Genomic DNA, 144,179 nt, shown 5'->3' on the forward strand with positions numbered 1-144,179 from the left:
GCTTGAGGCCATGGGAAGGATTGTTATCTGAGACCTGTTTGTGAGGGGAATGTTTATGGCGAAGGAAGTTTGGTGAGCTTAGGGTTTAGGAATAATTAAGAATAGCTAGAAGCCTTTTTAGGAGATAGTGAGCTTAGGATACTAGGGGCAAGCAAGATTTAGAAAGATAAGAAATAAACTGAGGGATGTGGTATGCAGCCCAGACATAAGTATGAGTTACAATGTAATCACAAGTAAACACAATTCTGAGAGAATTGCTGAAGCAGGAACTCTGTTTGAAGGGCAAGAATGAGACAATAAATCTGGGTGAGGGGGAACTTAAAATGTCAAACCTCTGACCTAATGCTTTTGTCAAAGTATAAAAGAAGACCTGATGCTTGAAATAAACATGTAGTCCCACGAACCTCCAGTCAGAGGCTACATCATTCTTGGCAGACACTGCTCATCCCTTCAGGCTGATTCCCTGGCTGCTGGAGCTGGACTCTGGCAGCTAAGCTTTAATTTATCAAAGCCCAATTACCTTGTGTGCTTACTTTGTTACAACTTGTCTCCTCTTATAGTTAGTGTTTGTTAATAGGTTATAGAAAGTTGTTTTAATACTTGAGGAGGGTGACAGGTGGTATGTGTGTGCTTCATGTCCTTATTCAATTAAGCTCTCTATTCTTAATTTACTACTAGATGCTCCTTTGGTTTTTAGTTTTCATAAAAACTTTTGTGTCCTGATTAACCTATTTTCAGGACAGGAATAGAGATGCAGACATAGAGACTGTGGACACAGTTGGGGAAGCAGAGGTTGGGACAAATTGAGAGAGTAGCGTTGACATATATACACTGCACTCTGTAAAGCAGACAACTGGTGGGAACCTGCTGTATAGTTCAGGGAGCTCAGCTTGGTGCTCTGCAATGACCTAGAGGGGTGGGATGGGAGTGGGTAGGAGGGAGGCTAAAGAGGAGAGGATATATGTATAAATATAGCTGATTCACTGTGTTGTACAGCAGAAACTAACAACATTGTAAAGCAATTACACTCCAAATAAACTTCCTGTCATGAGAAATATATTCTTCAAGTAGAAAATGTAGCCCATTTTCCCCATCCCATAGGTTACTCCTTGACCTAATATTTTTATGTATAATTATGCTTGCTTTTATTCCTCTTTAAGTTTTGCTGAATATGGCAGTATATAGACTGAATTAGCAAGGGTTGGTGAAATTTATCAGGGTTTATATATATGAAACAGGCTCCTCTAAAGGAATGTGACAAAATGCCAAGTCCTTTGCGTGTTAAGCCTCTGCTAGTAGTACTCTGGCAAATAATTTGATTATAATTATTTAGGTTTAGGGCTAAGTATAGTGGGGTATCTAATCCCAGTTTGGGTCTTAGCTGTCATGTAATTAGAAAATATTAAAGTCACTTTCATGGTTTATTTTAGCCATGGGTTTTTTTTGGCTTAGTTAGAATTTAACTTTCTTTTTTTATTACCCTTTAATATGCTTTACATCAGTTTTCTATTAATTTGGGTCAATTGTATGCCCATGGTGGCTGGCACAAAATTCACCAACCCTAGATAATATACCTTAGTTGAACTTTTGTTTATGGTGTAATTTTTATCACTGCTCTTTCCCATGATTGTGTTGCTGATGTTGTTATTTAGTCGCTAAGTCATGTCCAACTCCTTTGCCACACCATGGACTGTAGCCTTCCAGGCTCCTCTGTCCATGGGGTTTCCTAGGCAAGAATTCTGGCTGCTGCTGCTAAGTCGCTTCAGTCATGTCCGACTCCATGCAATCCCATAGACGGCCTCCCACCAGGCTGCCCCGTCCCTGGGATTCTCCAGGCAAGAACACTGGAGTGGGTTGCCATTTCCTTCTCCAATGCATGAAAGTGAAAAGTGAAAGTGAAGTTGCTCAGTCGTGTCTGACTCTTGGCAACCCCATGGACTGCAGCCTACCAGGCTCCTCCATCCATGGGATTTTCCAGGCAAGAGTACTGGAGTGGAAGAATACTGGAGTGGGTTGCTATTTCCTTCTCCAGGGGATCTTCCCAACACAGGGATCAAACCCACATCTCCTGTAGGCAGGAGATTCTGGCAGACAGATTCTTTACACTGAGCCACCAGGGAAGTCCCATTTCCTATGGGTATGGTTAAGCAAGGCCTTATGAGCTCCTCCTATTAGTGTGCTTGATATCTGCTACTTTTAATCTTAATGATTTAGAGAGTGTTCTCACTGGGGTGTGGATGCTTGCATGTGTAATTTTATTAAAAACTAGTAGAAAGGCTGGGACAAAACCTATGTATTTATGGAGTTAATAAACTCATCTAGGCATTTTCAGGATTTAAGCTTTAAGATTTAAGCTACATAAACAGGTTGTGTTTTTGTTTTTTGTTTTCAGAATTTTCCACAGTTTATTGTGATTCACACAGTCAAAGGCTTTGGCATAGTCAACAAAGCAGAAATAGATTTTTTCTGGAATTCTCTTGCTTTTTCCCTGATCCAGTGGATGTTGGCAATTTGATCTCTGGTTCCTCTGCCTTTTCTTTTTTATTTTTTAATTTTTTTTAAATTTTATTTTATTTATTTTTTTAAATTTTATTTTATTTTTAAACTTTACATAATTGTATTAGTTTTGCCAAATATCAAAATGAATCCATCACAAGTATACATGTGCTCCCCATCCTGAACCCTCCTCCCTCCTCCCTCCCCATAGCATCCCTCTGGGTCGTCCCAGTGCACTAGCCCCAAGCATCCAGTATCGTGCATTGAACCTGGACTGGCATCTCGTTTCATACATGATATTTTACATGTTTCAATGCCATTCTCCCAAATCTTCCCACCCTCTCCCTCTCCCACAGAGTCCATAAGACTGTTCCATACAAAGTACCATAGATGTAGTTGTTTTATATAATTTATGTTAGATATAGTGTTAAAATTTTAATATAAATGACCAATAGATCTAGGGAGATGTCTGTGTATGTCAGTAGGTATATATCTAAGTAATTTCTTGGTATGATTAGGGTTTATATTCTAGGTCTATCTTGCTTTGAGCACTGAAATGTTCACGTTTTGTTGGATAGATTCATTAAATTCTATGTATTTATATGTTTTTGCCTTGTTTGGGGGAGGGTGGTTTGGCAGTGTCTTATAAGCATGTAGAACTTAGGGTTTAAGTGGAAAGAAAGGGGGATTTGAAGAATAGGAAAAATAAAAAATGTACCCTATGGTGTTCCAATAAGAAAACTGTACAACAGGATATAAAGGAAAATTTTGTTCTGAATTAGTCTCAACTTTAGACTTTTAAAAAATGCCCTTTAAAAGTTTTTCTTAAATAATGAAAATTAATCCTTAATAAAGTCCTGCCAAACAAAGGTCCTGGAGGGCCTTATTTTGATGAATAAATTAAGAATTTTTAATTCACTGATTTAATGGTTTCCTGTTGGAGAAGGAAATGGCAACCCACTCCAGTGTTCTTGCCTGGAGAATCCTAGGGAGTGGGGAGCCTGGTGGGCTGCCATCTATGGGGTCGCACAGAGTCAGACACGACTGAAGCGACTTAGCAGCAGCAGCAGGCCCCTCCTTGAGGAGGGAATTGGCATCTAATGCAAACTTATGTCACCTATAGTGCGCAGCAAGTGGCTTGAACCAAGTTGAAATTCAGGAAGTAGCTACTAAATAGATGCTTGCAGTTGTGAGGAGTTTGAAAACCATTTTATCCCTTGAGTAAACAGTTCTTCCATATTTTTCATTTTATGATGTAATTGCCACATTTTTTTAGCCCCTGCAAAGTTCAGTTTTAGTTAAGTCCATGAAAAAGTGATTATCAATTCCATATATGTGGGATCCAGATTCACACAGTTTTACTCAAATTTAAAATGTGGCACTATAAATTGAGAGTCTTAAAAATGTGTTTACCTTTCACCAGTAATTTCACTTTCAGAAATAGTAAATAATAATGGATTATGTAAAGATTCAGATAAAAGAATATTTATTACTGGAAAGCAACTTAAATGGCCAAGTATACCTTCAGTGAACTAACATTCAGCCTTTAAAAATGGTCTTGTAGATAATTATTTAGTGACTTGGAAAAATAGTAATATATTATTAAGTTTCTTTTTAGTGAGGTTTATGATGACTGAGCAGAGGGTGGCAGATTGAACGATGGATTAAGAGAACGAGGTTATTCACTGTCAGAGAAGAGAGTTACATATATGGAAGGAGTGAAGGTTAAAATTCACCCTGCAGTATTGGACTAGAATTGGTGATATTGTTGCAAATTTATGGCTTTCAGTATGCATAAACATAAAACCAGATATAAATGTACATGTATTATACATATCTGAGTGTCTGGGAGCATCAACATTCCAGAAGCAATAAGCACACCACTTTCTAGGTCTGGCAAGACTTCTCCACTAAAAAGTACCTCCATGAAAAAGAAGCAGGGCTTCTTGGAGAAATAGTGATTCCAGGGCTAGAGCGGGAAAAGTGTACAATATGCCTGGGACATCTTGTACCAGAAGGTAAGGCAGTGCTCAGAGAACAGTGTGGGCCTTCACATGGAAGCTAGCTCTCAGAGGCTTCCATTGGCTAAATACGGGGCAATTTCATGGTCAGAATAATTAATTAATAGCAGTAATAGAAATATATAGTAGTAGAAAAACAATAGAAATCCATGATCCACACTGATATAAATGAATGAAGAAAAAGCTCTTCTTTATAATAGAATGTCAACTAACAAACATAGAAGAAATAATGGATTTAGAAAAATCACCACTTGGTAGCTATCATAGTAGTAATAAACTTAATTAAGAAACATCAAGAAGTGCTAAAACTAGTGGAAGAGAGTTGGTTTAAAAATGGGAGATATACACACACACATATTTATCTATGATCTCCAAATATCTCCATACAAAATATTTACTACTTACAAAGGAAAAGCAATTTTATAGGGAAAAACCTGCTATAAACCATCTTACCAGTGACAAAAGTTAATAGCACTAATAGTGGAGAAATCTAATAGTATGCCATTGTATAAAATGCAGTGAACACCGATGTATAGATCAGTCTTATGGACTCTGTGGGAGAGGGAGAGGGGGGGAGATTTGGGACAATAGCATTGAAACATGTATAATACCATGTATGAAACGAGTCACCAGTCCAGGTTCGATGCACGGTACTGGATGCTTGGGGCTGGTGCACTGGGACGACCTAGAGGGAGGGTAGGGGAGGGAGGTGGGAGGAGGGTTCACGATAGGGAACGTGGGTATACCTGTGGCAGATTCATTTCGATATTTGGCAAAACTAATACAATATTGGAAAGTTTAAAAATAAAATAAAATTTAAAAAAAATGCAGTGAGAGGCCACAACATTCCTTTGTGATATTCCTACCAAAGATGCATAAACTGAGTCTAATCATGAAGAAATAGCAGACAAAACCAAATAGAGGGGCAGTTGACAAAGCAACTAACCGGTAATCTTCATATATGTCAAGGTCATAAAAGTCAAGTAAGGACTGAGGAACTGTCTTTTTAATGAATGTCCTTTTTAATGAAAAAGATTAAAAAGGCAGCAATGTTTATTTCTGGATTGGATCCTTTTGTATAAAGAACATTTATTTGTACAGTTAACAAAACTTGAATAGGTTCTTTGAATGGTGGATTTAGGGAGATCTTTGTATTGTACTTTCAAAATTTCTGTAAGTTTTAAATCATTTCAAACTAAAAACTCATGATATAATACAATATGTAAGCTATAATCTCATTTTGTAAAAACTGTACATTGTAATATACATGACACAAAGAGAAAGGTCAAAATATATACATCAAAACATGGTAATCTCTGAGTAATGGGACCATGTTTATTTATATTTTATTTTTTATCTGTTTTTATCTGTATTTTGTAATTAAAAATGAATATAATGTTTGCCATTTAAAAATTATTTTTGTTTTTTAATGTGTATGTGTGCACTTTGGTAATGTCCAGCCTTAAACTGTAAGATTATATTATAAAGCATAATTGCTTCATTTATAATTGAGTTAGCTTCCACAATAAATAGTTTTGTATTTCCAAGTCACTGCAAGATTGTGTTTTCACATTGTCTAAAATGTGAAAAATAGTCCTATTTGGGAAATGCTATTTATCTCTACTGTATTACTTGTTGCTCATTGATAATATTCCTGAAAAATAATCTACTGTAATTGAATCACTTCCTTTCTAATATTTACAATAGAACTTGTAAATTAGGCTAATCTTAGACTGGATTTAAAATAGTCTTCTAAAGACTATTTATCTAGATATAAAAAAATACCGTGTATGGATGTGACAGTTGGACTATAAAGAAAGCTGAGCACCAAAGAATTGATACTTTTGAACTGTGGTGTTGGAGAAGACTCTTGAGAGTCCCTTGGACTGCAAGGAGATCCAACCAGTCCATCCTAAAGGAAATCAGTCCTGAATATTCATTGGAAGGACTGATGCTGAAGCTGAAACTCCAATATTTTGGCCATCTGATGCGAAGAGCTGACTCATTTGAAAAGACCCTGATGCTGGGAAAGATTGAAGGCAGGAGGAGAAGGGGACGACAGAGGATGAGATGGTTGGATGGCATCACCAACTCAATGGACATAAGTTTGAGTAAACTCTGGGAATTGATGATGGACAAGAAGGCCTGGCGTGCTGCAGTCCATGGGGTCACAAAGAGTTGGACACAACTGAGCGACTGAACTGAACTGAACTTAAAAAAACATGAAAATACTCTATTTTCCTTTTGTGAGTTTCAGCATCTTTTTATTGTTTTTCTTCATTCAAAAGCATGTTACAATTATGAACATCATTGTAAGGAATAATGAGAAAAACTAATAAGACTGAAATTATCAAAGTATACAATATCTCTTATCTATTAAACTCTTACTAAAAGAATCTGAGATTTTGTTGAATTGTATTCACTGAAATGGGTTCAACATTCTTGTCATTTGCAAAAGTAAAGCCCTTAGTAGTATGAGGCCTGGTATTGCAGAACAAGAACCTTGAAATATCTAAAAAATGAGATTCTTCATCAGATTTTGAGTAAATTTGCAATTATGGTCATTGTGCACATAATGTATAGGACACAACTGAGAATGTACACTAAATTCACCTTTTTTATTTTTGGCTCTGCTGGATCTTTGTTGTAGCATTCAAGCTCTTTGTTGTGGCATGTGGGCTTTCTCTTGTTGCAAAGCACAGGCTCTACAGCACACAGGCTCAGTAGTTGTAGCACAGACCTCTAGTCGTAGCACATGGACTTGATTGCCCCGTGGCATGTGGGATATTCCCTGATCAGGAATTGAACCTGCATCACCTGCATTCAGTTCAGTTCAGTTCAGTTCAGTCGCTCAGGCGTGTCTGACTCTGCGACCCCATGAGCTGCAGCACGCCAGGCCTCCCTGTCCAACACCAACTCCCAGAGTCCACCCAAACTCATGTCCATTGAGTTGGTGATGCCATCCAACCATCTCATCCTCTGTTGTCCCCTTCTCCTCCTGTCTTCAATCTTTCCCAGCATCAGGGTCTTTTCAAATGAGTCAGCTCTTCGCATCAGTTGGCCAAAGTATTGGAGTTTCAGCTTCAACATCAGTCCTTCCAATGAACACCCAGGACTGATCTTCTTTAGCATGGACTAGTTGGATCTCCTTGCAGTCCAAGGGACTCTCAAGAGTCTTCTCCAACACCACAGTTCAAAAGTATCAATTCTTTGGTGCTCAGCTTTCTCTATAGTCCAACTCTCACATCCATTAGACAGCAAATTCTTAACCACTGGACCACAGGAAGTCCCTAAATTCACCTTTTTGTGTGACAACTTAGGAACAAAACATCTCCTGGGTCAGTTTAGCTGAAAAGAAAATAGATAGTGCACCTTTGCAAACTATTCAACCCTGGAGGTACATGCATAACTCCAATTAACTGAAACAAAATTCTCAGCATACTTTGAGTGGTGAGGATATTCTTTAATCATGTCATTGTATTTTGGCAGGTAATTTTAATTACATAAATCAGAAATTTTAACAGCAGAACCAAGTCAGAGGCATAGAATTCCCATGGACCATAGCCAGGCTCCGTTGTCCATGGGATTTTCCCAGGAAGGAATACTGGAGTGGGTTGCTGGAATACCTCTGTGCTGATAACATCCCAAATTTACACCTAGGGCACTATCCTTTCATAATAATAATTAGAATTTGTATAACACTTTATAATTAGAAAAACTATATCTTGCTTGTGCTCAGATGCTTTAGTTATGCCTGACTCTTTGTGACCCCACAGACTATAGCCCACCAGGCTCCTCTGTCCATGGGATTTTCCCAGGAAGGAATAGTGGAGTGGGTTGCCATGCTCTTCTCCAGGGGATCTTCCCAACCCAGGAATTGAACCCACATCTCTTGCATTGCAGGTGGATTCTTTACCACTGAGCTACTGGGGAAGCCCCCCCAAAACTACCTATTCATATATTATATCTTTCAAACATTTCTATCCATATAAAATTGGGTCCATTTATTTAAAATGAGCCAGAACAGTAGGGAAGTTCTAGACCTGGCACTCCAGATCTAGGCTAGGTGAAAGCCAGAGACTATATAGTTAAGCTTCAACCTCTGGAAACATTGTCAACAAACAGCTGGGCACCAGCCACTGGCCTAGAAATCAGAACAAAGACTCATCTCAGGGAAGGAACACAAAGGACAAGACTACACTTTAGTCTGAAGGGAAACATCTCTAACAGGTTAGATAAGGACTGAGGAATCAGGACCAAGGTAGAAATCTACAAATAAAACCTAAGACTGAGGACTATACAGAAAAACCCAGCAAGTTCTTAGTCAATTTTGTTGAAGGAATGAGCGAATGAGGTAGCAGACTTGTAGTAGAGGTTATTTATACTGCTTGACTTGTCACATCCAGTATTTATATTTACTTTAAATGACACATGTGTGTAAAAATATACATACATATATACACATATATATATATATGTATGTGTGTAATGTAAGTATGTGAGGCATATATATCCCATAGCTTCATCTACTTCCTTCCTTCCAATATTTTATTGAAACTACTGAATCATAGCTTACTTGAGGAGAGTATCCATGTTTTTACTCATTTGTATCCTATAAAGCATTTACCACACACATTGTACCTATACATACTCATTTATTATTGAGGAAAAATCTTTTCAACCAGTGAAAAATCAATGTGGTGATATAGAAGAAGCACATGTTTGGATTCTGGCTCCAGTGTTTAATAACTGTGAGTCATTTGACTTCTCTGAGAACCTCCTCTGTGTGAAATGGTGATGTAGTTGGAAATAGCCTATAAGCATGTATGCTCTTTGACCCAGGTACTCTGTTCTAAGAATGTATCTTACAGGTTGTCATGTGAGAAAAAGAGGCAGACTGCAAACAAAGAAATGCATTTATTTGTGGTCTTGGAATGGCAATCTGAGAGCACAGATTCTGGCAGCAACCAGAATAATGTCCTGTCTGAGAAACAAAAAGTATTGGGTTTTAAAAGTAAAACAGCAAAGTACATTTAGTTTACATAAGTTGTTTGCCAAGAACTATGATTGAACCATCCATAAGATGTTACAGAAAAACCCAAATGAACATTTTGGCCAAGCCAATTTTTTAAAACAATTTCTTGCCTTGTCAAGGATGTCTTAGTAAAGGCACTTTTCTATGTAGTTTTCAGGAATTACATTCTCAGCAAATATCCCACCCCTCCTTTTTTTGAAAGCAGAGTTTGGTCAGGACTTTATGGAGTCATAAAGTACAAAATAGAGTTACTGCTGACATCTCCTCCCAGAAAGCAAACTTGCATTTTAAAAAGTAGTATACTTACAGGTTTATTCATTGCAGCATTGTTTGTAATCACAAAAGATTGTATGTAACCTAAATGCACATCAATAAAGAACTGATTGAATGAATTGTAGCACATGCACGCAATGATAGCATAAAAACGATTGGGAAAGATCCTTTTGTATTGATACGGAACTGTCTCTAAGATATATCATTAAATGCACAGTTATGTGCGTAGCATACTACCATTTATCTTAAAAGGGTAGGGAAAGAATGTGTTTGTTTACATATGTAAACACACACACATACATAAATGGAGTAGAAAATGGCAACCCACTCCAGTATTCTTGCCTGGAGAACTCCATGGACAGAGGAGCCCTGTCCATGGGTGTCGTAAAATGTCAGACACGTGCATGCACAAATTAGCTCTAAAGAAACAGATAACATTACATATGTGTGAAGTGAAATATCACAAGAAACTGGTAATGTCAGTTGCCTGATGTCAGTTGCCTGTGAGAAATATAGCTGAGAGGCTGAAGGACAAAGGTGGCAGGGGAGAGTTTTCATTGTATAGTCTGTTGAACTTGAAAAATTTTCAAACTTATGAATATATTATTAAAAAGAAATAATATAATTTAAACATCAGACATTAAAAATAAAGAAATAATGTTGTGAAATACCTAGCATGTGACTGACATTTAGATATTAGCCTCTGATAGATAAGCTATCTAACACTGCTGTGAGTTGTGATGGAAAGCTACCTGCTTTTCTCGCCAGACATTAACCTCGCTCCTTCTGGTGATGATGCCAGAGAGTTGCACTAAGCAGGAGAATGAAAGTTGAAACATCAAATTCATGAGTAAATAAGAAGCGGATTAAATACCTACCTTCATCTTCCCTAACCACTTCAGTCCATGCTTTTTCAAAGGAGCTCTCAAGTTATAGTCTGGCACCTAAGAGTTTCCCCAAAGCATATGAAGAGTTAAGAATATATGTGATCACAGTAGCCAGCACATATAGCTCAGTTCACACAGACTTGTGGATGTATCTTAGAAAACTTCAGGATATTATCAAAACTCAGCTCCAGCTACTCACTGCTCATAAGCGAATATTCAAGAGGTAGGTGTTGATAGAAAAAAAAGGTTGCTTTATTCATGAGACTGGCACTGGGAAAGAAGGCAGACTCATGTCCAAAGACCAGATGCCCCCTGCGCATCAGTGGGCAAGAGCTTTTAAAGAGGAGTTTCAGGAGTGTACAGACAAATAGAGGCCTACATGTAGACCAGTATGGTCAGCCCTGACAATCATCATGAAATTAGTGATGCAGTGGTTTGATCAGCATTATGTTGTTCCAAGTACAGTTAACAAATTATTAACCAGAGATGTATTGATACGTCTTTTGTTACCCAAATGTTATTGACTGGAGTATTTCAATATTCACTTGCATATTGACTAGAGTATTTCAGCGTTCGCTTGCGTAACAAATTGCTGGCCAGAACTGTTAGTTTCTGCAGAAATCCCCCGGTCAATTATGTGTTAATCTTCAGTTCCAGGGTTGATTTGTTCCCATTGCCTTGAAGCCAGTTCTTAGAGTTATGGCAGCTTATGTCATGGCTCCCTGAGGGAAGGAAATGGCAACCCACTCCAATGTTCTTGCCTGGAGAATTCCAGGGATGGGGGAGCCTGGTGGGCTGCCATCTATGGGGTCACACAGAGTTGGACACAACTGAAGTGACTTATCAGCAGTAGCAGCAGAAAAGCGACTAAACACACACACACCCACACCACACACACACACCCACACACACACCCACACACACACACACACACACGTCATGGCTACAGTGTGGTCATATAGTTAGTTAACTTCTTCCACCTTGTGGGGGTTTTAGTGTATATAAAACAGCTCAGAGGATATGGCTCAGAACATTATCTATAGCCTTTGAGAAGGAACTAAAGGTCCTTGACTTTGTTTAATGACTAAATTATTATTATTTTTTGTCTTGTTTGACTGCTTTCTCTGAATACATTTATTCTTTGGTTTAAGTTCTTCTACAGACAGAAGACAGGTGGAGGACATGGGGTGAGTCTGTCCTAGGAAGGCCCCACAGGCTCCTGCTCTGTTTCAGGGACAGTATATCTGGGCTTCCCTGGTGGTTCAGTGGTAAAGAATCCACCTGCCAGTGCAGGAGACATGGGTTTGATCCCTAATATGGAAAGATCCCCTGGAGAAGGAAATGGCAACCCACTTCAGTAATCTTGCCTGGAAAACTGCATGGACAGAGGAGTCTGTTGGGCTACAGGCCATGGGGTTGCAAAAGAGTGGCACGACTTAGCAACTGAACAACAATCACCACAAATGTTTGTAAATAGATAACCTAGAAATAAGGGCTTCCCTGGGCTTCCCTGGTGGTTCAGTCAGTAAAGAATCCACCTGCACTGTGGGAGACCTGAGTTCAATCCCTGGGTGGGGAAGATCCCCTGGAGGAGGGCATGGCAACTCACTCCAGTATTCTCACCTGGAGAATCCCACTGGACAGAGGAGCCTGGCGGGCTACAGTCCACAGAGGCACAAAGAGCTGAACATGACTGAAGCGACTTAGCCGGCACACACACAACCTAGAAATAAGCGTCCAAATACTGTTCAATGATCAAGGCAACCCACTGCTGCTATTCAATCACAAGCATGATCTTTAATGAAGATAACTAATTCTAATAACTTTCACAATTCAAAATGTCCAAGGCAAATGTACTATTCTGTGCTAGTTGATGTTTATATTGCTGAAAGAGTGATACTTTATGTATATCAGAGTTTTTCCTACTGAGAGCCCCAGTGAAGCCTCAGGAATGTTAAATCCCATTAGCATTACCTGTACTGGAGGGAATCTGATCTAATTGGGAGTCAACACACATTTTATACCTTTTTGGGAAAAAATCTTAGGACTTGGGTATGATTAACAGAAAAGGCTCAGTATAGCACTATGAAGAATAATTAAGCTATAAATTTCATCTTTGTTTGCAAAGTGAGAAACGCCTTTAAAAGAATGTGATCCACTCTTTCTGCTCCCCTCCCCAACTTTATCTGTCTCGGTAAATATAATTAGGTAATGGCTGATGATTTGTTAGCATTTTATTTCTTGTGTTTGCAAGGGCATTAGCGGTGATCATAAAGCTCACAACAAATATGGTCCGTTTCTGATTTTCAGAGGCAAGAACGTGACTTTTAAGAATCAAATGGGCCAGAAGCAGGCATTCTTGCAAATTAACTCTTCCTGTATTCTGAACAGGATCAGAGAGACTTTTGTCTTAGCTGATTTGCATGCACTAATTGCTAATTCTGAGTAAATGTGGAGTGATCACCTACACAATTACATTCATAAATTAATATTTTTACTTCACAGTTATTTACACACAGGAAGAAACAGTACAAATAATTCTAAGACTGTGTCTACACTTACATAATGAAGTGGTTAATTAAAGTAATGAGCTAGTTAATGACAAGCCTAGAAATTTTTCATGAAATATCCATATAAGGGAGGAAGAAATGTCTTTGCCTGAATAATTCTCATAATTGCCTGAACATTTGATTTCACTTTCTATGCACAGAGACATGCCCTAAATGATACTTCAGTTATGAATCTAAATTATCTTTTGATTTCTCATGAGTAGTATTTTTACCAGTGCTAACTTCCAAGATAACAGAATTAAACCAGAGGTATCACACAGAAAGGAGAAATAGCCTCACCCCCCAAAATCATATTGGACACAGGCTGATTCACACAATTAGGTGGCAGTGAATATATAGAAACAGAAGCTAAACTAAGTTTAGAGTAAATCAGCCACTGACTATCACTACCAAGAGGCTCCTTTAACCTACCCCAAGTTTAGAGGGACCCATCCTTTTAGGATCTCTGATCCCTTGGTCCAATACATCTCTGACCTTAATGCTGGAGACCAAATTTCCTCTAACTTTTTGTTTCACATCTGGAATCGAGGGGCCTGCAACAAACCCTAATCATCTGGGTTTGGAAAAACACCTCACTTATTTGGGAAAAGATCTAGTCTTTCCCTATTTCAGTGAACAGTGCCGCATCCACCCAGCTGCCCAGAGCAAAACTCTCGCAGTCATCCTTGATTCTCTGCTTCCCTTTGTGCCAGTCTGAGCTACCATCATCTCTAATGTTAGTCTCCTTGCCTTGACTTTTGCTCCATCAACCACGCCATTGATCCCCAAAGCCCATTCTCACTTCAGCAGCTGATATACTTCTTTAAAATGTTTCCCAGGTTATGTCAGTCCTCTGCTCACAGTTTTGAGCAGATCGATGGGGCTGAAGCTGTGGATCATGCTTTGGGTCTGGAAGCACGTAGAGGAGGTAGCAGAACAGCTTTTGAGGGATAACAGGGAGTAACATTCTCATGAAATATTTGGGAATTAATCTCCTCTACTGCTTGAAGCCATGACTAGGGCTGGAGCTCTTCTGTCAACTTTAAGGATGCTTTGGCCCAGGAATATAATTTACAAGACAGTCAGCATCTGGAGAGGTGAAAGGACGTAGACACATCCTCTTTACCTGGATCTGACCCAATACTGCCTTGTATATTAATAATATCACCTAGGATGGGACCTGGGAACAGCTGCCAGTACACTGAGCTCTTGCCTGAGGCCGCTAGGGGTGATTCTCTGAGGCAACTATGAAACCACTAGATAGCAGGAGATGAGCACACACAAAAAAAGAAACAAAAATAAAAACCTCCTACCCCAGAATCTGAAAACTGAAATTCTAAAATATAACCAGGAAACCAATTCTAGGACAGAGGAGCCAAATAAAACTGTGGTTAAAAAAAAAAAAAAAAAGCAAGTTTACTTGAGACAAAAGAAAATAGTTTTTTAAAAATCTAACAAATATAGTTCGTTTCTGCAAAGAAATACAAATTTTCCTCTGAAATTTAAAAAAATTATAGTATAGGTAAAAAATTACACAAAATGCATAGCTAATAAAGCAAACTAAAGTGTTCAGATGGAATATTACACTGATAAGACATTTTTTAAAAATCAGTAGAAGGGATAAACTCTGGATAAGAGTTGAAGAAAGAATTACTGAACTAGAAGACAAAATGGGGGATTCTCTCAGTATGCAGTACTTAGATACAAAAAAATAAAAATATGAAAGAGCAGTTAACATACATGGAGAATAAATTATTTTGGATATTATTCTATTAAGAGTTCCTGGGGAAAAAAATAATGAAAAGAATACAACAGAATGTTCAAACTACAGCACAATTGCACTCATCTCACACACTAGCAAAGTAATGCTCAAAGTTCTCCAAGCCAGGCTTCAAGTACATGAACCGTGAACTTCCAGGTGTTCAAGCTGGTTTTAGTAAAGGAAGGAACCAGAGATCAAATTGCCAACATCCCCTGGATCATCAAAAAAGCAAGAGAGTTCCAGAAAAGCATCTACTTTTGCTTTATTGACTACACCAAAACCTTTGTGTGGATCACAACAAACTGTGGAAAATTCTTAAAGAGATGGGAATACAGACCATCTGACCTGCCTCCTGAGAAATCTGTATGCAGGTCAAGAAGCAACAGTTAGAACGGGACATGGAACAACAGACTGGTTGTTCTATGAAAAGAAGGAGTATATCAAGGCTGTGTATTGTCACCCTGCTTATTTAACTTATATGCAGAGTATCATGCAAAATGCCAGGCTGGATGAAGCACAAGCTGGAATCAAGACTGCCAGGAGAAATATCAATAACCTCAGATACGCAGATGACATCACCCTTATGGCAGAAAGCAAAGAAGAACTAAAGAGCCTCTTGATGAAAGTGAAAGAGGAGAGTGAAAAAGTTGGCTTAAAACTCAACATTCAGAAAACTAAGATCATGGTGTTCTGTCCCATCACTTCATGGCAAATAGATGGGGAAACAATGGAAACCGTGGCAGACTTTATTTTTGAGGCTCCAAAATCACTGCAGATGGTGACTGCAGCCATGAAATTAAAAGACACTTGCTCCTTGGAAGAAAAGCAATAACCAACCTAGACAGCATATTAAAAAGCAGAGACATTACTTTACCAAAAAAGATGCTTCTAGTCAAAGCTATGGTTTTTCCAGTAGTCATGTATGGATGTGAGAGTTGGACTGTAAAGAAAGCTGAGCACCGAAGAATTGATGCTTTTGAACTGTGGTGTTGGAGAAGACTCTTGAGAGTCCCTTGGACTGCAAGGAGATCCAACAGTCAGTCTTAAAGAAATCAGTCCTGAATCTTCATTGGAAGGACTAATGCTGAAGCTGAAACTGCAGTACTTTGGCCCCCTGATGCGAAGAACTGACTCATTAGAAAAGACACTGATGCTGGGAAAGATTGAAGGTTGGACGAGAAGGGGATGACAGAGGATGAGATGGTTGGATGGCATCACCAACACGATGGACATGAGTTTGAGTAGGCTCCAGGAGTTGGTGATGGACAGGGAAGCCTAGCATGCTACAGTCCATGGGGTCTCAAAGAGTCAGACACAACTGAGGGACTGAACCGAACTGACTGAAGCAACATTTGAAAACATACAGAATTTTACAAAATTTAAGAAAGATGGGAATCTTTAAATTGAAAAGATATTCTAGAAACCAAAAGGAAAATAAATAAGTACACAATTAGATTTGTGGAACTAGAAAATATCACTGTTAAATCCCATCAAAGGAGGGAAAACATTAGTTACAAAGGAAGTACAATTGAACTAATATCCAGCTTCAGTCTTCAGATGCCAGAAGGCAATAGAGAAGTAGCTGTAAATGTCAATTAGAGTCCCACACAAGTCTGAACTATAATTTAAAAGTGAGACTAAAATAAAGACATTTTCTGGCAACTAAAAGTGCTTACCTGTTACTGACCCTCAATAAAATAATCACTAAAGGATCTTGTCAAATAATAATATAACCAATGTCAAATCACAAATAATGTTGTCAAAGATAAAAGTGAACCTAGAGGAAAGAAGTAAGATGCAATAAACAGCATTGAAATTAGGTTTGTTTTTAATGTTGCTAAATTTAAATAGCTACTTACTGTTTAGGTAGATGGAATTGTAAGATGGCCCCAAGATCCCCCAGTTCTAGTAATCTCTAGTATATACTTTGTCTAATTCCTATCCTTGAGTGTGAGTGGGACATCACAACCATGATTAGGTTATGTTACATTAAATTGTTTTCATTGTTGTTTAGTTGCTAAGTCATGTCTGACTCTTTTCAGCCCCATGGACTGCAGCATGCCAGGCTTCCCTGTCCTTCATCATCTCCTGGAGCTTGCTCAAACTCATGTCCATTGAGTCAGTGATGCCATCCAATCTTCTCATCCTCTGTCGCCCCCTTTTCCTCTTGCCCTCAGTCTTTCTCAGCATCAGGGTCTTTTCCAATGAGTCAGCTCTTCACATCAGGTGGCCAAAGAATTGGAGCTTCAGCTCCAGCATCAGTCTTTCCAATGAATATTCAGGGTTGGTTTCCTTTAGGATTGACTGGTTGGATTTCCTTGCAGTCCAAGGGACTCTCAAGAGTCTTCTCCAGAACCACAGGTCAAAAGCGTCAATTCTTTGGCACTCAGCCTTCTTTATGGTCCAAATCATATCCACATGTGACTACTGGAAAAACCGTAGCTTTGACTACACAGACCTTTGTCAGCAAAGTGAAGTTTCTGCTTTTTAGTATGCTGTCTAGATTTGTCATAGTTTTTCTTCCAAAGAGCAAGCAGCTTTTGATTTCACGACTGTTGACTCTAAGGGAAGTAGATTATCTTGGATGGACTTGGTCTAATCCAGTGAGCCCTTAAGTGGGATCAATCACTCCTTAGAAATATTTGAAGTATAATGGAAGATTGCTCTTTGAAGACAAAGAGGGTTACCTATCAGAGAATGAGAATAGCCTTAAGGAACTAAAAGCATCTTCCAGCTGTTAGTCAGTAAGAAATGGGAATCTGAGTCTTATGATCACAAGGAATTGAACTCTCCACATAAGCTGGAAGAGGGCCCCATTTCCAAATGGGAATGCAATCCAGCCAACATCTTAATTTTACCAATAGCTTTGTGAAACCCTAAGCAGAGAACCCAGTCACACTGTGTCCAGATTTCTGACCCACAGAACTGTGAACATTAAAAAGAGTGTTTTCAGCCACTAAATTTGTGGTACTTTGTTAGGCAGCAATAGAACTGTTTTAGGTTGATTAGTTCAATGGCTATAGTTAGCACAGATTATAGTAGAAAGCATCTAGAGGACAAAAAATGAGTTAGAAATTGCTGTAGTAATCTAAGGATGAGATGATACCAGTAAGAAAAATCTAGTAACAGATTGTGAAGGAAGAGTCCTTTAGACTTGGTGTTCACAAAAGCATTCAGGGGTAGTTAACTTCAATAGCAATGATTAACTGCACAATTCATTGGAATCAATCATGAACTTTTGATAGCTTTCCTGCTGTAAGAAGATAGAGTAGAAGGTCCTCAGGGAAAGAGAACCAGGCTTGGATTTCTTGACAGAAGAGAAGTCAATTTTGGCTTAAGCCATTTTTTATCTAGCCTTGACCCCTACTTTTCACATCTTAGACAGGTCTCTCCCTGTAGGCTTTTACAGGTATCCATGACAGGTTACGTCTTAGGAAGGTCTGTGCAGCATTTCAGGATTCATACTTCTACTGACGTAAAAGGCAGACACAACTGGTAATTTTCTATTTTAATTTGACCTGACTTGAATGTAATTTCTATATAAACAGGGGGTGTGGACTATTATATTGCCCACCTCTAATCTTAGGGAAGAGGAAGAGAATTTACTCTATTCTCTTCTTGCAATTTCACACACAATCACACAAAACAGGGGCCCAAATGACACAGTTTAGGAAAGTGTGTCAAATGAGGAATTGGTGTCATGAAGGGGCAGGAAGGAGCAGTAAAAGTAGTACGAGGATTAGTGAAAGCATTAATACTGAGAGGACGTTAGAAAAGAAGGGCAAGTGTTCTGTGTTACATGATAGCATCGTATATGTTCAGAGAGATGTAGGCATTTCTGTTTTACAACATCGGTTATCTTTCTTGAGTTTTATGTTTAAATTTAAGATGGGGTATAAATTTTTTACAGCGGTTAAACACCACACTTTTTGAGAATAGAGGAATTTGAATTTTAAATTAACGATATTTCCAATATGTTAGAAGTTAACTACATCCCATGTTCAATATTTTCTTAAATAACGATTGTATATAACAGGCCATTCTGAAGTATAATAAATGATGTCTTCTAAATTCTAATAATGGCTGGCATTACTTATGACCCTTTCTGTAGCAATAGCCAATAAAAAAGATCATATTTTCAGTATATACATATCATTTTGAAGACCCTAATGTTCAGAAGTGAGTCAGTTTATTTAATTTATAGGAATATGAAAACCATTCTAGGAATAACATTTTATGATTCTACTCTCATCAATATCTGATACTCTAAATTTTCTTGTTAAGCATCTCCATTTTCCATTGTCATGTCTGAATTACTTTTATTATTGTATTTTACCTATTTCAATGTCTGCTTCTTTTCTTTTATAAATGAATTCACCAACTGGAGCCAAAATAGCCTGGAAGCCCTTAAGATTTAAAGCACATTTTAATTATCATATATCATGCCATTAAGAAAAATCAGATATAGCTCTCTAATAAGAATTATGTTTACATTTATCTAATCATTACATCTCAGATTAAAAAGAATATTTTAACAGGAATAAAAATAGAAATAAAATACTAAAAATTTGTATTTTATTTTATTTTTAAAATTTAAAACTATTTGAATGCTGTTGCAACTGTATTCATCATTATCTCTGCTTATTTTACTTAAGAAAGAAATGTTACCCATTGAAAATGTACATGTAATAGAGGCTATACCTAAATAAATATACATAAAATGACTATATACACACATACATATCAGCAGACAAAACAGTAAAATGACTCTTTAAAACTTCTACCATTAAAAATGCTTCAAATACAGTGATCAGAAAATTATCAGAGATTTCCTTAGCTTAGAAAATAGCATAATTAATTTCAGATAAGTCCTAAGTGGAATTGAACCCATGAAAATTTTCTTGTTTTTCATTCATCATTTATGTTCCCCACTAGTCATTTGATAAATTAAAAGAATAACTCCAGTTTGAGATCCAAGTATGTGTTACAGTCTTATTTAACCCCCAGACTGTAGAAGACCCACCAATTTGCCTTCTATTTCAATGGATATTGAGAAAAATGAAAGAGAAATAAGGCTTTATTTCATAAATACTAAATACCATATAAAAAATTAGTTTATTGGCCCTGGGTAAATATTTGACACTCATGAAAAAATTGCAGAATATGCGTTTAAATCACTGTATATTATTAGTTGCATTAAACCTTTAAGTTTTCACTTCGATATTTATTTTTAATTCTCGCTCATTCCTTCAATTACTTTTTCCCTTTGAGTAGTTCACTTTTCTCAAACTGAAGTTTGTACTTTTCTATTTTGTATTTTCCTAGACTAAATAAAATTATTCTTGCCCTAATAACCTAAGTAATGTAACAAAATTAGATGTTAATAAATATGTTGCAGGATTTTTAGGATTAGATATCAGAGACAAAAATTGATACCAAAGCTCAGGATTTTTAATAGAAAGGTTTTGGCACTATATTCTGGTCGCAGTTTATGGCTTGGAAACTTAGAGCAAAACAACCTGATACATATACAAATCAATCAATAAATAAACAACTGTGACATAAAAGCCTTATTCTTATGAACATGTCTCATTTCCCTTATTAGATGGTTAACTTTTTAAGGACAGAGCCAAAATAATGCCCCAGTATCTAGCATAAGGCTAGAAAGTGTTAGGAAATACATATTTGAGTTGGTTTTGTAAGACCAATGAATCTTTGCCATGTATATTTATTTATCCCAAAATGAAATGTTAGGTCATTTAAGCTGCACAGCTACTAAGTTATTTTCAACACTTCCTGTGAGTTCTGAAGTCTAACAAATCAATTAACTTCACTTTCTATCCTGAGTTTATATTTCTTCTATTTATCAGTCATGAAGGATGGCATGCTTTTGTTGCCCTTTTCTTAAATTGTTGTGTCAATCTTCATAATATTGGACAAAGCAAAACATTTCCTTTAGGCAGTGTTTGTTTCCAACCAACTCTTTTTTGCTTTTGAGATTGTTTAACATTTCATGCTGGTGGAAAGAAAACAAAATTATCTTAAATGTGCAAATGAAATAATAGCCAACCAAAAAACTGTTCTCTGCATTAGATAATAGAGTTTTAATGTATTTCTGCTGTCGGGTTGGTGTATTTGTGTGATAATTTTATGTGACAGTGTAATTAAATTGTAAAACAATTCCCATTTCCTATGTATTTTATCTATTTATCATCATTTATTTCTTTACCTTCTTTTTCTGCAGTAAATATTATTGTAAGGAGAGTTAAATAAGTTAAACCAATGCAATTACTTTTGCAGATTGAAATTAACTTCATATATCAATTCGTGCACATTTATACAAAGTACCTACAACTTGCTCAGTATAAATAAATGTGTTTATTGCAGTATATTTATGATGTCACTGTGGTTTCCATGTTTGCCTTCCTTTTGAGTAATGATGTATATGTTTAAACTTGACATTTTAACAGTATTTTCAAACAATTTCATTCATTATCAAATAACCATTTATTACACTATGGCAATTTCATACCATTTACTGAACCCTTTAGACACTCCTAAACAATGATTTATCAACCAATATACAAATTTTAATGCTTATCACAGCAAATATAGAAAGTAACATTAAATAGTGACTTGACAAGAGATAACTAAATTATCTTTTAAAAGAAACCTTGATGAGTCATGTTTAGCAATTGCCACTCTGCATTTATAGCTGTATAAGTAATTAAAGGAAGAGTATTAGATTGTTATGTTCTTCATCTATTAAAATGGTTAATTATAAAACCTGTATTGACAACAACCATATAATCCCAAATGCTAATTTTAAAGGAAAGAAAGAAGAAAGAGTTGTAAATGTTTTGGATGCCGACCTACTTGGTAGCTTTTTGTGTCTGGGCTTCTCGATAAATAGGAGGGACAAGAGTCCTGCTCAGGAAATCATCCTTGGATGACAAGGCTGGGATGCGCCTGATGGTTCATGTTGTGTGAAACAATGGCTCCTTACCATAATCCTAGCTGCTTGCTGCACACAAGACACAGCTGGATCGTCCTCACGATGTCTGACCATACCATCCTTGCTGAAGCATCCCACAGAAGTTATGTAGCTGTGAATTTTATTAGGGGGAAAAAATTTCATTTCTCTACCCAAAGGAACCAAATCAGTGGCAGAATGTTATTCTTATAGGATCACACAGTTGATCCATCGAAGACTACAGTCCTCCAAGAAACTTTAGTTTAAAAACAAACAATTAACGAGGACAGAAAGGGAGGAGGGAGAGACAAGACAAGCTTCCTTTCTAGTAGGATCATTTACATAAAACATTAAACCTGATAAAGGTTTCTGTCAGTGTGTGGGAGGGTCTGTATTTCTTTAGTTATCCACATCCAGAATGAATTAATTTGACACTAATTGCAGAAGGATTAAATTTATTCAATCTCTGTAGACTACTCCTTGACTATTAAAATTAAATGAAGATAAAAATGAATTATTCTTTCCTAGATCAAAAATTAAACACCAAACCAATTTATGAGGATGTGGGGGAAGAAGGGCAATAAAGACTTCAACCTATGAGTTGTTTTTTTTCTTCCTAAAATAGATTGAAGTGAAAAGCTTATTTTTTGAAAGATTTATTAATTTAACAAAAAAGATCCCTTATTTAGGAGGCCCTGGGACACCTTTAGAAAATGTATTCTAACTATAAGAACCTGAAAATACATACATTTTCATTAACACTTTTAAAATAGATAGCTATGCCAAGAAATTGTTTATATAGAGACTGACTTTTTTAATAGTCAAAACACCAAGAATTATTAAGATCCAAAAGAGGAACGAATTTCAAGTGATTTCATTCCAGCATGTGTTTTCTGTACCTCTAGGTCAAATAAAGAACTGAAGCCAAAACTATTATCAGAAGAAGCATGCTTATAAACTAAACTTTGAAGAAACTCCTCATTTTCAGAATGGTCCTTAAACAAAAATGATCAAGACAGTTCCTAAGACTCCCTGAGATTGCCATCTGTTTCTTCATTTACTGGTATCTATGTCCTAGTCGTAGAGAATGCATGTTGCATTGAAGAGAAGGGAGGAGACTTACAAATTTGGTAGTCAAGTTGGAATTTTTTTTGGAGTGGGTCTTTGCTTATTCTTCATTGCTGTGTGTGGGCTTTCTTTAGTTGTAGCAAGTAGAGAGGAGAAGGACATAGCAACCCACCCCAGTATTCTTGCCTAGAGAATCCTGTGGACAGAGGAGCCTGGTGGGCTGCTGTCCATGGGGTTGCACAGAGTCAGGCATGACTGAAGCTTCTTAGCATGCATGCATGCATTGGAGAAGGAAATGGCAACCCACTCCAATATTCTTGCCTAGAGAATCCCAGGGGTGGAGGAGCCTGGTGCACTGCCATCTGTGGGGTCGCTCAGAGTTGGACACGACTGAAGCAACCTAGCAGCAGCAGCAGCAAGCAGAGGCTACTCTTCACTGTGGTGCTCAGGCTTCTCATTGTGATGGCTTCTCTTGGTGTAGAGCACAGGCTGTATGTGCACAGGCTTCAGAGGTGCAGCACACAGACTCAGTCGTTGGCAGCTCCCAGGCTCTTGAGCACAAGGCTCAGTAGTTGTGTTGCAGGGGCTTAGTTGCTCCTCAGCCTGTGGAATCTTCCCAGACCAGGAATTGAACCCATATCCCCTGCATTGGCAGGCGGATTCTTATTCACTGCACACCAGGGAAGTCCCAAGTTGGAATTTTAAAGGAAATTTGCTGACTATGAGTTCAAGACTTGGTCTACTGTATTCTACAAGCTTGCAAACTGTAAATACCAGTATCCCTGGTAAATACTCAGATTCTTTCAAGTATCTTTCCTATGACCTAGCATGGATTTTATTTATGTATTTGGATTGTCTTCTTTTTTTTATGCCATTTTTTAAAAAAGATAGATGACATGTAAGGCAGGTAATTTTCAGAGGTTTGTACTTAAACATTCACTTAACATTTTCGTGAATTCCTAAAATTTAATGAAACAATAAGCCCAACTTCAAACAAAATGCTAACTTAGGTAAAAATGAGTCTCTGGTACCTCATAAATTACTGACAAGAAAACTGAAGTTCTGGGGTCATAGGTTACTTGCCCAGGGGTCACAGAGACTGTAGCGGAATAAGAACTAATACGCCTCTCCTCATCCCAGTCCAGTCCTAGCCTTCTATTTTCACATAAGGTTTATGTGTTAAGCCATTCTATGAAAAATTAATTGCATTCTAAAAGGAACTAGTGCCATAAGCTAATTAAGGAAAGACTAATAATGCAGTTTCAGGCGTTATTCATCTTATCGATTTAAATTCACCCTCACACTCTCTCATATCCCAAACTACATATAAGAACTTTAGATACAATATTTGTAAATAGTGCCTGGGTAAGGTTATTGTCAGATGGAATAGCATCTCATATATAGGGGTGTGTGCGTGTGTGTGTGTATAATATTATATATATATATATACATGTGAAAGTCACTCAGTCGTGTCCAACTCTTTGCGACCACATGGACTATAGAGTCCATGGAATTCTCTAGGCCAGAATACTGGAGTGGGTAGCCTTTCCCTTCTCCAGGGGATCTTCCCAACCCAGGGATCAAACCCAGGTCTCCTGCATTGTAGGCAGATTCTTTCCAGCTGAGCCACAAGGGAAGCCCATAAAGTTCCTCATATTAATGGAGACTTTGCTGAAGAGTTAATACTCTATAATTTCAGAGATTAAAGAAAGATGATAATTCATGCTAAACTTCTATCATTTTATCTCTCCTCATTTTATAAACACCTAAAACTACAAAGTATTCTTTGTTTTTAGTAACTATAATCTGGTTCTTTAGTAATTACATTAAAAGAAAGATGTTTGTCATTAAGTATTATAAGGGAACTGTAAGTGAAAAAGAATATTACAATATTAATATTTTCTCATCAGTTTTACTGAAATTCATTAACAAGAATCTGAGTTAGTACATTTTATTTATTTACAGAGTTCCAGTGTTTCAAAATATAAATGATATCACCTAGATTCTCTCAGCTGAGGTAGTTACTTTTAGGAGGTTAAAGTATTTGGGGAAATACATTTGCAGAACTTTTAGCCCATCACAGTAGTGGATTAGATAATACAAACTTTTGATTTTTATATTCATATAAAATAAAAAATAAAAATGCATTTGCCTTACATAGAGCCATGTTAACATTTTTTAAGTAGAATGAAATTCCCAATTGACCCCAAATTGTGTCTTTTAAAATGCACTTACTTGTTTTCTTGAAACAAGTAAAATTGTACTTCAACTCTAAAGATGCAGAATAAGTTGTTAATGCTTTGGTGAACAACAGTGCTGTATCTAATTTTGAGTTAATCTCAGTGCAGGAACTGTAATTGGCTGTGGGACAGTTCACTTTAGTTATCAATTCCCACTTTTGGTTACCCAGCCCAGAAAGAATTAAAAAATCATTAACACTGGTAAAAATCATCATCATCAATCAATCAAACTCTGCTTTTTTAATTGAAGGCGATTAGTTATTTGTATGTTTCTAATTTTAGATGGTCATACTGCTAAGAAGATTCCGTATCTTCAAGGAGAGAAGGAAGAGTAAAATCTACTTCCCTCTTCAAAATGAGTCTGTATTTTAGTAATAATCTAAGTATAGTAATACTATGTCTCATATGTTTGCAAAGGCATTAATTAATAAGTGGAGTGATACTTTGGTAATGACTCCTCTTTGGGGTAGATGGATCTCTGCCCATCATCTTCCCAGACGACAATCATGATGGCAAATCTATTTGTTGCCATGATTTTGCCAAAGTTTGTGCTTTTATGTTATAAAATGTATACCATCTGATAGTTTTAAACTCATTCACCGTTTCCTTTATGAGACTGCATCAACATCTTTTAAAAAGCATTTATTTATGTGACTGGGCCCAGTGTTAGTTGCAGCACACAGGGTCTTTTAGTTACAGCATACGAACTGCTGGTTGTGGCCTCTGGGATCTAGTTCCCTGACCAGGGATCAAATCAGGAACCCTTGCATTAGGAGTGTGGAGTCTTAGCCACTGGACCACCAGGCATTAATATCTTCATATAGGGCTTGAGTATGGACTTTAAGCTTTGTTCACAGTATTAGTTTTGATAATAGTCTAAGGTGTGCTGTGCTTTAGTCACTCAGTCATATCCAACTCTTTGAGACCCCATGGACGGTAGCCTGCCAGGCTCCTCTGTCCATGGGATTCTCCAGGCAAGAATACTGGAGTGGGTTGTCATGCCCTCCTGCAGGGGATCTTCCCAACCCAGGGATCGAACCCAGGTCTCCCACATTGCAGGCGGATTCTTTACTATGTGAGCCACCAGGGAAGCCTAAGAAAACTGGAGTGGATTGCTTATCCCTTCTCCAGGGGATCTTCCTGACCCAGGAATTGATCCGGGGTCTCCTGCATTGCATGAGGATTCTTTACCAGCTGAGCTACCAGGGAAGTCTAGTACTAGTCTTTCCTAAGTTCTATTGAATGAAATGCATATCCCTACTGTCCCCAGTAGTCATGTATGGATGTGAGAGTTGGACTATAAAGAGAGCTGAGCGCCGAAGAATTGATGCTTTTGAATGTGGTGTTGAAGAAGACTCTTGAGAGTTCCTTGGACTGCAAGGAGATCCAACCAGTCCATCCTAAAGGAAATCAGTCCTGAATGTCCATTGGAAGGACTGATATTGAAGCTGAAACTCCAATACTTTGGCCACCTGATGCAAAAAGCTGACTCATTTGAAAAGACCCTGATGCTGGGAAAGATTGAAGACAGGAGGAGAAGGGGATTACAGAGGATGAGATGTTGGATGGCATCACCAACTCAATGGACATGAGTTTGGGTAAACTCTGGGACTTGGTGATGGACAGGGAGGCCTGGCATGCTGCAGTCCATGGGGTTGCAAAGAGTCAGACACGACTGAGCACCTGAACTGAACTGTCCCCAACAAACATAACCATGTCCAGATCTGAACTCTTATTCTCATATGACTTTAACCCATAATCCAGCTATTTCCCTGAATGAGTTGAATCCTTAAAATCCTGCAGACTGAAATACTCCAGTAAATCAGCCTAGTTTTCCTCTTAAATGGCCATATTCCAACTCTATGCATAGAAATATTTCATAGGAATGTATGCTGATGCTTCCCTGTGTCTATCCTGTAGAATGTGGCAGCATCACCCAACAGTGAGGTGTAATGTATGTAGGCAGTCCAATTTGAATTTTCTGAAATTGGGAAGCAGAAATTCTCTCTCGAACAATATCTTTTACTGGTTCACTGTAGAACAGAAACTTGTCACCATACCAAAGACAAAGCTGCTGGGTTTAGTTTTGAATTTTATAAAGTGAGTAAGGGAAAAATATATACACATTCATTTCAGACTCAAGTTATGAATAATTAAATGAATATATAATTGTATCCAGTTTTACCCTCAAGCTCAACTAGCAAAGACATCTTCAGCCCATGTAAAAAGGATACTTTATTTTTTTCCAAAATTATTAGTGAGCTGCCAAACATCACTGAATTTATATGCTCATCAGCAACAATAACAATCTGTCTATAAAATTATACAGTGGAGAGTGCAGCAGCCTTGAAGAGTTTTGTTTAATGTACATATGTCTTCTGAAATTTATACACACATTTTCTTAGCATTGTCTCAAATGTCTTCTTCATCACCCCTCATCTCACCTCAGATGCAAGATTGAGGTGGGGTTGGGGAGTAGGTTCATCACTTAAGTCCATTTTGACTGAGCGCTTTTGTTTTGATGTATGACGTTTGACAAAGAACATGGATAATCAAAGCATACATTCCAATGAGTACTATCCCTCTCAAAGTTGTTCTCTTAGGGCTTATCCTAATGAAGCTGCATTGTGCAGGTCATTTTCAAGCTCTTCTTTTGGAGTGTAAAATAAAGTGGTAATTGATTGCATTTCCAGTTTGCTCATCATATTTATTGGGCTTGAATAAATCCTTAGTATTAAAGAAACGTTCTTTTTTACTCTAAAAAAATTTATTTGAAATATAGTTGATTTATGTTGTGTGTGAATATAGTTGATTTATAATGTGTTTCAGGTGTATAGCAAAGTGATTAAGTTATATATATATAACTGAACATATATATATATACTACATATACTTTTTATGTTCTGTTCCATTATAGGTTATTACAAGACATTGAGTATAATTTCCAGTGCCATACAGTAGGTCCTTGTTGGTTATCTATTTCATGTATAGTAGTGTGTATATTTTAATACCAAACTCCTAATTTATCCTTCCCCTGCCCCTTTGGGAGCCATAAATTTGTTTCCTATATCTGTGAATCTGTTTCTGTTTCATAAATAAGCTCATTTGTATCATTTTTTTAGATTCCATATATAAGTGATAATCATATGATGTTTATTTGTTTTTGTCTCACTTACTTTATTTAGTATGACAATCTCTAGGTCCATCCATATTGCTGCAAATGGGGTTATTTCATTCTTTTTAATGACTGAGTAATATTCCATTGGATATAGGTACTGCATATTCTTTACCCAGTTCTCTGTCAATGGACATTCTGGTTGCTTCCATGTCTTTACTGTTGTAAATAGTGCTGCTATGAACATTGAGGTGGATGTATCTTTTCCAATTATGTCTTTCTCCAGAGATATGCCCAGGAGTAAGATTGCAAGATCATATGATAGCTCAATTTTCAGGGGGAAAAAAATCCTTTTTTTATCTGGCCTGTTGTTGTTACTACAGCCATTCATACCTGCTCATACTCCCACTGCTTGTGCTTTAGTCACAATGAACAACAGGCATTTTATATGCTAGTCTCTCTGCTTAGAAGATCCTCCTCTTAATCTTTTTTTTTTTTTAATGTTTATTTATTTCACTGCACCAGATCTTAGTTGCAACATACGGATTTTTGATCTTCATTATGACATGCAGGGTCCTTAGTTGTGGCACATGGGATCTCTAGTTGTGGCATGAGAACTCTTAAGTTGCAGCATGTGAGGTCTAGTTCCCTGACCAGGGATAGAACCAGTGCACCCTCCATTTGGAGCACGGAGTCCTGGCCACTGGGCCACCAGGGAAGGAAGTCCCTACTCCTCTTATTCTTAAGCTTGATATACCTCTTGCAGAAAGTCTTCCTTTCTTGACCCCATCTGCCACCCCCCAATCTAGTTAGCTCCCTTCTGTTTAGCTGCACCCTAGAAGTACTAAGATCACTCAATCTACTGAACTGTTTATTGTCTTCACTTGCCCTTTTCTCTGACTAGTCTACGAGCTCCTTGAAGGCAGACATCATGTCTTTTTCATCTTATCCTCAGGGCCCAACCCTCAGGACTCACAATATTGTCCAGTAAAGATTTGTCTAATGATCTGTGAATGAATACAAAGGTTTGTCAAAATGTATGTGAATGGGTATTTGAACAAAGTGGGTGACCTTAGATGATAACTTTGAAGGTAAACATTCACTTGATTGAGTCGTAGTCAGTTTCAAAAATTTACTGGATTATTCAATAAATGATGTTGGGTAGAATTATTGTGTCAGAGAAGGCGATGTCACCCCTCTCCAGTACTCTTGCCTGGCAAATCCCATGGACAGAGGAGCCTGGTAGGCTGCAGTCCATGGGGTCGTGAAGAGTTGGACACAACTGAGCGACTTCCCTTTCACTTTTCACTTTCATGCGTTGGAGAAGGAAATGGCATCCCACTCCAGTGTTCTTGCCTGGAGAATCCCAGGGATGGGGGAGCCTGGTGGGCTGCTGTCTGTGGGGTCACACAGAATTGGACACAACTGAAGTGACTTAGCAGCAGAATATTGTGTCAGTTTAGTAAAAATCAGATTCCTTAGTTCAGTTCAGTTCAGTCACTCAGTCATGTCCGACTCTTTGCAACCCCATGAATCGCAGCACGCCAGGCCTCCCTGTCCATCACCAACTCCCGGAGTTCACCCAGATTCATGTCCATCGAGTCAGTGATGCCATCCAGCCATCTCATCCTCTGTCATCCCCTTCTCCTCCTGCCCCCAATCCCTCCCAGCATCAGAGTCTTTTCCAATGAGTCAACTCTTCGCATCAGGTGGCCAAAGTATTGGAGTTTCAGTTTCAGCATCATTCCTTGCAAAGAAATCCCAGGACTGATCTCCTTCAGAATGGACTGGTTGGATCTCCTTACAGTCCAAGGGACTCTCAAGAGTCTTCTCCAACACCACAGTTCAAAAGCATCAGTTCTTTGGCACTCAGCCTTCTTCACAGTCCAACTGTCACATCCATACATGACCACAGGAAAAACCATAGCCTTGACTAGACGAACCTTTGTTGGCAAAGTAATGTCTCTGCTTTTGAATGTGCTATCTAGGTTGGTCATAACTTTCCTTCTTACCTCATATCATAAGCACATATATAAAATTCCAATTGGATTTAACGTTCGTATTTTTTAAAAAAGATGAACTCTAAACAACTATGACTACTTGTTTAATTTTAGAGTGAGGAGGGTCTATTTAAACATAACACCAAAACCAAAATCCACAGAGAAAAAGACCGATGGTGGCTCTGAGCTAATGTATTGCTTTGTGCTTAAGGTCTGGAAGCCACACATTTTTCCTTTGTGGACTTAAAAAAACTCACAAGGTAAAAATTGCAAGTAGATTTTATTCAGTGTCTTTCTAAGAACTATAGCGGGAAGACAGCATTTCAGATAGCTCTGATATACTGTTCCAAAGAGGTAAAGAGGGAGGGGCGATCAGTATATCTGTGACTTCGGCAAAGGGGGAATGTGCACCCAAGCATACATCTCCGAAGTTTGCTGCTAGTCACAAGGAACACATCTTAGTTAATGGTTTTAGTGCTCTTCTAAATATGGAAAGATGCAAGAATCCAGGTTCATAAAAATTTCTCCTGAAAACATCTAACTATCTAAAGGCTAATTCTGCCAGTTTTCCCAGATCGTAAAGGGCCTCAATTCTGATCTCCACCCTGAACTCCTTTCGGCGTCTATTAAAAGTCAGCAGCTGCAATTCTAATGATTCAATCCCTGTAGCACCACACGGCTAGCGCATTCTTTAGTGGGCACCTCTGAATTATTTTCCAATTTTTAGGAGTCTAAACATCTACCTATTCACGGAACCACATAGAAAAAAGCAAGTGATTTTCACAGTACACTAAAGATTATGTGAAAAGTTTGCAAACACAGGGAAAATAGTATATTCTTTTTTCAGATTAATAACTGGACCCATTGCTTCAAGTTATTTAACCTAAAAGTTGAGGGAAAACATATTGAATGTATAATTTGAAAATGTAGCCAATATATTGTTTGGAAAATAAGTCAGTCCTATGTTTCTGACCTATGGATACTCTGTGCAGTGTTGTCTTTAACACTAGATGGAGTATCCAAAACTGAGCAGCCTAAATGTTCAATAAGAAATTGTCAGTACATAAATTATCCATAATAAAAATGATGGTATTAAATATACTTATTGACCAGAAAAGAAATTCAGGATATATTTTTAAATGAGAAGAAAAAATTAGATTATAAACTATTAGATAAATTATTTTATTTTTATACATTATGAGCTATTTTTGTAGTTTTATATATATGTACACACACACACACACATCTGAACGGCTATACATAAATGTGTTAATAGTGCAACTATCCTTCTTGTCTTATCCATAATTTGTAACATTTCAACAATAAGAATGGATAATTCATGAGATGGGGATAAAAAGTCAAATAGTAGAATGGCTTACTCAAAATCCAAAGCAAATACTGACCAAGCATATTTAAACAATAAAGTTAGTGAAATGAAAAAGAAACTAAAGATTGTAAAACCACGTAACTGTTTATGATTTCAAATGATTTTCCGCCACCCTGTGGAGAATATTACACATTGCAGAACATGGAACTGAAAAATCTGTTAATTGAAGATGAAATTGTTTTTTAAGGAGCATCGTCCAAGAAGTTGTTTAAAGCTCTATCAGTTGATCGGTTTTATTTTTATTGTTCACTCTGCCAGATACTTAACAAAATTGATAGGAAAATAATACCTAACACATATACAATTACAACATACCATAGGCTAGGCTAAGTCACTTCAGTCATATCTGACTCTGTGTGACCCCATAGACGGCAGCCTATCAGGCTCCCCCCGTCCCTGGGATTCTCCAGGCAAGAACACTGGAGTGGGTTGCCATTTCCTTCTCCAATGCATGAAAGTGAAAAGTGAAAGTGAAGTCGCTCAGTCGTGTCCGACCCTCAGCGACCCCATGGACTGCAGCCTTCCAGGCTCCTCCATCCATGGGATCTTCCAGGCAAGAGTACTGGAGTGGGGTGCCATTGTCTTCTCCGACAACATACCATACACTATTCTAACATACATATGGCTTTATTTCACAAAAGTCCTATGAATTATTCCTTATTCCCCATTTTATAGATGAGACACACAGTTTAACCCCCTGCCAGCTGTGAGTAAATGTTTCCAAAGCAATGTAAACCCAGGAAACTGCATTTTGGGTCAATGACTTAAAATTTTGAGCTTTGCAGTTCCCCTCAAGCCCCACCATTCCATAGTCAACCCAAATTGTTGACTACTGGGCCTTTGCAGGGGTTTAGGGTTTGGGATTTGAGAAGGGTCATTACATTCTCCAAACTAATCTTAGTTCATTGAAGCTATAGAGCAGCTGCTGATGCTGCTAAGTCTCGTCAGTTGTGTCCGACTCTGTGTGACCCCATAGACGGCAGCCCACCAGGCTCCCCCGTCCCTGGGATTCTCCAGGCAAGAACACTGGAGTGGGTTGCCATTTCCTTCTCCAACGCATGAAAGTGAAAATTGAAAGTGAAGTCGCTCAGTCATGTCCGACTCTTAGCCACCCCATGGACTGGAGCCTTCCAGGCTCCTCCAACCATGAGATTTTCCAGGCAAGAGTACTGGAGTAGGGTGCCATTGCCTTCTCCACATACAGCAGCGTTGCTACTCAAAACATGGCTCATAGACCTGGGCCCTTCAGAGAACTGTTTGTTACTGGGCCACAGTGAGACAAATAGTACAGAGACTGAGAATAAATGTTGAGAAAACTTTATAGCAACTTGGCAGGTAATTTTATGGCTGTTGACTCTAATGATGAAATTTTCCTGATACTTTTATCTTACTAAAGCATGGTCTACAACTAAATAAGTTGATCATTCTCTTCATATAGTTTTTTAAGCAGATAGGGTAGTGGGTCCTCGGAGGAAAGGAACTAGTACAGTGTTTTAACATAAGAGAAGCCATTATATGCCAATGCCATTTTGTGATCCAACCCTGGCCACAGTGCTTGCCTTTTAATGGTTGTCAGTATAAGGATCTTTTTTCTTTTTATTGTTTTTAAATTGTTTTTTGTTTGTTTTTTTAAATCACTTTTTAAAATTTATTTTTTAATTGGAGTCTAATTGCTTTACAATGTTTTCATTTCTGCTATATAGGAACATGCATTACCTATAAGTGAACATACATTCCTTCCCTCTTGAGACTCCCCTCTACCCATCTCACCCCTAACGCACCCAACGAGGTCTTCACAAAGCACAGAGCTGAGCTCCCTGTGCTACACGGCAGCTTCCCACTAGCTACCTGTTTCACACACGGTGGTGTATATATGTCAATGAGAAAGTAGCACTGACATATATACACTACTATGAGTAATAAGGATCTTAAAGAAACAGAAGAACAAATGACTATTATCTGGCAAAAGAAGAAACAATAGCAAAGACGATTGTAAAGACTCCCAGTTCTGTTGCAATGGTAAAAATTAACCTGAACACTCAACCAACAGATCAATGGGAACCTAAGAAATGATGATATTGACCTTTTCTCACCATCAAACGACTTCAGTCAACTAAAGCTTCAGTTCAGTTTAGTCGCTCAGTCGTGTCCGACTCTGCGACCCCATGAATCGCAGCACGCCAGGCCTCCCTGTCCATCACCAACTCCCGGAGTTCACCCATACTCATGTCCATCGAGTCAGTGATGCCATCCAGCCATCTCATCCTCTGTCATCCCCTTCTCCTCCTGCCCCCAATCCCTCCCACATCAGAGTCTTTTCCAATGAGTCAACTCTTCACATGAGGTGGCCAAAGTATTGGAGTTTCAGCTTCAGCATCAGTCCTTCCAATGAACACCCAGGACTGATCTCCTTCAGAATGGACTGGATGGATCTCCTTGCAGTCCAAGGGACTCTCAAGAGTCTTCTCCAACAACACACTTCAAAAGCATCAATTCTTCAGCGCTCAGCTTTCTTCACAGTCCAACTCTCACATCCATACATGACCACTGGAAAAACCATAGCCTTGACTAGAGGGACCTTTACTGGCAAAGTAGTGTCTCTGCTTTTGAATATGCTATCTAGGTTGGTCATAACTTCCTTCCAAGGAGTAAGCGTCTTTTAATTTCATGGCTGCAGTCACCATCTGCAGTGATTTTGGAGCCCCCCAAAAATAAAGTCTGACACTAAAGCTTGGACTCTGTCAAACTTTGCCCCAATTCTATGTTGCAATATATTCTGATCAAGCCCCTTCATGCACATGCATGAATCCTTGGCTTAAAACTTCCAAAATTTCTCTGTTTGGAAGACACTACTTTGGGAAAGATTCCCTAGCATACTGCTTGCTTGGTGCAAGAAATCCTCCCTGTGATCTTTAGCTTGGTTATCTTTTGGCTCAATCCTGACTAAGAGGTGAACCCAGTTTTCTGGGAACAATTTGAGAAGTACTGTTATAAAGCTGTTCACCCAGGACAATTTTACCAAACTCTAAGGATTTTTCTGAGGTTTGTTGTTGTTTAGTTGCTAAGTCATGTCTGACTTTTGTGACCCCATCGACTACAGCACACCAGGCTTCCCTGCCCATCACCAACTCCCAGAGCTTGCTCAAATTCATGTCCATTGAGTAGATGATGCCATCCAACCATCTCATTCTCTGTTGTTCCATTCTCCTCTTGCCCTCAATCTTTCCCTGAATCAGGATCTTTCCCAATGAGTCAGCTCTTTGCATCAGGTAGCCATAGTATTGGAGCTTCAGCTTCACCATCAGTCCCTGTAATGAATATTCAGAGTTGATTTCCTTTAGGATTGACTGGTCTGATTTTCGTGCTGTTCAAGGGACTCTCAAAAGTCTTCTTCAGCACTACAGTTGTTCAGCACTCAGTCTTCTTTATGGTCCAACTCTCACATCCATACATGACTACTGGAAAAACAATAGCTTTGAATATGGACCTTTGTCAGAAAAGTGATGTCTCTGCTTTTTAATATGCTGTCTAGGTTGGTCATAGCTTTTCTTCCAAGGAGTAAGCATCTTTTAATTTCATGGCTGCACTCACCATCTGCAGTGATTTTGGAGCCCAGGAAAATACTCTATCACTGTCTCCATTTTTACCCCATCTATGGATCAGATACCATGATCTTAGCTTTTTGAATGCTGAGTTTTAAGCCAGATTTTTCACCTCTTCTTTCACCCTCATCAAGAGGCTCTTTAGTTCCTCTTCATTTTCTGCCATTAGGGTGGTATCATCTGAGTATCTGAGGTTGTTGATATTTCTCCCCGCAATCTTGATTCCAGCTTATGAGTCATCCAGCCCAATATTTTGCATGATGTACTCTGCATATAAGTTAAATAAGCAGGGTGACAATATACAGCCTTGACATACTCCTTTCCCAATTTTGAACCAGTCTGTTGTTCCATGTCCAGTTCTAATCGTTGCTTCCTGACCTGCATATAGATTTCTCAAGAGGTAGGTCACACTGGTTTGGTATTCCCATCTCTTTAAGAATTTTCCAGTTGATTATGATCTATACAATCAAATGCAGAGTACATCATGAGAAATGCTGGGCTGGAAGAAGCAAAAGCTGGAATCAAGATTGCCAGGAGAAATATCAATAACCTCAGATATGCAGATGACACCACCCTTATGGCAGAAAGTGAAGAGGAACTCAAAAGCCTCTTGATGAAAGTGAAAGAGGAGAGTGAAGAAGTTGGCTTAAAGCTCAACATTCAGAAAACGAAGATCATGGCATCTGGTCCCATCACTTCATGGGAAATAGATGGGGAAACAGTGGAAACAGTGTCAGATTTTATTTTGGGGGGGCTCCAAAATCACTGCAGATGGTGATTGCAGCCATGAAATTAAAAGATGCTTACTCCTTGGAAGGAAAGTTATGACCAACCTAGATAGCATATTCAAAAGCAGAGACACTACTTTGCCAACAAAGGTCCATCTAGTCAAGGCTATGGTTTTTCCAGTGGTCATGTATGAATGTGAGAGTTGGACTGTGAAGAAAGCTGAGTGCCAAAGAATTGATGCTTTTGAAGTGTGTTGTTGGAGAAGACTCTTGAGAGTCCCTTGGACTGCAAGGAGATCCAACCAGTCCATTCTAAAGGAGATCAGTCCTGGGTGTTCTTTGGAAGGAATGATGCTAAAGCTGAAACTCCAATACTTTGGCCACCTCATGTGAAGGGTTGACTCATTGGAAAAGACTCTGATGCTGGGAGGGATTGGGGGCAGGAGGAGAAGGGGATGACAGAGGATGAGATGGCTGGATGGCATCACTGACTTGATGCACATGAGTTTGGGTTAACTCTGGGAGTTGGTGATGGACAGGGAGGCCTGGCGTGCTGCAAGTCATGGGGTCGCAAAGAGTCGGACACGACTGAGCGACTGAATTGAACTGAACTGAAGGGTTTTTCTGAGTTTTACTTCCCCAATGAGACATCAACTATTTTTCCTCCCCTTTTTGCATCCATTTTATTATATAGTGTAAATCATAATGATCAGTAAAGCCAACATAAAGAATATAAAAATGGCTCTTTGAGGCTCAAGGGCAGTGGCCCAGCGCAGGAAGAGGAAGCTCCTGCAGATGTGTAAATGATTGCCAACCTAACATAAACGCTTGACAGCTCCGCTGTCCAAGCTGCTGGAGAAAGCAGAAAGCTGGCGGGAGCGTTAGTTCCTCCTTCCCGGCCCCGCCTGCCGCCACTGAGGGTGTGGGCGTGGGGAGGGACTCACAAGACGCCACGCCTCTGCCTGGGCTTCCTCCAGCTGCGGGGTCTGGAGAAGGTCGGGGTGTTGTCACTTCCTTCGGAGCGGCTCTCTGTATCCGGGTCGGCCGCTGTACTTGCCGCTGTGGCTCAGGGGCTGGGCCCGGGTCTCGCTGCCGTCAGAGAGGAGCAGGCTGCGCTCGGCGCTACCTTCTGCGACCTGGCCGTCAGCCCCACGTCGCCGGCCTGGAGGGGCGAAGAAGACGAGGAGGCCAAGGCTTCCTCCGGGGTAAGTGCCCCTCGGGAAGGCTGGGGGCCGGCGGGTCTGAGCTGAGAACAGGCCTTCGGGGCCTGCCGAAGGGCGCACACCCGGGGCGGTCCGAGAAAGGAAGCCCCGAGCTTTATCCGTTATGGGAGGCGCCCTAGAAACTGCCCGGAGGCGCTTCCCGGATCCCCGCCCCGCTTTGGCCCCCGCCCTTGGCCAGGCTTCTGTTTGCTTTTTGCCACCCTTGCTTCCCCCTCTTCTCCCAACCCTTTTCCATTCGTGGTGGTTGTGCTCGGCTGAGAACCTGCCCTCTTCTCGCCCCCTGCACACTTCCCCGTCTGGGTGCAGTCACTGGGCCCTGTTAGTCCCTTATTTCTCACCAGCGTCGGTCCTGGTACAGAACAAAGGAACTTGGATGTCTAACATGCTCCACACCCTTGGGGAATAGACAAGGAAGCGGCATTTGTAATGGACCTTGATTCGTGAAAAGCTGAGTTCCTGCATGGACACTATCTTTTACTTAAATAGCTAGCACAGGTAGCTTGGGTTTCCTTGGTGCACCTGATGCCATGGATAATCTGCTAGACCAACGCATATTAAATCAGAAATTTATTTGCGTCTATTACGTCGATTTGAAACTTCCCCTTGGTCTGCTGTGCTCTGGCAAGCTCTTTGAGAGCACGGCTTTAGTCATCCAGGTAGTCTTAGCGCCTTCCATATGGTTTAATGAAATGTGTGATTGATTTTTGATGTTGCTTTTTCCCCCCATCTTCACCTTTAAAAAAAAAAAGAATCAGGCTGCTTCTCCTAATGCTTAACTACTTAACTTTTAAAATTTAACGTATTCTTTATCTAAAATTGTATAGGAATTTCTACAATTTGTAAATGGATGTTTCCTCAGAATTTTAACTAAAGTTACTGTATCTAGTTATCCTATAGACCATTTTCTTGATGATCTTGCATATCTTCTCCTTAGTTCTTATCATTTTACATTGTCTCCACACACTCTTTTTAATTTTCATAATCTCTGTTGCAGCATAATATTTTTAGTTTTAGACAGGAAGTATGACAGGTCTCCTTCTGCAAACATAGGACTTGAACTCAATCATCGTAAGTTAGTGTTACTGGTGTCTTTAGGCATTACAGAACCTTTGAAGCTGCTGCTGCTGCTGATCACTTCAGTCGTGTCCGACTCTGTGTGACCCCAGAGACGGCAGCCCATCAGGCTCCCCCGTCCCTGGGATTCTCCAGGCAAGAACACTGGAGTGGGTTGCCATTTCCTTCTCCAATGCATGAAAGTGAAAAGGGAAAGGGAAGTTGCTCAGTCGTGTCCGACTCTTAGCGACACCATGGACTGCAGCCTACCAGGCTCCTCCGTCCATGGATTTTCCAGGCAAGAGTGCTGGAGTGGGGTGCCATTGCCTTCTCCAAACCTTTGAAGCTAAGTTTAGCCAAATCTAGCTTGACAGGCTTATTCTGTAGAAAGTTGCCAGTGAACTGGAGACAGTGCTGTATTAGAAACAATCTAGGTCTAACCTGGAAACCAGGATGTGGTTATTTGCCTCAAATATAGGCTAAAATGGGGATAATAACCCCATATTTTATATGTGATACAGAATTTTTGGTTGGAATGTATGAGATGGATATACGAAGAGTTAGTAAATGGGAACGGAGAAGGCAATGGCACCCCACTCCAGTACTCTTGCCTGGAAAATCCCATGGACGGAGGAGCCTGGTAGGCTGCAGTCCTTGAGGTCCCTGAGGGTCAGACACAACTGAGCGACTTCACTTTCACTTTTCACTTTCATGCATTGGAGAAGGAAATGGCAACCCACTCCAGTGTTCTTGCCTGGAGAATCCCAGGGACGGTGGAGCCTGGTGGGCTGCCGTCTATGGGGTCGCACAGAGTTGGACACGACTGAAGCAACTTAGCAGCAGCAGCAACAGCATTAAATGGGAAAAGCACTGTTTGGAAAATGGTTCTGTTCATTCTTCTGGTGTAATGCTCACAGAAGGAGCAGCAATGGAAAAAGACACCTAAGAAAGGAAGTATATGTATAGCCAGATGAGATAATTCAACCTTGGCTGACTGTGGATCAAAAGATGTCATTTTAAGCTTACACTCTATAAAGCAGAGTGCTAGTATAATGTGATGATAATAATATTCCAAAGTTATACTTTTATATTACATCTAATATTTGTAACTCTAGAAAGTATTATAAGTCAGTTATTAGACTTTAATATTCTTAAAGGTCTCAGAGCTCTCCAGTATGTTCTGCATACTGATAATACAATCAATGTACCTTTTATGGTTGGCATAATTGTACTGTGCTTTGTCTTCACAATTGTGAGAAACAGCGCTATTGTAATTTTTCTTGAATTTTGTATTAACATTTCTGATAGGGTATCACATTTAATTGAGGTATGTAATTGACAGATAACTTTTTTTTAGTTTTATGTATACAACATCATGATTTTGATATTTGTATACATTGCCAAATACATATAATAAGTCTACTTAACATTCATCACCATATTTAGTTATAAAAATTTTTTTCTTATCATGAGAACTTTAAAGATTTACTGTCTTAGCAACTTTCATATATCTAATACAGTGATACTAACCATGCTGTACCTTTCCAGAACTGCTGCTGCTGCTGCTGCTAAGTCGCTTCAGTCGTGTCCGACTCTGTGCGACCCCATAGACGGCAGCCCACCAGGCTCCCCCGTCCCTGGGATTCTCCAGGCAAGAACACTGGAGTGGGTTGCCGTTTGCTTCTCCATTCCAGAACTAACTTACAGCTAAAAGTTTATACCTTTCTACGCCTTTCATCCATTTCACCCACTTTCCACCCTCCACCTCTGGCAACTGCCAGTATGTTCGCTGTCTATAAGCTTTTTCTGTTTTGTTTTCTTAAGATTACACACACATAAGTGAGATCATAACGTGTTTGTCTTTCTCTTTCTGACTTACTTTACTTATGTTACATAATGCCTTCAAGGTCCACCCATGTTGTGGCAGATGGCAGATTTTTTAAATGATTGAATAATATTCCTGTGTGTGTGTTTATCCATTCATTCACCAGTGAATACTTAGGTTACTTGCATATCTTGGCTATTGTAAACAATGCTGCTGTGAACATGGGGGTACACACATCTTTTCTAATTAGTGTTCTAATTGCCTTCTGATGAATACTCAAAGTGGAATTGCTGGATTGTACCGGAATTCTGGTTTCAATTTTTTGAGGAACTTCCTTCCTGTGTTCCATAGTGGCTGCACCAGTTTGCATTCCCACCAAGGATTTCCTTTTCTCCACACCCTCACTGCTGCTTGTTATTTCTGGTCTTTTTGAGAATAGCCCTTCTAAGCTGTTAGTATCTTTGTGTCATTTCATTCTTAAAAACCTACATGCCTCTGCTCTCAAGGAAACAATGAGAAGCAGGCATGTAGGATCTTTACAGAGGTGGATCGGTGACCTTCCTGAACATACAGGCTGGCCGAAAGTATTTTCTGTGTGCTACCAGTACTACCAGCTTCATAGGAAAATGTGAACATGAACATTTGGAACAAGGTCCTTTCGTTTAAATGGGGATGTGAAAGGCTTGCCTAAGCATGTCCTTTTGCCGAACAAAATTGATTTGAGTGTACATGTTGACTACTAGCACTTATTCCACCATCTGTGTTAAACTACATAATAGTGAAGTTGTCATGTAAAATTTTAAGTTATAATTTGGGCATTTCTAAATATGATCTTAATATTTAATTTTTACTTATATTGTTAGGATGCATGAGGAAATCCCCAGTTTCATCTGGGTTGAATTTACCACCACACCTCACTGAAGTCAGCTATACCGTTTTGAATTTATCTCTATCACCACCACTGATAACTGGCATAAGTAATAATGTGCCACTGCTACCACAAGTTTGTTGAGAAATCAAGTGATTCCTGTTGCATTTGGTTGTTTTGACAGTTAGCATCTTAAACTGTTACTTCCCCGTTCTGATTTATTTATATTGTGAGTCAGCGATATCCTGATTTCCTTCAGAGTTGTAGTGCTTGTATTGCTCCTTTCTTGCTTCCTGTTCTTACAACTGCTGATAATGTGGTTCTAAGAACAGTCATCTTTCAAGGACTTTGTAACTTTGCCTAGTTTAAACTTTACCTGGTGTATCAATGTTTTTCCCTCTAAAATTTGTGATGAAATGATTAAGAGGGAACCTATTTTTCTCTACCTCTAGGTCCTGTTTAACAAACTTCAGTAATTATTCCCAAACTAAATATCCATGTCCACATGCTGGGGTGTATTAACATCATGTGACTCAATGATATTAAAGTAAAAATTGAATGAATCAGCTTAGTTAGCTGACAGATTCTGGTTCTCTGTGTTTAAAGTAGTATTTTCACGTAATAGACTTACTGAGGTGGTAAAATAGCTAAAAGACATGGTTTATCTTTTAGAATTGCACAAGGTGTGTGTTTTCTCTTACAAACATGGGATATTTTTACCAGCAGAAATGGACAGTATGTTAGTTGCCCCAAATATTTTCACTAGTCTTTATTGAGGTGTAAGACTTAGCAGGAAGCCTATTTATGTAGTTTAATTAGAAAAATAAGCTTGAGGTTGAGCAAAGCAAATGCTTATTATTCAGTGTTACACCTTACAATTAAATATTTATTTTTCAATTTAACTAGTATTTACAGGCTTGTTAGTGCCAGACACTGTGCTAGATGTTGTAAACATAGAGGTAGCAACCTCCAGTCACTGCTTATATTTTTGAAATATTAAATATTTTTGAGTATGTGAAGTATTTGAAAAAATACTGAGAGCGTCCTGTTATTTTTCCAACACCCAGTACAAATGTGAGACTAAATAATGAAACTTCTCTGGTTATTAAATCTAGGATAAAACATTAGTTCACTTTATAGTGAATATCAAAGGTTTAAATAAGTCAAGATTATTGTATTTTAAGTGTGTTTTCCATTCATTTCTCAAAATTGCTTAAGTTTTTCCCAGAGAATTAAAAATGCCTTATTCCTACATATAAATTAACTGACTTTTCCTAGCAAATATGTTGATGAAGAAAAGACAGCATTTGCTTTTTTTTCTGTTTGCAAGTGGCTCCTAAAAAATGTAAACCTTTTAAAGATTTTTGAAACTCTTAAGCCTAAGTAAGAATTCAAACTGGGAAAAAAGCCTCCCAGTCTTGGCAGAAATAAGAATTTAGTTTATTGTGTGAAATCTAACACTTTAGAAAACTTCTATGTAATTTTGTTATTGTTGTTCTGGAACACAATGGTTTTTTGCTACAGCTTTGTGTATCTTTTGAATGTTATAATGACACAGCAGATAGGCAACCATTAAACATGACCACTGGTTACTCATACATGGTTTTAAAACTTAAATAATTTAGAAGGATTTACTGTGAAAAGCCTCATTCTCCCCATCTCACCTTCTTCTTCCACTGGTGTCAATCACTTTTACCTCTGTTTTAAAACTTCTAGTGATAACTAGTAATACTTTCTGTCTCTTGAGATGTATGTGTTCAGTTCAGTTCAGTCACTCAGTTGTGTCCAACTCTTTGCGACCCCATCGACTGCAGCACACCAGGCTTCCCTGTCCCTCACCAACTCCTGGAGCTTGCTCAAACTCATGTCCATCAAGTCGGTGATGCCATCCAACCATCTTATCCTCTGTCATCCCCTTCTTCTCCTGCCTTCAGTCTTTCCCAGCATCAGGGTCTTTTCCGATGAGTCAGTTATTCACATCAGGTGGCCAAAGTATTGGAGTTTCAGCTCAAGAATCAATCCTTCCAATGAATAATCAGGACTGATTTCCTTTACAATTGACTGGTTTGATCTCCGTGCAGTCCAAGGGACTTCGCAGGTCTTCTCCAACACCACAGTTCAAAAGCATCAGTTCTTTGGCACTCAGCTTTGTTTATGGTCCATCTCTCACATCCATGCACGACTACCAGAAAAACCATTGCTTTGACTGTATGGACCTTTGTTGGCAAAGTAATGTCTCTGCTTTTTAATATGCTATCTAGGTTGGTCATAGCTTTTCTTCTAGGGAGCAAGAGTCTTAATTTCATGGCTGCAGTCACCATCTGCAGTGATTTTGGAGCCCAAGAAAATCAAGTCTGTCACTGTTTCCACTGTTTCCCCGTCTATTTGCCATGAAGTGATGGGACTGGATGCCATGATCTTAGTTTCTTGAATGTTGAGTTTTAAGCTATCATTTTCACTCTCTTCTTTCACTTTCATCAAAAGGCTCTTAGTTCCTCTTCACTTTCTGCCATAAGGGTGGTGTCATCTGCGTATCTGAGGTTATTGATATTTCTCCCTGCAGTCTTGATTCTGGCTTGTGCTTCAGCCAGCCAGGGATTTCATATGATGTCCTCTGCATATACGTTAAATAAGCAAAGTGACAATATACAATCTTGACTTACTCCTCTCCCAATTTGGAACCAGTCTGTTGTTCCATGTCCGGTTCTAACTGTTGCTTCTTGACCTGCATACAGATTTCTCAGGAGTTACTTCACTTTTTAAAGTTAAGTTTACTCATCTATTGACTTACTCTACTGTAAGTAAATCAGATATTCCGTTTATACCTCCTGCCCCTTCAGGTTGCCACAGTTTTTGTTGTACTGCTAACCAGTTGACCTTAATGATTTCTTAAATATATTTAAACCTCTCTTTCATATTCCATCAACCTTGGCAAACTCTAGATCCGTCATTTCATAAACTGAGGATAGTAACACCCATATCCTTCCTTAGAAAAACTGAAACTAAGTTAAAGCATGTGGTTGCGTGAATAGAAATATTCACTAAGATCAGTGTCTGAAAACTCATGCTAAACTACATGAGAAAAGCTTGGTATAGATATGAAATAAAAATATGGCATAATTCATTTACTGAACAGGTGCTGAATAGCCCTCTTTAAGTGGCTCAGAAATCGTGGCATTGGAACTGTGGAGAAGTAAATATAAGAGACAGCTCACCACTTGGGCTCTGCTGAATTAAGAGTATAAATGCTAGTTACTAGTGTTCAATTTCCAGAATTAACCTCTCTCCAAAGGACAGAGAATTTGATGATGGGTCTAGAATAGAGAATATATTTAGTTTTATTATTTGTGTCCCTCAGCCCCAAAATTGCTTTTCCATAATTCACAGTACCTAATAAATGGTAAATCATTTCCTGGACACACACATGTATGTATACATGTAGAATAAGTACTTCACTCCACAGCACCCTTATCACAAACGGTAATTTCTAGAATATATATACTCTGACTCTTTTCTAATTCTTGGGGTGGGGGAGGGGAATGGAAAGTAGTAGTTGCAACCCACTAAAGTTATTTCATAACCAGGGTGAAAGTATGAACTCAAATATAAGATTATTGCATCTTTTCAACAGATAATGTGGAAAATAAGCCTATGAATTTTTTTCTTTCTCTCTCTCTCCTTTTTTAACAGGATTTTGGTACTGTCGATTATCAGGAGTTTGTAGTTGACATTGAATCCAGACTGAGGATGGAGGGGGTAGAACTTAAGGAAGAATGGCAAGATGAAGATTTTCCAATGTGAGCAATGTTTTTAAATGAAAACAAATTCAAAACAGAACTTCACTACTTCTTTACTGAGGTGTCACTTACTAAATGAATATTGATCGGACTCCTTAAAGAAACCCAGTGTTGCAAAATGTTCATTAAGGACTAGTAATAGAGTCTTCAGGATTTCTAGAGGAAGATGGTCTTTAGAAGCCTGCAGGAAGCATTACATTTTATGCGTTTATTTTAAGACAAAAACTTGTTAAGTTAGACAAGGAAAGCTTTCTATATTATCTGGTGAGTGACCGTGACACATTTGTGTGTTTACAGTTCTGTCGGCACTGGTTAGGGTAAGAGAAAGAGAGCAAAGGCAGACCATATGTTTAAGGGGTCCATGCCATTTTGGTTAGAAGACCATCTCAGTGCATAAGAAGATTACTTAGCAGTTGGAATAGGAACAGCTGGTGGAGAGTACTGAGTCATTGCATAGCACAGCATGATAATCATAATATAGAAATGCTGAGCTCAAAAACGTACAATCGTCATTTTCATATTCCCTCAATAAGTGACAGTTTAGCTTCATCGTACATTGTATTGTACATCCCATTAAATTCATGCATTTGAAGTATATTGTAAAGTAATGATTTTTTAAATTTGTTCTGTAGTTGTATTTAAGAGCTGTTACATAGGGATTATATACCTACTTTTATGTGTTACTTATATAGATATGTAAATCAAGTGAGACAGTTTGAAATTTTTCTTTAACAGTAGTTTGTAAATTACTCAAGCTTAAAGAAACATTGCTTTATTCAGTTTTCCGCATAATTGTTTCTATAAGCTATTTTAATAGATCTTTGAATGTCAAAAGATTTTTTATTTTTTTAATTTCTGGGTTAAAAATTATGTCTGTGTGTTTTAGACCTTTACCAGAAGATGATAGTATTGAAGCAGATATATTAGCTGTAACTGGACCAGAGAGTCAGCCTGGTAAGAACTTGACACTTAGAAAATAGACTTTTATCTGTGGTATTTCTTTCTAACACACTTTGTCAAGATATAAATTATACTCCGTTCTTGTTCCATCATAGGGTGCCAAAGGGTAAGTTGACTGTTTAGGAAAGCATTTTTGGAATGCTTTGGAATACTTTGCAAAAACATACCCTTGGGTTTAGAAATTTTGATCATGAAGGAGAGAGGGAAGATGATTTTTAGTAGTAAATAGTGACTGTAAGTTCTGCTTCTGTTTTTTAAAAAGGCATATCCTTACTGGGATGTGTCAGCTTGCTGTGATACAGAAGCAGTAGTGATCAAAGTCCAAAGTTTGTAAGTAAGGGCTTTGGAATTGTTTAATGAATGTTATTTTCTCAAGAATAAAGTGATTAAAGTTCCCTTATTCGATTTATGGATGTAAGCATTTTTTCTAAATATATCTTTGATTTTTCTTTTTAACCATTCCAGGCTCACTAGAAGTTAATGGCAATAAAGTGAGAAAGAAACTAATGGCTCCCGACATTAGCCTAACTCTGGACCCTAGTGATGGCTCTGTGTTGTCAGATGATTTGGATGAAAGTGGGGAGATTGACTTAGATGACTTAGATACGCCATCGGAGGACAGTAATGAATTTGAGTGGGAAGGTAGGTGTTTCATTGATTTTACCTGACCTTTATTAATGATTGTGTTCATGTATATACATAGTGGCATTTTCACTTGACCATGAAACCAACTAAAATCAATGATTAAGGGATTTTATTGAAATAAGATATTATCAGTTCTAAAGTTCATGTATAGGTTGTAAAGATACAAAATTTGGCTAACGTTGAATATTATGGCTTTCCAAACTGTTTATAGTAGATTACATGTGGCTTTATTTTAATTGCCTAGTGCTATAAAGTTATGTCTTTCCATTTTGCTTCCATATATTGCTTGATAATTACAGCGTGTTCTTTTATTCAGTCAATCAACTGAGAGGGAAAGCACTGAAAAACATATTTTAGGGAATTCTTAAAAGTAGTTAAGAATTTGCAGAGAGGGAGTTCTATAGGGAAGGTTTAGAGGTGTGTTTTTTGAGTTTTTTTTTTTAGTGGGTTCATCTGATAGTGCTGCACTTTGTAAATGACCAGCTTGAACTAATGTGGTCTCCTTGACTCCACTCTTAGATTTGTTATCATTAGCTATTTGGAATTGAAAGGAATTGGCATGTGTTTTGCTTTGCATGCTTCCTTTAGTTAGATAATTGCTGTCTAGTATCTTTGTAGTTGGGAATAATTTTTATATATATATATATTTCATCTTTTAAGTGACCTTTGCTTCCAAGCAAAAGTTTAGCACTAGGTATGTTATCCACAATAAAGAGTAAGATTCTTAATGTACTTTATCTTTTGTTCTTTTTTCTTCCCCATTTTACTGGTTCAATAAGCAATCCAGTAGTAAACAATATTTTATAAAGATACTGAAATAGTTTTCTGCCTATGTGTTTTGTCTCTTCTTTCTTTAATGCTGCTGTAGTCATTTCCTGGAAGGATATTTTCCGTTAACAACTTTGTCTTGGAAACAGACAACTAACATACAGTAGGTTTCCCCTTCCCCCATTTCTTGGTAAGGACTGTGATACTAAAATTTTGAAATTCATTACATCATGAAAAATCAGCTAAAATGCAACCTTAAGGTGTAAATCATACCTGATCACTGGTGCTTGTGCTTTGGCTAATGTCAATTTAAAATAGACTTTTGCATGTACACTTTGGAATATTATCAAATAATTTTCTGCTTTACGAAACTGATCAAATGAGAAGTAACTATTGACTTGTTAACCACTTTCTATCTGGTATTATAATGTTTGGGGAATAATTTATGTGTTCAACAACAAAAAACACTCGCACCCAGTGAGTTGCTTTAGTTAACATAGTGGTAACTATCTGTCAAGAACAGTGTTGTCAACAGAATCTGCAAATTGTAGATATACATTGTACTGCAGTTAGGTCCTCTGAATTAAGCAATACAAAAAAAGTTAAAGAACTATGATTTCCAAAAATAAAATGGCCTTATATCAAGAGTAAGCCTTTTCCTCTATTATGGAAGAAATATTTAAAATTCCACAAACAGGGAACTCTACTCAATATTATGTAACAACCTAAATGGGAAGAGAATTTGGAAAAAAAATAGATACATGTATATGTATAACTGAATCACTTTGCTGTACATATGAAATTTTCACAACATTGTTACTCAATTATATCCCAATATAAAATAAAAAGTTAAAAAATATTCCACAGAAGTTATAATAAAAAATATTCTCTGAACAGTCTAATTAGATAGTAAAGTGGTTAACATGTAATTTGATTTTTATTGTGTAAGTAACAATCTATGAATCAAAAATCTTTTATTTTGACAGATGATCTTCCAAAACCCAAGACTACTGAAGTTATTAGGAAAGGCTCAATTACTGAATATACAGCAGCAGAGGAAAAGGAAGATGGACGACGCTGGCGCATGTTCAGAATTGGAGAACAGGACCACAGGGTTGATATGAAAGCAATTGAACCCTATAAGAAAGTTATCAGCCATGGAGGTAAGAGTTACCAAAGATTTTTCAGATTTTTTAATACGCTATCAGAATCTGAATGCTTAGAGAATCTTTCCTTTGAGATATTAACATAATTTTGAAAGTATAATAAACATTGTGTCCTTTTAGAAATGTAACAGGCTTGAAGTAAAAGAATAAAACATTTAAAAATTGTTAATATACACATACAATAAGTTCCAAAAGTATAAGAGTATACAATGAAAACTATCTCCCTCCACCCTTATCCCTAAACACCCTTAAACTGGGACTTAACACTCTCCTCTTTTTATCCATTTATACCCCAATACTTTGGCCATCTGATGCGAAGAGCTGACTCATTTGAAAAGACCCTGATGCTGGGAAAGATTGAGGGCAGGAGGAGAAGGGGACGACAGAGGATGAGATGGTTGGATGGCATCACCGACTCGATAGACATGGGTTTGGGTGGACTCCGGGAGTTGTTGATGGACAGGGAGGCCTGGCGTGCTGTGATTCATGGGGTCGCAAAGAGTCAGACACGACTGAGCGACTGAACTGAATTGAATTTATATGGAGTAAAATACTCTAATCCTTTGTTTTCTTTTTACAGTCTTTGCAAATTCCTTTGTTAATTTTCCATATTCATTGAGAGAAAACTGACATGTAACATTGTATATAAGTTTAAGGATTCATTGAGAGAAAACTGACATGTAACATTGTATATAAGTTTAAGGTATAATATATGTTGATTTGATGCATTCTGTATTGGGAATGATTGCCACCATAGCATTTGTTAACACTTGCATCACATCACATAATTACCAATTCTTATTTGTGGTCGGAACATTTAGGTCTAGACTACCCTTTTAGCAACTTTTAAGTACATAATAGATATTGTTAACTCTGTTAACTGTTGTCACCATGTAGTACATTACTCCCCAGAAATTACTTATCTTCTGACTGGAAGTTTGTACTTTGACTGTTATTTCCCCTTTTATCCCATCTCTGGTAATTACCGTTCTAATCTCTGTTCCTGAGAGTTTAGATATTTTAGATACAAATGATACAGAGTATTTATCTTTCTTGTTTCATTAGAAATGCTCTAATCTTAAGTGCATAATTCACTGAGTTTTGACAAATGCCTATATAACCATATATACTCATATAATCTACACTATCTAGACAGACAGAACATTTTCATTGCCCCAGAAAATTCTCTGGTACTCCCTCTCAATGAATACCCTCTCTGCAGTAACCACTATTGTAATGCCTACCCCATGGTTAGTTTTGCCTGTTACGAAATTTCCTGTATCTGGAATCACAGTTTACACTCGTCTGCTTTCACTCAGCGTAATGATTTTGACATTTATCCTTGCTGTTGCATGTATCTGCAGTTCATTCCTTGTTACTGCTGATTTGTTTATCCATCTCTATTTTGATGGGCCATGTGAGATTTTTCCAGTCTGAGCTATTATGATTAAAACTGCTGTGAGCATTGTTGTACAAGTCTTTGTGTTTATAAATACAACCTGGCCCTTTAAAATATGATTCTTAATTTACCTTAAAACTGTGAACAAATCACTTAGCTTTACCACAAAGTAGAGAATTCATTCTGCATTTTTATGGAACACGTACTTTGTGTATTTCTGGAATATACAAATATAAGGCTTGGTTCCTTAAGAAATTTACAAGTCAAATAGGAAAAGCTGTGAAGTACAGCTATAATTTCTATCATTCTGACTGTCCTGTATGTAGAAGTTTGCATAGTCACTCTCTAAATAGCACCAGAATGTTACTCTGTAGATCCTGTCATATAACCTGAATTCCTCCTAATGCAGGACAAGGTGCCACACAGGTCAAGCAGATTGGTTTTTTCACATAGTCATTTCTGCTTAATTTACTCTCTGCCAAATGCTTTCTCCTGCTTATTTCTATGGTCTTCATTCATTTGAAAACAAATCACGTGAATGCTTGCATTTGCATTATTCTGCCTAGTTTAGTCTTACGCAGTGAAGAAAACAGGATAATATGGATCAGGAAGTCCACAGATAATGTATTAATTCAGCTCCATTCATTGGAAGCAAGTTGTGAGACCTGCCTCATGGTTTAAACCTAATATTTTTGAGACATAGCACTTTATTTAAGAGAAAATAGTAATTAGGGCCATTTTGTCCTACTGAGTTACTGCAATGTGTTTCGTGACTAAGGGGTTAAGAAAGGTTGTGAAGATTCTAATGAAGTGTTCAACCTGTTCAGTGCATGTTTGTAAACAACAGGAATGAAAGTTAAAGCAGAAATACTTGTTGCTGGTTACAGCTTAATATCTATTATAATTAAAACATTTACATTTTAGAGATTATAATTAAAACATGTTTTAGTGCTGTTTTTCTTCATTTAGTCTTATATCAGAGATATAATCTTTTCTTACTTTGTAAGACCCTAAAAGCTACAAAATGCTAGACATCACTGAATGTGAAACTATTTTTACATGTACTATTTACATGTAAAAAAAAGTTGCATAAGAATGTTTTATTGCAGATGTTGTATATTCTTGGATTATATCATTCTGTCTACTTGATAAAATAGGGCTAGCTTTTTGAGTATGCTAATTTAAGTGGGTTTCTGGTTTATATGGCCACCATTTCCTCATCAAATTTTATTGTTTTTGAGAAGAGAGGATTTATTTATTTTTTTTTTAAATTTTATTTTATTTTTAAACTTTACAATATTGTATTGGTTTTGCCAAATATCGAAATGAATCCTCCACAGGTATACATGTGTTCCCCATCCTGAACCCTCCTCCCTCCTCCCTCCCCATACCCTCCCTCTGGGTCGTCCCAGTGCTCTAGCCCCAAGCATCCAGTATTGTGCATCAAACCTGGACTGGCAATGCCATTCTCCCAAATCTTCCCACCCTCTCCCAAGAGAGGATTTAAAGATCTTTGTAAGACTATACAAGGTCAGACCAATGACAGCAAAAAATATACTTTTTGATTCAGAAATGTGTGGAACATAAACCACTATAATTTATCAACTATAAATGATATCCCCTGAAAAGGCTTCAGAGTGTAATCATACTGGTTTCTTTTTCAGGGTATTATGGAGATGGATTAAATGCCATTGTTGTGTTTGCTGTCTGTTTTATGCCTGAAAGTGGTCAACCTAACTATAGATACCTGATGGACAATCTCTTTAAGTAAGTAGATCATCACAATATTTGGAAAGAACTGAGTAAGTCAGATCTCTAAGAAAGTACACTTTATTTAGCTAGGTAAAAATTGTAAATATCCTGGTTCTGGTTCCTTAAGTCTGTTATTTGGCATTCTGAAACTATTCCAACTCAACAGAAGAACTGTCATTCTAAAACTGGAAGGGGTATTACAGATTATTTGTTCCAACTTCTTTATTTTACATTTGAGGACCCATTAAGTGCTTTATTGTGGGAAATTTCAAACATATACAAAGGTAGAGAGAAATATATTAAATCTTTGTCTAACTCTCACCCACTTCCACAATTATCAGTTTATACATTATTCCCATAAATACTTCCCTCATGATATAATTTTGAAGCAAATCCCTGCAAAGTATTTATCATCTATAAACATTTCAATGTGTATTTCTAAAAGAAAGAAGTTTTGTTTTTTTTTTCTTTAAAAGGCAATAATACTAATAGAGTTTTGAATTTTTGCTTTCAGTGAAGGAGAGGGAAGGGAATTGTGTTATTTGGATAAACCTGGTTTGGTTCTGCATAGCAGTGTTTAAGACTTTATTTTTATAGGTATGTTATTGGCACTTTGGAGCTGTTAGTAGCAGAAAACTACATGATAGTTTATTTAAATGGTGCAACAACTCGAAGAAAAATGCCCAGTCTGGGATGGCTCAGGAAATGCTATCAACAAATTGATAGAAGGTATTGTAAATACAAGTTAAAAGCTAGTCTGAATAAATTTTATAATGTCCTTATTAGTTTAAAATTTATTTTCTGTTACCACTTACAGGTACCATGTATCTACTTCATAAATTACATTTACTAATTTCATAGCAAGTTTCTGTTTTCAGACTTATAAAATTGCTCTTTATTTCTCTTTTGTACCACATCAGACATTTTCCTATAGTTTATATTTTGAGAAAGGATGGGGAATTCAGTACATTTCCTATTTTATTACATTCTGGGTTTTGCTTCATTTATAGTGCTTAGTTGAAGAAGGAAATGGCAAACCACTCCAGTTTCTTGCCTGGAAAAGTCCATGGACAGAGGAGCCTGGTGGGCTACAGTCCATGGGGTCACAAAGAATCGACCATGACTGAGCACATAGTGCTTACTGTATTTCGTTATTTATGATGCTTATTTATCTGTAATCTTTCTTTGGAGTGAGCTCTAGAATTGTATTCTTCTGAGAGTCGTGCATGCTGATAGAAGGAATTTTGATTCTCTCTTTGGTTTGATTTGACCACAGCTAATTCAGAGTAGTTTAATCAACTCAGGTCTATGAATAGGTTTCTCTTCATACATGAACATGACATTGGCTGGTTCATGTAATTTTTTAGTGTTTAATGATTATGATAAGTGTAAACTATAACAATAAAACAGCAGTTTTTATTTCATCATTTTAAGTTTTCTGGGATAATGCATTTAACTTTCAATCAGAATTTTAGACTTGGTGTTGGCGGTGGTGGTTTAGTCACTAAGTCGTGTCAGACTCTTGCGACCCCATGGGCTGTAGCCCACCAGGCTCCTCTGTCCATGAGATTCTCCAGGCAAGAATACTGGAGTGGGTTGCCATTTCCTTCTCCATTTAGACTCCATAAGAATACATTAGATCTGATTCATGTTGCCTGTTCCCTAGGTGATTTCCCCTCTCATCTTTCTGCCTGCCCAGTGCCTTTCATGTTGTTGAAGAAATCAGTAACAGTTTCCCCTCCATTCCTGAGAAATGAAAAGAGCTTACTTTTATATTCATCATTGACCTCTACCCCTGACTGACAGAGTCCTGAAGACAAGTTGTATACTAGGAGACGTTTAATAACAGGCTACACTGTGAAAATAAATATGAATGAAGTAGAATTAATTTCATGGCAGTGGGAAGGGCCATTTCAATTTAGGAGTGCTTTTTGTTTTATCTTTTGTTGTCTTTAGTAATATATCTAAATGACAGCTCTTGAATGAGGGTTTTTTTGTTGTTTTTTTTTTTCAGTTTTTTGTATAGACTTGCACAAACTTATTGATGACTTAGCTTTTCTTCTAGCATTAGAATTTGTAGAGTTTTTTCAAACTTTTTTTTTTTTTTTTTAACTCCAGGTTACGGAAAAACCTAAAATCTCTAATCATTGTACATCCCTCTTGGTTTATAAGAACACTTCTGGCTGTTACAAGACCATTTATTAGGTAATTTTCTGAGAGCCATTAACTCAAAAAAAAAAAAAAATCTACAAACTCTTTGTGTGAATGTTTTGTCAATTCTGTTGGTCAAAAATATTAAGGTATTTATCTTTATTTTTTTCTATAGCTCAAAATTCAGCCAAAAAATTAGATACGTCTTTAATTTGGCAGAACTAGCAGAGCTTGTCCCCATGGAATATGTTGGAATACCAGAATGCATAAAACAGTATGTTGTGTTTTATTTATTTCATTGTATTTGGATCTTTATATTTTGATATACAAGAGGTAAATATTTCGGCACCTATTCTTTCTCCCTTCATATATTATAAATATTTTGTAACTGCTCTTTTTTTTATAACGAAGAAAAGGGGGAAGAAGACACTTTTTAACACCTTCCTTTTAAGTCACCATTTTCTTTGGGGTATCAGTTGAAGTAGGAGAAATTGTTTCTGGTTTGGTTCATTTATAATTTTAAAGACTAGTGACAGTCTAAGAGATGATTCTTGATTGGTCAGTACTAAAGCACATTCTCCACACCTGAACATGCTGCTCTTTAAATTTAAGTAAGCTCATTATGGCATCAAATAATCATATTACTAGGGAAATAAAATATATTTATATCAGCCTAACCTTGATACTTTTCAGTGGCTGTAATTTGTTCTGTTTACCAAATTTACTTATGTAACTTCTAGAAGGACTTAGCAGAAGGCTGTTAACATAAATACTTGAGTATCACAGTGCTATAATGTAGAAAAATGTTTCTTTGTTCTAATAATCTGAGGTTTTAGTTTGTTGAATATATCAACACCACGTTTCTTACGTCAGTTCTGACTTTCTATATAGTGTATTAAGTATTTTTGCGTTTGCCTACAAACTTGAGTTTGTTGTTAGAGCCTTTTTTTTTTTAATTTTTGTTCATCTTCATAACATGTATATTTACTAAAATAACTCTTCCCCACCAAGGTATGAAGAAGAAAAGTTAAAAAAGAAAAAGAAAAGGTATATGCACACCTTGACTGGGTTGCATCTAGACTAGTCCATTTGCATTGCACAGACTAACTCTTCCTTATCGGTTGGTTAGCTTGTAGACAAAGATAACAGCATTTGTAAATATAAATATACCCCAGGACCCATATATGCAGTGAATCCAAAGTTCGTGCTGCTGAGTGTGGCTTGGATTCTCTCTACATAGAAAATAAAGGCCAGTTAGAAAATAAAGGCCACTTAATAATGCCAGTTAGAAAATAAAGACCACGTCTCCTTCCTCCTTTTGGTATAAATAACAGATGGTAAATTCCTAAGAATGCTCTTTGAAATATCAATTACTTATAATACCTTACCAATTTGTGCTTTTGAAATATTTATGTTCTTTTTTAATATATCAGATTTCCCCCCTGGGGTTGATAATTATATTTACAATGCAGATATTCTTTGGCTAACCAACATTGATTTCCTTGTATGCTTAAACAATGGCCTGCTAACTAGTCAAATTCTCCATGTGATAAAATACCTAAAAGTTCAATGTACCATTTGATAGTTAAACACTCTGCTTTCCATCTTTAATTTAATTTTGAATACTTCTGCTTTGAGCATAACAGACTGTCATCTGTTAATATGTTAGCATAGAAGATGAAAGGCAAGGGTATAAATTAGTACTATTTTATATAGTAATTTAGAAAAGTACAGGATTTAGATCTGACTTGTTAATGGATTTTTAAAATATTGACAATTAAATCAGCAAAACAGATTCATACAATCTTTCATAAGAGTTAAGGCGTGAGATTTATTTATTATTTGGACCACTGTGAGGAATTAAAGCTGAAATATTCTTAACTTCACATTTAACTTCAAACACATTTTGGTTCTGTTGATGAGCAAGAATTCAGTTGACCACATGATCAAATCATAGCTTTACATTTCTATATGACACTTTACAGCTAAACATTTTTAGATAGAGATAAGAACAATGGTTTTAGATCTTGCTCATTTCTCACTCCTCTCAGGGCATTGGTGTGCACTTGCCAGACAACTGGCTGAAATATAGTCTGTAATTATAGAATATTTTGAAGGCAGCTGCTTCATAGATTTCGAGACGATTGCCTTTGTGGATGAAATCTGCTGTGTTGTATCTTTTTACAAAATTCTTAGTTAAGTAACTTAGGCACCAGAAAAAAAGTGGAATTGTACTTTTTATTTAAATGTATTGTTTGAAACTTACAAATACTCTTTTTATCTTGACTTTTTTTTAACTTTTGTTTTATTTAACCTTAAATAGAATCATTACATATATCTTTCAGGCACTTCTTAGTTTTTGTACAAAGTTTCTTTAGCCTTGAAAAATAATCCTTGTCAGCTTGAAAATGGCAACATTCAAGTTTAAAAATAGAAGGGCATGTTTTTAATATCAAATTAACAGAAGCTACCTGTGGGGAACTTACTCAAGGTAAAATCTCTATAATGAGTACTGGTGATAGGAAGATTCAGAGCTAAGTATGCTTAAATATAGCAGTTTTAGATGTTGGTTTCAAACAACTCAGTGTAAGTGTAGCCAGATAGATGTTGACTGTTAAAATGTTTGAACAGAGTTTTAAAATAAAGCAATTATGAAATTAGTTCATAGTGATATTTCAGATGTTGAAAAGATTGATGTATATATTGCATGCCTTATCAAGAATATGTACCTTTCAAATTTTTGATACCAGTATAACTAATATTTTTAAATGTTGTTAATCTGGCTTTACCACAGGCCAAGGCTTTGGTCATAATAATAGAAACAAGTGTGAAAAGTATCTTCATATATCATACCAAGATGTTTTAAACTCCATCAGTGATTCAAAGTACTACAAATAAAAATATACAAATATAATAGTTATAAATTGTTGTACATTATCTGTGAAGGGTTGTCTGTAAGTTTCTTGTGGTTAATTACATAATTCTCCTAATTTTTAATCTACATCTAGATATTTCTGATTATTAAATTCTGTGACTTCTTACTATCAAGATAAATGAAAAGCATTCAAATTCTTAGTGTACCAGTAAAATTCTGGAGAATAATTATGGCATCCATAAATATGTACTTTCATCACTGAACTTAAAAATACAAATTGATCAGTTGGTGGCAGTTGTGGCATTTAAATATATCAGTTAACAAAATAGTTTTTGACAAGTTATTTTTCCTGCCACTCAGATCACTTAGCTCCCTGCCCCAGCCATGTTACAGTTCAACATCTTAATATGCCTGTTGTAATTTGAACTTCTAATAAAATTTATGTGCATTTGTATATGAAGTATCTTATACTTCTTAGGAAAAAAACAGCAGCAGCAGTCACATTCTTGCCAGTGTCCTCTTGCCTTTAAAAGTTACCTTTTCCTGGTTGGGAGAATGTTTGGTAACCTTTTTACTATGTCTGCTTCTTTGCAAAGCTTTGTTTTTAACAGAATAATAATCTATGGTAAAATTTGTCATTATTTTTAAAAAGAAAATTGATCATTTGCTGATAACTTATTATCTGTATTATTTTTCATTAAACAGAGTTGATCAAGAGCTTAATGGAAAACAAGATGAACCGAAAAATGAACAGTAAGTTTGGCATCTAGTCCAAACACAACTGAAGAATGTGCTGATGAAGCAGTGCTTTTTTGCATTTATAATGCATTTATTGGTCCTGATTTTTATGTAACCTGTTACAGAATTGACTTGAGTTTTTCTTAATGGACTTTTGTATAAGGGACTGTTCACTGCTGTATTGGTTTGCAGATCTCTTGAATTTAGTTCTTTACTAGCTAATTATATTGTAATCATTTTATACTTTATATTGCTAAATAGCAGAGAACCACACTTTATATAAAGCAATTTTTGCATTTGTTTGTTAAATGATGCATTTTCTTCAGTAAAATATTTATATGCCTAAATGGAAAAAGGAAAGAGATAATATATATTTTTATGTTTTTGAGCAATATTTTTTAATGTATACCTTTCTTGTGGACAAATATGCAGGTAAATAAGACCATGATTTTTTTAAAGTGCATGTTAGAAGTTTTGTTTTTGTAAATGGTTAAATATACTTCCTGGGTCACTTCGAAAATATGCTTTTAAGGTGAGGGACAGTTAAACTGGTTTTCATGAATATTCAAAGGTCGTGTACATAATCTAAGTAGATTAGTACCATTCTGAACATTTTTCTCACTTAACATTTATTGTTTCTTAATTCAGACACAAATACAAGTATATTGCACACTTTTTTTTAAAAGACAAATCAAAAAGCCATTTCTAGAATTAGAGAATTTAAAGAGGTTAAGAATTGGAGTTTGTGTGTATATATGTATATTTTGGACATTTTATCTTCTGGCCAAAAGTCAAAACTTCATAAAAATGTTAGGTTTGTTCACTAATGTGAAATAAGCTATGTGTCCAGGATATCACTCTTATGAATTTGTGTGAGTGCAGTGTAATAGTTAGAGAATGTGATGAGTTACTCGCTGTCACGTCTTCTCTTTAGAAAACAGGGCTGCTTTTTTAACTGCGTTCAATGTGGGCACTTTACCAAAACACTTTCCTATCAGGTGTTCGACCTAGTTAGGTGTGGTGTGTTTTCACATTTTCTGTTAAATTGTGTTGACAGTACTGTAAACTAAGTTATTTTGTAAGTCTTAGAGCATCATCATACTGTGGTGTTGCGGATGACTCATTTGGTATAAGCATATAAAGTCCTTGTTTAATTTGGTAAGTACCTTGACTCTACATTGAAATTGTACTTATGCCCCCAGGTAGAACTTAATTACACACAAAATCATCCAGAAGCAACAGATTGGTCTAATATATTTGTGGGACTCATATATTTGGTGAACTCAGTACTTGTCTAATTTAAGGGTCATACCATACTCCAGACCTTCACATAAGGTAATTTATATGAAAAGAGTAGTGAAATTGAGAAGAATGAGAGCTAAACCTTCAAACTTTATTCTATCCTAGATTGGCTTTTATCATTACTGTTTTCAGTATAAACTTTTCTATTACAGAAGAGAATTTCCTTTACTCTTTGTCCTCTCCACTCATAAACTTGACACGCTAACCCAAGTCCTATTTTGAGAGAGGCTGGAGGATTCCCAGGATGAGACTTTTCCCTCAGCAGCCCTCTGACTTGACTTGGATCCAGCAGTTGTAGGCAGATCCTGAACTATCGTCATTACAGTGACTAAAACCAAAACCATATTGCTTGCTCAGATCTTAGAAATACTTTGTGTTGCAAATGCAAACTAACAATTTAGGCACAATAAATTCCTTCTGAATTTATTACATGAGAATTATGAATAAAGGATCATACTGAATTTATTTGTGATTAGAGTGTATATTTGTAGAGTGCTTTAAGTGATTTTTTTTTCATCTGAAAAGTAGTTTCAAACTGGGCTGAGCTTTTTAATAAGTGACTTTTCTCCCCACTTAGTACCCAGTTCTTCAGTTTCAGCCTGTTACTGTTTATTGACTTTTGCTTTCACAAGCATTGTTCCTGACTATAGATACAACTTGTTGCAAAAGTGGTGCATATTCCTACTCTTTTTTTTTTGAAGGAGAGGTAGCCTATATTCTATTAGAACATTAAAATTCAGAGGGAATGTGATATAAGCAAAGGGGTGTGCTATCAATCACTACATTTAAAAGAATACCTGTTCTAACCTATACCTTAATGGAATCTGGTCCAGGGACATGCCCCATAATGTTTCATAACTATGAGACTGAAGATCATAAAACGTAGGCTAGAGGAAAAGTATTTATTAAATTGTTATTTATAAATAGTAATGTGACTATGTGACATTTTCCCTGTATCATTTAATTTTAATTTTCCATTACTGATTAAGATAAATAGATAGAATTGTGTTTTATCTTTCTGCTGGGATCATGGATTTAACTTAATTTGATGCTTCTGTCACTATTTTTTGTTTTGTTTGAGTTTGGAGTGTCTCTTTTTTTAGTCAGAAGTTTCTCATAAAGTAATTTGTGTTTCTTCTTGGACATATTCCTTATTAGCACCAAGGGTAATCAATATATTGATCCCACAATTTAAGCTTCATAGTCTTTTTAACTGGGGGTGGGGGGATATGTAAAGAAATATAATTCTAAGTAGGGCCTAGGGATAAAGTTAGTTGTTATCTAAGATGCCACTGAATGTGTCCTTGTTAAGGGAAGTACTATATATGGCAGCTGTTGGTACCATTTTTTGTATCAAGCAGGAATTTACAGAATATTGCAGGCTACATACAAAATACATGAATAAGGAGACTGGAGTGAAGTGTGCAAAGGCTGGTAATACCTCCAATGAGAATGTATATTTCCTTCTGCTTTCTTTCTTTGTCTCTTCATACAGAAGCAAGTTTAAATAGAGAATGTTGGCAATTACAATGCTCAGGTTAAAATGTAGGGTTATGGGATAGGTTACTTTTGACATTTCATGGCTGGTAAACATTTAATGTATTGTTCCAAAATGGACATCGTTATTTAGTAACTATACTGAATATTGAAATTTGCTGATAGACAGGTTTATATAGGTAGCTAGATTGTCTTTCAGCTGCAATTCCAGAACTTAAAAAGGTAAGGAATCTGCTTTTTTGATAGAGCCTTCTTGTAAATGACTCTGTTACTCTGGCTGTTGTCATGGGAGTGCTCAGGGAATTTGAAAGTGTTTGAATTAATACAGAAGTGGCTTTTTAGATTTCTTCAGTTGACAGGTAAATTAGCATTAGGATTATCAAGTAGAACAGTCCAGTTTCCTAATGAGATTGGAAAGGTTGTATATAAGGTGACAGTAGTTTCATCCTTTGCCCCATGTTATATGTGGAGAATTGCTAACATTGCTTAATCAGGAGGAGGAGGAGATGGACTGAAAATAGATAGATATGGCTACCCCATTCTGTTTTTACATGCCTTATGTTTTTTCTTATCCTGTATAGACATTTGAGAAATGGATCACAGATCGCAGAAGGGTGGGATATCTAGAAGAACTAACGCACTTAAAAGTTAGACCAAGTACTCTGTTGGGAATAGGGATTGTGGAATTTGAGTTGCTGGCAGAAAGTTAAGGACTTAGACTTGCATGCTTGCATGAGAAGGTCAGCTGGGTAAGAGAAGTGGGAGATTATTAGTGTTGTAATAGTAAAGAAGAATTACGTGGGGAAGCCTTTCACCCTTCTCTTCCTACCCCAAGATTCTGAATAAATTAGACCCAGATCAGTGATGAGTCCTAGTAATGTAACTTTCCTTTGAAGTTGTAAATGGTAATTGAAACTAATGTGTTGACCGGCAAGGAGTGACACTAAAATTTGAAGAGAACTGTTACTTTGCTGCAGCTATATATGGTAAATCTACCTAATTTCTTATGTTTTGAGAACTACTTTAAAAATGCTATGGAAAGTCTACATAAAGCACTTAATACATCATACAACAGAAGAAAATCAAAGGTTTAGTGCTTTCATGTTACTAAAGAATTATTATCTCTTTCAGATAGCTAGTTCTGTTTTATAAGACATTCTGCAAGAGGTTAAAACATTTGCATTTTGAAATTTTGATACATTTTCACATTCAATTTAGCTAGGGAGGAACTTGGAAAGTAATGTTAATTAGCTACTCCACTGCACTTTTTGTATTTGAATTTTCTAAAGTTATGCCCCTTAAACAGTTTTATTTACGTAAACTAGCTAGTAAATATTTGTGATGTTCAGGGCACTGACTTGCACAGACTTTGGGGCACATGGAACACAATTCAGAATTCGTTAGACACTAACGCACTTTGATAAGTGTATTCCAAGAATTCAAACATTTTTCTTACTCTAAGTTCACATGCTGTCATTTAGACACAGTTAACGTACTGTGATCATGTTACCACTATTCACATAACGTTGTGTAGCCCAGTGCTCTCCTTTTACAGTGAGAGAGATTCACTTCCAAAAACTGTGTGTGCAAGCTGTTGATGTGGTTGGTCCCTGTAAGAAATACTAGGGTTGGTCTTGATTTATTGATACTAAGATGTAATATTTTCTTTGACTTGTTAGGAATACAATAACTTGTGTCCTGATTTGTTGCACACCATATTTTTGCAACATTAATGAATTTAAATAAATTAATTGTAAAGTTTGTTTTTGACTCATTTTATCACATTTTTCTGTGTCCCATTTCACTACAGAATTTTTACAAAGTTTATCTTGCAAGCTTTTCAAATAGTTTTAGACCTTTACTCTCGTTTCTGTACTTTGGGTGCTGCTTCCTATTCAGAGGGGTAAAGAATTCATCCTGCTTTAATTTTAAACATTATCTTAAGGATAATCACACTTTGTATTTCATAGTTTGGAATTAGTTCAGTCATGGGGAATCCACAGTGACATCAGTTCACTAAGTGGCTGAAAACAGCATAAATAATAACCTGTTGACTCTGTGGACCTGCTCAGAGGTTCCAAATGGTAGCACTTGTTTTGCATTTACTCCTCTAATCACTGTTCAGCTGCTTAAGGGCAAACAGCTGTGCATGTTCCAGCTTCCTTTGTTCCACAGGATACCACTTGAGATTACACAATGCGAATATATATTTAAGTATTTGTCTTGTATTAGGCACTGGCACCCCACCCCAGTACTCTTGCCTGGAAAATCCCATGGATGGAGGAGCCTGTTAGGCTGCAGTCCATGGGGTCGCTAAGAGTCGGGCACGACTGAGCGACTTCACTTTCACGCATTGGAGAAAGAAATGGCAACCCACTCCGGTGTTCTTGCCTGGAAAATCCCAGAGACGGGGGAGCCTGATGGGCTGCCATCTATGGGGTCGCACAGAGTCGGACACGTCTGAAGCGACTTAGCAGCAGCAGCAGGCACAAGTTTTAAATACAGATTCTCCCAAATCAAAATACTATATGGTTCACAAACCAAGCGCTTGCTGTGTTAATTGCGCACTGTTTTGAATTATTGCTGTAAACTTAAGAGTTTGTCTTCAGTTTACAGGGTCTTTAACAGTATTACGCTAAACACGCTGCAGGCATAAAATGGGACTGCCTTAGATTTTCTAATAGTGTGTCTAATAGTGAAGGACAACCTGTAAAGTTATAATTCTTATTCATTATGTAGTCAACCTGGTGAGTTACTCGGGATCTAAGTGGGGTGAGCGATGTAGGCTTGAAAACTGCGCCTCCAAGCTCCTCTCTCCGCAACCCCGCCTTCTCAGGCGTGAGTGGATGGCGGGAGCGGGAAGGGGCGGGGCTTCTCGGCCCACCCCTGTGTTGTCACTTCCAGCTTCTGCGAGCGCTTCCGGGTCGTCGGCCCACCTCTGCGATCTCTGCTGCGGCGGGAGAGGTGGTCGTGGAAGTAGGTACCTTGGGCCGACGTCCTGACTGCGCCACTTCTGTCCGCTCCGAGGCGGGAAGCGCCTATTCCCCAGGTACTGGGTGAACCGGCCCGCACTCCCTGCCACTCTCCAGAGCAGGCGTTACGTCGACTGGGTCTTGTGGGAGGGCATTTTCGGCCTCGCCCGTTACCAGTTTCGATGCCTGAATGGTCCCGCGGCGCTCCCGGGATGGGAAGGAAAGGGAGGCGGCCAGGAGGCTTCTTGTCCACCGGGTGCCAAGTAAACAGTCCAGGGAACACAGGGGTTTGGGAGGAAGGTCCTCAGCCTAGCACCGTATTTTTAGCCAGGTGAATGTCTTAAAGCCTACAGGGGTGATTTCCCTACCCCAATATCGAGGGGTCGCCTTCTTGAAATGTCTCATTCTTGTGTCTTCGGTCACTTGAAGCCTGCTTTCAAACCCCTTGTGAATTCGTACTAGAATGAATTTAAACTGGATTGCTCAAGAAAGACTAGGACTGTCGGTTTACTTCCGAACGTGGAGCCTTCTACTTTTCTAAACTGCAAAATGGAGTAGTACTAAAATTATGTGGCTCAAACTACATCTAGAGGAATTGAACATATCACAAGCAATTTTTCGGAATCTAAAACTATTAAAGCAAGTAATTTTAACAAATATTTAAATAACTATTTGTAAAAGTATTTTTTGAGGTATAGTAGGCATATAACTACATGAGTTTCAGGTGTGCAACATCATTCGATGCTTGTACATGCTGCAAAAGGATCACCACAGTAAGTCTAGTTAGCATCCGTCACCAGGGTTGCAAAAAAAGTTTTTTTATGAAGAATTAAGATCTGTCTTGGGAACTTTTAAATATGCAATACAATATTAACAACTCTAGTCATCATGCTGTACCTTATATCCCTGTGATGTATTTTATAATTTATAATTAAATTTTATTATAATTTTATGATTTATATTTTATAATTGGGAGTTTGTAGTTTCATCATGCTTTTCCCTTACCCCTTATCTTCTATGAGCTTAATTTTCTTTTGTTTCTTGGTTTCCACATGTAAGTGAGACCATGTGATATTTGTCTTGCTCTAATTTATTTGACTCGATGTAATTTATTTGACTTGGTGTAATGCCGTCAAAGCCCATTCACATTGTCTCAGATGGCAAGATTTCACTTTTCTAAGTGTCTGAATAATCATCCCATTATATATACCAAACCTTTTTTTATTGATTTATCCATGAATGGACATTTTGGTTGTTTCTGTGTCTTGACTGTTGTAAATAATGCTGCAGTGGAAGACTGTATATATCTTTTTGTGTTTGGTTTTTTTTAATTGGAATATAGTTGATATAGTTGTGTTAGTTTCAGGTGTACAGTAAATAGGTTATACATATATCTACTTTTTTTTAAGATTTCTTTTCTCATGTAGGTCATTACTGAATAGAGTTCCCTGTACTTTACAGCAGGTCGTTATTGTCAGTTTTTTTTACTTTTTTATTTTTTAGATTAAAAAGTTATATTTTCTATACAACAAATACTAAAACACCTGCAATGCTTTTTCATTTTTATTAACATGCAAAACCATCACAATGCAAAGAAATACAAAATGTAAGATGAGGCTATTGACTGTTGTCTGAAGATGACAGACAGTAATGGGTAAATTAGTTACGCTGCTCATTCATCTCCAGAGGTTTATTTAGCTCATCAGAAATATCTTTTCTCTTAATATAAAAAAAAGACAGTGAAATGTGCACTGTTATCAGTTTTACATAAATGGTGTGTACATGTCAGCCCTCGTCTCCCAGTATATCACTCCCTCAACCCCCTGGTAACCGCAGTTTGTTTTCTGCATCTGTGACTCTATTTCTGTTTCGAAGATAAGTTCATTTGTACCATTTTTGTAGATTCCACATAGAAGTGATATCATGTGTTATGTGTCCGTGTCTCATTTACTTCACATAGTATGACAGTCTCTAGGTCCATCCATGTTGCTGCAGATGGCATTATTCTGCTCTTTTATGGCTGTGTAATATTCCATTGTATATACGTACCACGTCTATATTTAGGGTTGCTTCCATATCTTGGCTCTGGTCCCTTGGTCCAGAAGGAACCAAAGAAAGGAGTGGCTACCCAGTCTGGTATTCTTGCCTGGAGAATTCCGTGGACAGAGAAGCCTGGCAGGCTACAGTCCATGGGGTCACAAAGAGTCAGACATGACTAAGAGTCTTGGCTATTGTAAGTAAATAATGCTGCAATGAACATTGTGTGCGTGCCTGCTCAGTTGTGTGACCCCATGGACTGTAGCCAGCCACACTCCTTTGGTCATGAGGTTGTCCAGGCAAGCATATTGGAGTGCATTGCCATTTCCTACTCCAGGGGATCTTCCCAACCCAGGGATCAAATGCACTTCTCTTGCGTCTCCTGCGTAAGGCAGGCAGATTCTTACCATTGCACCACCTGGGAAGCTCCAGTGAACACTAGGGTGCATAGGAGTGGGAGTGCTGGATCATATGGTCGTTCTGTATTTAGTTGTTTTTTTTTAAGAAGCTCCACACTACTGTCCATAATGGGTACACTAATTACCTTCCCATCATCAGTGCAGGAGCATCTCCTTTTCTCCACACCTTGTCTAGCATTTATTGTTTCCAGATTCTTTTGCTGATAGCCATTCTGACTGGTGTGAAGTGATACCCCATTTCAGCTTTGATCTGCATTTTTCCAATTTTAAGCATCTTTTCATGTGCTTCTTGGCCATCTGTCTGTCTGATTTGGTGCTGATGGTTTAGTTACTAAATCATGTCAGGCTCTTGCAACCCCGTGGATTGCAGCCTGCTTGGCTCCTTTGTCTATGGAATTTCCCAGGCAAGAATACTAGAGTGGGTTGCCGTTTTCTTCTCCAGGGGATCTTCCCAACCCAGGGATTGAACCCACGTCTCTTACTTATTGCAGGCAGTCTCCTGCATTGCACGTGGACTCTACCAGCTGAGCCACCAGGGAAGCCCTATTTGGAGAAACATCCATTTAGATCTGCCCATTTTTTTATTGGGTTGGTTGGGTTTTTTGATGTTGAGCTACATGAGCTGTTTGTGTATTTTGGAGATTAATCTCTCGGTTGTTTCGTTTGCAAATATTTTCTTCCATTCTATGGGTTGTCTTTTAGTTTTGTTTATGGTTTTCTTGTATAAAAGCTTTTGAGTTTAATTAGGTCTCATTTGTTTGTTTTTGTTTTCATTGCTGTAGGGGGTGAATCCCAAAAGATATTGCTTCGATTTATGTCAAAGAGTGTTCTGCCTATGTTTTCCTTTAAGAGTTTTATAGTATGCAGTCTTAAGTTTAGGTCTTTAGGCTGAGGGTTTTTTTGTGTGTGTGTATGGTGTTTGAGAATATTCTGATTCCATTCTTTTACATGTAGCTGTCCAGTTTTCCCTGCACCACTTCCCCCCACCCCCCTTTTTTAGATTACTGTCATTTACATACTTACTGATTTTTGGTTGCATCGTCTCAATTGCGCTGGGCCTTCGTCGCTGCACAGACTATATCTAGTTGTGGAGATTGGGGGCTGCGCTCTAGCTGCGGTGCACGGCCTCCTCGTTGCAGTGGCTTCTCTGGTTGGGAGCACAGGCTGTGGTGCACAGGCTTCAGCAGTTGCAGCACTTGGGCTCAGTACTTGTGCCCGAGCTTAGTTGCTCCCAAGCATGTGGAATCTCCCCTGACCAGGGATCAAATGCATGTCTCCTGCATTGGAAGGTGGATTCCTATCCATTGCACTGCCAAGGAAGTCCCCCTCCCCCGCCCCGTTTTTTTTTTAAGGATATTTGAGTGTTTGAAATCTTTTTTCTTTGTGGCCGCACTGGGCCTTTGTTGTGGCACACAGGCTACAGAGCATGCACGCTCAGTATTGGTGCAGGGGCTCTCTAGCTGCGGCTGCGTGGGCTTAGTTACTCCACAGCACGTGGGATCTTAGTTCCCCCGTTAGGAGTCAAACCTCAGTCCGCTGCATTGGAAGGTAGATTCTTAACCACTGGACCACCAGGGAGGTACCCCCAGCACCACTTGCTGAAGAGACCATCTTTCCTCCATTGTCTGTTTTTGCCTCCTTTGTCATAGACTACTTGAATATGGGTGCATGGTTTTATCTCTGGACTTTATCCTGTTCCATTGATCTATATTTCTGTTTTTGTGCCAGTACAGTCCAAATTCAAGGAGGCTGATTGCCCCAGCTTCTGTCTTTCTCAAGATTGCTTTGGTTATTCAGGGTCTTTTGTGTTTCTATAGAACTTGTAAACTTTTTTGTTGTGATTCTGTGAAAGATGCCATTGGCGATTTGGTAGGGAGTGCATTGAATCTGTTGATTGCCCTGTTGATTGGCAATCTGTTGATTGCCTGGGGTAGTATAACAATTTTGATAATATTGAATCTTCCATTCCAAGAACATGGTATATCTCTCCATCTGTATCATCTTTGCTTACTTTCATCAGCATCTTATAAAGTTTTCAGAGTACAGGTCTTTTGCCTTCTTAGGTAGCTTTACTCCTGGGAATTTTATTCCTTTTGATGTGATGGTAAATGGGATTTTTATTATTATTATTATTATTTATTTTTGGCTGCGCTGGATCTTCATTGCTGCTCATGGGCTTTCTCTGGCTGTGGAGAGCAGGGACTACTCTTTGTTGTGGGGCGGGGGCTTCTCATTGCGATGGCTTTTCTTGTTGCGCAGCACAGGCTCTAGGGCACACCTCCTTCCGTAGTTGTGGCACATAGGCTTAGTTGCCCTGTGGCATGTGGGGTCTTAGTTCCCATACTAGGGATTGAACCCATGTTCCCTGCATTGGCAGGAGGATTCTTAACCACCGGACCACCAGCGAAGTCCTGGGGTTTTTTCCCCTTAATTTCTCTTTATTGTCTTTTGTTGTTAGTGTATAGGAATGTAAGAGATGTCTTTCTGTATCGTCTAACTTTACCAAATTCACCGATGAGCCCTAGTAGTTTTCTGATAGCATTTTAGGATTTTCTGTGTGTAGTATCGTGTCATCTGAAGCGGTGGCTACACTTCTTTTCCAGTTTGAATTCCTCTTCTTTCTTCTCTGATTGCCATCGCTAGAGCTTCCAAAACTATCGCATAAAAGTAGCAAGAGTGGACATTCTTGTTTTGTTCCTGATCTTAGAGGAAATACTTTCAGTGTTTCACTGTTGAGAATGATGTTAGCTGTGGTTTCGTCATGTATTGCCTTTATTATGTTGAGGTAGGTTTCTACTCTGCCCACTTTCTGGGGCATTTTTATCATAAATGTGTGTTGAGTTTTGTCAAAAGTTTTCTGCATCCAGTGAGATGATCATATGGTTTTTATTCTTCAGTTTGCTAATGTGGTGTATCACCTTGATTTGCAAATACTAAAAAAACCCTTGCATCCCTGGGAAAAATCCCATTTGATCATGGTGTATGACCCTTTTAACGTGTTGTTGGATTCAGTTTGCTAGTGTTGTCTTGAGGACTCTTGTGTCTATGTTCGTCGGTGATATTGGCCTGTAATTTCCTTTTGTTGTGGTATCTTTGGTTTGGTATCAGGGTGATGGTGGCCTTGTAAAATGAGCTTGGGAGTGTTCCTTTGCGATTTTTTTTTCTTTTAAGAATCATGTGTTTGTTTTTGGCTGCTCTGGGTCTTCGTTGCTATGTGCAGGCTTTCTCTAGTTGTAGCGAATGGGCTACTCTCTAGTCGCGGTGCATGGCCTCCTCACGTGGCTTCTCTTGTCACGGAGCGCGGGCTGAAGGCACAGTTGTGGCACACTGGCTTAGTTGCCCTGTGGTGTGTAGGATCTTCCGGGTGCACTGGCAGGTGGATTCTGAACCACCAAGGAAGCCCCCTCTGCAGTTTTTTGAAAGAGTTTTAAAAGGGTGGTAGAAGGATTGGAGGACGCAATGGCACCCAACTCCAGCATTCTTGCCCGGAAAATTCATGGACAGAGGAGCCTGGCAGGCGACAGTCCATGGGTCGCAAAGAGTCTGGCATGACTGAGTGACTGACTTTCTTCTTTCTCTCAGTAGAAGGATACGTGTTTACTCTTCTCTAAATGTTTGATAGAGATAAATTCGCCTGTGAAGCCATCTGGTCCTGCACTTTTGTTTCTTGGGAGTCTTTTTTTATCAGTTTCAATTTCAGTACTTGTGATTGGTCTGCTCATGTTTTCTGTTTCTTTCTGATTCAGTCTTGGAAGGTTGTACCTTCCTAAGAATTTATCTGTTTCTCCTAGGTTGTCTATTTTATTTGTGTATAGTTGCTTATAGTAGTCTCTTATGATCTGTTGTATTTCCATGATATTGGTTGTAACTTTTGCTTTCTCATTTCTGATTTATTTGAACCTTCTCCTTTTCTTTCCTGATGACTCTAGCTAATGATTTGTCAATTTTGTTTTTTCTTTTCAAAGAACCAGTTTTTTGTTTCATTGTTCTTCTCTGTTGTTGTGTCTTGATTTCATTTATTTCTGGTTTGATCTTTAGGATTTCTTTCCTGCTAGTAACTTTGGGTTTTGTTTGTTCTTCTTTCTTTAGTAGCTTTAGGTGTAAGATTAGGTTGTTGTTTGAGATTTTTCTTGTTTTCTCTGGTAAAATTATATTGGTATAAAGTTCTTTCTTAGAACTATTCTTGCTGCATCCCATGGAGGTTGGATCATCATGTTTTCTTTGTCATTTGTTTCTTGGTTTTTAAAAATTTGCTCTTTGATTTCTTTAGTGATCCATTGGTTGTTTAGTAACATCCACTAGCTTCCACATATTTGTGGGTTTTTTACAGGTTTTTTCCCCCCTGTAATTATTTCTAATTGCTTACCATTATGAGCAGAAAAGATGCTTGACATGATTTCATTTTTCTTAAATTTACCAAGGCTCAATTTGTGGCTCAAAGTGTGATCTGTCCTGGAGAGTGTTCCATGTGCACTTGAAGAAAGTGTATTCTCCTTTCAGATGGAATGTCCTGTATAGGTTAAGTCCATTTGGTTTAATGTATCACTTAAGGCCTGTGTTTCTTTACTGATTTTCTGTCTGGATGATCTGTCCATTGGTGAAAGTGTGGTGTTAAAGTTCCACACTATTATTGTGTAGCTGTCAATTTCCCCTTTTATGGCTGTTAGCATTTGCCTTATGTATTTAGGCACTCCTGTGTTGGGTGCATATATATTTACAGTTCTCATACCTTCTTGGATTGATCCTTTGATCATTATGTAGTGTCCTTCCTCTGTTGTGTCTGATAGGAGTGTTGCTGCTCCAGCTTTCTTTTGATTTCCATTTGCATGGAGTATCTTTTACCATCCCCTCACTTTCTATATGTGTCCCTAGTCTGAAGTAGATCGCTTGTAGACAGAATATATACTGGTCTTATTTTTGTATCCATTCAGCCAGTCTGTGTCTTTCGGTGGGAGCATTAATCCATTTACATTTAAGGTATTTCGATGTGTATGTTCTTCTTGCCATTTTCTTAATTGTTTTGGATTTGTTTCTGACCATCTTCTTTTTTTCCTTCCTTTTTGGTTTGATGACTGTCTTTAGTGTTGTGTTTGTGTTATTTGTGTGTGTGTGTGCATCTGTTGTGGTTTGCATATATCATTTTGAATTAGTGTTTCCTTTTCCTTCAGATAAATACCCAAAAGTGGAATTGTTGAGTTATATGATAATTGTCTTTAATATTTTGAGGAACCTATATACTGTTTTCCATATTTGTTGTACCAGTTTACATTCCCACCAGCATTACACAGTGATTATTCCTATTTCTCTGCATCCTCACCAAATACTTGTTATTTCTTGTCTTTCTGATTATGGCCATGCTGATAAGTGTGAGGCGATATGTTATTGTGGGTTTGATTTGCAGTTCCCTGGTAATTAATCATGAGCAGTTTTTGGTCATCTATATGTGATCTTTGGGAAAATGTCTGTTCTGATCCTCTGTCCATTTTTTAATCAGATTACTCTGCTTTTTTGCTGTTGAGGTGTGTGAACGCCTAATATATTGGGGATAGTAACTCCTTATCAGATACATGATGTGCAGATATTTTTTCCCAGTCTGTATGTTGGGCGTTCCCTGGTGGTCCAGTGATTAAGACTCCACACTTCACTGCCTGGGTTTGATCCCTGGTCAGGAAAACAAGATCCCTCATGTATCGCTCAGTGTGGCCAAAAAAAAGAAAACATCTATACATTGCCTTTCTATTTAGTTTTTTGGCAAGACTCTATATGTTACATCACTTTGAAAACTCTTAACTGTATTTTGATAAATTCATTGTTTTCAGAATACTAATTCACATGTCCTCTGATCAGCTCAATTTGATTTAACGTTTAACTCATTAGGTATTTTTCAGTTCCGTTCAGTCACTCAGTCGTGTCTGACTCTTTGCAACCCCGTGGACTGCAGCATACCAGGCCTCCCTGTCCATCACCAACTCCTGGAGCCTCCTCAAACTCATGTCCATTGAGTCAGTGATGCCCTCCAACATCTCATCCTCTGTCTTCCCCTTCTCCTCCTACTTTCAAACTTTCCCAGCATCAGGGTCTTTTCCAGTGAGTCATTTCTTCCCATCAGGTGGCCAAAGTATTGGAGTTTCAGCTTCAGCGTCAGTCCTTCTAATGAATATTCAGGACTGATTTCCTTTAGGATGGACAGGTTGGATCTCCTTGCAGTCCAAGGGACTCTCAAGAGTCTTCTCCAACACCACAGTTCAAAAGCATCAATTCTTTGGCGCACAACTTTCTTTTTATAGTCCAACTCTCAGCATCCATACATGACTACTGGAAAAGCCATAGCTTTGGCCAGACGGACATTTGTTGGTAGAGTAATGTCTCTGCTTTTTAATATGCTGTCTAGGTTGGTCATAACTTTTCTTCCAAGGAGTAAGTGTCTTTTAATTTCATGGCTGCAGTTACCATCTGCAGTATTTTAGAGCTCCCCAAAATAAAATCTGTCACGTGGTTTCCACTGTTTCCCCATCTATTTGCCATGAACTGATGGGACCAGATGCCATGATCTCAGTTTTCTGAATGTTGAATTTTAAGCCAACTTTTTCACTCTACTCTTTCACTTTCATCAACAGGCTCTTTAGTTCTTCTTTGCTTTCTGCCATAAGGGTGTTGTCATTTGCATATCTGAGGTGATTGATAACCCAGCAATCTTGATTCCAGCTTATGCTTCATCCAGCCCAGCGTTCCTCATGATGTACTCTGCATATAAGTTAAATAAGCACGGTGACAATATACAGCCTTGACATACTCCTTTCCCTATTTGGAACCAGTCTGTTATTCCATGTCAGGTTCTAACTGTTGTTTCCTGACCTGCATACAGATGTCTCAAGAGGCAGGTCAGGTGGTCTGGTATTCCCATCTCTTTAAGAAATTTTCCACAGTTCGTGGTGATCCACACAGTCAAAGGTGTTGGCATAGTCAATAAAGCAGAAGTAGATGTTTTTCTGAAACTCTCTTGCTTTTTCCATGATCCAGTGGATGTTGGCAGTTTGATCTCCGGTTCCTCTGGCTTTTCTAAATCCAGCTTGAACGTCTGGAAGTTCATGGTTTATGTACTTTTGAAGCCTGGCTTGAAGAATTTTGAGCATTACTTTACTAGCATGTGAGATGAGTGCAATTGCACAGTACTTTGAGCGTTCTTTGGCATTGCCTTTCTTTGGGATTAGAATGAAAACTGACCTCTTCCAGTCCTGTGGCCATTGCTGAGTTTTCCAAAGTTGCTGGCATACTGAGTGCAACACTTTCACAGCATCATCTTTTAGGATTTGAAATAGCTCAACTGGAATTCCATCATCTCCACTAGCTTTGTTCATAGTGATGCTTTCTAAGGTCCACTTGACTTCACATTCCAGGATGTCTGGCTCTAGGTGAGTGATCACACCATCTTGATTATCTGGGTCATGAAGATCTTTTTTGTATAGTTCTTCTGTGTATTCTTGCCACCTCTTCTTAATATCTTCTGCTTCTGTTAGGTCCATACCATTTCTGTCCTTTATGGAGCCCATCTTTGCATGAAATGTTCCCTTGGTATCTCTAATTTTCTTGAAGGGAACTCTAGTGTTTCCCATTCTATTGTTTTCCTCTATGTCTTTGCATTGGTGACTGAGGAAGGCTTTCTTATCTCTCCTTGCTATTCTTTGGACTGCATTCAAATGGATATATCCTTCCATTTCTCCTTTGCTTTTCACTTCTTTTCTCAGCTATTTGTAAGGCCTCCTCTGACAGCCATTTTGCTTTTTTTGCATTTCTCTTTCTTGGGGATGGTCTTGATCCCTGTCCCCTGTACAATGTCACGAACCTCCATCCATAGTTCTTCAGGCACTCTATCACATCTAATCGCTTGAATCTATTTTTCACTTCCACTGTATAATCGTAAGGGATTTGATTTAGGTCATACCTGAATGGTGTAGTGGTTTTCCCTACTTTCTTCAATTTATAAGTCTGAATTTGGCAGTAAGAAATTCATGATCTGAGCCACAGTCTGCTCCCAGTCTTGTTTTTGCTGACTGTATAGAGCTTCTCCATCTTTGGCTGCAAAGAAAATAATCAATCTGATTTCAGTGTTGACCATCTGGTGATGTCCATGTGTAGAGTCATCTCTTGTGTTGTTGGAAGAGGGTGTTTGCTATGACCAGCGCGTTCTCTTGGCAAAACTTTGTTAGCCTTTGCCCTGCTTCATTCTATACTCCAAAGCCAAATTTGCCTGTTACTCCAGGCAACTGTTACGTGACTTCCAACTTTTGCATTCCAGTCCCCTATAAGGAAAAGAGCGTCTGTTTGGGGTGTTAGTTTTAGAAGGTCTCGTAGGTCTTCATATGTATTTTTAGCGTATATATAAACATGTATGGGCTTCCCAGGTGGCACTAATGATAAAGAAGCTGCCTGCCAGAGCTAGAGACGTAGAAGATGCTGGTTTGATCTCTGAGTCAGCAAGATCCCCTGGAGGAAGGCATGGCAGCCCACTCCAGTATTCTGGCCTGGCACATCCCATGGACAGAGGAGCCTGGTGGGTTACAGTCCATAGTCCAAAGAGTCGGACGCAACTGAGGCAACTTGGTGTGCACACATGCTTAACATATACATGTGTGTATTATAAGGTTTGCCTTTTGAATATGATTCAGAATTTCTATATTTGTTTTGCAATTGCATTTTTTTGACTCCCTTCACCTCTGGCAACTGGCAATCTGTCTGTATCTGTGCACTTGGAGTTTTTTGTTTGTTTTATAGATTGTACATACAAGACAGAGCATTTGGTTTTTTTTTTTCCTCTCTGACTTTTCATTCACTTAATATCATGCCAAGTTCCATCCCTGCCATAATAAGTGACAAGATTTCATTCTCTTTTTTCTGACGGAATGATCATTGTGTATAGATACCATAATTTCTTTATTTCTTTAAATGTATATTTTATATTATAGTTGAGCTACAATGTGTTAGTTTCAGGTATATAGGAAAGTGATTCAGTTATAAACTCTTAATTTATCCCTTCCTTCCACCGTTCTTTTGATAATCATAAGTGTGTCATTTAAGTCTGTGAGCTTTTTTCTGTTTTGTAAACAAGTTCATTTGTATTATGTCACATGTAAGTGATATCATATGATATTTGTCTTTTTCTGAGTTAGCTTAGTATGATAATCTCAGGGTTCATTTATGTTGCTGCAAATGGATTATTTCACTTTTTTAATGGCTAAGTGATATTCCATTTATATATATATATATATATATATATATCTCCCATATCTTAATTCATCCATTTATATATATATGTATATCTCATATCTTCATTCATCTGTCCATGGACATTTAGGTTGGTGCCATGTCTTGACTCTTACAGACAGCACTGTGATGAACATTGGGTTGCATGCATCCTTTTGAACAATGGCTTTCTCTGAATATATGCCCGGGAGTGGGCTTGGTGGATCATATGATAGTTCTGTTTTCAGTTTTTGTGTTAACACCCACTTTTATTTATTTTTTTAAACTTATTGGCTATGCAGCATGTGAGATCTTAGTTCGCCACCAGAGATCGGACCTGTGCCCCCTGTATTGAAAGTGTGGAGTCCCAACCATTGAACTGCCAGGGAAGTCCCTATTTTTCGTTTTTTAAGGAGCCTCCATGCTATTCTCCATAGTGCCTACGAGTTTACATTCCCACCAAGAGTGTAGGCGCATTCCCTTTTCTCCACGTACTCTCCAGCGTTTGTTGTTTGTAGACAACTTGATGATAGTCATTCTGACCAGCCTGAGGTGATATCTCATTATAGTTTTGATTTGCATTTCTCTAACAGTCAGTGGTGGTGAGCATCTTTGTATGTGTCTCTTGGCCATTTGTGTGTCTTCTTTGGAGAAATGTCTATTTAGGTCTTCTAGCCATTTTTTGATTGGGTTATTTAGTTGTTTGATATTGCCTCCTTGAGCTGTTTATAAATTTTGCAGACTAATCCCCTGTTGGTTGCATCCTTAGCAAATATTTTCTCCCATTCTGTGGATTGTCTTTTTGCTTTGTTTACGGTTTCTTTTACTGTGCAAAAACTTTTGAGTTTAATTAGTTCCCATTTGAGGGCTTCCTGTGGCTCAAACAGTAGAGAATCCACCTGCAGTGCAGGAGACCCAGGTTCAGTCCCTCAGTTGGGAAGATCCTCTGGAGAAGGAAATGGCAACCCACGCGGGTACTCTTGCCTGGAGAATTCCATGGATAGAGGAGCCTGGTGGGCTACAGTCCATGGGATCACAAAGAGTCAGACACGACTGAGCCACTAACTTTCACTATTTTTGTTTTTATTTTCATTACTCTAAGAGGTTTATCCCAAAAGATATTGCTGTGATTTATGTCAAAGAGTATGCTGCCTATGTTTTCTTCACTTTTAGTCTATATGTGTGCTTACATATGAAGTGGGTCTCTTGTAGACGGCACACATACAGGTCTTGTTTTTGTATCCATTTAGCCAGTCTGTGTCTTTTGGTTGGAGCATTTATCCATTTAATTTAAAGTGTATCAATATGCCTGTTCTTATTGCCATCTTAATTGTTTTGGATTTGTTTTTGACACTCTTATTTTTTCTTCTTCTGTTCTCTTGATTTGATAATTAGAGTTGTATTTGGATTCCTTTTTCTTTTGTGTGTATGTATCTATTGTAGATTTTCAGTTTGCAGTTACCATGAGTTGCTGGTCTTTTAATTTCAAATGTGTTTCCATTTTCCTGCATTTGTACTCTACTCATGGTTGCTGGTCTTTTAATTTCAAATGTGTTTCCATTTTCCTGCATTTGTACTCTACTCATGGTTGCTGGATTTGGTATCATATTTGTGTGTCAATGATTTCCTACTTTTACTGTATGTTTACCTTTACCTGTGAACTTGCCAGTCATAATTTTCTTGTTTCTAGTTGCAGTCTTTTCTTTTCCACGAAGAGAAGTTCCTTTATCAACTGGTCTGGTGGCCCTGAATTCTCTTAGCTGTTGCTTATCTGTGAGGCTTTTGATTTTGCTGTCAAATCTGAATGAGAGCTTTGCTGGGTAAAGTATTCCTGGTTGTCGGCTCTTCCCTTTCATCGCTTTAAATGTACTGTGCCACTCCCTGCTGCAGAGTTTCTGCTGAAAAATTAGCTGATAGCCCTACAGGATTTCTCTTGCATTTCATTTGTTGTTTTCCCCTTGTTTTTAATATTTATTCTTCATCTTAAATTTTGTCAGTTTGATTACTGTGGGTCTTGGTGTATTCCTCTTTGGGTTTATACTAAATGGGACTCTGCTTCCTGGACTTAGGGATGTCTTTTTTTTTCTTTCCCATATTAGGGATATTTTCAGCTACTACCTCTTCAAATGCTTACTCAGGTCCTGTCTCTCTTTTCTCCTAGAACCCCTATAATGTGAATGCTAGTGCATCTGTTTTTGTCCCAGAGGTCTCTTAAACTGTCCTCATTTTTTGTTTTCATTCTTCTGTTTATTCTGCTCCATGGCATAAATTTCCACCATTCTGTCTTCCAGCTCACTTCTCTGTTCTTCTGCATCATTTATTCTGCTGTCGATTCCTTCTGGAGTATTTTTCATTTCATTTTATTGTATTGTTCATTTTAGTTCATTTCTTCTTTAGATCTTCTAGGTCTTTGTTAAACATTTCTTACATCTTCTTGGCCTGTGCCTCCATTCTTTTTTCAGGATCTTGAATCATCTTTACTATCATTACTCTGAATTATTTTTTGAGTAGATTGCCTATCTCCCCCTCTGGGGCTTTACCTTGTTCCTGCATCTGGGACATATTTCTCTCCTGTCTCATTTTATCTGACTTTTTGTGATTGCAGTTTCTCTTCCACAGGCTGCAGAGCTGTAGTTCTTATTTCTGCTGTCTGCTCCCTTTTGGATGAGGCTGATCCAAGAGACTTTTACAAGCCTTCTGATGGGAAGGACTGGTTCCTGACCATTGGTGGGTAGAGCTGCATCTTGTCCCTCTGCTGGACAGGGCCATATCAAGGGGTGTGTTTAGTAGGCAACTGTAGGCTCAGAAAGACTTAGACAACCTGTCTGTCAGTGGGTGGGGCTGTGTTCCTGTCCTGTTGATAATTTGACCTGAGGTGTCCCCATACTGGGGCCTACAGGCTGTTAATAAGAGTGTCAGCCTCCAGAAGGGCTCACACCAGTGAGTACTCTCCAGAACTCCTGCCACCCTTGTCTTTGTCCTCAAAATGAGCTCCCGACACTACTCACCTCTCTGAGCGGAGTACCAGCATGCAGGTCTGACCTAGTATCCTATGAGTATCCCAGTATCCTGGCTTCTTTGTGTGTGGATATAGAAAACTTGTTTTGGTATGTTGCAGTCATTTAGCTGTGATTTTGGTGTTTTTGAGTGAGGAAGTGAGCTCATGTCCTTCTGCTCTGCCATCTGGTCTCCCACCCCACAGTTTCTTTGTCCACTGCGTTTTTGCTGGACACTTAGGTTGCTTTCATATCTTGGCTGTTGGGAATATGTGAAGATGGGGGTGCGTGTGTCTTTCCCAGTTAGGGTTTTCTTTTTCTTTTGATGAGTACCCTAAAGTGGAATTGGTGGGTCATATGGGAGTTCTATTTTACTTTTTTAAGAAACATCCATACTGTTTTCCATAGTGGTTGTACCAGTTTACATTCCTGTCAGCAAGTCACAAGGGTTCCCTTTAACCACATCCTCGCCAATACTTGCTATTGTCTTTTTTATAATAACTAATAGTATACATTGGAATATATTAAATAGACTATGTATTACATATGTAATTTATAATTTTTTTTACTGGGATTGTTTGGGGTTTTGCTATTGAGTTTTGTGTTTTTATATAGTTTGGATATCAGCCTCATATGAGATGTATGATTTGAAAATGTTCTCCCTCATTCAGTACATAGCCTATTCATTTTTTTATGGTTTCCTTTGTCGTGGATAAACTTTTTAGTATGATCCAATCCCACTTATTTATTTTTGCTTTTATTGCTTTTGCTTCTGATGTCAGATTCAAAAAACCATCACCAAGCTCTGTATCAAGGAGCTTACCATCTCTGTTTTTTTCTAGGAGTTTTAGGGTTTTATGGTATTAGGTCTTATATTTCAAGCTTTTAATCCATTTTGAGTTTAGTTTTGTGTATGGTGTAATATAGTGGTCCGGTGTCATTCTTTTGTCATGAGGATGCGCAGTTTTCTAGCACCCTTTATTGAACAGACTGTCATTTCCCCATGTACAACATTCTTGTCTCCTTTATCATAAGTTAATCAACCATACACACACAGGTTTACTTCTGGGCCCTTTACTCGCTTGCATTCATCTGTACATCTGTTTTTATTGGCAGTGGCATCCTGTTTCCATTACGGTAGCTTCATTATAGAGTTAGATGTCAGCAGACATGATGCCTCCAACTTTGTCCTTCTTTCTCAAGATGGCTTTGGCATTTTGGGGTCTTCGTGGTTTCATATAAATTTTAGGATTGTTTGTTCTATGTCTTTGAAAAATGCCATTGGAATTTTGATAGGAATTGTGTTGAATCTGTAAATTGCTTTACGTAGTATGGACATTTTAATAATATTGATTCTTCCAGTGCACATGCATGGAATTTCTGTTTATTTGTATCATATTCAGTTTCTTTCATCATTGTCTTGCAGTTTTCAATATCCATATCTTTTACCTCTTTGGCTAAATTTATTTCTATATAGTTTGTTCTTTTTGAAGCAGTTGCAAACAGGATTGTTTATTTCTCCTTTTGATAATTCATTAGTTCAGTTCAGTTCACTCACTCAGTCATGTCTGACTCTTTGCGACCCCATGAATCACAGCACGCCAGGCCTCCCTGTCCATCACCAACTCCCGGAGTTCACTCAAACTCACGTCCATCGAGTCAGTGATGCCATCCAGCCATCCCATCCTCTGTCGTCCCCTTCTCCTCCTGCCCCTAGTCCCTCCCAGCATCAGAGTCTTTTCCAATGAGTCAGCTCTACACATGAGGTGGCCAGAGTATTGGAGTTTCAGCTTTAGCATCAGTCCTTCCAGTGAACACCCAGGACTGATTTCCTTCAGAATGGACTGGTTGGATCTCCCTGCATCCAAGGGACTCTCAAGAGTCTTCTCCAACACCACAGTTCAAAAGCATCAATTCTTCAGCGCTCAGCTTTCTTCATTTCTAGGTAACTCTTGGACTTATCTTAAATGGGAAATGGGGAGGACACAAGATTCTATACTCTACTTTTGTCAAGTTCATATCTTCCTAGTGGTACTCCTTGCCCTCTCTGTCCCCCTAACCTACCCCACACATTATGCTTACTGGTTTTTTGCCTTCATTTATTTTTTGAACAGATGTTTAATTTCCTTCCATCATGTGCCAGGTAGTGTTCGTTCTCAATGCCTGGTTTACTTCAGTAAACAAAAGCAGATAAAAGCCCTTGCTCTGGTAGGTTTTACGTTCTGCTGGAGGATGCAGAAAAGTAAACATAAAATAAGAAAACTGTATAATGTTTTAGAAGGTCATGGTGCCATCAAAGAAATAGAGCAGAGTGAGGGACATTGAGAGCTGCAGAGTGGAGTGGGGGTGGGATTTTAAATATGTGGTCTGTTTAGGCCCCATTAAGTTCTTAAGGGGATTAAGAAAACCAAGTGGATATCCAGGGGAAGCTAATTCCAGGTAGAAAAGACAGCTGTCACAAAGGCTTACATAGGCAGGAACGTGTATGTCATGTTCTAAGAAAAATAAGGAAGCCATTGTGTCTGGAGAAGGGCAAGAACAAGGGGGAGATGGTGGATGAGGTCATTGAGATAATAGGTGGTGGTGTTCAGTCACCAAGTCGTGTCTCACTTTTTCGTGACCCCATGGACCGCAGCACACCAGGCTTCCCTGTCCCTCACCATCTCCTGGAGTTTGCCCAAGTTCATGTCCATTGAATCTGTGGTACCATCCAGCCATCTCATCTTCTATCACTCTGTTCTTCTATTTTCAGTCTTTCCCAGTGACGAAGTCTTTTCCAGTGAGTCAGCTGTTCATATCAGGTGGACAAAGTATTGGAGTTTCAGCTTCAGCATCAATCCTTCCAATAAATATTCAGGGTTGATTTCCTTTAGGATTGATTGGTTTAATCTCCTTGCAGTCAAGGGACCTTCAGGGGTCTTCTCCAGCACCACAGTTCAAAAGCATCAATTCTTTAGCACTCTGCCTTCATTATTGTCCAGCTCTCATATCCATACATGACTACCGGAAAGACCATAGCATAGCCTTGACAGTACGGACCTCAGTCGGCAAAGTAGTGTCTTCGCTTTTTAACACACTCTCTAGGTTTGTCATAGCTTTCCTGCCAAGAAGCAGTCATCTTCTGATTTCATGGAGGCAGTCACCATCCACAGTGATTTTAGAGCTCAAGAAGAGGAAATCTGTCAGTGCTTCCACCTGTTTTTCCCCTTCTAATTGCCATGAAGTGATGGGACCTGATGCTATGATCTTAATTTTTCCATGATCTTAATTTTTTTAACATTGAGTTTTAAGCCGGCATTTTCTCTCTCCTCCACCCTCATCAAGAGGGTCTTAAGTTCCTTTTCACTTTCTGCCAAGCGTGTGTGTAGAGTGGTGTCATCTGCATATCTAAAGTTGTTGATATTTCTCCTGGCTGTCTTGATTCCAGCTTGTAACTCATCCAGCCCGGCATTTTGCGTGATGTGCTTTGCATATAAGTTAAATAAACAGGGTGACAGTAAACAGCCTTGTCGTACTCCTTTCTTAATTCTGAACCAGTCCGTTGTTCCATACAAGGTTCTAACTTGTTTCTTGACCCACATACAGGTTTCTCAGGAAATAGGTAAAATGGTCTGGTGTTCCCATCTCTTTAAGAATTTTGCAGTTTGTTATGATCCACACAAAGGCTTTAGTATAGTCAGTGAAACAGAGGTAGATATTTTTCTGAAATTCCCTTGCTTTTCTCTAAGATCCAGCAAATGTTGGCAATTTGGTCTTTGGTTCCTCTGCCTTTTCTGAACCCAGCTTGCAAGATCTGCACTTTCTCAGTTCACAAACTGTTGAACCCTGGCTTGGAGGATTTTGAGCATAACCTTACTAGCATGGGAGATGAGTGCAGTTGCCTGGTGGATTGAACATTCGTTAGTGCTGCCCTTCTTGGAAATGGGATGAGGATTGACCTTTTCCAGTCCTGTGGCCACTGTGGGGTTTTCCAAATTTGCTGACACAATGAGTGCAGCACTATACTAGCATCATCTTTTAAGATTTTAAATAGCTCAGCTGCAATTCCATCAGCTCCACTAGCTTTATTGGCAGCAGTGCTTCCTAAGGCCCACTTGACTTCACATCCAGGATGTCTGGCTCTGAGTGAAAGACTACACCATCAGGGTTATCCAGATCATTAACATCTTTTTTGTACAGTTCTTCTGTGTATTTTCATCTCCCCTTGATTACTTCTGCTTCTATTAGAGCTTTACTATTTCTGTCCTTTATCGTGCCCATCTTTGGATGAAATGTGCCTTCAGTATTTCCAATTTTCTTGGAGAGATCTCGTCTGACCCTTTCTGTTGTTACCTTCTGTTTTTATGAAGGTAGTTTTCATGAAGTTTTTTACGCACAGTTCATTGAAGGCCTTGTCGTCTCTCCATGCTATTCTCTGGAACTCTGCGTTTAGTTGGGGGTACCTTTCCCTTTCTCCCTTGATTTTCACTTCTCTTCTTTCTTCAGCTGTTTGTAAAGCCTCCTCAGACAACCACTTTGCCTTCTTGCATTTCTTTTTCTTTGGGATGGTTTTGATCAGTATTACAGCTATGTTCAGTATTATGGTTTATCCTATTTATTATGTTTTCTTCAGTATTATGGTTTATTATCCTGTAGAGGGTTACGGACCTCTGTCCAAAGTTCTTCAGGCACTCTGTTTACTAGATCTAATCCCTTGAATCTATTCGTTACCTCCACTGTATATTCATAGGAGATTTAAGTCATACCTTACTGGACTAGTGGTTTTCCCCGCTTTCTTTAGCTTAAGCCTGAATTTTGCTGTGAGGAGCTAGCTGATGGTCTGATCCACAGTCAGCTCCAAGTCTTGTTTTTTCTGACTATATACAACTTTTCCATCTTCAGCTATGAGGAATGTTATCAGTCTGATTTCGGTATTGACCATTTGGTGATATCCATGTGGAGAGTCATCTCTTGTGTTGCTGAAAAAGGGTGTTTGCTATGACAATTGAATTCTCTTGGCTGAATTCGGTTATCCTTTGTCTTGCTTCATTTTGTATTCAAGGCCAAACTCGTCTGTTACTCCCAAGTATCTCTTGACTTCCTACTTTTGCATTCCAGTCCCCTATGATGAACAGGACATCTTTTTTTGGTGTTAATTCTAGGAGATCTTCATAGAACTAATCAGCTTCAGCTTCTTCAGCATCAGTGGTTGGGGCAGAGATTTGGATTACTGTGATATTGAATGGTTTGGCTTGAAACAAACCAAGATGATTCTGTCATTTTGACGGTTACACGAAAGTACTGCATTTCAGACTCTTTTGTTGACTATGAGGGCTACTCCATTTCTTCTATGGGATTCTTGCCCACAGTAGTAGATATAATGGTTGTCTGAATTAAATTCACACATTCCCATCCATTTTAGTTCACTGATTCCTAAAATGTCGATGTTTCCTCTTGCCATCTCCTGCTTGACCATGTCCAGTTTACCTTGATTCGTGGACCTAACATTCCAAGTTCCTCTGCAGTACTTGTTCTTTACAGCATTGGATGGTACTTTCATCACCAGACACATCCACAACTGAGTGCCATTTCCACTTGGGCCTAGCCGCGTCGTTCTCTCTGGAGCTGTTAGTAGGTGTCCTCTGCTCTTCCCCAGTAGTATGTTGGACATCTTCTGACCTCGGGGGCTCATCTTCCATGTCATATCTTTTTGCCTTTTTATACAGTCCGTGAGGTTCTCACAGCAAGTATACTGGAGTGGTTTGCCATTCCCTCCAGTGGATAACATTTTGTTGGAACTCTCCACTATCACCTGTCCAACTTGGGTGGCGCTACGTGAGAGTTCTGCACAAAGAAGAGAAATACTGTGTTCCAAAAGAGCACCTGACCGCTGAATTGGGATTAGAATGTAGAAGGCAAGCATGGAAACCAGGAAACCAGTTAGGAAGCTATTTCAGTAATCCCGTGACAGTTACAGTGGCAGACATCAGGGTGATGAGAGTACAAATGGTGAAAAACGGCTGGATTCCGAATGCATATTGAAAGTAGAGTTACCAGGTTATGCTAGAGATTGGATGTGGAGGTAAGATGGCCAGACCAAGGGTAGGAAAAGGTGGTCAGGAATATCTTCACAGGTTTTTGCCTAAGCCCATAGAGGTATAGAGTTTGATCAACTCAGACAGGAAAGACAACAAATAGAGATGCTGAGTAGGCAGTTGGATCCAGGAATGAGTCCAGGGCAAGGTCTTTGCTAGTATACGAATTTGGGGATCATCAGCAATGGTGTGTAAAGCCATGAGACAGAGTGATAGCAGCAAGGAATGAGTGTACACAGAAAGTCAGAGAACCAAGGCTGTGTCTTGTGAAATTATGAGTTGGGGGAGAAGAGCATCAACTAGCAAACGATATTGAGGAGGGACCAGTAAATTTAAGAGAACGACCCTGAAAGTGTACTGTCCCACTAGCTAAGACAAGATCCTTTATCAAAGAGGAGCGAACATTCATCTTTGCCAAATGCTTAAGTCTGATGAGAACTAAGAGTTGAGGATTATTAGTTGTATCATTGCCAGTGATAACCTTCACAATCTGTTTCATTTAATGCTTGAGGCAAAACCTTAAGGAGTAAATTTAAGAGAAAATGTGAGAAAAGGAATGAGAGACCATGAATACAAACAACTATTTGGCATTTTTGCTACATAGAGGAATAGAGAAAAAAAGTGAGGCTGGTGGGAAAAGCAAGTTGAGACTTTTTAAGATGAGAGAAATAGCTCCTGTTTGTTCCTGGGAAAGATCCATAGACAGGAATTTGATAGAGAAGGAATAATTGAATTCTTGAAACAATATCCTGTCCTAGAGAGGTTAGGACCTGGTACACAGGTTGTATCGAGGTAACAACATTGATAGTTTGACTTAATGACAAGCAGAGTATGCAGATACTGATAGGTGCTTAGATGTAGTTTTGAGAATTAAAGTTCTTACTGCTTCACTTCCTTCAGTAAAGTAGAAAACCTATTATAAATACACCTAATCGCAATACAATTTGCTATTGGCATTTTGGCATATCACCAAGTTATTTATTCATGAACAGATACAGTATGAACAGAATTCATACTGTGTACTAGACATTGCTCCAGATGATAAATATATAAGTGAATGAAAGTCCTATCTTTAGGGAACATCTGTTTTAGTGGGGATGGAAACCGGATAAGCATATTTATGTCAGCTTCAGCTACTGGTATGAATGAAGATGAAGCAGTGCAAAGGGAAAGGGGGGAAGTTCTTTTTTCTAGGTTGGTCACAAAAGTCATTTCTGATGAAGTAATACCTGAGCAGAGATGTGAATCAAATGAGAGTAAACCATGCAGGTATCTGCGCAGAACATTTGAACCAAAAAGAACAGCCAACGCCGAGGCCCTAAGCAAGAACATCTTGCCATGTTGAAGCAGAGCACTGGTACAGCTGAAGCAATCAGTGAGAGAGAGGGTAGAAGAAGTCAAGTTCCAGAGACATAGTGGAGGGCCCAGATCACTCAGGCCTTGAAAACCATTAGGAGGACTTTGGTTTTTACTTTGAAATAGGATGCTGCCATGAGAGGTTTTGATAGATGAGTGATATGATTTTATTTCTGTTTTAAAAGGTTCACTGTAACAACTCAAGGGGCAGGCAGGGGTGGGATAGGCAAGGGCAGAAAGAGGATGACCCCTTACTTGTCTATCACTGTAAATCTTAGTGACAGATGATGGTGATCTAGTACTAGCAGTGGAGATGGTCACGGTTGTCCGATTCTAGTTATATTCAGAAGGAATAGCTGAAAGGATTTGCTGATAGCTTGCATGCAGGATGTGAGAGGACTTGGCTGTAAGGTTTTGGAGCCATCTTTCTGGAAGACTAGATTTACTGTTAATTGAGGTAAGCAAACCAGGGGCAGAGGAGTTTTGAAGAAAGAATATCAAGGAATTTGGTTTTTGACAAATTTAATTTGATCTACTATTTGATATTTCCATCCAGTGTCAAGGACATCATTTTGTGTGCGGCAGCATGGACATATGAAAGGTCAGGACTGGCAAAAAGTTTGTGTGTCATCAGCAGATAAATACAATGTATTTAAAGTTGTAGCCTAGATAGGGTAATTAAGGGAGTAAACAAATACAGAGAAGACATAAGACGCCTCGGGGTACTCAAGGCTTAGAAGTCAGGTTGCTGAGGAGCAGCCCACCAAAGGAAACAAGAAACTGTAGTGCCCAGTGTGGCGGGAGGAGAAGGCTGACTGTGGGGTCACAAAAGCCAGAGAAAAGACTCGGAGAAGGCAGGAGTGATCAGGTGTATCAGATGCTCACCAAGTATGTAATGAGAAGGCAGATGTTATTTTCTGCTAAGTTTTACTTGAGGCTACTCTGTGTACAACTGTCTCCTTCTGTCCAAACTGAAAGTGTGACAAGGTCAGGGATCTCGCACGCAACATATGGTAGAGGCTCAGTATTTGCTGAATCTGTACTCTTCATCCTTCATCTCTTTCTAAACTTGTATTCAAGTACGTCCTTTACATTGCTGCCCATTTGTCTGACCTTTCCTACCTAGAAAGCTTCAGGGGCTCCCCTTACCTTCACTGGTAAAATTCTGGCACCTTTCCTGACAAATCCGTCCATGTCATCTTGTTCAGCCTCGTGTCCTTTCCACTTCCTATTCATATACCTATACCCTAATATGGATCGACTTGTAGTTCTGTCTGTAGACTGGATGATTTCATCCTTCCGTGGCTTTACTCCTTCTGTTTTTTCAGCCTAAGGTGACTTTCCTCCTTTGCTTGGCTAAAGTCTAGCTTGAAGAATCAGGAAGTTTTTGTGAGCCAACTCATTCAATCAGTCAGCTTCTGTATAGTCTCTGTCACAGTTCTTAATCTCTATTAAATTTCTTTTGTATGTCTTTTTTATGTTTACCTTCCCAAAAGTATAAATTATTTAAAATCAGAGTGTATCTTCATCTTCCTCTCCCATAATACCTATCACCGTGTTAACTTCTTGGTAGGCACTCTATAAATATTGCATTTTAAGAGAATAGGAAAATGAAGGGGAAGGCACACAAATGTGAGCTGGAGATGGAATCACTGCCTTGGCAGTAAGTGGGAAAAAATGGTAAAGTCCAGAGTAGATCAAAAGGTAGATGTTTGAAAGAAATGATAAAGGTGTGCATTTATATATACATATACACACACACACTCTGTATAAAGGAGAGTAAATGCCTATGTTGAAATAGTAGAAAAATAGAAAAAGCGTTTTTAACCATTCCTTGTAATTCCTAAGTTAATATATAGTATATATAGTATGTGCTGAGTCACTCTGCTGCTGCTGCTAAGTCACTTCAGTCGTATCCAACTCTGTGCGACCCCATGGACTGCAGCCTACCAGGCTCCTCCGTCCATGGGATTTTCCAGGCAAGAGTACTGGAGTGGGGTGCCCTTGCCTTCTCCAGCTGAGTCACTCAGTCACTTCCAATTCTTTGTAATCCTTTGGACTGTAATCCACCAGGTTCCTCTTATCAGTGGGATTTTTCAGAATGCTAGAATAGGTTGCGATTTTCCTCCTCCAGGGGATCTTCCCGACCCAGGGATCGGACCCATGTCGCCTGTGTCTCCTCCATTGCAGGTGGATTCTTTACTCACTGAGCCATCAGGGAAGCCCAGTAATAGTGTATATTTGAATATATGAAGTAGACTGTATTACATATGTGATTTATAATGTTTTTTTAATACTTTCATATTAAATTTTTAGGACATCAATGCAAGCCTGAATAAGAAAAGGAATTTCTCCCTCCTAAGCCATGGCATATCAGTTGTACAGAAATACCACATTGGGAAACAGTCTTCAGGAGAGCCTCGATGAGCTTATACAGGTGAGAGACTAAAAATCAACATTTTTATTTAGATGGATGTATAGTAATTCTTGTTCTCATAATTATGAAAATAGCATTATTGTGTGTAGCTTTAACTTTAGACAAGTTAATGCAAGTCTTGAGATGTAAATTAGAATTTTGAATTCATAATTTTAGGAAAATTAACATTTATACATAAACTTCTCATCCAAGAACATATTGTGTACTTTCATATATCTTGAACTTCGATGAATTTTATTAGATTTTTTTTTTTAACATATTACTGATCCCAAGTTTTTTCTCAGGACTTGATTCCTTCAGTTTATCAGTGAAAACTTCTTTCCAGATACTGTGAAGGAATGACAGACAAAGTTTTGTCCTGATGTTGTAACATCACTGTATGTTTTCTTTTCAAAATTATGTTTGTTTCAAGATAGTATAAGAAAATACTGTCAGGTTTTGCTTATTAATTGCCTGTCATTGCAAAGAAAGAACAAGGGATTCGAGTTTAGAGGCTCTGATTAAACTTAGTTAAATTTTAGATGATAACTCATGTATTTTTATTTGTCTTTAATGTTCTTCCCAAAGAGGATTCATGACCTTTATTTTTTCAGTCTCAACAGATTACCCCCCAACTTGCCCTTCAAGTTCTACTTCAGTTTGATAAGGCGATAAATGCAGCGCTGGCACAGAGGGTCAGGAACCGTGTCAACTTCAGGGTAAGGATATATTCTGAAATCTAGAGGCTGCACCATGGTTGTCACAAAAGTGATTTTTATAATACCTCCGTAGTTATTAATCATAAAAAGACATGACTTAATGAAACTTTAAAACTTGTTTTAGACCAACTGAATCCTGTTGTTTTATATTTAAATGATACATCTACCAGTTCATCCACTTAATGTGAGACACACTTTTTAGATTTTTATTCCATTATTTCACAAATCAGCCTATATATGTTTGGCTACCTTCCTTGAAGAGTTACTGAGATGTCAGACGTCTGAAACAATATCTTCAGGATTGAAGGTAAGGGAGAGTAATCTCTAAGGATCAGTTATGATTTTTAAACTCTGGCCAGGGAAGTATAATGTAATTTCTAGAAACTTCATGTTGCGTCCCACCTACTCTTAGATAGCATGGCTTACTGGCAGACCTGTTGGCAAATAATGGGCTCTTCTGATAGCTAGGTCTCATAGGAGTCATTTGTACTTTGAACAGTAAGACCAAACCAAACAATCTTAATTTGATAGTAAATTCGGATTAAAAGATATGAAAATCATCATATTAAAAAGAACATAGATGTTAATTTGCATTTAAGAGAACATCAGTGTTTGGGGATTTTGGTTTTAGCTGGTGATGAAAAACACAAAAGACAAAATGCCATTTATTCAGCAAACATTTCAATGCCCATTAGTACAAGGCATTGTTCTGGATATTGGGTATAAAAGGCAAAAGAAGACAAACAGGGCCACATTTGACTTATTTACATGAAGGGATAAAATCTGCATGTATTTTATATTTGTAAACAAGTCACACCAGTTTCACATGCCTAATAATTATCTAGAGTAAAATATGTCTTTATAAAATTTTATCAGTAGATTCTTGAACAGTAGTAATTCTGGCAAAGTTAGCTTTTTTTTGTACAGTCATATATATACATCTGTCTAGTTTATTATTCAAAACTTGATCCTTTAAATTGAGCCATGATGGTACATAAACTTTAGCCCATGTAGAGAATTTGTTTATAGAGTCATAGGGTTCACAAGGTCTGAGAGATCATCTAGTTATTGTAGATTTCTAGTCTGGATCTGTTTAAAGGATTTAAAAAGTGTTCCTCAGTTATGCTGCTAAGTCGCTTCAGTCGTGTCTGACTCTTTGCGACCCCATAGACGGCAGCCCATCAGGCTCCACCGTCCCTGGGATTCTCCAGGCAAGAACACTGGAGCGGGTTGCCATTTCCTTCTCCAATGCAGGAAAGTGAAAAGTCAAAGTGAAGTCGCTTAGTCGTTGCCGACTCTTAGCAATCCCATGGACTGGAGCCTACCAGGCTCCTCCGTCCATGGGATTTTTTCCAGGCAAGAGTACTGGAGTGGGGTGCCATTGTCTTCTCCGTACTCAGCTATAGATATATGTAAAACAAAAAGTGGGAAAAATGTATAGTAAAGATACAGTGTAACCACATATCATCTATAAGGAATATTTTGAATATAAAGTATTGAATTTCAGCATATTTGAATGTTCACATGCTAATCGTAAATCACAGTGACCTACCTAGTTCACATTATTGACACAGCTACCACCGACTGGAAATGACAGTAACCTACACATTCATAGGATTGTGGATTATACACACACTCAGGGATGCCAGAAATGAACACTGAAGTTGGCATTTGGTTTTTCAGCCTTCCAAAGAACAGATCTAATTAAAAAAATTTTAATTAAAAAAATTTTTTTTACACTTACAACTTTGTGTCTTTTTACTTAACAGTATGTTCTGAGTGATTTTCAAAGGCATTAATCTCACTCCTACTGAAATTTCTCTTGCCAGGTTACTTATTGATAAATCCAGTGTACAGTCAGTAATACTGTTGATTAATCTCTTAAAATTCATACTTCCCTTGAAACCATACTGTTCTAGCTTTCCTTCTATTCTCTGACCCCTCTCTCAGGCTCCTTTGTAGTTTTCCTACTGTCTCTGTCACTTAATTGTTGGTTTTCCTAAGGGGTTATCTAGGGCTTCACATATGCTCCTTTCATGATCTCATCCAGTCTTTGACTTTAAAGCTGATATTCTCCCATACTTGCTTTTACAGTCCAGCTGTGCACTGGATACAGTAAGTTGTAACTCAAACTCAAATTTAACTTTCCTCTCAAACCAGCTTTTTCTATGAACCAGCTTTTTCTGGCTTGTTACAGGAGCCAGAAACTTGGGACTAACAGAAACTTCTCTCTTCACTATCCAACCATATCCAGTTGGTTGTCAAGTTTTGACAGATCCATCTTTTAAAACCTCTCCACTTCTCAGGACCCTTTGCTCCTGCTATTTCCCAGCCTCTCTCACCTGTTTGACACAGCCAGCTATAGCTTTTTAGGGGCTCCTTCCTCCAGTCACACTCCCCTGTTGTCTGGTCTTCATGCCATCACCAAAAATGCAATTTTAGTACATTACTCCTCTGCTTGAGATCCTTCACTGACCTCCTGATACCCTCAGGATATGAAAGCTTTCCCAAGGTTCATGATCTCTTTTACCTTACGACCTCCTGTCATATTCTGGTTTCTGGAACTTCTTATCCCATACCAGGTATTTGTCTTCATTGCTGCTGTCCCACCTTTGTTTCCTTGACTCCTTAGTCTTTGGAACGCAAGCGTCCTCTGTCCTGTCTTCTGCTATACTCCAAGTAACTCATGCTTACATAGCACTTCACGCTACGTATTTACTTGTTTTAACGATCCTCCCTGCTCAGCTAAACCTCCTGAGTGGCAGGGATCATATGTCTATTGTTTACCATTGTATCCTTAGCACCTAGGATGGTAATTATTCCTATTATTTAATGAATTTAGTAAACTGAGTCATAACCATTATAGTTACCCTAGTCATCCTAACTTTGTAAGACATTAGTGAGAACTCACATTTTTGGTATTACAGGTAACGCTGCAGGGAACAGTTTTGTGCTGAATTTTTTTTCTGGTTTGAAGGTTTTAGGCATGTAAGTGTCTTATCACATACTAAATTTCAGTGTTTTGTGACTCCATGTGCATGTGTATGTCTCTCAGGTTTTGATTATACTCTGCTAGCATTCATCCTTGCACCATCACACTCTTCAAAAAGACCTTTTTAATGTTCAGACACATATTTTTCCTAAAAGAAAGAAATTAGAATGTCAGTTGCACAGGACAATAATGTTATCTTAGTGGCTAATATAGTAATGTTTCTAGGAATTCCATGCATTTGTACAAATTTAGAGAATTAACATACACAATAAAATAGGTTGCTTTCTTAAAATAGTTTCATAAAAATTCAAATACATTTTCATAATTTCACCACATGAGGGCAGTAGAAATACAAATTCAAATTTCCCTTCAGATTTCAGGTGAGTAATTTGCAGGCTCTTCCAGTGCTGGAAATAGTCTGCTAACTAAAATAAACTCGTACCTTGGCATATTTCTCTAGGATTTTTTTTAAGTAATAGTATGGTATTTTAACACTTAGCTTGCTTGCTGTATTTTCCTTAATTTTCATCCTATTTTGAGAATTATGTACTTGTAGCTAGGACTTCATAAGTTGTCTGGAGAAAAATGTGAGGGGGCAAAAATGACTTCATGGTTTGCCTCAATGTTTTGTTTTAAAGGGCTCTCTAAATACATACAGATTCTGCGATAACGTGTGGACTTTTGTATTGAATGATGTTGAATTCAGAGAGGTGACAGAACTTATTAAAGTGGATAAAGTGAAAATTGTAGCCTGTGATGGTAAAAGTAAGTGTCTACCCTAATTACTGTGAAAGCAAAACTACTTGAAATCTTGTTTTCATGCGTCTTTAGACAATCATCTGAAAGTAAGGGGGAAAGTTGGCTAATGATCTACTCCCAGCTAGAGACCTGGCTCCTTTCTCAGATTCTAAATTCTAGATCTCAAATAGTCCTCTTACTAACTTTAGGTATAAACACTTCATATGACACATAGACTACTTGCACAGGTTGAATTTGTGTTGGGGGAAAGGGGAACAAATTAGTAAGCTTTTCTTCCCTATTTCTGTTACAGGTTTGAAGTATTTCTCAAGCTTTTTCTTTTTCCTTAAGTGTTTAATTTCAACAATTTATCCTATGGTTTCTGTGTTACTGAATAGCTATACATTTTAAAGTGATTATTTAAAATCTTTTAAATAATTATAAGAGCCCCATCACTCATAAGGGTAAACATCTAGTCTTCTCATCTGCTACTCACAGATATTTTCACAGCAGACCTAGGAACTTGTTCACGCCTTTAATGTTTCAGAAACTGTATGTCCCTGCTTTCTGTCCCATGATTAAATTCAATTAGCAAAAATAAATATATAAATTGTATTTTAAATATACTTACTTTTACTTTGTATTCTGAACAGTTTGCATTTAAAGCAATTATTCCTGAAATTCAATAGAAAAGACTGTTACATTCCAAGAAGGGGACTTGTGAAAAGCAAGAGAAAGACAAATGTGGAGAGCAAAACCCTACATTTCTTGGGTTATAGGTTAGGTTTTTATTGTTATAATTTGGGTTTCAAAGAAACGCTCTAATCACTGAAAAGATATAAAGACAGAAAACCACACAGAAGAAAAGACATCATTTGTAACATCATCTGGAGATAACGTATCACTTGAGTATATAATCGTCTAGCCTTCATTTATATATATCTTTATAGTAATACTCATTTGTGAATACATCGTTTTTCACACAATTCATTAACTGTTGTTCTCTTAAGCCTGATTTTTGATAGCTGCCTGAAATTATACCTTTCTCCCTTTTTTAAAGAAATTGTGTTTTCCAGATGTCAGAGTCTAAAATGAGCAATGTTACAGTGGCTTGTATGTTTCAGAAGGTTAACTAGAAATAATCATTCTAAGAACTTTAGGATAACTTTACATAGTTATCATATACATTGGTCCTTGTTAGAACAACAACAAAAGTCTGTTTAAAAATAGCTCCTGGATCACAAGTGATAACATTTCTCTATATGTCAGATAATGTATTTTTTCCCCAAGTCTTTCTTATAATTTAGGCTAATAGCATCCTTATAACCCTTAAGTTTTCAAACTTTTACTATAGGATTTTAGCATTACTGTGTAATTTCTAGACCTCTACCAAAATGAGTTAATTATATGGATCAGCATCCTGATGGAAATTTTCTATCTGTACTCTCCTGTAGCCACATCTGATATTAAGCACTTGGAATGGGTTAGGGTAGCTGAGATAGTTAATGGTCTCATATATATTAGTTAACTTGAAGCACATGTGCCTAGCCAGTGGCTACCATATTGGACAGCACAGTTATAGACTAGCAGAGTGTCGGTTTCAATTATTTGAAACGTATTTAATAACCAAAAAGTCAGTGAAGGCCCCTGAGCAAACTTAATATCAAAGACTCCATGTAAACATATGTATTTTACTTATAAATGGTCCTTAAAGTATATTTCTCTTGCTTCTTAAAAATAAAAGATGTATCTTATTTTCTCAAACTTCAGTGGATGTAAAGTACAAAGCAGCCTTACCTCCTTCGGTGGCTTCTGAGGAGCCTGCTGCACTTACAGCACAGTATAAGTGATTGCTCTTCAAAGAAGAAATTGTTGAGTATTCAAGAAAAGTTTAGATTGTGTTCCGTGTTCCTCTATGTCAGCAGAAAAAAACAGTCATTAAAATATAAATGGCTGTGGCAGTTAGAGGTAGGAGATTAAGTAGTACCATTCCTAACCAGATAAATGCAGTGCTACTGTGAAATAAAACCATTTTTTCTACAGGTCAGCTATCTGAAATACAGTTCAGTTCCTAATAGAGAAGCAGAGAAAAAGTGATAGTGACTAGAATTTGGGGGTTTTTTTCCTCACCAGGAATTAAATCCAAATTTCTTCTGATTATACATTATTGTCCTTTGTGGTTTTAAATTTTGGGAAAGTAGAGGACCTGAAAAAAAGTATATAAACCAAATGTAGTATGGCTTGATTTTTCTTAACATAAATATGGAGGCTAAAGGTTGACTCTCCCATTAAGGTAAAATGACATTTAAGTACAGAAGATACTACTGTGGTCAGCTTTTTGTCTCCGCTTCTTCACCACCGTTAGTTCCTGTTTTACTTTTGAAAGATTTTCTTGAAATATTTAAGTTGCTTCTTGAATTTACTCTTTCTCTCCTCTGTTTCCTAGATACTGGCTCGAATACTACAGAATGAATAGAAAAAAGAAATGGCTTTTTAATGCCATCCTGTTACTGTTCATCGCTTTTTGAAGAGAAGCATAGAAGAGACTTTTTTTTTTAATTTATTCTAGCATTGCAGAAATGACTACTCTGTGCTATACTATCAGAGAATTCCAATAGAAAGAAGCTCATAACTCTGTACCCTCTTTATTATACAGCATGAAGAAACAGAACTTTTTTTTTTAATGACAAATCAAACATTGTTGCCTTCCTAGGACCATTCTTTAATAAATTCATTTTAAAACTCAATGTGAGTAATAACTGCTAGAGCCACTAAGCTCACAATATGTGGATACTAGATAAGCATTTTGAAAGAGTACCATGTTCCTTGCAAAGGAAATTAGAACATGCGTTCATTTCAACAGAGTCAAGTTAGTTATCAGTTGTGAGTTCAGCTGATGAAAGCATTAGCAGGGGCAAAACCAGAATTCCAGACTGGAACTTCCCTTATAAAAATCTTTTTCAGAGTGCAAAAACAAGGGTAATCATTGGTGTGAAAAACTCAACTAAGAAAAAATTAGACCATCTTTAGACAGCTTATATACCTAAAATAAGGGCTTCCCTTGTAGCTCAGCTGGTAAAGAATCCACCTGCAATGCAGGAGACCTGGATTTGACCCCTGGGTTGGAAAGATCCCCTGGAGAAGGGAAAGGCTACCCACTCCAGTATTCTGGCCTGGACAATTCCTGGTTGCAAAGAGTCGGACATGACTGAGTGACTTTCATAGCTAGAATAAAACCAAAAAACCTATTTGCAACATCATAAAATAGTTTTCACATGACATGTAATTAAATTGGCCATAACAGTCAAGTTGCATTTCTAGAGTGCTCTACATCTTACCAGTTACTAGACTTTAAGTAAAAAGTCCTGTTAACCATCTGCCATATCTTTGTGTACGTGAAGGAAAAGTTTTGTCAGTCTAGGAATACATGATGAAGAATGTGGCATTTCTAAAAATGCCTCGCAGAATGTTTATATTTAGTAGGAGCAGGCTTTTAGAGCCCCAGCCTGTGGTCCCCCCCAATTCAACCCTTTTCAGTATGACGCTGTCTTTTCACTCGCACTCCATCATAAACCTATTAAAATATTAAAAAGATCTTTATGTTGCACACAATCCCTCAGCTTTTCTTTTGTTGTTGAGAAAGCATGTTACGCTGTAGGTGTCACGTTTTTAAGTCAGTCTGATCTGTGTAAGAGAAGGACTGACATCATTAACTTGATTATGGTAAACACCAGGTGCTGTGTGTTTTTCTTCTAGATAATCCTCACAAAGACCCTGGAAGAACTTTGTTCCGCTTTTATAGATTTAGAAACTTAATTACCAAAGGCTTTATGTAATTAGGATTTGTCTTAACTGCAGTTAGTCAAGATCAATACCTTTTTATTTTGAAGGTTCAGGATAATGGTTACAAGACGAGTAATGTTGATAGTAAACTTAGAATGGTTGAAAAACTTCTGTTTCCTAAGGAATAATGGTTTAGACTTTCATGTTATGAACAGTCATACAGACCTTGAAGTCTATGACTGGAGGTGTATACTTTTGGGAATTTTAAATCCTATAAATGATGTCACTAGATTGTGTTTGCAAAAGATACAGAAGCACTTTGGCCTAGGTCTTGAGTTTCTTATAGGAAATGGTTGACTACTGTAACCTAGTAATGGTAGGAAGGACTGGGTGCCCCTAGTGTTACATCAGTATGTCAGTGCAGTCCTTGATTCTTAACATTAAAACTTAACTTTCATTCTTGCAGCCCATTCTGCATAATCTATTCCAGTGTTCTCTTCCTACTCTTTCGTACCAACGATCGCATAGTCTGCTCAGTTAATTTGAGAAAGATACAAAAAAAGATTTCTGTCTTTGGTTATGTAGTTTCCTTCATTTCTCATGACTTACCTTTCAGAATCAAAATCCTACCCATCCTTCAGAACTTAAACCCACTTGTATTGAGTGTAACCCATATTGATCTCTTTCCTTATGAGTTCTTTACAAAGAAGTCATGAGAAAACACAGCAAAGGACAGGAAGGACTTGCATGGGTCTCAGTACTCACTCACATTCACCCAGGTAACAGGTACGGAGTGCCAAGTGTTTAAGGTGCACCTCTAATGCCCCAGGTGTAGTCCCTAGGGATTATACCACATTCCACAGGTTGAAACCAGTTCTTGCATTCAGCTCAGCCATCATTGGCACACCTGTTTTTCCCTGGGCATGAGTGCAGCAGTCACAGCCTGACATTCCCTCTCCGTTGTAATTACTTGCATACACATCACATGGCTAACATTTGCATAGTGATATAGCTGTTTCAATCTTCCCACCATGGTAGTACTCAGACTTTAGTAGAGATTACAGGAGAGACACGGCCAGAGTGTATACCAGTTTGTGCTCTCCCACAGGCTCTAGTGATAATAAGCTTACTTGCCTCTTAATATGCAAGAAAAAAAAGTCTGTTCCTCTATTAGCAGAACTAAAATAAGAATTTGCAACTTTAGTTTTGTTGATCTGTTCTAAAAATGCCCTGTAAATTGGTGAAAATTCAACCATTTTTTTAATATGCTGTAGTAATGATAGAATCTTATTTTTCTACTACATAGGTAGATAAAATGTACACAAGGTTTGAGGCAAGGCATTTACCTTGTCTTAAGGTAAATGCTACGAACAAAGCTAATGGAGGTGATGGAATTCCAGTGGAGCTAGTTCAAATCCTGAAAGATGATGCTGTGAAAGTGCTGCACTCAATATGCCAGCAAATTTGGAAAACTCAGCAGTGGCCACAGGACTGGAGAAGGTCAGTTTTCATTCCAATCCCAAAGAAAGGCAATGCCAAAGAATGCTCAAACTACCGCACAATTGCACTCATCTCACACGCTACTGAAGTAATGCTTAAAACTCTCCAAGCCAGGCTTCAGCAGTACATGAACCGCGAACTTCCAGATGTTCAAGCTGGTTTTAGAAAAGGCAGAGGAACCAGAGATCAAATTGCCAACATCCGCTGGATCATGAAAAAGCAAGAGAGTTCCAGAAAAAACATCTTTTTCTGCTTTATTGACTATGCCAAAGCCTTTGACCGTGTGGATCACAATAAACTCTGGAATTCTGAAAGAGATGGGAATACCAAACCACCTGACCTGCCTTTTGAGAAACCTATATGCAGGTCAGGAAGCAACAGTTAGAACTGGACATGGAAGAACAGACTGGTTCCAAATAGGAAAAGAAGTACGTCAAGGCTGTATATTGTCACCCTGCTTATTTAACTTATATGCAGAGTACATTATGAGAAACGCTGGGCTGGAAGAAGCACAGCTGGAATTAAGATTGCCAGGAGAAATATCAATAACCTCAGATATACAGATGATACCACCCTTATGGCAGAAGTGAAGAGGAACTAAAAAGCCTCATGATGAAAGTGAAAGTGGAGAGTGAAAAAGTTGGCCTAAAGCTCACCATTCAGGAAACGAAGATCATGGCGTCTGGTCCCACCACTTCATGAGAATAGATGGGGAAACAGTGGAAACAGTGTCAGACTTTATTTTTGGGGGCTCCAAAATCACTGCAGATGGTGACTGCAGCCATGAAATTAAAAGACGCTTACTCCTTGGAAGGAAAGTTATGACCAACCTAGATAGCATATTCAAAAGCAGAGACATTACTTTGCCAACAAAGGTCTGTCTAGTCAAGGCTATGGTTTTTCCAGTGGTCATGTATGGATGTGAGAGTTGGACTGTGAAGAAAGCTGGGCACTGAAGAATTGATACTTTGGAACTGTGGTGTTGGAGAAGGCTCTTGAGAGTCCCTTGGACTGCAAGGAGATCCAACTAGTCCATTCTGAAGATCAGCCCTGGGATTTCTTTGGAAGGAATGATGCTAAAGCTGAAACTCCAGTACTTTGGCCACCTCATGCGAAGAGTTGACTCATTGGAAAAGACTCTGATGCTGGGAGGGATTGGGGGCAGGAGGAGAAGGGGATGACAGAGGATGAGATGGCTGGATGGCATCACTGACTCGATGGACGTGAGTCTGGGTGAACTCCGGGAGTTGGTGATGGACAGGGAGGCCTGGCGTGCTGCGATTCATGGGGTCGCAAAGAGTCGGACACGACGGAGCAACTGAACTGAACTGAAGGTAAATGCCTGAAGGTGTTATGAAGCATGCAGCAAAGGATTTAGCAGGATTAGTTCAAGAGAGCATTGTGCAAGAAAACTGTCAACAGTATTCTCTCTTGAATATTCCAACTGTCTTATTCTCTAATCCTTTCTTCCTCTGCTTTTACTCATTCTGTTCCCCAAAGTGAACCACAAAACACCTTCAATAGCTAAAGCAAGAACAACCCTGAAATCATCACACTTTCTGCTTTCTGACTATATTATGAATCTATAGTAATTAAAACACTGTCCCGGCCCCCCCCCCCCAAAAAAAAACAGCACTGTACTACATTGGCATTAAAAACAACACACACACACACATAGATCAATGGAACAGAATAGAGAGCCCAGAAATAAACCCACACATAAATGATCAATTTATGACAAAGGAGGCAAGAATATGCAGTGGGACAAGGACAGTCTTGTTCATAAATGGCATTGGGAAAACTGGGCATCCACATACAAAAGAACAAAACTGGACCACTATATTACACTACACCAAAAAATTAATTCAGAATGCACTAAAGAACCTAAGACCAAAAGTCATTAGACTAAAAGAAAATGCGTAAATCTCTCTGACATCAGTCTCGGCAGTTTTTTTTTTTTTTTGATACCAAAAGCGAAGGCAGCAAAAGCAAAACTAAGTGGGACTACATCAAACTAAAAAGCTGCTCTGCACAGCAAGGGAAATCATCAATAAAATGAAGAGGCAACCTAAAGAATGGAAGACAACATTTGCAAATTACATATCTGATGGATTTATATCCAAAAAATAAACAATTCAGACAACTTAATAGCTAAAAGTAGAAGATCTGAATAGACATTTTCTCGAAGAAGACATAAGTAACACCAACAGGTACACAAAAAGATGCCCATCATTAACCAGGGAATTGCAACAGAACCACAGTAAGATAATCACCGCACACCTGTTAGAATACTACTATCAAAAAGACAAGCATTAGCAAAGATGAGAGAAAAGGGCAACCATCATGCCTTGTTGGCAGGAACGTAAATTGGTGCAACCACTTACGGAAAACTTTGGAGATTCCTCAGAAATTTAAAACCGTAGAATATGATGCAGCAATTCTACTTCTGAGTATTTATGTGAAGTAAATGAAATCTTTTATCTTAAAAAGATAACCCGCACCCATGTTTAAAGCAGCACTATTTACAGTAGTCAAGATGTGAAAATAAGTGACCATGGATGGATGGGTGAATGCATACAGTGTTATGTGTGGCCCACAAGGACCAGAATATTATTCAGCCATTTTTAAAAAAAGGAAATTTGTTATTTGCCACAACATAGATCCTGAGGGCATTATCCTAAGTGAAAGAAGTTAGAGAAAGATAGACTATCTAAACTCACTTACATGTAGAATCTAAAATAAACTGAACTCATAGGTACAGAGAACAGATACTGCCAGAGGCAGGTGGTGACCTGGGTGAGCAAAATGAGTGAAGGTGTCATAAGATACAAACCTGCAGCTAATAAATAAGTCCAGGGAATATAATGTGCAGCACAATGACTAGGTAACAAGTGAAGGAGAGAGTGGGACTGAAGTGTATACACATCGTGTGCTAAGATAGCTAATGGGAGGTTGCTATATAACACAGAGAGCCTCAGCCTAGTGCATTGTGATGAGCTAGAGCGGGGAGATGCAGAGACGGCAATGGCACCCCACTCCAGTACTCTTCCCTGGAAAATCCCATGGACGGAGGAGCCTGGTGGGCTGCAGTCCTTGGGGTCGCTAAGAGTCGGACGTGACTGAGCGACTTCACTTTCACTTTTCACTTTCATGCATTGGAAAAGGAAATGGCAACCCACTCCAGTGTTCTTGCCTGGAGAATCCCAGGGATGGGGGAGCCTGGTGGGCTGCCGTCTGTGGGGTCGCAGAGTTGGCCACAACTGAAGTGACTTAGCAGCAGCAGCAGCAGCAGAGGGGTGAGATGAGGAGAGTGACGGGGAGCTCAAGAGGGAAGAGAGATGTGTAGACTTACAGCTGACTCACACTTGTACAGCATAAACCAATGCAACATTGTAAAGCAATTCTCCAATTAAAAAAATGTTAAGTACTATCATTCACACTAGTTTGAACTGTGCAAGTCCACTTATACAGGGATTTTTTTTTTTTTTTTTTAATAGTAAGTACCACAAGCTGGAGAAGGAAATGTCAGCCCACTCCATTATTCTTGCCTGGCAAATCCCATGAACAGAAGAGCCTGGTGGGCTATAGGCCATGAGTTTGCAAAGAGTCAGACATGACTGAGCACACATACACACACATGACAATGCTACACGACCCACAGGAGGTTGAATCCACAGATGCGGAACCACGGATTCAGGAAAACCACATATAGAAGGCCAACTGCAAGTCATAGTTGGCCGGTGCAGAAGGCCAGCTGTAAGTTATACAGGCCAACTGCAAAGGGTCAGCAACCCTAGGCCTCATTGTTCAAGGGTCAACTGGGTGTTTAAAAGTTGCTGAAAGTAGATCTCCCAGCCAGGCTTCAACAGTACGTGAACTGTGAACTTCAGATGTTCAAGCTGGATTTAGAAAAGCCAGAGGAACCAGAGATCAAATTGCCAACATCTGCTGGATCATCAAAAAATCAAGGGTTCCAGAAAAACATCTATTTCTGCTTTATTGACTATGCCAAAGCCTTTGAGTGTGTGGTTCACAACAAACTGTGGAAAATTCTGAAAGAGATGGGAATACCAGACCACCTGACCTACCTCTTGAGAAATCTGTATGCAGGTCAGGAAGCAACAGTTAGAACTGGACATGGAACAACAGACTGGTTCCAAATAGGAAAAGGAGTACGTCAAGGCTGTATATTGTCACCCTGCTTATTTAACTTCTATGCAGAGTAAACCATGAGAAACGCTGGGCTGGAAGAAGCACAAGCTGGAATCAAGATTGCTGGGAGAAATATCAATGACCTCAGATACTCAGATGACACCACTCTTATGGCAGAAAGCAAAGAACTAAAGAGCCTCTTGATGAAAGTGAAAGAGGAGAGTGGAAAAAGTTGACTTAAAACTCACCATTCAGAAAACGAAGATCATGGCATCTGGTCCCATCACTTCATGGCAAATAGATGCGGAAACAGTGGCAGACTATTTTTGGGGGCTCCAAAATCACTGCAGATAGTGATTGCAGCCGTGAAATTAAAAGACGCTTATTCCTTGGAAGGAAAGTTATGATGAACCTAGGTAGCATATTGAAAAGCAGGGACATTACTTTGCCAACAAAGGTCCGTCTAGTCAAGGCTATGGTTTTTCCAGTGGTCATGTATGGATGTAAGAGTTGGACTCTGAAGAAAGCTGAGCACCAAAGAATTGATGCTTTTGAACTGTGGTGTTGGAGAAGACTCTTGAGAGTCCCTTGGACTGCAAGGAGATCCAACCAGTCCATTCTGAAGGAGATCAGCCCTGGGATTTCTTTGGAAGGACTGATGCTAAAGCTGAAACTCCAGTACTTTGGCCACCTCCTGTGAAGAGTTGACTCATTGGAAAAGACTCTGATGCTAGGAGGGATTGGGGGCCGGAGGAGAAGGGGACGACAGAGGATGAGATGGCTGGATGTCATTACCAACTCAAAGGACGTGAGTTTGAGTGAACTCTGGGAGTTGGTGATGGACAGGGAGGCCTGGCGTGCTGCGATTCATGGAGTCGCAGAGAGTCAGACACAACTGAGCCACTGAACTGAACTGAACTGAACTGCACTCCAGTGAGTTACAGTGTTTCAGTTCAGTTCAGTTGCTCAGTCAGGTCTGACTCTTTGCAACCTCATGGACTGCAGCACTCCAGGCTTCCCTGTCCATCACCAACCCCCAGAGCCTACTCAAACTCCTGTCCATTGTGTAGGTGATGCCATCCAACCATCTCATCCTGTGTCGTCCCCTTCTCCGCCTGCCTTCAATCTTTCCCAGCATCAGGGTCTTTTCCAATGAATTGGTTCTTCGCATCAGGTGGCTAAAGTATTGGAGTTTCAGCTTCAGCACCAGTCCCTCCAATATTCAGGACTGATTTCCTTTAGGATGGACTGGTTGGATCTCCTTGCAGTCCAAGGGACTCAAGAGTCTTCTCCAACACCACAGAGTTCAGCAGCAGCTATATGTCCCTTGATAATTGGGATCAACCACCCCAGACAATGGGCTTCCCTGGTGGCTCAGACAGTAAAGAGTCCACCTGCAGTGCAGGAGATCCAGATTTGATCCTTAGAGATGGGAAGATAGCCTGGAGAAGGAATGGCTACCCACTCCAGTATTCTTGCCTGGAGAATTCCATGGACAGAGGAGCCTGGCAGGCTACCATCCACAGAGTTGCAAAGAATCAGACACAGGTGAGTACTCACTTTCCACCCCAGTCAATATAATAACCCCCTTGTTTTCCCATTGGTCCAGGAGCACAAAACCCCTAAATACTCAAGGGGGAATCTCAATTTCCAGTTCAGTGGGAACATTGTTGGTTTCCTGGTGGAAGAATTCCTCCCTTGGGGCCCAAAAAGCAGAGCCCAAAGTTGCAGGTACAGGAAGCAAAAATTATTTTCAATGGGTTATTGAATGTAACTTTACTGAGAGCCACACTCACCCTCTTGATTCCTGGATCCTTTGTTTCAGTGACAACCCATTTACAAAGAGCATCTCTAATGCCAAAATTGTGGTTTAAAAATACCATTCACATTTAAAAACCAGAAAAATTTTATGAGAATAGCTAACTAAAGGTAAAGGATAGAAATACAATCTTAGAAAGGCTTTTTATAACAGAAAATCCGGAAGTTATCCAAAATTACTGGAATCATATCCAAAGGAAACAGCCAACTTTAAAAAGTTCTCACTCTGCTGAAAAATGACTCCCAGAGATACCAAGTTCTGATCCCTGGAATGTGTAAATGTTTCCTTATGTGGCAAAAGTTTTGCAAATGTTATTAAGGATCTCGGAATGGGGGAAAGTGTAAGATAATCAGCATGGCTCCTAAGTGCAATCACATGTATCTATAAGAGGGATGCAGAAGGAGCCTTGGCATACAGGAGAAAAGAAAGCAATATGACCGTGGAGGGAGAGACGAGCAATGCAGCTACAAGCCAAGGAATGCCGGCAGCCACAGAGGCTGGAAGACACCAGGAGCAGGTTCTCCCCAAAAGCCTCCAGAGGGAGCGTGGCCACGCCAAAACCCGTCCTGACCCAGTGAAACTGGTTCTAGACTTCTCCATCCAGACCTGTGAAACAGTGAGTTTCTGTTGTTTTAAGCCACTAGGCTTGTGATACTTTGGTCCTTTAGCCATAGGAAAATACACTAGCCAAAGGTGGAACATCATTAAAATAAGTGCAGTGAGTCACAGCATGTAAGTTGTTTTTTTAACATTTCTGGAGTTCTAAAATACACGTAGATTCATTTTCATTAGGTAACCAATTCATTATTCTGCATTAAACTGGTAAAGGGAAATATTGTTCTTCAGACTAGCAATACAGTTGATAAGGAAGTTTTGCTTCACACTAAATTTTAAATGAAGGATTTATAGAATTAGGATACCATTTTGTAATTTGTTATAAAATAATAGGACTAAACAATGATCTTCAATGGCTGCTTAAATGATTAGGTGAAAAGGTTATAGGAAATGTATAATCCACCTGACAACTTCCAAACCCCATAGTTCAATCCCAACATTTAAAAAAAAGGCCAAACAGACATATCTACCCCCTGCTGTGATGGAATAGGAAATACAAGATACCAAAATGAAATTTTCTTGACAAAACTTCAAACCTGAATCATTTTAAGCTTCTAAATCTAAGTACCAGTTTATAAGAAATATTGGGGACAGGAACATATTAAATATGTTAAATAGTATTGCTGGCATCCTATCAGCAGAATCCAAAGCATGGTGACTATTCACGGAAAAAACAAAAACTTGTTTAACAAACAGCCAAAACAAAAAAGACGGAGAAAGGAATCTAAAATTAACAGAGATTTATGAGATTTATCAACTCAATGTGTCTTAATTCAAATAAGCCACTGTACAACATAATTAAGACACTGGGCAAAATTTTAAAACATTTGGTATCAAAGAATTACTTTTACTATGTTCAGTCCAGTTCAGTCACTCTGCCGTGTCCGACTCTTTGTGACCCCATGAATCGCAGCACGCCAGGCCTCCCTGTCCATCACCAACTCCCAGAGTTCATTCAGACTCACGTCCATCAAGTCGGTGATGCCATCCAGCCATCTTATCCTCTGTCGTCTCCTACTCCTCCTGCCCCCAATCCCTCCCAGCATCAGAGTCTTTTCCAATGAGTCAACTCTTCACATGAGGTGGCCAAAGTACTGGAGTTTCAGCTTCAGCATCAGTCCTTCCAATGAATATTCAGGACTGATTCCTTTAGGATGGACTGATTGGATCTTCTTTCAGTCCAAGGGACTCTGAAGAGTCTTCTCCAACACCACAGTTCAAAAGCATCAACTCTTTGGCGCTCAGCTTTCTTCACAGTCCAACTCTTACACCCATACATGACTACTGGAAAAACCATAGCTTTATCTAGATGGATCTTTGTTGGCAAAGTAATGTCTCTGCTTTTGAATATGCTACCTAGGTTGGTCATAACTTTCCTTCCAAGGAGTAAGCATCTTTTAATTTCATGGCTGCAATCACCATCTGCAGTGATTTTGGAGCCCCCCAAAATAAAGTCTGCCACTGTTTCCACTGTTTCCGCATCTATTTGCCATGAAGTGATGGGACCAGATGGCATGATCTTCGTTTTCTGAGTGTTGAGCTTTAAGCCAACTTTTTCACTCTCCTCTTTCACTTTCATGAAGAGGCTTTTGAGTTCCTCTTCACTTTCTGCCATAAGGGTGGTGTCATCTGCATATCTGAGGTGATTCATATTTCTCCCAGCAGTCTTGATTCCAGCTTGTGCTTCTTCCAGCCCAGCATTTCTCATGATGTACTCTACATATAAGTTAAATAAGCAAGGTTACAATATACAGCCTTGACGTACTCCTTTGCCTACTTGGAACTAGTCTGTTGTTTCATGTCCAGTTCTGACTGTTGTTTCCTGACCTGCATATAGGTTTCTCAAGAGGCAGGTCAGGTATTCCCATCTGTTTCAGAATTTTCCACAGTTTATTGTGATCCACACAGTCAAAGGCTTTGGCATAGTCAATAAAGCAGAAATAGATGTTTTTCTGGAATTCTCTCGCTTTTTTGATGATCCAGCAGATGTTGGCAATTTGATCTCTGGTTCCTCTGCCTTTTCTAAAACAGCTTGAACATCTGGAAGTTTGTGGTTCACGTATTGCTGAAGCCTGGCTTGGAGAGTTTTAAGCATTACTTTACTAGCGTGTGAGATGAGTGCAATTGTGTGGTAGTTTGAGCATCCTTTGGCATTGCCTTTCTTTGGGATTGGAATGAAAACTGACCTTTTCCAGTCCTGTGGCCACTGCTGAGTTTTCCAAATTTGCTGGCATATTGAGTGCAGCACTTTCACAACATCATCTTTCAGGATTTGAAATAACTGGAATTCCATCACCTCCACTAGCTTTGTTCATAGTGATGCTTTCTAAGGCCCACTTGACTTCACATTCCAGGATGTCTGGCTCTAGGTGAGTCATCACACCATCGTGATTATCTTGGTCATGAAGATCTTTTTTGTATAGTTCTTCTGTGTATCCCTGCCACCTCTTCTTAATATCTTCTGCTTCTGTTAGGTCCATACCATTTCTGTCCTTTACGGAGCCCATCTTTGCATGAAATGTTCCCTTGGTATCTCTTATTTTCTTGAAGAGCTCTCTAGTCTTTCCCATTCTGTTGTTTTCCTCTATTTCTTTGCATTGATTGCTGAGGAAGGCTTTCTTATCTCTCCTGTTTATTCTTTGGAACTCTGCATTCAGATGCTTGTATCTTTCCTTTTCTCCTTTGCTTTTCGCGTCTCTTTTCACAGCTATTTGTAAGGCCTCCCCAGACAGCCATTTTGCTTTTTCGCATTTCTTTTCCATGGGGATGGTCTTGATCCCTGTCTCCTGTACATTGTCACGAACCTCCATCCATAGTTCATCATGCACTCTATCTGTCAGATATAGTCCCTTAAATCTATTTCTCACTTCCACTGTATAATCATAAGCAATTTGATTTAGGTCATACCTGAATGGTCATAGTGGTTACTATGTTAGGTATGATATAATATGTTGAGTTTTTTAAATGTTTATTACTTATCTCAGTTGAGATTTACATACTGCAGAATAAGTTAATTTAAAAAGATATTTAGGGGCTTCCCTAGTGGCTCAGTGGTAAAGAATCTACCTGCCAGTGCAGGAGATATGAGTTCAGTCCCTGGTCCGGGAAGATCCCATGTGCCTTAGAGCTACTAAGCCCATTTGCCACAACCACTAATGCCTGCAAGCCCTAGAGCATGTGCTCTACTACAAGAAGCCACTGCAATGAGCAGCCCACACACCGCACGTCGAGAGTAGCCCCTGCTTGTCCCAACTAGAGAAAAGCCCTCACAGCAGTGAAGACACAGCATGAAGTGAAGTCACTCAGTCATGTCCGACTCTTTGCGACCCCGGGGACTGTAACCCACCAGGCTCTTCCATCCATGGGATTCTCCAGGCAAGAATACTGGAGTGGGTTGCCATTTCCTTCTCCAGGGGAATCTTCCCATCCCAGGTCTCCCGCATTGCAGGCAGACACTTTAACCTCTGAGCCACCAGGGAAGACACAGCATGGTCATAAGTAAATACATAAAATTATTTTAAAAATAAATTAAAAATAAAAACATATTTGGGCTTTACTTCAAAATAGCCCAGTTGGGGTTAGAAATTTAGTCTGCATGTAGATAAAGCAAGGTTGGTCAGGAGTTGATAATTTTTCTTATATTTGCTAGGATAAATCACAAACCTGAGTAAAGCCTACTCTTCCTACTATAGGCCTGTACTCTTGCAGCTGAATGTGAATGAGTGGCTGATTTCTTTTTATATTCACTTTCCCTAACGTCAATGGGTTCTTAATGCTGCCAGGCATCATTTTTTTTCCTGGTTTCTTTTCCGGTTCCCAATCTGAAACATTTAATACATTTTCCTCTTTTTAAACCTCCACTATCTCTTCCCCATTTCCTCATAAAATCATCTTGCTGTTTCAGCCCACCAGGCTCCTCTGTCCATGGGATTCTCCAGGCAAGAATATTGGAGTGGGTTGTTATTTCCTTCTCCAGGAGATCTTCCCAACCCAGGAATTGAACCCGGGTCTCCTGCATTCCCTGGTGGCTCAGATGGTAAAGCGTCTGCCCACAATGTGGGAGATCTGGGTTCAATCCCTGGGTCGGGGTGATCTCCTGGAGAAGGAAATGGCAACCTACTCCAGTATTCTTGCCTGGAAAATTCCATGGACGGAGGAACCTGGTAGGCTACAGTCTGTGGGTCTCAAAGAGTCAGACAGGACTGAGCAACTTTACTCACTCACTCCCGCATAGAAAGCAGACTCTTTACCAACTGAGCTACAAGGGAAGCCTGAACAAAATAAAAGTAATTGAAAGAGAACTTCAGAATATCCAAGTGGCAAGCATTTGAAAAGCTACTGAACAGTAGGGAAATGCAAATTAAAACCACCATCTGATATCACCAGCACCCACCAGAATGATTAAAATGAAAAAGATTAGTAATATTAGCAAAGAAATGAAGCAAATGCAACTTTCACACCTTGCTGGTGGGAGTTATTTTGGTAGATCATGTTGTAAAAACGATGACAGTACTTATTAAAGGTAAACATGTGTATAACTTATGGCCCAGCAATTTCACTCCTACATACCTACTAAACTGAAATGTAGACATATATTCCCTATATAACATTTCAAGAAGTTCATAGAGCACAATTCATAAAAGTTAACCCAAATATTCAGCAGCAGTTGAATGGATAAAACTATGGTATATTCACATAGGAAATATCACACAGCAGTGAAAATCATTGAGCTTCGACTACATGCAACATAGATGAAACTCAAAATGTTGAGTTTAAAGAGTCATAAACAAAAGAGAACATAATACTTAGAAAAATTCAAACAGGTCACAGAACAGTGGTGTTAGAGAACTTGGATCCACTTACCTGAATGTTGCAGAGCCAATCCACTAACACAGGATGGTGATAAAGGAAAGTACTATTATTTGTGGGCTTCCCTGGTGGCTCAGATGGTAAAGAATCTGCCTGCAATGCATGAGACCCAGGTTCAATCCCTGGACCAGAAAGATCCCTTGGAGAAGGAAATGGCAACCCACTCCAGTATTCTTGCCTGGGAAATCCCATGGACACATGAACCATGAACATGTAGGCCAAAGGTCACAAAAGAGTCAGTCATGACTGAGCAACCAAACAACAAAAGCAAGCAGAATGGGCAGCTAAATACTCAGAAGACCTGAAGTTCCCAATGGTTTTTGGTTTTTAAAGGCAACTTGAGAGGTGAGGGTTGCAGTATGAGTGATCAGGTTGGATGAGGTTTCAGGAATGTTAATCGTCAATCTTCTGGTTCTACCAGTCTGGGGTCTATGATCTTGTGATCCTCCACCAGATGTGAGTCTTAGTTTCTGCAGGACAATTCAAAGATATGTATCAGACTGTTACCTACCTCCCTTCAGGAGGAACTAGAAGTCCTCTGACTCCAATGTTCAAGCTCTTTCTTTCCACATTTATTTTCTCTAGTCATTAATTCGAGTCTGCTCTTTGAAATTTTAGGAATACCTAGGGAGGGAAAGCTTTTCCTACAAACAAGAACTGGAGACACAGAAGGGCTTGTGCCCAGAAGGGCCTTGCAGGGTCCTGCTGGGTTTCAATGTCTGGTTATCTTTGCTGCAGCCTAGGTGGTAACTGGAAAGGGACACAGGAGCCCTCTGGGTTGCTGATAATGTTCTGATTTTTGATCAGGGTTCTAGTTACACAGATTTGTTCACTTTGTAAAAATTATAATCTATATATTTGGGATTTTTGTACTTTTCCATGTGTGTGTGTGTGTGTATGTGCACATACTCAGTCTCCCAGTCGTGTCTGACTCAGTCCCAAGGACTATAGCCCACCAGGCTCCTCTCTCCATGGGATTTTCTAGGCAAAAATCCTGGAGTGGGTCGCCATTTCCTACTCCAGGGAATCTTCCCAACCCAGATAGAACCCACATCTCCCGCCTGGGCAGACAGATTCTTGTGCCACGGGAATCCCCCTTTCTGTATGTATATTATACCTAAAATAAAATGTTAATTAAAGAGAAGGATAGAACTCCACAAACTCTACAGACCACCACATTGACCCATCTGTGTACCTCTGAGTCCATCTATCCTGCCTTCAGTCCTGCTGCTGTGGGTGAACTGTCATCCGTGCTTCCATCGGAGACAGGCCCTCTCCTGTGCGCTACATAACAACTCCATCTTCTTCACTAGGATGTCACTCTGGCAGGTAACCCATCTCATCCCTGCATCTTTTCCTCTAGACTAGATCTTTCTCATCAACCGACAAACATGCACTTTTCTAATTTTTAGGACACACACTCTTAACCTTCCATTGTTTTACTTTTATTCTCCTTCTCTTGCCTTAAAGCAAAACTCAAAACATTTATCTATACTGGCCAAAGCCAGATTTGCTCTAACATTCTCTCTGAACCACCTCCAATCATATGCTCACCTCCAAACACCACAAAAAAATTGATCTTATCAAGGCCAGCTCTACGTTGTTAAATCCAATAGTCATGTCTTTGTTCTCATTTTAAGTGACTCTCAGTGATTTGGGGCACAGTCGTCCACTTCCTCGTTCCCGAGTCGCTGTTCCAGAACACTGCGCAGCCAGTTGCTTTCCTTCTACTACACCAGCTGCTCCCCTCCAACTCTTCTTTTGTTGGCTCCTCCTTACCTCCATAACCTCTGCATTTCGGAAGGCCCTCAGAACTCATCTGGGAGGCTCTTTTCTATTTCTGTTTACTCCTTGGGGGCTCTCATCCCATTTCATGGCTTTGTATGATATATAAACTGAGGAGCACCAGGTTAAGTGTCTCCAGTCCAGACCTCTCTCCTGAACCCAGACTCCTGTCACAGTCATCCCCTCAGCATCTGTTCTCAGATGTCTAATAGGCATCTTCAATTTTATATCTTCAAAGTCAAACCCATGGTCTTCCCCTAAACAACCACTCTTCCACAGTGTGCCTGTCTTGGTCAATGGTAGCCCTGTCCTCCTAAACTTAACACCCGAACAAAACCACTGGAGTCATCCCTGACTCCTCCACTGCTCTCATAAGCAAACTCCATCTGTCAGCAAACTCTCATATTGATCCTTCAAAACATTCTCAGGATCTGACCACTTTGACCATTTCTCCTGCTGCTACCCAGGTCTTCGCCACTGCTGCAGTGCTGGGATCAGCACGCTGGCCTCTACACTAGCCTCCCTGCCCCCACCCCTGCCTCCCAGCCAGCCAATCTGTCCTCAGTGCAGGATTCAAGCGTTAGATCATGTCAGCCCTCTGCTCGAAACCTTCCAGTGGCCTATAATCTCTCAGAGAAGACAAAGTCCACCTTATGGGTCACAAAAGCCATCAGGATACATCCTCTTCCCCTGTATTCTTAACTCTTTCACCCCTCCCTTTCCTCTGCTCCATTTACACCAGTTTCCTTGTTCCTTAAACATGACAGGTGTGTTCCTGCTTCAGGGCTATGCAAGTCTTTCCTCTTGGCCTAGAATGTTCTTCCCCCATTTATCCTCACGGGTCATTCCTTCATCTCCTTCGGATGATTACTCAAATGTTACATTTTTCATTAAAATGTAACCTCCCTGACCTGACCACACTATTTAAAATTTTCCTCCCCACTGGAAGGTCTCATTCACTTCCTTCAATTTCTCTCTAGCATTTGCCTGCTAATATACATATATGTTAACTGTTTATAGTTGTTTTCCCACTGGTATGTGAACAACATTAGCATGGGAATCTCTGTCTGTTTTATTGACTACACTACCCCTGGTGTCAAGAACAATGCCTAGCAAATAGTAAGAGCTTAATTAACATTTGTGGAATGAATGAATGAGCTATTCCATTGCTTGTCATACACTCAAAGCTTCATAGAGATGGGAACTCTATCTCTGTAATGACTGGCTAACTAAGGGAAAGAAGTCACAGTAGATAAATTCAGTTCAGCTGAAGTACTTAAGGCAGGCCATGGATTTAATTATTCTGTCCATTTTTAATTCAAATACTTGTTCTCCCCAAATAAATTATATCATCTGTTTCCAAACAAGATTAACTGCCTTTTCTTTTCTTAAATTTTCACAAAATCAAGAGGGCATATTACAATGGGCAGAGTGTGCAGCAAAAATATAGTGATTAAAACAATACTTATCAACAGTCCACAAATCAAAAGAGGAAATTCAAGCTTTCTAAAGGAATACAAACACAATTGCTCAATTCATCAATAGGATGTTTCCTTTCCAGAGATAAGGTATAGAAACAGATATGAGAGAAGGAAAAATCAACAGATGGGTTGGTTTAATTGTACAATTTCTAAAATACACTAATCCAAGGAGGGCGAAATTTGACCCTTATGATATGAAGACCTTGTGTTTGTTATTAAATAAAGAGCATTTCCTATTCACCTGAATGTATAAGCTTGTTCCCCCAAAACGATAAGTTCACATTTTAATCTTTTTAATGTATTTATATAAAGACATACTTTTTTTCCCACATGAAAATTTAAAGAGGAAGTTGACTATGAAGCCAAAGACCCAAGTTCTTTTTTCAGGACATGTGTACTTGGAAACTTTTCTGCCCCCTTGCAGCCCACTCAGAGGGGGACCAAGGACATTCAAAAGGCTAATAGGTGGAGAGGTCTACAGTCATTGCCGCTAAGAACAGACCTTAAGGGCTCACTGCAGAGCAACTGACTACTCATTAGTCATCTCCATGATGAGAGCAAGGTGACGAGGACCCTGCAACAGTGCAGGTAAGGTGGTGCATTGCCCATTATCAAAGGAATACAACCTTACAGAAGCAATCACTAACTTAGAAAAGTCACTGTGCCAGATAGTCATAGCTATGTCAGGGTACATGGAATGCTGGGGAAGTTGATTGTGAGAGAACACTCGATGAACTGAATCAAAATCAGAAATGAAGAAATACAGGCTCATTGCAGGATCAAATTATACAAGTGAGTGAGTGAGTGAAAGTTGCTCAGTTGTGTTCCAACTCTTTGCGACCCCATGGACTATACAGTCCATGGAATTCTCTAGGCCAGAATACTGGAGTGGATGGCCTTTCCCTTCTCCAGGAGATCGTCCCAACCCAGGGATCAAACCCAGATCTCCCACATTGCAGGCAGATTCATTACCAGTTGAGCCACAAGGGAAGCCCAAGAATACTGGAGTGGGTAGCCTTTCTCTTCTCTAGCAGATTTTCCCAACCTAGGGATCTAACCGGGGTCTCCCTCATTGCAGGTGAGATTCTTTACCAACTGAGCCATCAGGGAAGCCCCAGATTATACAAACTGGTGTATAAATCACTTTTCCAGAATGTACTGTATGCAGAAAACCAGTTCTACCATATACAAGATACACTTTTCTGTTTACAAAAGATCACTTCCTCATCACAGAAGAATATAACTTGCAGCTAATTGCCTTCTGATAAAGTGAGATCTCCCTGTAGCTCAAATGGTGAAGAATCTGCCTGTGATGCAGGAGACCAGGGTTCGATCCCTGGGTTGGGAAGATCCTGTGGAGAAGGGAATGGCAATCCACTCCAGTATTCTTGCCTGGAGAATCCCATGGACAGAGGAGCCTGGCGGGTTACAGTCCCTGGGGTCACAAACGGTCGCAAAGACTCCAACATGACTAAGCAACTAACACAACCTGATAATTATCCCTGGAGCTTTAGAAAAGGAACTGTTTCACTGGGTAACATTTGTTGGGCAGGTGGCCAGAAGGCTGGGGCAGAGAATGCACATACAACATACACACACAACTGTCTCCCCCAAGGAAATGTATAAACCACAAAATCAGTGACCATTCCGTTCACATACCTAAATAAGAGTTTTGACTCAAGAGGCATAAAGATGAGTAACTAGACCTAGTTTATTCTTGTTATCTAAATAATCATTAATACTACAGGCCACCCAGCCCCCGCCAACTAAAATGAGTCCCAGTTTTGACAGTAAATTATACGATGACCTTACCTAATGGCTGCTACAATCTTTGTTATGAAACATTAAGCTTTGGCTGTGAAGCTTGCAAAATTAGTGCTGTAATTTTCCTGTAAGGATATGGATGGTCACATTGGTTAAATCACCCTGGCTTTTTTACTGGCAATGTTAACAAAACAAGGGGGGCTTTACATTCTTGTGCATCAACCATTTATACAGCCTGCCATGATCACTAGGGAATAATGGTGATTCTCTTGCTGGCCACCGGGGATTTCAAATGTCACCAAGAGTTATCAGAAACAGTTTCACGGTTTTATTTCTGGCTTACTAGACCAAAAAAAAAGAGGTAGAGATTTTAATCAAAAGCTATTTATTAAGTTAATAGTACAAAACAGAAGGCCTTCTGTCCATCAAAGTCCCCTCCCCACTACCAAGCCTAGAATTATTAGGAATGGGCACCTCTAGAGAGTGGAAAACTCAATACCAATTCAACTGAAATCCAGGGTCTCCTCCCACACTTGCCCAGACAGCTGGTTCGTATTATGAACTCAGCGAGAAAGTGTGTGAAGGAGCTATTGGAAGTGGGCTGAGTCAGTGTTCACCCAGGGAAGCAGTCTGCAAGTCAGCATATCTACTCTCCACACTCCAAAAGCAGCCCTCTGACCCTGGGGGATGCCATGAATTCCACAGCCCTCGTCCCCCACCCCACACAGTACCAGTACGCCCTGGGCATGTTGGCACATGTCCCTGGCCCTTGGGTAGCGATCCGCCCACAGTACAGCTCAAAGTTCAGTCCCATAGATGGCCTTATGACGTAAATACTCTTCTAAGCACTGCAGGACGTTATCATCCACCCTTGGGTCAAACTTGTTTGCCAAGAGGTGATGGTTCTGGAGAATCCAGTGCAGGTCCCCGGCCCCGTAAATGCAGATGGCCCGCTGATGGATTCCAGAGCAGGGTGCATAAGGCGCCCCCATGCTGACATCTCCCTCGTGGCCCTGCCACTTGACCAGCCTGGCGATGGCAGTCATGTCTGAGATGTGATACTTGGGGTGGTAAGGAACAGAGCCAGGCATCCATGGAGCACGCTGAAGGGTGGCCCAGAGGTGTTCGTCGGGGCTATAGGTGTCTTTGACCCATTCAATCAGTCTTTGGGATTTGGGGTTCTCTAAGACATGTTGGACAAAGGCTCGAGAAGCCACAAAATAGGCATTCCCCGTGAACATAGGTAAATTATCAGGGGGAGGGTCCTTCATCTTGCTGGTTAGGTACAGTCTGTCTGTCACCTCATAGCGGTATTTCCAGCGATTTTTTTTGTACTCAGAAGGTATCTCAGACTCCATACTGTTCTTCCCATTCAACATCTTGAGGGCCAGAACCATCTCGGCGTTGGTCTTTATGGGGAAGTCTGTCCCACATGTATTCAGTAAGTATTTCCATGGCACCGAGCTCTGGAGCAAGTCTTCCATACAGTTCAGGTCAGCCTGCACTCTGGACCAGGAGGCATAAACCACTGGGACCAACTTACTGGCCATGAAGACATTGGGGAAGCAGGAAATAATGGCCTTGACTGCCTCTTTGAAAGTTTCTGGGGACTTCACATCCACATGGACACAGTATATGTTCTGAGGGGCATACACAGCTCGCAGCAGCCGTTCAAAGTTTTCAATCTTCTCATGGACCACCATCGAGTATGCAATGGGGAAGTCTAACTCTTCTTTGCTCAGTGGGAACTGTATGAACTTCCTTTGGGCCTTAAACTGCTCACAGTCTCTGGTTATGTTGAGGTAATAGGTGTCAGTGAAAGGCAACCGCTTCTTCTTGACTTCCAGGTTGTCCAGGAGAGCCTGGACCACCGCTTCCTGGTCCCCTCGTGTGATCCCAGAACAGTTGATGGATCTCTTTGCTGGCAGCTTCAGGTTCTTGTACAAGACGTCCCTACAACGCTGACTTTGGAAGTCCCTGGACTCCAGATCCAAGGAATCTACATCACATTTCAACCTGAGAGAAAGCCTCAGAGCAACAACGGCCAGCAGCATATAGCAGCCCAGAGCCCACAGATGATGCCCCCGGCAAAGCTTCTTCTTCCACCCAGTCATCTTCATGGGATGGGAGATCAGTAGAGTTTGGGCACAGGGAAGGTGGAGGAGGAGATCCTTGGACAGAACAAAATGCCTTTAGTTACAAACTAATCCGGAACATCCTCAAGGAACATCAAGTTCAACTCCAGAGTGATGGCAAAGATAGATTTCTTCTCTAGACAAATATCCTCAGTCAAGTCCTGCCTAGGACCCTTGTGGATGGAGATCTGTAACCTGATGCTGCAAACCAGCTGATCATGCTGGGACTGGAGTTAGGACTGGCTCCACCTCCACCCGGGAAAGAGAAAAGGAAGCAGCCCTGGGTACCTGCTGTTGTGGAGGAGTACTGAGTAAGAGGAAGTCCCCACCCTTTATTCCAAGGAAGAGAGGACTTCTGCCCACACCTTACCACCCTGTGTCTAAAATAGCTTTTATCTGGAGGACAGAATTTGTGATTGGTCTAGACAGAAAAGACAGGAAGTTCATACTCTCACCTTCAGTTCTAGAAATCCAAAGTGCTTTTAAAAGATAAAGTTCACTTCTTGGTCTTATTTGACAGTTCATATTTTAGATGCTTTCACCACACATAATTCACTGGTTAGATATAGCATTTAGCCATGCTTTAAAGAAAATGTTCTTAAACAAGTACAAAAAATTGAACATAATTCCAAAAATACATTGTAGTTATTCATATAGATAACTCTCAGCCGACTCAGATTTACAGTCTATCCAGGGACTTTCCTGGTGGTCCAGTAGTTAAGACTTCACGCTTCAAAGGCAGTGGATGCAGGTTCAATCCCTGGTTGTAGAACTAATATCCCACATGCTGCACAGTGAGGCCAAACATAGATAAATAAAATATATCTACACACATGGAGAAGGAAATGGCAACCCACTCCAGTATTCTTGCCTGGAGAATTCCATGGACAGAGGAGCCCGGCAGGCTACAGTCCCTGGGGTCGCAAGAGTCAGACACGACTTTGCGACTCAACCATCCACACACAGAGACACACGGAGCTATGCATATCAGTATTTAATGAGTGCTTTCTATGAGTCAGAAGTATTTCTTTACGTTGTCCTGTTGGATCTTCACAACGTGCTTAAGACACAGTATTATTAAGCCTCTTTTATAGAGAGGAAAACAGAAGCTAAATAACTTGCCAAATACCACATACTTATAAGAAGCAAATCTGGGACTCATCCATATTCCCTGGTCCCCCCCAGTTTGTGTGCGTGCGTGTGTGTGTGTGTGTGTGTCTGTAAGCTTGATTCTTGTTCCTCCACCACAGTTACATTTTAAATATAATACAGGATACTTAGAAATTACTAGGTAAAAAAATAAACAAGGTCCTATATACAGTACAGGGAACTATATTCAATATCCTGTGACAAAACATAACGAAAAAGAATATGAAAAAGTATGTATTTAAATGTCTATTTGAATCACTAGGATACTTAGTACCAAAGAAAACCAGATACTATAGGGGGGGAAAAATTCCTAAAAGGTGAGAAAGAGAAACAAAATGTGACATATCCTTCCAGCAATAACTCTTTTCCCTTATCACAATCTCCTTTGATGCATAAGATTGTATCCACTTGAGGGATAACTTATGGAAATCTAAGAGGAAGGAAAAATGAACAATAAAGAAAACTCACCTTTAATCGCTTCTGTCCTATCTAGGGAAGATCTATTGCCACGGTGTGTTTCTTTTTCCAAGGGTCGGGTTCTATGGAAGCGAACATGAACACCATATCTCCTGGTCTCCTTTCAGCCTCTCCAGAATATGTTTTCTAACTTCCACAGGACATCCAAGAGACTGTGGCAGGCTCCTCCCTTAATCTCTGTAAAGTAAAGACCAGCAGGTGCCTCCGTCACTCACCTGGCTTCCTGCTCTCAGATAAGAGAGCAAGCTCAGATATATCATTCAGGGTCATATTTTCAAGAACAAGTCACTGAGGGAGGTGAGCAAGCAGAAAAAAATGCTGGCAATGTCTGAGAAGGCAAGCAGCTTTTTGATCCGGAACAGTCCAGTTTGTAGCCATGCTCTCCTGCTGCAAAATCATTCATAACTTGTCAATACTCATGCAAGAACCCGAAAGCTTTTTTCCCTCCTAACAAGGAACCATGAACACATACAGGTGTGCCCTCGCCTTCTTTTGACCTGGAGATCAGATATTACTCCCCTTACGTTCCCTGAAGACTGAAGCAAAAAAAAAAAAAAAAGACTGAAGCAATAAAAATGACCTTCAAAGTTGTTTCTTTTGTTGTTTTATTTGAAGGGGAAAAGTAAGTAAAAAACAGAGTTTGTTCTTTCATGGAAACTTCTCAAAAAAATAAAACAAACAAAAAATCCATTTGCTTTTCCATGACTGTTAATAATCTTTAGGCTGTAGAAAGATCCTTGAGGTTCCAAATTGTAGATCTCCCTCACTAATGTTTGAGACTCTAGGGTTCTTGGCAGTCTGAACAAAGGATAACGCCAAGAAAGTCATAGATGGTTTTGTCAATACAGTGTGAAAAATGCCTCCTTCAAAACTGCTGGCAGGGACTTTGCTGACAGGTTTTTCCCTGATGGTCCAGTGGTTAACACTATGACCTCCCAAAGTAGGGGGCACAGGTTCAATTTCTAGGTAGGGAACTAAGATCCTCATATGCCACACCCAAGAAAAAACAAAAAACTGCTCACATTGCTTGCCACTCTTTGTCTCTCTCACCCTCAAGCCACTTCTCCAAAAACGCAGCATTCCTCATCAAATGTTTGAAATAGCAAATTTAATATTAATAATTGCATGGAAAGAATTTAACTAGGTATCAAGTAAGTAAGTGAAAGTCAGGGGAGGGATAGTCGATGCTAAATTATTAGGGAAGTAGCAATTGCCAGAGAAGGCGATGGCACCCCACTCCAGTACTCTTGCCTGGAAAATCCCATGGACAGAGGAGCCTGGTAGGCTGCAGTCCATGGGGTCGCTAAGAGTCGGACACGACTGAGCAACTTCACTTTCACTTTTCACTTCCACGCATTGGAGAAGAAAATGGCAACCCACTCCCATGTTCTTGCCTGGAGGATCCCAGGGACAGGGGAGCCTGGTGGGCTGCCGTCTGTGGGGTTGCACAGAGTCAGACACGACTGAAGCGACTTGGCAGCAGCAGCAGCAATTGCTGGAAGGAGGGAGATACTTAGGAACTGTTTACTTGAGAATTGGGGAAGAGGGGTGCCAATAAGGAGCAACTCAGACCTCTGAGATGGCAACTCTAAGCAGATGGTACCTGGGTCACTGAGCTCAGTGGAGATCCTCTTTGCCTGAGATCCAGACCTCTCCTGAAGAGCCTAGTGTCTCTGTCCTCCGTTACTGTTAACCGGATTCAGTGCAGGCACGTAAAGGAATGGCCACAGCAAGGAAAAAGGGAGTTGCCATGGTGATGCTAACAGAAGCAGTGTACAGAGAAAGACAACAGGAAGTTCCGCCTCCAGCCTCCCTCCAGCGCCCCCTATTGGCAGAGTGTAACAGGGGGCACTGATAAAGCACTAACATGATTTGCAGACTCCCCTATTCCATATAACAAAGGTGAGTCCAGAAGGGCAGGCTTCATGTAAAGACAACAGTGTAATATCCGGGATGAGTTAGTGCTGCCTTCCTTCTACGAGAATTGTTTACGCAGCCCCCAGTAAAGCATCGGGAATTTAGGTCTTTTCCTTTTGGGGAACCTCCTCTGCCTGTTTATGGAGGCTTCCCTGGTAGGCTAGTGGTAAAGATGTAAGAGACGTGGGTTCGATCCTTGGGTCGGGAAGATCTCCTGAAGAAAGGAATGGCAACCCACTCTAGTATTCTTGCCTGGAGAATCCCATGGACAGAGGAGCCTGGCGGGCTATAGTCCATAGAGTTGCAAAGAGTCAGAGGTGACAAGCAACTTAGCATGCACTGCCGGTTTCTGACTATAGATGAAGACAAACCAAGGGCAGGCAGCCATATGGAGTCATATGCGCCCCCTCTGATGCCCCCTCCCTCCATCAGCTCTTGTCTTCTGCCAGCTTTGGTCACTCTGAGGCAAAAACAATTAAAGGATAACACTGGATGTAGCAAAATCTTTCTAATTTGTTTTATATCTTTCTTTGCTTTGATGACCTCCTCAAAGTCCCACCATCTTTCCCATTAAAAAAAAAAAAAATTCACAATCTTTCAATAGAGATATATCTTAAATATTTTATTTTTAAGGTAACCTAAACAGATATCCACTTTTATTTGTTAAATATATGCTAATAGAACATTAACAAATGGTGGATATATTTTGTTAAGATAGTCTACATATTAGCAACACCAAGTGGCTGGTAGTTATGGGCACACCTGGGTTTTGGCAGGAGAGATCTAGCTCTGAATCCTGGCTCTGTTACTTTCTAGCTGTGTGTTCATTGGCAGATTCTTTAATCCCTCTGTGCTTCAACGACTTCCTTTATATAGGTGGGGCTATATATATAATACCCATTTTATTGAATTGTTGTAAAGATTAAGCAAGATAACATATGAGAGACAGAGGAGCCTGGTGTTCTGCAATCCATAGGGTTGCAAAGAGTTGGATACCACTTATCGACTGAACAACAACAGTGAGCAGCTTGACTTTAAAGCTGGCATATGCAGCCCCTTGGTGAAGGTTACTGTTAGGTAGTCTCCAATGGGGCCTAGTTTTCTCACAGAATAGCTCAAGGAGGGTACAAATAGTGTTCTTTAACTCTGGATCAAGAGAAAATGTTGATGCTGGTGATGTGGCTAGATGGGTAGATCAGGGAAGAGACCTGGAATTGGCCCCTTCTCTGTGCTCTTCGTCTAAGTGGTCAGTATTAGCACTGCAGGGAGGAGGGGTAAGTGTAAGCTGACCCCAGGGAAATTCAGGAGAGAAAACAATGGCTGGAGAGAGACACAGAAGATCAGGAGCCAGGCAACCCGCAGAGATCACAGTACAGCAGATTCCACACCTAACTCCGTGCTGGCCTTGAAGAGAAAGTTCAGCACTGGCAAGAGGGAGGAACAGGGGACTGCCCCATGGTTAAGAATCTGCCTTGCAATGCAGGGGACACAGGTTCCATCTGTGACTGGGTAACTAAGATCCCACATGCCGTCAGGCAACTAAGGCTGTGTACCACAATTACTGAGCCCCTGTGCCACAACTAGAAAGTCTGAGCAACACGAGGAAGACCCCTAGTGCCACAACTGAGACCCAATACAGATAGTAAAATGAATAAATAAATACTTTAAAAAAAAAAAAAAGTAGAAGAAGAAGAAAGGAGGAACAGCCCATTCTCAGAGTACGCGACCAAGCAAGTTTCAAGGCAGGAACCCAGACATAGGAAATTAATCCCTTCATGTGGGTTTCTTTTAGCCTTGTTGAGATACAATAAAGCCAAGTGAGCCTGGGGACAAAGATATTTTCAAGTCCGGAGCAATGAAACTGATGAGGGCCCTGGTGGCTCAGTGGTTAAGAATTCACCTGTCACTGCAGGAGACACAGGTTCGATCCCTCTATCAGGAAGACCCCTTGGAGGAGGGAATGGCAACCCACCCCAGTATTCTTGCTGGGAAAATCCCACTGGGGTCACAAAGAGTCGCACATGACTGAGCATACACGTACACACACACACTCACCTCCCTCAAGTATTGAAAATGAAAGCAACATTAAGCCCAATAATAAATATAAATCTGACACAGTCCTGAGTTATCACAAGGACTATTGCTTTGGTTTCATTTCTGAAATAGCAGACTTTTCGCACTCAGACCACTCAACCCTTTTCTCCTAATCATGAGTTTCATCTGATTACTGGCAAACAGTTTTACCTGCTTCTGTGGTCTTTAATCACAAACCTCTGTCTGTGAAATGGTCTAGGAGTTTCAACAATGGGGAAACTGAGGCAGGCTCACCATGATGGATCTGGAAGAATGCAGTAGAGTTTGGTGTTAACCTTGAGGGAGGTACAGGGAACCCTGGGCTTCCCAGAGGGCACAGCAGTAAAGAATCTACCTCCCAATGCAGGAGACTCAAGAGACACAGTTTCCATCCCTGGGTCAGGAAGATCCCCTGGAGTAGGAAATGACAACCCACTCCAGTATTCTTGCCTGGAGAATCCCACGGACAGAGGAGCCTGGCAGCCTACTCTGAGAAAGACTGCAAAGAGTCGGACACAGCCCAGTGTGCACAAACGCACACACACCCAACAAGAGGGTCAGAGGAAGGTCCAGGCAGCAGAGATCCAACCATTTGATGCTGAGTTTACAAATTAGCAAATGCATCCTTTTACTTATTTCATTAGGGTGGTATTCACCTCTAGTATCTGTCAGTTTTGTCCTCTCATTAACTGCAAGCTCCTGAAAACATATTCGTTCTCTCTCACTTCCTAGTGCAGTAGGTATTAGCAGAATTCTAAGGCTCCCCAGAAGAGAAAGTTTGCATGTGGTCAGAGAGAGCAAGGGGAGCCCCACTGACTGGCTAAGGAGAAGGGGCCATGACTCAGAGACAGAGGAAATAAAAAGAGATAACCAAGCCAAGTTAATACAGTATCAGATAGGTCGAACTGGAGTCTGAAAGAGAGAGAAGGTGCTGAGAAAGGTGGGGTGTAGGCACTTTAAGCCCTAACCTCATTCAATGTTCTGTATCAGTACGCTCTTGGAGAAGATGGACTATGGCCTCTAGCCGCAGAGAAGTGGTTCAGAGGCCCAGCGTGATCATCTTTGTCTCCAATCAGGGGTGTAGAACACAACTCAGGCTCAGCTAAGGCTGGCTGGCTGGGGGCACTCTCTGGTCCCACACAAAACTCTCCCTCCCCCTGGACACACTCCACACTTCTAAAGAAAAAAGATTCAAGACAGAAAAGAAAAAAAGGAAGAAGAAGAAAAAAAAAAAACAACCCACAGAACTCAGTAAGAACTTACTCGCTAAATGCAGAGGAAACTTCTGAGAGAAAAGAAAAAAACAATCTCCTCAGGTAAACTAATCCAGCTCTCCCTGCTCCTCCCATTCCCAAGGTGGATCACTCGCTAAGTTATAAAGGAAGCCCCTTTTCCTCACTCTCTCTGCCCTCACTTTTGGGTGATGCTCTGCTTTCTACCAAGCCCAGGGTTCCTGCTTCTCAGCACCACAGATGGAAGGGCAGCCATGGCCAGGCTTTGTCTGTGCCACCCCAACTCCCACTCCATGAACACATCAAGATCTGTGCCACCCCAACTCCCACTCCATGAACACATCAAGACACACTTGTTCGTCCTCATTGTGGTGTCATGAGCCCAAGGGCAAGGACCATTTCTGACTCAGATCTGCCTCCTTACAGCAGCTTGTGCGAGAATTTGCAAATGACGATGCACCAGAAAGGTTTCCTGAATCCAACAGCATCCTTGGTGTCCCTTGAAGGTCCTCTAAGTACTGGAGTCATGAAACCAAGGCTTACTAATAATTACTGGACTTGATGGATAGAGGCACCCTCCAACTGTACACAAAAATACAATACCACAGAGTTGAAGCCAATTGAAATCCAAGCAGCATTAATGGAATCAATTTTGCTTAAGAAACTTCCTCAGAAGAAACCCTCCAAAATTGAAATTTAAAGGCATATTAATTTGAGATGATGTTATCTCCTACTGAGTCATTATAAAGTAACCTTTTAAAGGGAACCTGTAACAAATGACATATACAATGACACTGTTTTATTCACTCACTGCATTTAACATTGAGGAAGCTGCTAACATTTCAGTATTAGAGATACCAAGTGGATTAAGACAGTCCCTACTCTCAAGCTGAATATTCATTGGAAGGACTGATACTGAAGCTGAAGCTCCAATACATTGGCCACCTGATGTCAAGAGCTGCCTCACTGGAAAAGAACCTGATGCTGGGAAAGAGTGAGGGCAGGAGGAGAAGGGGATGACAGAGGATGTGATGGTTGGATGGCATCACTGACTCAATGGACATAAGTTTGAGCAAACTCCAGGAGACTGTTAAGGACAGGGAAGACGGGAGTGCTACAGTGGGGTCACAAAGAGTCAGACATGACTTAGCAACTGAACAACAACTATAAACAAAGTTGTTTATAGTCCTGTGTGGGAGAAATGTTTGAAAGTAGATTATAATGCCATGTATAAGTGCAAAAAAAGATATGTGTTGGATATAATGGAGGACCAGAGTTTAAAACTAAAAAAAGAGATGGTTAGAAGTACAAGTGCAAACAATTTAGTGTAGGTTTTAGTGAAATCTAGAAAAAGAAAATTAAGAATTTGTCTGAATGCCTCCTGCATTGTTTCAGGAAGGATCTTGGCTGATCGTTACAAGAGGAACAGATATTATGGATTAAAGAAAACATCCCCTTATGGAAGTCATTTGGAAAAAGAATGTTAGATCCCTACCCCACACTATAAACATAAATAAACTACAGATTAAACCCAAAAGGAAAAGACAGTTCTAAAATTTCAGGAAATATACAGAATAATGATACTTAGGTTAGGAAAGTACTTTAACTATTATACCAAAACCTGAAAATTATAAACAAAAAAGAAACAGATTTGACTGTGAAAAAATCATAAACAAAAATACAATTTAAAGTGTGAAATGGGCTTCTAGGAAAGCTCCTTAAAAAGGAGAGGCTAAGCCCTTCTTTCCTTTCTTTTTATTATCATGAAAGCAGATGTAATGGTTGGAGCTCTGGCAGCTACTTAGGACCTGGAGGCAACATTGAGGAAGGGAGCCATCAAGCCCCTTTACCAGTTCTAGACTGCCTACTTCTAGGCTTCATTTATATGAGAAAGAAATTTTCTGCCTTATGTGGCCACTATTTTTTCAGGTCTCTGACATGAATCACAGATGCAAAAGCTGTTTCCTAACTCAGGGACATTTAGAAACATAGGTATGAAACAGGCATAGGTTTCAGGGGAGTAAAAAGAAGTTCTGAAACCTGCAAAGTTCAGAACAGGAGCTCTAATTTCTGTACTCTCTACCACCACCTCTCCCATCTCTATAACACCACCACCATTATTGTTTCTTATTTGAAAACACATTTCAGGGAAACGTCTGGAAAGGAATGTACTAAAATATTAACCATGGTATTCTGGGTTATGTGATTGTTGCTGGTTTTCAGTTTCCCCTTTTTGTCTCATCAGTTTTCTGATTTATCTAGAATGCACAGGCATTCTATTTTTTTAATTTTTTAAAAAAGCTATTTTAGAATCATCTTCAGATCAGTCGCTCAGTCTTGTCCGACTCTTTGTTACCCCATGAATCACAGCACGCCAGGCCTCCCTGTCCATCACCAACTCACAGAGTTCACTTAGACTCATGTCCATCGAGTCAGTGATGCCATCCAGCCATCTCATCCTCTGTCGTCCCCTTCTCCTCCTGCCCCCAATCCCTCCCAGCATCAGAGTCTTTTCCAATGAGTCAACTCTTCGCATGAGGTGGCCAAAGTACTGCAGTTTCAGCTTTAGCATCATTCCTTCCAAAGAACACCCAGGGCTGATCTCCTTTAGAATGGACTGGTTGGATCTCCTTGCAGTCCAAGGGACTCTCAAGAGTCTTCTCCAACACCACAGTTCAAAAGCATCAATTCCTTGGTGCTCAGCCTTCTTCACAGTCCAACTCTCACATCCATACATGACCACAGGAAAAACCATAGCCTTGACTAGACAAACCTTTGTTGGCAAAGTAATGTCTCTGCTTTTCAATATGCTATCTAGATTGGTCATAACTTTACTTCCAAGGAGTAAGCGTCTTTTAATTTCATGTCTGCAGTCACCATCTGCAGTGATTTTGGATCTTAGGAAGCAAAACAAAATAGTGCTCTCCACTCTTTAATAATAGCCACGATGTGGAAGCAATCTAATGTCCATTGATAGAGGAATGGATAAAGATGTGGTATCTTTATACAATGGAATATTACTTAGCCACAAAAAATGAAATAATGCCATTTGCAGCAACATGGATAGAGCTAGACATTATCTCACTAAGTGAAAAAAGTCAGAGAAAAACAAATGCCATATGATATCACATATATGTAGAATCTGAAATATGATACAAATGAACTTGTTTACAAAACAGAAACAGTCTAACAAACAGAAAACAAATTTATGGTTACAAAGGAGGAAAGGGGCTAGGGGAGAGATAAATTGGGAATTGGGGATCAGCAGACTCAAACGACTATATATAAAATAAACAACAAGGTCCTACTGTATAGCACAGGGAACCATATTCCATATCCTGTAATAAACAATAAAAAAGAATATGAAAAGAAATATATATATATATATATGAATCACTTTGCTATATACCAGAAACTAACACAGTATTTTAAATCAACTATAGTTCAATTAAAAAAAAAAATCATGCTGTCTTTGATTGCAGAAGTCAAGCCTGATGCTTTTTCTTTATTTTACCTCTTTGCAGGTCTGTGTGAACAGATCTAGTCTTTATTTGGGGGAGGGGGATGCATAATGTAGGATTGTGTGTATGTGCATGTATTTAAGTCTAGCTGGATACTAATAGAAAATATCTTTTTAATGTAAAATTGGACATTCTAACAAGAACCTAAATAAAATAATTGAAACGCTTGCACCACCGAACACCAAGTGCCCCTTCACTCATATTATCTCTTAAAGGAAAATGACCACCATGCCAACTCATAGGGAAAGATTAAAGTGCATTAGATGACAAAACAACACATATCTTGGTTCTAGTTTCTTGAGCTTAAAAAACAAAATAGAAATAAAAAAACTACTCGCCCTTCATGCCGTCCTTTTGGGGAGCACAAAAAGAAAGTACTTCTAGGATGGGACCCTCTCTAGCTATCTGAGCCCATAAGATCACATCTACCATACACCCTAGGATGGGACCCTCTCTAGCTATCTGAGCCCATAAGATCACATCTACCATACACCCTAGGATGGGACCCTCTCTAGCTATCTGAGCCCATAAGATCACATCTACCGTACACCCTAGGATGGGACCCTCTCTAGCTATCTGAGCCCATAAGGTCACATCTACTGTACACCCTGTGGACCCCTAGCAGGTTTCGCGTGTGTGGTCATGGTCATCGCCATCTTTCAGTCATAGACTGTTGCAACAACATGCTGCACCCTGGGTGGGGAGAGTCTACCTTCTTGGGTGGGGAGCAGAGGGCAAGGTGAGGAGGAGGAGTGCAGGCTTGTAGGGACCAGTGGTGTCTGTGACGTCTCCCCCACCTACACCTGCTGGTCGGAAAGGCAGAGTGGATTCCTGAGCAACTGGGAGGCCAGACAGACCAAACTCGGTCCATGGTACCTCTCAAGGCTTCAAATACTGTAGTTCCAGCTCATGGGAGGCTAGTTTTGTCTTTTTTTTTTTCCTTTGTTACTTTTTTCAAACTGAAGGATGATTGATTTATAGGGTCATGTTTGTTTCAGGTGCACAGCACAGTGACTCAGTTACATATGTATATACAGTGACTCAGATGGTAAAGAATTTGCCTGCAGTTCAGGAGACCCGGGTGTGATCCCTGGGTCGGGAAGATCCCCTGGAGAAAGGAATAGCCACCCACTCCAGTATTCTTGCCTGGAGAATCCCATGGAAAAAGGAAATGGGTGGGCTATAGTCCATGGGGTTGCAAAGAGTTGGACATAGCTGAGTGACTTTCACTCACTCATATATATATATATTCCTTTTCAGATTCTTTTCCCTTGTAGGTTATTTACAGAGTATTAAGTACAAGCATTGTCTTTGCCCTGGACAGTAAAGCTGGGCAGCTGCAGCCCACGTCTGGCCTGGGTACGCTTCCCATGGTTGACAGTGAACAGGAGCCCATGGTGGAATGGGTGTGGAATGCAGGGATTCAAAACAGAAATTGGACCTCTTTCTCCTTGGGAAGCTCCCAGACCCTCTCCCTGCCTCCATTATCTCATCCATACCAACAGGCATGCACTGGTAAACAAGAGCCATGCAAATATCATACAGTCATGGAGGAGCTCACAGTTTAGTAGGGAAGAGCAATCAACAGTCAATGACAATTAAGTGTGGAAAGTACCAAGGATACTCGTACCAAGTAGAAAGCTCTGTGGGAAACTGGGATCCCTGGAAGACATCCTGAAGGAGGTAGCCTTTAGGCTCATACTGGATGAGTGTACAGATCTGTCAGGTAAAGAGTAGAGTTAGAGGAAACAGTTGGGCTGAAGGTTCAACTTAGTTGCCTTATCCTCAAGAGAACAATAGCGTTCCTCACCCTAGCATGAGATCAAGAATTTCTCCCACTTTACATTCAGCTCCTGGAAATGACCACTTCTCCGCTCAGCTCTGGACTTTGACCCAGTTTACTGCCTCCACTCAGAGGGAAAGGCCACCCCTGCCACCTCTGGGCCTCAGCTTCGTTGTGACCCCCTGCTTCCTTGTTCTCTTAAGATCCTGAAACATTACTTCATCATAGTATTTCCCAACACTGTCTCCACGATGTCATAAATTCCTTCAGTTGCAAGGACCATGCTTTCTGGCCCACCTCTTAATCCCTGAAGGCTTGCAAATAATAAGCAACATGGACTGAAACATATTGTGTTCCAGGCACGGTCTCAAGCCCTTCACATTTAATTCTCACAACAAATCCTGCAAGGCAGAGAGACACGGAGGAACTTACTCAAGACTACACAACTAGCAGGTGGCAGGGTCAGAATTTGTACCCCGGGGTCTGACCTGACAACCAGTCCCTTGTCCGCAATTCACTGACCACACTAGGAATACAGTTCCTAGCCAGGCTGCCTCTCCTGGAGCAATTCCAGCTCGGCCTCTGCCTCTCCCTGAGATCCATCAAGAACGCAGGCTTTACCTTCACTGGGCCTCAGTTTCTCCACTCACAGTGGAAGGTAGAGTGGATCATGTCTAAGGGGAGAAATTAACCTGCCCAAGAAGAGCACCATGTAATGGGTTCGCACACAGGCAATCAGTTTCAGAGTCAGTTTACTTAAGCTCACTCTCACTGCCTCAGGGGCACAACAAACATTTATGGAATTAGTGAGTAACCAGGTGGTTGAATGGCTGAAACCTGCCCTTCTCTGAAGGGAGGGAAGATCACTGAATCCATCCAGAAACCTAATAATTGAATCATGGTAGGAAACTTCTAGAAAAATGCATATCAACAGCAGTGAACATATATTATTATTATTATTATTATTATTATTATTGTGTGTGTGTGTGTGCATGCTCAGTTGTATCCAACTCTTTGTGACGCTATGAACTGCAACCTTCCAGGCTCCTATGTCCATGGGGTTTCCCAGGCAAGAGTACTGAAGTGGGTTGCCTTTTCCCCCTCCAGGATATCTTCCTGACCCTGGGATCGAACCCATGTCTCTTGCTTCTCCTATGTTGGCAGGTGAATTCTTTACCACTGAGTCACCTGGGAAGCCAATATTATCATGATGATGATGAAAAAAGAGGATGCTGTTTTATCTGCCCTTTTGAATCTTGCTTTTTTCTCTCTACAATACACACTGAAAATCATTCACTGTCCATACATTTTTGTCAATGTAAATGAAGTTATTCCCAATGCATTTCCAATTATAAAAATTGCTACATTAAAAATTATAGTTTTGTGTATTTGTTCAGTTATTTTTATTGACTAAATTACTAAAAGAATAATTTCTAGGTCAAAGATTATACAGCTTTAAAACTGTCTAAATTGGCACTACCCAAAAGGCACCCCATTCCAGTACTCTTGCCTGGAAAATCCCATGGAGGGAGGAGCCTGGAAGGCTGCAGTCCATGGGGTCCCTAAGAGATGTACCCGACTGAGCAACTTCACTTTCACTTCCATGCATTGGAGCAGGAAATGGCAACCCACTCCAGTGTTCTTGCCTGGAGAATCCCAGGGACGGGGGAGCCTGGTGGGCTGCCGTCTATGGGGTCACACAGAGCACAACTGAAGCGACTTAGCAGCAGCAGCAGCAAAAGGTTTTACCCACTTTAACCACAAAAGTAATTGTTTCCCCTCAGCATTCCCGGATATTATCTTTCTTTTTTGACTTTCCCACAATCAAAAGATGACAAATGCTATCCCACTATGATTTCTGTCTACTTTTCTTTGATTATTAGTGAGCTTGAGCTTCTTTTCCTGTTTTTGGCCATTTGCTTTTTTTCTTGGCCACACTATGAGGCTTGCAGGATCTTAGTTCCCCAACTAGGAATTGAACTCAGGCCCTAGCAGTGACAGTGCTAAGTACTAACCACTAGACGACCAGGGAAGTCCCTGTATTTCTTCTTATATTTCTTTCCGGTTGATTTTTTCTGTCCATTTTTCTATAGGGCTGTTAGTTTTTCTAACTGATTTATAAGAGCTCTTTGAATTTATCAGTTATTTATCCTTTGTTCTGGTTTTAGAGGCATTTCCTCCCAATGTGTTGTTCGACTATGTTTTATGGGGTTCTTTCCAACGGTCAACATTGATGTATTGAAGTTTGCAGTTATCTTAAATGTAGTTGAATTTATCTATGCTTTCGCTTTGGCTTCTGAAATTCATATAGTGCATAGAATGCTCATTTCCACTCCAGGGCCATACAACTATTCACTCACATTTTCTTGAAAAAGATTTTGTGATTTTTAACATTTAAATTTTGGATTAATCTGGAATATATTTTGATGTATGGAATGAAATAGGCAAGGTAATGATTATAATAGGATCAAACAACTATGCTTTGAAATAAAGCTGTGAGCCTTTTGACTTGGCACTTCAGGAAAATGCCAAGAACCAATGAATGGGGGGGAGGAGGAGACATGGGGACCTAAGAACACAGTGGTGGGTGAAGGGGGAGTGTCACTAAGCTCTAAAAATACATTCAATTTTGATTACATAAACACCAGTTCATGATTTTGAAAAACCACACACTGCTGGTGATTTTGTGAGGAATATCAGAACCTGAATAAAGAAAGAACAAACAAACTAAATCTTAACTGGTATTATAAAATGGGATTTTTGGTGCCTCAGATGGTAACGAATCTGCCTACAATGAGGGAAAGGGTTTGATCCCTGGGTCAGGAAGATCCCTTGGAGAAGGGAATGGCTACCCACTCCAGTATTCTTGCCTAGAAAATTCCACGGACAGGGGAGCCTGGCAGGCTACAGCCCATGGGCTCACAAAGAATGAGACACAACTGAGCCACATACACACCACATGAAATGTTATTAACTCTATTAAGAAGCATTTAATCTTGGCTACATTCTGAGTGACAGAGCTCAGGTATTAAATACGATACTCTAAGTGGGGCTCTAATCACAATCCTGATTGAGGAAAGAAAAGTGATATGGTACACATTGTGATCCAGACACTTGTGCAAAGACAAACAGCATCTGACACAAAGCTGACTCAATTATACTCGTAGGGGGAAAGTTTTTTAAGCAGCTAACACACTTATCGGTTCTTGGTGGGAGAAGCACAAAAAGAAGAGTTTAGAAGGTGGTGTTCGTGCAGGAAAATGAAGTAGCGCTGGGAGGCCAGGGGGCTGGAAGAAAGCAGAAACAGCCAGTGGAAAGCAAACAGATTAACTACAGGAGTATCAGGAAAAACCAGCCACACAATCCAATGAGTGGCAGAAGAAGGAAGCCAGACAGCCCTTACCGGGGTAAAGGCAGGCAAGATACTAAAGCTCAAGGAATGTTGGTCAAGATTGCCCTGAGAAGTTCTGATTGAAGCCCGAAACGCTTGGGTTAACTGGCACTCCCTTCCTCATGCCCATGAATGCAACCATTTTCTGCCCTGCAATGGAAATGGAATGGAAATGACGGGGAAAGAGGTAACACCTGGGATTTATCGAGTGCAATGGAATGACATAATGGAAAGGAAACAACAAGGGAAGAGGTAATAATATCTGGGATTTATGCAAAAGCCAGTGTGCAGAGACCACCTCAGGACATTCAACCTGATGACTAACCTCTTCAAATTGATTTCTCTCCCTCTCTGTGTGATTTTATAATCAGCTACTGCCTGCCAATGCAGGAGATGTGGGTTCGATCCCTGGGTTGGGAAGATCCCCTGGAGGAGGAAATGGCAATCCACCCCAGTATTCTTGCCTGGGAAACCCCATGGCCAGAGGAGCCTGGTGAGTTACTGTCCATGGGGTTGAAAATAGTCAGACATGACTGAAGCAACTTAACACAGCATTTGACTTCCTTGGGTCTCCGTTTCCTCACTGTGTGGGAACCCTAACTCTAAACCTTAATCCGAACCTCTGACCTTGAATCTGAAAGACCAATTTTTTCACCGCAGCAGTACTCACAATAGCCAAGACATGGAAATGTCCATTGACAGTGAATGGATAAAGAAAATGTGGTGTGTGGTGTACACACACACACACACACACACACACACACAATGCATTGATCAGCCATAAAAAAAAGAATGAAATAATGCCATTTGCAGCAACATGGATGGACCAAGAGATCATCATAAAAAGCGAAATAAGTCAGAAGGAGAAAGACAGATACCATATGTCACTTATACGTGGAATCTAAAATACAAATCAGCATATCTATGAAACAAAAACAGACTCACAGATTCAGAGAACAGATTTGTGGTTGCCAAGGAGGCGGAGATGTAGGGGAGAGAAGGAATGGGAGTCTGAGATTAGCAGAGGCAAACTATCAATATTATACAAGATAAACAACAAGGTCTGACTGTATAGCCCAGGGAACTGTATTCAAAAAGACGCTTACTCCTTGGAAGGAAAGTTATGACCAACCTAGATAGCATATTCAAAAGCAGAGACATTACTTTGCCAACAAAGGTCCGTCTAGTCAAGGCTATGGTTTTTCCAGAGGTCATGTATGGATGTGAGAATTGGACTGTGAAGAAGGCTGAGTGCCGAAGAAGTGATGCTTTTGAACTGTGGTGTTGGAGAAGACTCTTGAGAGTCCCTTGGACTGCAAGGAGATCCAACCAGTCCATTCTGAAGGAGATCAGCCCTGGGATTCTTTGGAAGGACTGATGCTAAAGCTGAAACTCCAGTACTTTGGCCACCTCATGCGAAGAATTGACTCATTGGAAAAGACTCTGATGCTGGGAGGGATTGGGGGCAAGAGGAGAAGGGGACGGCAGAGGATGAGATGGCTGGATGGCATCACTGACTCGATGGACGTGAGTCTGAGTGAACTCCGGGAGATGGTGATGGACAGGGAGGCCTGGCATGCTGCGATTCATGGGGTCTCAAAGAGTCGGACATGACTGAGCGACTGAACTGAACAGATGACAAAACATAATGGAAAAGAATATATATATACACACATATATGTAATTGAGTCACTTTGCTGTCCAATAGAAATTAACACAATATTGTACATCAACTATACTTCAACAAAATTTTTAAAAAGAAAATAAAATTCTGTGTTTCTGCTGCCTGGAGTCTTTGTCCTGCAAGCATCACGTCAGAGCCATGGTTCAGAAATCCTTATTTAGTGGTGGACTTTACCAGGGTTGGGAGGAAAGAGCAAAAGACTGGCAGTGACGAGGACTGCAGGGCAGATATGACAAGTGGTCAAGTGGATATGATGAGGGCCCAACCAGGTAGGTGGCTGGTCTATGGGAACAGCCAGAGGAAAGGGTTGTGAGGGACAGGAAGAATGTAGAAGTACCACAGGGAGAGATCTGAGAAGGCTTGGAAACCAAATCCAAAAGCTAGAAGCCTTCTGACCCAAAGTTCGCACTGGCAGACCCAAGTCATGAGATTGCCAGGAAAAGTTAACCATGCTGATGCATAATTTTCCCAAAAGTTTTTTTAAAAAATCTCTTTCTAAACATACACTGCTGCTGCTGCTAAGTCGCTTCAGTCGTGTCCGACTCTGTGCGACCCCTGAAATGCATCAAATGCTCAGCTGACTGCTTAATGGAAACAGTCAGATAGTAAAGCTTGTTCCAAGAGCATTTTGAGAAACTTGCTATTTGTACACACCGTGAGCTTCCAGATGTTCAAGCTGGTTTTAGAAAAGGCAGAGGAACTAGAGATCAAATTGCCAACATCCGCTGGATCATCGAAAAACAAGAGAGTTCCAGAAAAACATCTATTTCTGCTTTACTGACTATGCCAAAGCCTTTGACTGTGTGGATCACAATAAACTGTGGAAAATTCTGAAGGAGATGGGAATACCAGACCACCTGACCTGCCTCTTGAGAAATTTGTATGCAGGTCAGGAAGCAACAGTTAGAACTGGATGTGGAACAACAGACTGGTTCCAAATAGGAAAAGGAGTACATCAAGGCTGTATTTTGTCACCCTGCTCATTTAACTTATATGCAGAGTACATCATGAGAAACGCTGGGCTGGAAGAAGCACAAGCTGGAACCAAGATTGCCGGGAGAAATATCAATCACCTCAAATATGCAGATGACACCACCTTTATGGCAGAAAGTGAAGAGGAACTCAAAAGCCTCTTGATGAAAGTGAAAGTGGAGAGTGAAAAAGTTGGCTTAAAGCTCAACATTCAGAAAACGAAGATCATGGCATCTGGTCCCATCACTTCATGGGAAATAGATGGGGAAACAGTGTCAGACTTTATTTTTGGGGGCTCCAAAGTCACTGCAGATGGTGATTGCAGCCATGAAACTAAAAGACGCTCACTCCTTGGAAGGAAAGTTATGACCAACCTAGACAGTTTATAAAAAGCAGAGACATTACTTTGTCAACAAAGGTCCGTCTAGTCAAGGCTATGGTTTTTCCAGTGGTCATGCATGGTTGTGAGAGTTGGACTGTGAAGAAAGCTGAGCACCGAGGAATTGATGCCTTTGAACTGTGGTATTGGAGAAGACTCTTGAGAGTCCTTTAGACTACAAGGAGATCCAACCAATTCATCCAAAAGGAGATCAGTTCTGGGTGTTCATTGGAAGGACTGATATTGAAGCTGAAACTCCAATACTTTGGCCACCTCATGCGAAGAGCTGACTCATTTGAAAAGTCCCTGATGCTGGGAAAGATTGAAGGCAGGAAGAGAAGGGGACAACAGAGGATGAAATGGTTGGATGGCATCACTGACTCAATTGGTATGAGTTTGAGTAAACTCCAGGGATTGGTGATGGACAGGGAGACCTGGCGTGCTGCAGTCCATGGGGTCACAAAGGGTCAGACACGACCGAGCGACTGAACTGAACTGATAAAAGAAGGCTAGAGTCAAGTTCCTCTTGCAGATACACCACTGGCTAATGCCCTGCAAGATAATAGGAAACCATAACATTTGGAATCTTCCTTCTACTGAGGAGAAATTGTTTGCATCTCAACAGAGTAAGATCTGCAAATGGAGCAGTTACTTGACTGAGTCTGTGCCCTTAACAGCAAATAGCCAAGTCAAATGTTCATTCTCTAAATCAGTGGTTCTCAAACAGGAGTGATGTTGCCTCTCAAGGGATATTTGGCATCATCTGGAGATGATGGCTTCTGGCCACAACTCAGCCGGGGGTGAGGGTGGAAGGCAGGGGGAGGGATGACATCTAGTGAGTAGAGGCTAGTGATGCTGCTAACATCCTACCATGCAGGGGACAAATCCCATACCAAGACGTATCCTGCACAAAAGGTGAATAGCGTGAAAGTGAGAAGTCCTGCCTCGGGTAAGTAACTAACCCTTGGGTGAGCCTGTTGAAGAATGCCCCTGTGTTCATGTCATCACTGCAAGGGTATGCTGCCTACCTCTCCCTCTTATTCCTAAGTTCTAAATAATTTTTCTTAATGATAATTGTCAGCCATCTGCCTTTGAAGTAAAGTAGACTTCTCCTTTTTACAAGTATGCCATCCAAGTATTTTTAAAAGGTTCCTACTTTACCTGAAGGACATCAGAAAAATTCAGTTAAACAGAACATCCTTTGCCAGTTATTGAGCCTTTTGTCTTATTAAGATCTTACTACAGTTGCAACAAAAATGATGAGATTTTCCCGGGGAGCATGCAAATGCCCAGAAGCTTCTTAAAAAACAAGAATATCCAACCTGCTTTCTCCCCCCAAAAATGATGATGGCTGATAGCATGGGAGAAGCTGGCAGCGGGGCAGAACCATAGTCACAGGAAGCACAACTGGGAAAAGGAAATAGAGGCTGATGACCCCTCTGCTGACCCAGCCTGAGCACATCTCTCCCACTCCTGCTCCAGACCCATCATTACAAATCTTGGCCAACTCTACTGTCTACCCAGGCACTGGGGCTGGACTTGGCAGTAACCTTAGCTTCCTCCTTGTTTCTTCCTATCTACAGGAAATCGCTCGTTCAGTAAGACATTTATGGAGCAATAATTCCCAGGCAATAAGGACAATAAGTGCAATAGTCTTCTGGCAGATTGCTAAGCCCTCAGATTCCTCCTTGATTAGCTCTCCATCCTCACCACCCTCCTTTCTTGCCTTTAAACTCTATAGCTGCAGCCTCTTATATTATTCCCCTGTCCCAATCTGGCCTCCCTTGTTTTCAGATTATCTCCCTGAAACAGCTCTGCCCATGCAACTCCCCTGCCAAAAACAAATACCTTACAATTTCCCTTTGCTTAGGGAATGGGCTCAAAAAATAAAATCCAGACTCGTCCGTTCAGCATGGTTCCTTTATACTGAACGAACCTTGCTCAAAGACACGACCACTGAAAGCACCATCCAGGGCACCCGGGACAGATGCAGGATTCCCCACACCCATGCCTTTCTTTGACATCCTCCTTTTTGTCAACTTCCTCATCTGCAGATATCAAGATATATCAATTAACATATCTGTCATGCCAGATAAATATTTTCTGGCCCCAAAATAAATATGCCAATGTGAGATGACAATTTGTGATCATCTACATCATGTCTGTAGATTTAATAACACATTTTATTAGATTTTTCATTAAAGAATTGATTTTGCTACTTTTAAACATTCAAAGGTAGAGTTTTTAAAAACCTAAATATGAAGAGCAAGTTTTCTAGAAAAAAAGATATTCATCAGGGGAAGCAAATGATACATTCTTTTTAGAATATTTTCACAAAGAATATTTATCATTTCAACACTGCATACAAGGGAGTTCTTGGTGGGCCAAAGGTAGGCCCTTATCTTGAGGAAGTTAACAGACTTCTAGAGAATACAGGCTTGTGTTAGACCATGTTTTAGGTGATATGATAAGGTGCTTTGGAAACAAACATGTGGGTTAGGGAGGACTTGTGAGAAAGGTCACTCCTAGGCTGAGACCTAATGTTTGTTCGTATTAATTTTTTTTTCCATTTTGTTTTATAAGCAGAAGCCTTAGATACCAGGATTGTCCAGTCAAAACCTGAACCTCTTTTGGCACTTGTCACAATGTGGTAAAACAGTCAATTACTCTCTGGCCTGACACTCCACTATTTCACTCCTTTGGCCAGCCACCTTCTTACAGATAAAGCCTATTCCAGTTGAGCTATTTCAAATCCTGAAAGATGATGCTGTGGAAGTGCTGCACTCAATATGCCAGCAAATCTGGAAAATTCGGCAGTGGCCACAGGACTGGAAAAGGTCAGTTTTCATTCCAATCCCAAAGAAAGGCAATGCTAAAGAATGCTTAAACTATCGCACAATTGCACTCATCTCACACGCTAGTAAAGTAATGCTCAAAATTCTCCAAGCCAGGCTTCAGCAATACGTGAACCACGAACTTCCAGATGTTCAAGCTGGTTTTAGAAAAGGCAGAGGAAGCAGAGATCCAATTGCCAACATCCGCTGGATCATGGAAAAAGCAAGAGTTCCAGAAAAACATCTATTTCTGCCTTATTGACTATGCCAAAGCCTTTGACTGTGTGGATCACAATAAACTGTGGAAAATTCTGAAAGAGATGGGAATACCAGACCACCTGATCTGCCTCTTGAGAAATCTGTATGCAGGTCAGGAAGCAACAGTTAGAACTGGACATGGAACAACAGACTGGTTCCAAATAGGAAAAGGAGTACATCAAGGCTGTATGTTGTCACCCTGTTTATTTAACTTATATGCAGAGTACATCATGAGAAATGCTGGGCTGGGAAAAGCACAAGCTGGAATCAAGATTGCTGGGAGAAATATCAGTAACCTCAGATATGCAGATGACACCACCTTTATGGCAGAAAGTGAAGAACTCAAAAGCCTCTTGATGAAAGTGAAAGTGGACAGTGAAAAAGTTGGCTTAAAGCTCAACATTCAGAAAACGAAGATCATGGCATCTGGTCCCATCACTTCATGGGAAATAGATGGGGAAACAGTGTAAACAGTGTCAGACTTTATTTTTGGGGCCTCCGAAATCACTGCAGATGGTGACTGCAGCCATGAAATTAAAAGATCCTTACTCCTTGGAAGGAAAGTTATGACCAACCTAGAAAGCATATTCAAAAGCAGAGACATTACTTTGCCAACAAAGGTTCGTCTAGTCAAGGCTATGGTTTTTCCAGTGGTCATGTATGGATGTGAGAGTTGGACTGTGAAGAAGGCTGAGCACCAAAGAATTGATGCTTTTGAACTGTGGTGTTGGAGAAGACTCTTGAGAGTCCCTTGGACTGCAAGGAGATCCAACCAGTCCATTCTGAAGGAGATCAGCCCTGGGATTTCTTTGGAAGGACTGATGCTAAAGCTGAAACTCCAGTACTTTGGCCACCTCATGCAAAGAGTTGACTCATTGGAAAAGATTCTGATGCTGGGAGGGATTGGGGACAGAAGGAGAAGGGGATGACAGAGGATGAGATGGCTGGATGGCATCACTGACTCGATGGATGTGAGTCTGAGTGAACTCCGGGAGTTGGTGATGGACAGGGAGGCCTGGCGTGCTGCGATTCATGGGGTCGCGAAGAGTCGGACATGACTGAGCGACTGAACTGAACTGATATCTTATTTATTATGTATCCCCAGGACCTAGGATTGTGGCTAATATTTATGTCGAACCAACAGACTGGAATGAAATGGATGGAATAGAAAATAAAATCATGTGGTTATATTGGTGAACAAATTCAGTCAGTGATCAATTCACCTATAATGGAAAAGAATCTGAAACAGAATGTGTATGTGTGCATAACTGAATCGCGTTGCTGTGCACCTGAAACATTGCAAATCAGCTATGTTAATTGCTCAGTTGTGGCCAACTGTTTGCTATCCCATGGACTGTAGCCCTCCAGGCTTCTCTGTCCATGGAGTTCTCCAGGCAAGGATACTGGAGTGGATAGCCATACCCTTCTCTAGGGGATCTTCCCAACCCGGGGATCAAACTAGGGTGTCCCACACTGCAGGCAGATTCTTTACTGTCTGAGCCACCAGGGAAGCCCCCAAATCAGCTATACTTCAAAACTTTTTTTAAAATGTGATCAGTTCAGTCCAATCATTGCCTTGACTTCCCTTTTCTCCACTGAAGTAAACTTACCAAGCCAACCCTTCCACAGGCAATTGCCACTTATAATACTCTATAGCACAGTTGGCCCAGACTGGAGAGTGGTTAAATAAACCTACATATCTACCTGTGTATATGTTAGTCACTCAGTCGTGTCTGACTCTTTACCACCCCATGGACTGTAGCCCAGCAGGCTCCTCTGATCATGGAATTCTCCAGGCAAGAATGCTGGAGTGGGTTGCCATACCCTTCTCCAGCGGAGTTTCCTGACCCAGGGATCGAACTCGGGTCTCCTGCATTGCAGGCAGATTCTTTACCATCTGAGCCACCAGCGAAGAAATGAGCAAGGAGACATAAATATTATTTAAATACATAAATAAATATTTATTGCTGGGTGAGATAGACTGAACTCTCTTACACAACAGTTGAAAGGTATAAAAGTCTGGACATTTAACTTTGCTTTATCATTTCAGGGAAAACTCACTGTGTTTGAAGTAATACAGCTGGCCTTTGAACAACAGGGGTTTGAGTTCCACAGGTCTAGCTATACACCGGAGAAGGCAATGGCAACCCACTCCAGTACTCTTGCCTGGAGAATCCCATGGACAGGGGAGCCTGGTAGGCTACAGTCCATGAGGTTGCTAAGAGTTGGACATGACTGAGCGACTTCACTTTCACGCATTGGAGAAGGAAATGGCAACTCCAGTATTCTTGCCTGGAGAATCCCAGGGACAGAGGAGCCTGTTGAGCTGCTGTTTATGGGGTCGCACAGAGTCGGACACAACTGATGCGACTTAGCAGCAGCAGCAGCTATACACAGACTTTTTTCTTCAATAAATACATACTGTAGCATTCCACGGATTGTGGTTGGTTGAATTCATGGATGTGGAACTGCAGATGTGGAGGGGTGACTATAAAGTTATACTTGGATTTTTGACTGCACAGAGGGTCAACTCCCTTAATTTCTGTGTGAAATGTATCAGCTTGGGCTAGTAATAATACTTAAATAGGACTGCTGAGGTCACTTGGCCAGGTAGGATCCCATTCTGTGCAGCCTGAGCCCAAGCTTCTCACAAATTCTAGGCTGCAGGACACAAAGGCGTCTAAAGGGGTGACAGTCAGAAACACCGCGCTTGGAAGCTATTGAAACTGCCTTTCATATCCTTTCCTAATCACCACCTTTCTTCAGATGTAAGATACCATTGATTAAAAGATGCATTGCTTTTCATGAGCCACTGAGGAAAAACCAGTGCTACAACAAATAAGCTAGACACAAAGCTTTCTGGTCATTTAGCATGTTTACTTTATGCTTATAGAAAGAGTTCCTTTCAACATATTTCAACACAGATGACCTGTAACCTGTGCTCTAACTTTTAGCATTGACAGCGTAATCTTGAGGATGAAGAAGCCTGGGATTTGGTCAGCATTTTATATTCAGCCACATTTGGAGCTTGGGTCTTGGCCCCATGGAATCACCTGTCTCTGGATATTGACCAGCTTCCGTTCAAATTCAGCAGGAAGTTCCTAACAAGTTAACAGTCAACTTCATCATAGTTCAGAGTCATGCATGTCACACTGACATGTCATGGCTTTGAAATTTGTTTCAAGGAATGTTTTCATTTTTCCTACATTCAGGTACACTGCCTGACCCAGTATCAATAATAAAACACAAGTTTTTAGGGCTTTATAGTTAACCTTCTTTGTTATCACTTACAAAATACTGGTATTTGTGAGAAAATTTAGGATTGTGATTATTCCACCAACAATGAACACTCATGTAAACTATGCCCCTTTTGTGTGTTTTGTTTTAATGCTGCATCATAAAGGGATCTTTTTTTATTGAGATGATGATTTTATGGAAATATATATGTATATTTTATAGGATTATATATATGTATATATACTTTATGGATGATGAATTTATGGAAAAATATATATTATAGAAATGGAAATATATATGTATTGAGATGATTTTATGGGACTATATATACATACATATCCTTGGAGATACTGTGGGTTCAGTTCCAGACATCATAATAAAGCAAATATTGTGATAAACAAGTCATGAAAAATTTTTGGTTTCCCAGTGCATGTAAAAGTTATGTTTATACTATACCACAGTATAATATTGCCAACATCCGCTGGATCATGGAAAAAGCAAGAGAGTTCCAGAAAAACATCTATCTCTGCTTTATGGACTATGCCAAAGCCTTTGACTGTGTGGATCACAATAAACTGTGGAAAATTCTGAAAGACATGGGAATACCAGACCACCTGATCTGCCTTCTTGAGAAATCTGTATGCAGGTCAGGAAGCAACAGTTAGAACTGGACATGGAACAACAGACTGGTTCCAAATAGGAAAAGGAGTACGTCAAGGCTGTATATTGTCACCCTGCTTATTTAACTTATATGCAGAGTACATCATGAGAAACGCTGGGCTGGATGAAGCACAAGCTGGAATCAAGATTGCCAGGAGAAATATCAGTCACCTCAGATATGCAGATGACACCACCCTTATGGCAGAAAGCGAAGAGGAACTCAAAAGCCTCTTGATGAAAGTGAAAGTGGAGAGTGAAAAAGTTGGCTTCAAGCTCACCATTCAGAAAACGAAGATCATGGCATCTGGTCCCATCACTTCATGGGAAATAGATGGGGAAACAGTGTCAGACTTTATTTTTGGGGGCTCCAAAATCACTGCAGATGGTGGCTGCAGCCATGAAATTAAAAGACGCTTACTCCTTGGAAGGAAAGTTATGACCAACCTAGATGGCATATTCAAAAGCAGAGACATTACTTTGCCAACAAAGTTTCATCTAGTCAAGGCTATGGTTTTTCCAGTGGTCATGTATGCATGTGAGAGTTGGACTATGAAGAAGGCTGAGCGCCAAAGAATTGATGCTTTTGAACTGTGGTGTTGGAGAAGACTCTTGAGAGTCCCTTGGACTGCAAGGAGATCCAACCAGTCCATTCTGAAGGAGATCAGCCCTGGGATTTCTTTGGAAGGACTGATGCTAAAGCTGAAACTCCAGTACTTTGGCCACCTCATGTGAAGAGTTGACTCATTGGAAAAGACTCTGATGCTGGGAGGGATTGGGGGCAGGAGGAGAAGGGGACGACAGAGGATGAGATGGCTGGATGGCATCACTGACTCGATGGACATGAGTCTGGGTGAACTCCGGGAGTTGGTGATGGACAGGGAGGCCTGGCGTGCTGCGATTCACGGGGTCGCAGAGTCGGACACGACTGAGCGACTGAACTGAACAGTATAATAAGTGTGCAATAGCATTGTGTCTAAAAAATTTACATACCATAATTATTACCTTATCACTAAAAAATTCTATCATCTGAGCCTTCAGTGAGTTATCTTTTTGCTGGTGGAAGCTTTGACATATCACGAGAATGAACAAAACGTACCACAGAGACTCAAAGTGAGCAAATGCTGTTGGAAAAATGACATCAACAGACCCTTGACACAGGGTTGCCACAAACCTTCAATTTGTTTTTAAAAAATGCAGTATGTCCTGAGCACCAAAAAGCAAAGCACAATACAGTGAGGTCTGCCATATGAGAGAGAGAAAGTAGACTTGAATATGTGCAGTTTACTGTATGTCAATTATACCTCAAACATTTTAAAAAGCATTGTAAATCATCAATGGATGAATGGATAAAACAAAATGTGGTGTAAATAAATATATAATTCAGCCTAAAAAATTAAGGAAATCTTGATACATCTATAGCACACAGCCAGCTCTTACATATGTCTGGCGCCTGGGTTTTCTGTCTGCTACCCAGGGGATGATTCTGGATCGCCTGGCTCTGGTGGCCAGAAAGGTTTGCATTCCTAGGTTCCTAGAAACTAACAATTCTAGAGACAGTCCTTGACAAAGTAAACACCCCAAGTGAACACTGGGCGTGATTAAAAATAAAATAAGTTGCTTGAAAAATCCCAAAGGTTTGGAGACTACTGAGAGCTAAGGCAGGGTTTAATCTGCCACATGAGGCCCCTTCTTCAAGACTGGGACAGATGGCTGTTTTATCTACTGCATAGAAACCAACAGAGTCAAGCAACGTGAAGAAACAGAGAACTATGTTCTGAATGAAAGAAAAAGATAGAACCTCAGGGGGGAAACTCTTGATGGAGCAAAGAAAAGTAATTTACCTGATAAAGGATTCAAACTAACCGTCATAAATATACTCTGCAAAATTGGGACAAAAATGGATGAACACAGTGAGAACGTCAACAGGGAGACAGGAAATATAAGGCAAGAAGAAGGAAATGGGCATCTAGACCCAGAAAGTCTAGAAAATTTCAAAGAAGAGGAACCCAAAGAAACCCACCAAGGCACATTATAATCAAAATGTCTAAAGCTAAGGACGAGGGAAAATCTTAAATGTGGCAAGAAAAAAACAATTCTTACATACAAAGGATTCCCCATGAGACTACCATCAGGAATCTTGCAACTAGAAAGGAATGGTACTATATATTTAAAGTGCTGGTACTATATATTTAAAGTGCTGAAAGGACAAAAGGCAAGAATACCCTACCTGGCAAAGATACCTTTCAGAATTGAAGGAAACATAAAGAGCTTTCCAGACAAGCAAATGCTAAAGACGTTCATCACCACTAAATTTGCTTTACAAGAAATATTAAAGGGAGTTCTTAGGCAGAAAAGCAAAGGTGCTAATTAAGAACAAGAAAACATCCTAGAGTATAAAGATAAAGGTAATTAGGCTTCCCTGGTGGCTCAGAAGGTAAAGAATCTGCCTGCAGTGCAGGAAACCCTGGTTCAGTTCCTGGGTCAGGAAGATCCCCTGGAGGAGGAAATGGCAATGCCCTCCAGTATTCTTGCCTGGAGAATTCCATGGACAGAGGAGCCTGGCCGGCTACAGTCCCTGGGGTCACAAAGAGTCAG

The 144,179-nt window shown here is 39.7% G+C and overlaps 3 protein-coding genes and 1 non-coding gene across 6 annotated transcripts; 2 read left to right on the forward strand and 2 right to left on the reverse strand.

The window, feature by feature from the left end:
• Window positions 1-37,145: 37,145 nt before the first annotated feature.
• On the forward strand, window positions 37,146-57,975 carry BNIP2 (BCL2 interacting protein 2). Its single transcript, NM_001040534.2, has 10 exons — window positions 37,146-37,341; window positions 44,796-44,902; window positions 45,789-45,856; window positions 46,328-46,504; window positions 48,262-48,438; window positions 51,505-51,607; window positions 52,190-52,321; window positions 53,711-53,797; window positions 53,919-54,017; window positions 57,324-57,975. The coding sequence occupies exons 2-10, from the start codon at window positions 44,853-44,855 to the stop codon at window positions 57,373-57,375; spliced, it is 945 nt and encodes a 314-aa protein (NP_001035624.2). The 5' UTR covers window positions 37,146-37,341; window positions 44,796-44,852; the 3' UTR covers window positions 57,376-57,975.
• Window positions 57,976-63,057: 5,082 nt separating this feature from the next.
• Window positions 63,058-94,861, forward strand: GTF2A2 (general transcription factor IIA subunit 2). 2 transcript variants are annotated; one of them, XM_024997800.2, is made up of 5 exons: window positions 63,058-63,131; window positions 87,566-87,686; window positions 88,280-88,384; window positions 92,015-92,141; window positions 94,561-94,861. In XM_024997800.2, the coding sequence occupies exons 2-5, from the start codon at window positions 87,615-87,617 to the stop codon at window positions 94,584-94,586; spliced, it is 330 nt and encodes a 109-aa protein (XP_024853568.1). In that variant the 5' UTR covers window positions 63,058-63,131; window positions 87,566-87,614; the 3' UTR covers window positions 94,587-94,861.
• Window positions 64,753-64,879, reverse strand: LOC112448616 (small nucleolar RNA SNORA19). The gene has a single exon (XR_003036999.1). It is a non-coding gene; the product is annotated as a small nucleolar RNA SNORA19 (small nucleolar RNA).
• A 19,389-nt stretch (window positions 94,862-114,250) lies between the features above and the next one.
• On the reverse strand, window positions 114,251-119,415 carry GCNT3 (glucosaminyl (N-acetyl) transferase 3, mucin type). 2 transcript variants are annotated; one of them, XM_005211656.5, is made up of 3 exons: window positions 119,247-119,415; window positions 117,635-117,820; window positions 114,251-116,053 (listed from the first exon to the last, which is right to left on the reverse strand). In XM_005211656.5, the coding sequence occupies exon 3, from the start codon at window positions 116,000-116,002 to the stop codon at window positions 114,680-114,682; it is 1,323 nt and encodes a 440-aa protein (XP_005211713.1). In that variant the 5' UTR covers window positions 116,003-116,053; window positions 117,635-117,820; window positions 119,247-119,415; the 3' UTR covers window positions 114,251-114,679.
• Between the last annotated feature and the right edge of the window lie 24,764 nt (window positions 119,416-144,179).

This window comes from Bos taurus, chromosome 10 (genome assembly GCF_002263795.3).
Source record: "Bos taurus isolate L1 Dominette 01449 registration number 42190680 breed Hereford chromosome 10, ARS-UCD2.0, whole genome shotgun sequence".
Classification (NCBI taxonomy): domain Eukaryota; kingdom Metazoa; phylum Chordata; class Mammalia; order Artiodactyla; family Bovidae; genus Bos; species Bos taurus.

What these genes read in the sequence shown, in the direction of transcription:
- GCNT3 (XM_005211656.5), bottom strand. Translation starts at nt 116,002, where the DNA reads ATGAAGATGACTGGGTGGAAGAAGAAGCTTTGCCGGGGGCATCATCTG.
- BNIP2 (NM_001040534.2), top strand. Translation starts at nt 44,853, where the DNA reads ATGGAGGGGGTAGAACTTAAGGAAGAATGGCAAGATGAAGATTTTCCA. An exon ending in GAAAGTTATCAGCCATGGAG is followed by an intron (nt 48,439 to 51,504) that starts GTAAGAGTTACC and finishes TTTCTTTTTCAG; the next exon opens with GGTATTATGGAGATGGATTA. An exon ending in TATCAACAAATTGATAGAAG is followed by an intron (nt 52,322 to 53,710) that starts GTATTGTAAATA and finishes TTTTAACTCCAG; the next exon opens with GTTACGGAAAAACCTAAAAT.
- GTF2A2 (XM_024997800.2), top strand. Translation starts at nt 87,615, where the DNA reads ATGGCATATCAGTTGTACAGAAATACCACATTGGGAAACAGTCTTCAG. An exon ending in GCCTCGATGAGCTTATACAG is followed by an intron (nt 87,687 to 88,279) that starts GTGAGAGACTAA and finishes TTATTTTTTCAG; the next exon opens with TCTCAACAGATTACCCCCCA. An exon ending in TGTAGCCTGTGATGGTAAAA is followed by an intron (nt 92,142 to 94,560) that starts GTAAGTGTCTAC and finishes TCTGTTTCCTAG; the next exon opens with ATACTGGCTCGAATACTACA.